The sequence below is a fragment of the Dasypus novemcinctus genome, chromosome 12, assembly GCF_030445035.2.
Source record: "Dasypus novemcinctus isolate mDasNov1 chromosome 12, mDasNov1.1.hap2, whole genome shotgun sequence".
Lineage (NCBI taxonomy): Eukaryota > Metazoa > Chordata > Mammalia > Cingulata > Dasypodidae > Dasypus > Dasypus novemcinctus.
This window is the reverse complement of record NC_080684.1, coordinates 25,226,072-25,370,250: the sequence shown is the minus strand read 5'-3', so window position 1 is coordinate 25,370,250 and position 144,179 is coordinate 25,226,072. Positions and strand designations below refer to the sequence as shown.

The 144,179-nt window shown below is 37.1% G+C and overlaps 4 pseudogenes; 1 reads left to right on the top strand and 3 right to left on the bottom strand.

Moving 5' to 3' along the window:
• Positions 1 to 36,117: 36,117 nt before the first annotated feature.
• LOC111766862 (coiled-coil domain-containing protein 91 pseudogene) lies at positions 36,118 to 36,740 on the bottom strand (annotated as a pseudogene).
• Positions 36,741 to 41,773: 5,033 nt separating this feature from the next.
• LOC139440093 (olfactory receptor 6C2-like) lies at positions 41,774 to 46,042 on the bottom strand (annotated as a pseudogene).
• A 10,374-nt stretch (positions 46,043 to 56,416) lies between these two features.
• Positions 56,417 to 99,815, bottom strand: LOC101410674 (olfactory receptor 6C2-like; annotated as a pseudogene).
• A 481-nt stretch (positions 99,816 to 100,296) lies between these two features.
• LOC131280689 (olfactory receptor 6C2-like) lies at positions 100,297 to 113,135 on the top strand (annotated as a pseudogene).
• Positions 113,136 to 144,179: the final 31,044 nt, after the last annotated feature.

Genomic DNA, 144,179 nt, shown 5'->3' with positions numbered 1-144,179 from the left:
GTATAACTCCCTATCAACCATATGTCCCCTGTCAATAATATCGCATACCAGTATTCCTCTGCTTCCATTGTTGAAACACTCTGTGATCCAAAACTTCCTGAAAAGTGAAGCCCAATATAATGCCAGGTTCCGTTAATAGTAAAATGGAATATAGCAATGAGTCCAAAGGTTAGATATAGAATACATATTGATTTGGAAAAATTCTACATCCTATCGTTTTCTTTTCTTTTTTCCTAAGTATTGAGGTTCTCTTCACAAGAACCATAGATCACAGTAATTCATATATACAATGTACAGTACTCCCACACATCCACCATAAAACCTTTTCCCTTACACAGTGATAATCTTTTAACTTATTCATATCATATTTACTGAAACTGATGTACAGATATTGAGACAATAGCTTTCAAACAAGGTAACATTTGTGTTCATATTGTAGTTTATACTTTAGGCTATACAGTTTTCTAAATTTTTAGTTATCTATGTTTTACATTATGGTTTACATTATTAGTCTGTCATCCCTATATGTTTTTGGTGTAATATTACATGTTTTATATCCATCCTTGTGTACTCTTGTGAAACACTTCTATTGCCCTCACAACTATGCTGGCTCCATCCATTCAACATCCACTTCCCCCTCCCCTTGGGGCCTACAGCGACAGTCAATCCTCACCTCCTGAGAAGCCATGTTCAGAGACACTTGCAACAGTGTTGAGGGCTTGACTTGCTCAACTGCCCCAATGCCCTGGGAGCCACCATTTCTCTTGAGAGATACAGTTCCCTCTATTTGATGGCATTAGTCCTCCCCAGGATGTGGGTCTACCTTCAGTCTCATTATATGGTTCTCTACCCAATGGTATAACCCACTCTGGCAAAATGAGCATTCAGATATTCCCTAGGAGTCTGTCCTGCATCAGATTATCCCCTTTTAGTATCTTAAACAGGTAACTTTAATAATTATATTTTGAAAAGGTTTTCTCAGCATTGTACTCTCAACCAACACCTGACAATCTCCTATGTTCATATGTTGCCCCACCCTCCCCCCAATTTCTTGGGCAATATTACACATCCGCCCATCCCTAGCCCCCTTCAAACATGCAAAGCCCCACCCAAAGGTAACCCTATGCCACTATTTTATCCCTTCCTTGTACACATATGTACCTCCAGCTTATCATAGATTTCACCCATGTGGATGTCAGCTTACATCCTTCCTCTACACCCCGATTTCCTGTAAGCCTATCTTCCAGTCTCTAGCTCTCTGAGGCAGCTTGCTTACTTCATATCATTGAGGTCATGTAGTATTTGTCCTTCAATGACTGGGTTGCTTCACTCAACATAAGGTTCTCAAGATTCATCCATGTTATCATGTGTGTTTTTAGTGTATTTATTCTTAAAGCCGAGTAGTATTCCATTGTATGTATATACCACGTTTTATTGATCCACTCATCTGTTGATGGGCATTTGGGTTGATTCCAACTTTTGGCAATAGTGAACAATGCTGCTATGAACATTGGTGTGCATATATCGGTGTGTGTCCTTGTTTTCAGTTCTGCTGGGTATATAATCTGCAGTGGAATTCCTGGGTCATATGGCAAATCTATGGTTAGTGTTTTGAGAAACTGAAAAACTGTCCTCCAGAATGGTTGGATCCTTCTGCATTCTCACCAGCAGTGGATGAGTTTTCCCATTCCTTAACATCCTCTCCAGCATTTGTATTCTTCTGTTTTTTTTCATAGCTGCCAATCTTATGGGAGTAAGATGGTATCTCATTGTAGTTTTTATTTGCATTTCCCTGATAGCTAAAGATTTGGAGCATTTTTTTCATGTGCTTTTAGCCATTTGTATTTCTTCTTTGGAGAAGTGTCTGTTTAAATCTTTTTCCCATTTTTAAAATGGGTTGTTTAGCTTTTTATTTTCAAGACATAGGAGTTCTTTATATATGCAAGTTATAAGTCTCTTATTGGATATATGGTTGCCAAATATTTTCTCCCATTGTGTGGGTTCCCTTTTTACTTTCTTGACAAACTCCTTTGAGGTGCAGAAAGCTTTAATTTTGAGGAAGTCCCATTTATCTATTTGTTCTTTTGCTGCTCGTACTTTTGGTATGACGTTCATGAAGCCATTTCCTATTACAAGGTCTTGTAGATGTTTCCCTGCACTGCTTTCCAAGGTCTTTATGGTCTTGGCTCTTATATTGAGGTCTTTGATCCATCTTGAGTTGGTCTTTGTATAAGGTGTGAGATGGTAATCCTCTTTCATTCTTCTACATATGGATATCCAGTTCTCCAGGCACCATTTGTTGAATAGGCCATTCTCTCCCATTTGAGAGGGTTTGGTGGCTTTATCGAATATTATATGGCTATATATATGAGGTTCTATATCAGAACTTTCAATTCGATTCCATTGGTCTGTGTGTCTCTCCTTATGTCAATACATGCTGTTTTCACTACTGTAGCTTTGTAGTCTGTTTTGAAGTCAGGTAGTGTGATTCCTCCAATTTCGTTTTTATTTTTCAATATGTCTTTGTCTATTCGGGGCCTCTTTCCTTTCCAAATATATTTCATAGTTAGTTTTTCTAGTTCCTTAATGAAAGCTGTATTGATTTTTATTGGGATTGCATTGAATGTTTAGATCAGTTTTGGTAGGATAGACATCTTAATAATATTTAGTCTTCCTATCCATGAACAGGGAATATTCTTCCATTTATTTAGGTCTCCTTTGATTTCCTTGAACAGTCTTGTATAGTTCTCAGTGTATAAGTTTTTTACCTCTTTAGTTAAATTTATTCCTAAGCATTTGATTTTTTTATTTACTATTGACTGGTATTTGTTTCTTGATTTTCTCCTGATCTTGTTCATTATTGGTGTACAGAAATGCTACTGATTTTTGCACATTGATCTTATAACCTGCGACTTTACTAAACTCATTTATGTGTTCTAGAAGCTTTGTTGTAGACCTCTCAGAGTTTTCTATGTATAAGATCATGTCATCAGCAAATAATGAAATTTTGAATTCTTCCTTTCCAACTTGAATGCCTTTTATATCTGATTCTTGTCTCAGTGCTCAAGCAAGTACTTCTAAGTCAATGATAAATAGAAGGGGAGAGAGTGGGCATCCTTGTCTTGTTCCTGACTTTAGAGGGGAGGATTTTATGATTTCTCCATTGTAAATGATGTTGGCTGTGGGTTTTCATATATACTCTTTATCATGTTCAAAAAATTTCCTTGTATTCCAATCTTTTGGAGTGTTTTTATCAAGAAAGGGTGCTGTATTTTGTCAAATGGTTTTTCTGCATCTATAGATATAATCATGTGATTTTTTTTCCTTCAATCTGTTTATATGGTGTATTACATTGATTGATTTTCATATGTTGAACCATCCTTGCATACCTGGAATGAATCCCACTTGATCATGGTGTATAATTCGCTTAATGTGTTGTTGAATAATGATTAGCAAGTATTTTTTTTAAGTGTTTTTGCCTCTAGGTTCATTAGAAAAATTGGTCTGTAATTTTCCTTTCTTGTGGTGTCTTTGTTTGGCTTTGGTACTAGGGTAACGTTGGCATCATAGAATGAGTTAGGCAATGTTCCTTCTGTTTCAAATTTTTGGAAGAATTTCAGCAGGATTGGTGTTAATTCTTTCCAGAATGTTTTGTAGAATTCACCTGTAACACCATCTGGCCCTGGGCTTTCTTAGTTGGAGGTTTTTAATGACTGATTCTATCTCTTCTCTTGTGATTGGTTTGTTGAGATCTTCATTTTTTTCTTTCATCAATATAGGCTGCTTTTGTGTTTCTAGGAATTTGTCCATTTCCTCTGAATTGTCATTTTTCTTGGAATATAGTTTTTCAAAGTATCCTCTTATGATAGTCTTTATTTCTGTGGGGTCAGTAGTGATATCTCCTTTCTCATTTCTTATTTTGTGTATTTGCAACTTCTCTCTTTTTTTCTTAGTTAGTCTCATTAAAGTTTTGTCAATTTTATTGATCTTCTCAAAAAAACCAGCTCTTGGAATTGTTTATCTTTTCAAGTGCTTCCTTATATTCTGTTTCATTTAGTTCTGCTCTTATCTTTGTTATTTCTTTCTTTCTTCTTCCTGTGGGATTACTTTTTTTTTTTTTTACTAATTCCTCCAAATGTGCAGTTAGTTCTTCAATTTTTGCTATTTCTTCTTTTTGATGTATGAATTTATGGCTATAAATATCCCTCTCAGTACTGCTTTTACTGCATCCCATAAATTTTGGTATGTTGTATCATCATTATTATTTGTTTCAAGGTAGTTATTGATTTCTTTTGAGATTTCCTCTTTGACCCACTGTTTTTCTAAGAGTGTGCTGTTTAATTTCCATATGTTAGTGTGAGTTCTGGGTCTCTGTCCCTTGCAGATTTCCAGCATCACTCCACTGTTGTCAGAGATATTATTTTGTATGATTTTGATCTTTCTGAATTCATTAAACCTTTCTTTCTGGCCTAGCATATGGTCTATCTTTGAGAATGATCCATGTGCACTTGAGAAAAATGTATATACTGCTGTGTTTGGGTGTAATGATCTATAAATGTCTATTAGATCCAGCTCCTCTAATATACTGTTCAAATATTTGGTTTCTTTAGTGATTCTTTTTGAGATGTTCTGTCCAGAGTTGATAGTGGTGTATTAAATCCCCCACTGTAATTGTAGATGCATCTATTCTTTCATGTAGTTTTTCCATCATTTGCCTCATATTTAGAGGCACCCTTGTTAGGATCATAAATATTTATGATTGTTCATTCTTCTTGAGGGAGTGTCCCTTTCACTAATATGCAGTATCCTTACTTCTTTGTTTCTCACAATTGTTTGACATTTAAAGTCAATCTTGTCTGGTATTAATGAACTACTCCTGTCTTTTTTTTGGTTATTGTTTGCTTGTAAGATTGTTTTCCAATCATTCACTTTCAGCCTCTATGAATCTCTGGGTCTAAGATGTGTCTCTTGTAGACAGCATATAGATGGATCACATTTTCTCATCCAATGTCCCAGTCTGAATATTTTGATAGGTGAATTTAATCTGTTAACATTCAGTGTTATTACTTTCAAGGAATTATTTATGTTAGCCATATTTTGATTAGACTTGTGTTTGTCATATTTTGTTTGTTTTTTTTTCTTCTCTTTTTGTCTTTTTGTTGCTCTTACACTCTCCTCCAATTCTGCCTGTTCTGTTTTTTCCTTTCTTCCTGCAGAACTCCCTTTAGAATTTCTTGAAGGGGAGGTTTCTTGTTGGCATACTCTTTCAATTTCTGTTTATCTGTGAATATTTTGAACTCTCCATCATTTTTGAATGCTAGTTTAGCTGGATAGAGTATTCTTGGTTGGAAATTTTTTTCTTGGCTATATCATACTACTGCCTTCTTGCCTCCATGGTTTCAGATGTGAAATTAGCACTTAATCTTATGGAGCTTCCCTTGTATATGATGGTTTCCTTTCTCTTGCTGCTTTCAGTGTTTTCTCTTTGTCTTGAGCATTGGATAATTTGACAAGTATATGTCTTGGGGTGGGCCTGTTGAGGTTATGATGTTTGGGATGTGCTGTGCTTCCTGGATATGTACATCTGTCTCTTTCAGTAGATTTGGGAAGTTTTCAGCCATTACTTCTTGCAACACTCCTTCTGACCCCTTTCCCTTCTCTTCTCCTTCTGGGATGCCTGTAATATGTATGTTTGTGCATTTTGCATTGTTATTCAGGTCCCTAAGTCCTAGCTGGATTTTTTCTATCTTTTTATTGATCAATTCTACTATCTGTTTGATTTCCAATGTACTGTCTTCCACATCACTAATTCTCTCCTCTGCCTCTTCTAATCTGCTGCTATTTGCTGTGAGTGTATTTTTGATTTCTTGAACTGTGGTGTTCATTCCCATCATATCTATTATCTTTTTGTGTATGTCTGCGATTTCCCTTCCAAGTGTTGTCTTCATGCTGTTAACCTCTTCCTTTACTTCATTAAATTTGTAGATGATAAATGTTCTGAGATCTTTAATTACTTGTGCAAAGTTCTTCTCCCCTTCCTGGATTTTAGTTTATTCATTGGATTCAGCCATGTTTTCCTGATTACTGGTTTGGTTTGTAGATTTTTGTTGCTGTCTGGTCATCATTTTATCTTGATGGGTTTAATCAGTTCCTTAGTTTCTGTGTCTAGTCTTGGGGATTAATCAGCTATTGTTTTTGCATAAGTGTTATATCTTCTTTTTGTCACTTTGTTCTTCTTATTCTAATTTCTTATTGCTGGCTGAGTTCACTTGGAAGGAAAGTATTAGGGCCAGGGAAAGGCAATTGTGTAAGAAAGGAAAATGTGTAAATTATTGTTGGTAGTAAATGTTAACAGAGCAACAATCTGAGATCTGGGAGGATGGATATTAGATTCATGTAAGTTGTGTAGAGTTATAGCAGTGGGTAGAGTACCTATAATGAGGTAGTTGACTGAATATGGGAGAAATATTGTATGAATTAAAAAGCTAGTGTTTTCATGAGAGAGGGAAAAAGAAAAGAAAGACAATAGTTTCAAGAGTGGATAAAAGACAGAAAACAAAACAAAGGTATTAGAAATTAAGAGTTAGACAATTTTGGGATCAAAGAGAGGGAGGTGGAATAGAGGAGAGACAGTAGATGATGGAGGATATCAAGATGTGGGGGAAAGGGGATAGTGTAGGTAGCCAAAATCAATTCACACAGAAATGAGGCAATGGAGGATGAGGAAACCCAGCAAATGTGAGGTGTTCCCTTCAGCACCTATTGTAAAATTAAGATAAAATAAAATAAGAAGAAAATGAGGGACAAGAGAAAATAAAAAAGAGAAGGAAGAAAGAAAGAAAAAGGGGGGGTGGGTGAAGAAAAGGGAGGGTAACAAGTAAGGAAAAGAAAAGAAGATATAGACCAACAACAGCAACAACACAAAAACCCTAAATAAATGGGGAAAAAAAAAAAACGACCTTGGGGGATACAATGGGAGAAAAGACTAGGAGATAATGCAGTATTAGCAACCAGGATAATAAAAAAAAATGCAAATGTTGAGGGGGTAGGACAATCAAGGACCTCAAATGGACCTCAGGGCATGGTGGATTCAGGGATGGAAAGTCTGTGATATTGCAGACTCAAGAGTTGTGAGTCTCTGGGTTGTGGGCCACCAGGGTTTAGGGGACACAGACCTGACAACCTCAAATCCAGTTATCAGGGAGCCTGGGAGCACCGCAGTGCAACACAGCCTTCAGGGATCCCTACAGCTGGGTGCCAGCCCTATGGGGGAGGTCACATCCGCAAACTCTAACCTATGTGTCAGAAATCTGCAATTCCCCCTCTCACTAGGGTCTCTTCTGTGGCTGTATTGCCAATTCAACTTCAGAACACCTCCCACCCTGCAAGTCCCTGAAACAACCAGCTGGGGGCGCCTCTTCACTGCAGCCAATTTGTAGGGTGGCACCGTGTGGGAGCATGGTGACAGCAAGGGTCGGCTCATCCTTTGTGACCTGCAAGATGAAAACTGCCACCCAGGAATCTTATATCCAGCAAGACCATCTTTCAGAAATGAGGGAAAATGTGACTTGGCAATGCCATTATTAGGCATATACCCAAAATAACTAAGAGCAGAGACACAAACAGACATCTGCACATCACCAGCATTATTCACAATTGCCAAAAGTTGGAAATGACCCATGTCTCCATCAACTGATGAATGGATAAACAAATTGTGGTTTATACACATGATGGAATATTATGAAGTGCTAGGAAGAAATGAAGTTATGAAGCATATGGCAACATGAATGAACCTGGAGTATGTTGGATGAAGCAAGTCAGACACAAAAGGACAAATACTGTATGATTGTGCTATTATAAACTAAATATATTGTGTCAAATCTTGGAGTTAATAATTAGAACGTAGGTTACCAGAAAATAGAAGGAGGGTAGAGAATGGAAAGCTTAGGCTTAATCTGGGCAGAATTGGTTAAAAGGGTTTTTTTTTTGTAAATTTCCAGAAATGAATAGAAATGGTTAAAGCATATTGCGGTATGTGTCACTAGCAGTATTATTGTATGGGTATGACAGTGGTTGAAAGGGAAAGTCTAAGATCATGTATACTACTATAAAGAAGGCTCAAAACTGTAACAGGTGATTGTATAAGATGGTAAAACCTCATGTAAAACAGAAATATGGGTGATATGCTTATAAAAGACTATTTTTTGCAAAATATAAATACATATATACTAGAAAGAAGGATAAAGAATAGCAGCTAAGTATGCCAGGGAAGCATAGAGAGACTGACAGTTGCTGAGTTTAGGTTTCTTGTTAGTATTTGTTTATTTTTATTATTGGAATAATGAAATTGCTCTAAGAATGTTGTGATGAATGTACAAATATGTGATTCTATTGAAAACTATTGATTATGCAATTTGGAATGATTTATGCTTTTTAAAAATGTATCAATAAAATTGATTTGTTAAGAAAAAAATGAGGGCAAGTTTGAAATATTCACAGATAAACAGAAACTGAGAGAATTTTTAACTAAGAGACTGGCTTTGTAGGAAATAGCAAAGGAAATGCTACACCTGAAAAGAAGAGACAGGAGAGAGACAGTTGGAAGGGAGTTTAGAAATGAAGATTATATAGTAAAAGTATCTAAAGCTGTAAAAAAAAGTGATGAAAAAATATGACAGATAAAACTCAAATGTCAAAATGTGTGAAATAAGAACTGCCTTTACAGTAATAACATTGAATGTTAATGACTTAAGCTCCCAATCAAAAGACACCAACTGACAGAATGGATAAGAAGATATGAGCCATTTACATACTGTCTACAAGAAACTCACCTTAGACTTAAGGAAACCAATGCTATGAAAGTGAAAGGCTGGTAAAAGATATTCCATGCATGCAGTGACCAAAAAACAAACAAACAAAAGCTGGAGTAGCTATACTTTTATCAGACAAAATAGACTTTTAAAGGAAAATTATTATTAGAGACAAGGGAGGGCATTGTACATTAATAAAAGGGGAAATAAACCAGGAAGAAATAGCCATCATAAGTTTATATGCACATAACAAGAATGCCCCAAGATACATGAGGTACACATGTTCAAAACTGAATGAAGAAATAGATATCTACACAATAATAGTTGGAGACTTCAATACATGACTCTCAGCAATGGATAGAATATCTAGGCAGAGGATCAGTAAAGAAACAGCTTGAATAATATGATAAATGGACTAAACCTAATAGACATATGTAGAGTACGTCACCCCACATAAGCAGGATATACATTCTTCTCAGGTGCTCATGGATCTTTCTCCAGGATATACCATATCTTGGGTCACAAAGCTTATCTCAACAAATTCAACAAGATTGAAATTAAATAAATCAATTTCTCTGATCATGGTACAAAGCTGATCTCAATAAATTCAACAAGATCAAAATTATACAAAGCACTTTCTCTGATCATAATGGAATTAAGTTGAAAATCACCAAGAGGTGGAAAAGGGAAATTTCACAAACCTATGGAGATCAAACAACACATTCTTAAATAATCACTGGATCAAAAATGAAATTGTGAGAGAAATTAATAAATATCTCAAGAAGAATGAAAATGAGAACACAACATAGAAACTATGGGATGCAGCAAATGTAGTGTTAAGAGGGACTTAATTAAAAAAGAAGAGTAAACTAAAATCAATGACCTAACTACACAACTAGATGAACTAGAAAAGGGAGAACAAATTAGTCTCAACACAACACAACAAATGAGGCATGAAATAACAAAGATCCCAGCAGAAATAAATGAAATTGAGAACAACAACATGAAAGAATTAATGAAACCAAAACTGGTTCTTCGAGAAGATAACAAAATTGACAACCCTTAGCTAGCCTGACAAACAAAAAGAGAGAGAAGATGCAAATAAGTGAAATAAAAAATGAAAAAAGGGCTTTAATACTGACCTCACAGAAATAAAAAAGATCATAAAAAGATACCACGAACAACTTTATGCCAAAAATTAGACAATGTGGATGAAATGGAAAAACTCCTAGGAACAGAATAACAACCTCTACTGACCCTAGAAGAAATAGAGGACCTCAACAAACTAACCACAAGTAAAGAAATTGAAACAATTATCAGACAATTCCCCAAAATGAACAGCTCAAGACCAAATGTTTTCACAGGTGAGTTCTACGAGGCATATGAAGAAAAGGTAATACCAACCACTCTAGCATTTCCAAAAAATTGAACAAGAAGGAACGCTACCAAACTCATCTATGAAGCCAATATCACACTAATATTAAAGCCAGGCAAAGATTTTACAAAAAAGAAAAGAAAAGTGCAGACTCATTTCCCTAATGAATATGGATGCAAAAATCCTCAACAAAATACTTACTAATCAACTCCAACAGCACATTAAAAGAATTATTCATCTTAATCAAGTGGGTTTTACACCAGGTATGCAAGGATAGTTTAACACAAGAAAATCAATCAATGTAATACACCACATTAATAAATCAAAGAAGAAAAAGCACATGATTCTATCAATTGATACAGAAAAGGCATTTGACAAAATACAGCATCCTTTCTTGAAGAAAAAACTGCAAAATATAGGAATTGAAGGAAATTGTCTTGACATGTTAAAGGCTATACATGAAAAACCCACAGCTGATATTGTACTCAACAGTGAAAAACTGAAAGCTTTACCATTGAGATCAGGAAAAAGAAAAGAATGCCCACTGTCACCACTGTTGTTTGATGCAGCACTAGAGGTTACAGCTAGAGCAATCAAGCAGGCAAAAGAATGAAAGGCATCCAAATAGGAAAGGAAGAAGTAAAACTTTCACTATTCACAGATGATATGACCCTATACATAGAAAGTCCTGGAAAATCTACAATGAAGCTACTAGAGCTAATAATCCATTTCATTGCGTATAAAGATGCAAGATCAATAAGCAAAAATCAGTGATGTTTCTATACACTAGTAATGTTCACTTTGAGGAGGAAGATAGGAAAAAAATTCCATTTACAATAGCAACTAAAAGAATCAAATCTTTTGGAGTAAACTTAAACAAGGATGTAAAGTAATTGTATTCAGAAATCTGCAATGCATTGCTAAAAGAAACTTTTAAAAAACCTAAATAATTGGAAGAACATTCCATGCTCATGGATTGGAAGACTAAATATCATTAAGATGTCAATTCTACCCAAACTGATATGCAGATTCAATGCAATCCAGAAAAAAATTCAACCAGCATTTTTTAAACAATGGAAAACACAATTATCAAATTTATTTGAAAGGGCAAGGGACCCCAAATAGCTAGAAACATCTTAAAAAGTTGGAGGACTCTTACTTCTGGACTTTAAATCATGTTAGCAAGCAACAACCATAAAAATAGCATGTTACTGGCATGAAGATTGACACATAGACCAATGAAGCCAAACTGATGGTTTAGAAACAGACCCTCACACCTATGGTCAAGCGATTTTTTCTTTTAAAGATTTATTTATTTTTATCCATCCTCCAGAAATCGAGAAATGACTCCCATCCAGAAATAATTCCCTCATCTGTCAGCTCATTGTCTGCTCACTGTGTTGCTCACTATGTCTACTCATCTTCTCTAGAGGCACCAGGAATCAAACCCAAGACCTCCCACATGAGAGGAGAGTGATAAACTGACTGAGCCAAATCTGCTTCCTGCTGACTGAGCCTTCTGCTGGCTGTGGCAACTACTGGCTGTGGCATCTACTGGCTGTGGCATTTGCAGGCTGCAGTGGTTGTGGCATCTGCCCACTGTGGTATCTGCTCACTGTAGCTCATGTCAGCATCTGCTTATTGCAGTAGTTGTGGTGTTTGCTGGTTGCAGCATCTTCTGGTTAAGGCGTCTGTTCTTTGCAGCTAGTTGTGACATTTGTTAGTTGACGCATCTCCTCATTTTTTTAAGAGGCACTGGAAAATGGAGCCAGGACCTTCCACGTGGGAGGCAGTCATCCAACTACTTGAGCAACATCCACTCCCCCTGGTCAAGTGATTTTTGACAAGCCTGTCAAACCCACCCAGATGGGGCAGAACAGTCTATTCAACATATGGTGCTGGATGAACTGTATATCCATAGCCAAAAGAAAGAAAAAGGACCACTGTCTCATATCTTATACAAAAATCAACACAAAATGGACCAAGGACCTAAAGACAAAAACTAAAACCATAAAAATCCTGGGAGAAAATGTAGGAAAACACCTTCATTGCCTGGTGGTAGGTCATGCATTCTTAAGCCTTACTCCAAAAGCATGAGCAATGAGAAAACATGGATAAATGGGACCTCCTCAGACTTAAGCATTATTTTAAAAATAGAAAACAATAACTGCTTAAGAGGATTTGGAGAAATAGCAACACTCCTTCACTGTTGGTGGGATTGTAAAATGGTACAGACTTTGTGGAAGAGAGTTTGACTGTTCCTCAGGAAGTTAAATATAGAACTGCCATATGATCCAGCAATTCCACTATGAGGAGTATATCCAGAACTGAAAACTCTGACACAGGTAGAACTCTACACACCAATGTTTATAGCAGTGTTATTCACAATTGTCTAAAAAATGGGAACATCCCAAGTGTCCAGCAACAAATGAATGGATAAACAAAATATGGTATATACATATGATGGAACACAATGCTGCAGTAAGAAGAAATGAAATTGGGACACACATAATAACATGATGAATCTTGAAGATATTATGCTAAGTGAAATAAGCCAGACACAAAAGGACAGATATTACATGTTCTCACAAGTATGAACAAAATACACAGAATAAATACATGTAGTTAAAACCTATAATATAAATTATTAGCAGAGGGAGAGCTGTGAAGGAAGACTGAGGCATGTAACACTTTACACTAAGTAGTAGCTGGTTTATAAGTGGGATTGAGGCTGAAAAGGGTAGTCTAGGGAAATAAATGTCAATGGGAAAAAGTCAGCGTAATCTACAGATTGAATAAGGAGTAATCCCGGAGGTGGATGAGAATTGTGGTTACTAGTACAAATGCAAGAATGTCCTTCTGTGCACTAGAACAAATGTATATCACAGTTGCAGGGTGGTGGGAGTATAGAAAAGCATGGGAAAAATACAATTAATGTAACCTATGGATACAGTTAACAACAATTCTGTAATATTCTTGTACCAATGCCAACAATGCACTGTATCATAATAGAGGGGGAAGGGAAAATTTGCTAAATGTACATTATAGAACATAGTTAGTGGTAATGGTCTGATGATATTATCTTGTAATCTGTAGCAAATGTTCCACAGGTTGGTGTGGTATGTTGATGAAGGGTTGTTGTATAGGAATTCTACATATGTGCATGTTTGTGTGGTAAGTTCATAATCTCTTTAATAAAAAATATTAAAAAAAATAAACTGATGAAAAGGAATTCATCAAAATTGAGAATATCTTTCTGTTATAAGGACAGTATTTATAGAATAAGAAAACACTCCACAAAAAGGGAAAATATTTGTGAATCACATGCCTGACAAAAGATTTGTATCAAGACTCATTAATAAGGTAAATCAAAACTGAATCATAAAATAGGCAATAACTTAAACAGGCACTTCACCAAGGAGGATGCATGACAAAGCACACCAAAAGGTCTTCAACTACATTCGCTGGCAAGTATATGCAAAGTAAAATCACAAGGTATACCACTACATACCTACTAAGACCCTAGAGACTTTGGCATGAATATTCAAAGCATCTTTATTTATAACTACCTGCGAAATTAAAATGACAAAATACCAATTGGTAATAAATAATGTTATAAACAAGCTTTGGAATTTATCTCAGTAATAAAAGGAATGAACATAAATGCAGGGAAAAACATGAATAAATCTCAAAAGCGTATGCTAAGTGAAACAAGCCAGATGAAAATAAGTACATTTACATAAAAATTCAGATAAAGCAAACTAAACTATAGTGACAGAAAAGAGATCCCTGCTTAACTGAATGACAAAATTTGAGATGGGCAGAAAGGAGAGATCAAAAACAGCACAAGCAAATTCTTGTGGATCATTGATATGTACTTTGTCCTGATAGGTGTGATATCTCTATTTTATACACATATGTCAAAATTAATCAAAATGTGGGATTTACATATGTGCAGTTAACTGTATATACCAATAAAACTTCAAAATATAAAAACAAAAAGTCAAAAAATTTTATAAATCTGAATGCATAAAACCATCAACCATGTGCAAATAAAACCAGGCACAGATATTTTTAAGGACTATAATCTTAAAACACATATCAAGTACAATTTTAAGAAAAGTATGAATAGAATTAAAAGTAAAAATAATGTACTCTAATGACAATTACAGTGGCAATTTTTAAAAAATAAGTAACCTTATGGCTGTTTTATAACAAAGCATAATATTTCTAAAATTAAGTTAACATTTTAATCTATAAATTGCACTTTAAAAATTATTCTCCCACATATGGAAAACATTACTATGACGATTCTTTTTTTTTTCAATATATTTTTTTTATTTTTGTCTTTATTTTTTTAATGTTACATTCAAAAAATATGAGGTCCTCACATACCCCTCAATCCCTCACCCCACTCCTCCCATAACAACAACCTCCTCCATCATCATGGGACATTCATTGCACTTGGTGAATACATCTTTGAGCACTGCTGCACCACATGGTCAATGGTCCATATTATAGTTTACACTCTCCCCCAGTCCACCCAGTGGGCCATGGGAGGACATACAATGTCCAGTAATTGTCCCTGCAGTACCACCCAAGACAACTCCAAGTCCTGATAATGTTCCCACATCATATCTCTTCTTCCCACTGCCTACCCTCGGCAGCTGCCATAGCCACTTTCTCCACATCACTGCTACATTTACTTCCATTACTATAATAGTTCATGAATAGAATATCAGTAAGTCCACTCTAATCCATACTCTATTCCTCCATTCTGTGGACCCTGGATTGGTTATGTCCTTTCCACCTCTATATCTAGAGGGTGCTTAGTTTCCACTTGGATGATGGATGCAATTTTCCTGCTCACAGTTGTAGGCACTCTTGACTCCCTGGTGTGGTGGTTGACCTTCATCTCCCTGTTAGCTGAGTGGGGTAAGTCCAATAAACCAGAGGGTAGGAGTTGCAAGTCTGTTGAGGCTCAGGGCCTGGCTGTCACATGGACAGTCCAGAGATTAAGGTCCCCTGGGTATACACTAAACCCCAGCACCAACCACAGGTCTGGTAAAAGTAACAGGAGAGGCTTGTGAACAAAGATCACATCTGAGTCCAACTCCATCACACTCAGGAACACAAACTCCAAAGTAGGGCCAACTGACATGACACTGAACTCCATCTGCCATGACCATAGAACCTGTGGGTCTCTGTAGTCCTCAGAAGAACCAATACCTGGGATTGTATCTACTTTTACTGTCTCTTGGACTCTGCTGAGGTGTGCATAAGGGCGACCCCTCTGATGACCTCCCGGTTCTTTTTTGGAGACTCAGCCATATAAACTCATTTGTCCTTTCCATTTCCCCTTTTTATTCAAGGTCAAAAAAGCATTTTTAAGTCCTGGTACTATATGTAGACTGAGATATTCTGCTGGTCTGAGTTGACCCTTTTATTCAAGGTCATTTTCTAGTTACATCATCAGCTGGTACTTGGTAGTAATCCCTCCGCACCAGGGAGGCTCATGCCTGGGAGTATGATGATTCTTATGATAGAATGAAAACTGTGCAAACTGGAAGACTATTGTAAATTGAATTTAAACATTGGTAAAATAAATACAAACAACTTCATACAATCAACTTAATACTCTTAAAAAGAAAAGATTAGAAATTTATGTGATAAATTAAGATGTGTTTAAAGATATAAAAGCATGTTTTCCCCCATCCTATTATAGCATATGGTTGCAAATTTTTATTCAAATTATAATGGGTATATTTAGAGAAGGAAAATCTAGAAGGATAAGGTCTTCAATGTAAGCAGTAGCCTCATATAATTATATAAACTTTCTCTGCTTATCTGAGTAAAAATGCCCAATGATAGTAAAAGATTCATAAAGCAAACTAAAGGATTATATTTATAAAATAAAGGATTTGATCTCACAAATGCCTTGCTAGAAAGTTTTAAAAATAAGAATGATGTTACTAAGTAATAGAGTTGCCCTACTAACTTGTGTCTGATACTGAGGCATCATCACCTGTCTCCAGGGACACAGTCCCTACTGAAGCATGTGTTCTTTGTGGGTTTTGTGGTGGGTTTTTTTGCCAAATTTCATTATTCAAAAAATTCGTTAATGACTCTTGAATATATGTCACCAAGGAAGGTTATATTTACTCAGTGGCATATTCATCATATTTAAAAATTCATACTCCAAATGGTAAAACACTTCACTCTGTCCTTGACCTTTAGAATATCATCTCTTCCACCTGTGAAGAATTCTTTACATTCCAGGCTTTAGAGTGATTTATTTTCCTTTCAATGATGGAGAGAGTAAGAAAATATTGGGGGCTTATAATTGCATTAAGCCTATTATCAGGTAGTCAGTCAGATTTATTGAAGATCGTATTCTCAGGAAGTTGTATGCATTTCCACACATGCCAGCAATGGTGAAGATATAAATGTACTTATCAAAATGTCACTTCAACATTATGTTCTTAATATTGCAATGTTTAAACAACTAACAGAAGCTCTGAGTTACTAACAGAAGAGTAAATATGAAGAAAATTCTCTTGGATTGTAGTTCCCTTTACCAGATTTGGTCATTATTTGCTCCTGAGGAAAAATGGATTTCAGCAATAATTTTTGTGTCTTGTAATGTAACCAACTTATATTTATTTATGACATCATTTTTTAGAATTTCTCTAATAGATAAATGTCAGTGTTTGGGAGGTTTTTATTCATGAGACAATATATATACGACTACTTAATACAAGAAATATCTATGGCAACTTAGGCCATACACTCAAGCTCAAATTAGAATTAATGAAGTATTTTTGTAAGTGTAGAAATCAATATCCTCACCTTTATCTTCACCCTCCAAAGTGGATAATATACTGAATGAAGTGACTGCAGTTTATTCATCTACTGCTGTTCATCAGATCATTTGAGTGCAAGTGAGTATACACAGATCTGAAATTACAAATTACAGTTTTCTTAAATTTTATTGTATAATAAGTTATAATATCTTGGGGAAAATATGTGTTTTGAGGACTGAATTATGTTCCAACTTTGAAGTCTAAGTAAGGTTTCACTGAGCTATTAGGAGAAAGATGGAAAGGGGGTAGGTGGGCTTCTAACTAAAAGCTCTTCTTCATCTTGATATAAACAGTTGGTAGGTATTGAAAGAAAGATCCAATTCCCTAGAAGAGTTCTAACTTGCAGGAAAACTATAGCCTCATTCAGTGCTTCTTCCCTATTTAATAACTCAGTGAAATATACAAATACTCACAGCCAAGTCAGTCCATACTCAATAATAAGATAATATAGGACATTAAACAATAAAGTGAAATTGTTCATGAAGTCAGAAAACCCCAAATCTTGTGATATGATTGCATATTGGAAATATTTGAATCCCTTCTGGTACAATTAGTGGCTTACCTGAGAAATAGCTGTAGGGCAACATAAACAGAAAATCAAAAGATTTTCATCTTATGCATTAAATCTATTATTATGAAGCAAAAAATGGTACCATGAAGAAAAAGTGATTTCTTTTAGTGGAAAATCAAAGGAAAAAGAAGACAGTCATCTCTTTCTTCAGAAGGAAAGTTTACACACATATTTTAAAAAGATATACATATTCAGAAAAAAACATGGATTATGCAAGGTGGAGCAGAAGGGTTTAGGGTGATTAAGGGGAATTAACAATATATCTAAAAATCAATGAAGAAACAAAAATATTGTTTTCAATCAGAGACTTCAAGTTCTACTTGAAGTTTGTATAATGAGCCCAGGCTATCATATATGAACATAATTTTTAATAGTAGAAAGTGTCAAGAAAAGACATGATATCAATGGTGAAATTTCATATTTAATTTCTGAATAGGGAATAGTTATTGAGAGCCAAGGGGCATTGATGCTACTCATAAAATTACACCTAACCTGTGGCGTATTGCAGTCACAAGTTAAAAACGTAACAGATTGGAAGTTAAACAAATTTTTAAAGTGGAATGGTGAATGAAATACTAAATGTGTTCAATTTTAGAAAAGTTAGAGTAATGAATAAGAAAATGTCTCTGAATATCACATGCAGCTTGAACAGAAGCCAGCAGTTTGTGATGAGTAACAGTACAATAACCACATTCATTCTGCTGGGACTGACGGATGACCCTCAGCTACAGGTTCTACTTCTTATATTTCTACTTTTGACCTATGTGCTGAGTGTAACTGGGAACCTGACAATCATCACACTCACCTTTGTGGATTCCCATCTTAAAACACCCATGTACTTTTTCTTAAAAAATTTTTCCTTCTTGGAGGTCTCCTTCACATCTGCTTGTATTCCTAGATTTTTATATAACATAGTTACAGGGGACAAGGTCATTACCTATAATTGTTGTGTCATCCAAGTATTTCTTACTGACCTCTTTGCAGTGTCAGAATTTTTTCTCTTTGCTGCCATGTCCTATGACCGCTATGTGGCCATCTGCAAACCCCTCCACTATGTGACCATCATGAGCAAAAGTGTCTGCAATTTTCTCATCATCTGCTGTTGGACAGCTGGTTTGTGTGTAATAATTCCACCACTTAATCTGTTTTTAAAACTGGAATTTTGTGACTCTAACATCATTGACCATTTTGTCTGTGATGCATTTCCCCTAGTGAAAATCGCATGCTCAGACACCTGGCTCCTGGAAGAGACAGTGACAATCTGTGCTGTGCTGACCCTGATTATGACTCTGACTTGTGTAGTTCTGTCATATGCTTACATCATCAGGACAATTTTTAGATTCCCCTCCGTCCAGCAAAGGAAGAAGGCCTTTTCGACCTGTTCTTCCCACATGATTGTTGTTTCCATCACCTATGGCACGTGCATTTCCATCTATATGAATCCTGCAGCAAAGGATGAAGTGACCACTAATAAAGTGGCTTCACTGCTCATTTCTTCTGTTTCACCTATGTTGAACCCCTTTATTTATACCCTAAGGAACAACCAAGTTAAGAAAGCCTTCAAGGACTCAATGAAAAGAATAGAAATGCTCTCTACTAAGTAATGAAAATGATATACAAAGGAACATTTCAAAAGAGAATATTTATTTTTATCATTTATGGTGCTGGGCATTTTTACTCATTGCTTATAAATTTGTTTCTTGCTTCGTATCAATACTACTGTTCCATTACTTTTCTCAACATTTCTTTAAAATAGTTACTGTTGAACACTCCTCAAAGCAATCCTGCATTTTCACTTTCCATACAAATTGATGATAGTGTTTTATATCTCATTGAGAAAATGTTTAATTCTTAAAAAACTAACTTTTGGAATAAATTAACTTCAAAATATTATATTTTATGTTATAATAAAAGCCATTATTTGATCAAATATAGGTAACATCCCTCGAAACATTACTCATATATGCATCACAATGATGCATATATATAAAAACTCCATAAAGGATGAATTAAATAAAAACACAAGCATAAATTTAGAAAGTAAATAATAGCACTTACAATACTGAGAAAATGAAAGATTAAGGTAACCTCGAAATTCTACTAGTAAAACACATAGAATGCTGGATAAATTTTAATTAAGATTCTCTTGAATCTATAGCTGAAACCATTGCAGTTATTAATAAGTATTCTTAAAGATGCAACCTAAGTAGAGCAATGAACTATAAAATATCTTGTGGGTGCTCAAGAGAGCTTCTGCTGGAGGATGGGAGCTAGAGGTTGCGTTATGGATCCCAGGGTCTTAGGTACAAAGTCTCAGAATCTATATGGTACAGCCCTTGGTATGACACAAAAGAATAAAGTCAGAACAAGCAAATCATTGCACACTCAATGAGGGTTTGAATTAGAAAATATGCACATTTCCATAGAGTACATGTTTTGGAAAACATTGAATGATATATATTAGGTATATTTGATATCCTATTTCTACATTTAATACAAATTACACCTGTACAGTCCCTGTGCTCTCATAATAATCTAATTAGTTGTGTATACAGTGCTTAGAATCCCACACCAATATAATTCCTTGGAAAAGAAGTTACTCCCATTTAATTAACTAATTACTGGCCTGAGAGCAATGAAACGCAGCCACTTCATTTAAAATTATTTGAAGAACTGAAAAACTGTTTTCAAAAAGAATTCTGGGGAAGCAGGTGTAGTTCAGTAGTTAAATGCCTACTTCACAAGTAGAAGGTCCTGGGTTCAATCTCCAATATGTCCTGAAAAAAAAATAAGGAATTCTGTTATCTAAATTTAATCATTGTTTCCCAAATTGGCAACTATACCAATAAATTATCTTTATAAGTGTGAAAAATTAAAAATTAATAACAATAAATTGAAAAGTAACTTGCTAAAGGTAGAAAATAAAATCAATTATATAAGTTAAAGAAATCAAAAGACACGTTTCTGAAAAGTTAAATAGAATTTAATAATTGTAGGGTGGCATCGTGTGGGAGCGCGGCGACAGCAAGGGTTGGCTCGTCTCCAGGTGCCGGTGCGAGTCGGACCCGGGTGGCGGGAATGGGCATTAAGGCCCTCTGCTTGGGGTTCGGGCGTACTGCCCGCCCCTCTGCCCAGATGCACCCGCTTCCCCCTCGGTGGCCTAACCCCGCCTCTCCCCCGAGGGCCATCGCCGCCATGACAGCCCTGCCTCGCTGCCGCCGAGAACCCTGGCTACCCCGTCTTCTGCCCTCAACCAGTGATGCACCCCTGCACGAACCTATCAGCCATCTGCCGCCCCCCGGCCATGCCCCCTGCCCCACCCCCGTCTTCGCCCTATATTAACTGCTGTACTTCCTGAATAAATCAGACTTGCGCACAGATCCTGGTCTCCTCGGTAGTCTTCTTCCTACTGCGCATCCTCCGCACCTTGTCGGCCCCGGAGCGCCTTCTCGGAAGGCCCCTCTGTGTGTTGCAGCCCTCCACCCGAGCCCACACTGCCCCTGCAGTGGCCCTCCAGGTGAGCCCACACTGCGACATTTTGGCGTCCAACGTGGAGGCAACAACTTCCCAGCCAGACCCCCACCCGCCTCGCCCGCAAGGTAAGGACCCCCGTCTTCGCTAGGCCCCGCCGTCGGCGCCATGGGCGGCCGTCTTTCCTCCCACCAGGCGCCTCAGGTTAGGGCCCTTGCCGGCCTTTTAGACACCAATCATATGAATGTCTCAGTAAAGCAGCTCCAAACGTACTGGGACCTTTTGCTGCCTTTCAACCCCTGGCTCTCCTCTTGCCAGCTGTGGGACCCGGACACGTACACTAACCTCATTGACCGCGTCACGGCGGCTATGGAGTATGAGAACAAGCATTTCCCCCCCAGCCTTCTCCCCATGCTCATCGCCATTCGCTCATGCCTCCAGGGCACCCCCGTCAATCGGGACGCTTTCCACTGCACCTGCGTAAGAGCAAGGGAGAGGGGTCTCAGTCAGACAGTGATTCCGACACCGAGTCCTTGTCCAGCCACCTCAACAATGCCCTGGACTCTTGCCCGCCCAAACCAGATGCTCCTACCTCACCCCAAGATGGCGAACTTCTGCCTTCTTCTTGGGAGGATAAAGGGAAGTCCCTCCCCCTATACCCGCCCCCTCCGGCCACGGCGCCATCTTGGCCCCCACCGGAAGAGCAGCGACCGCCATCTTACAAGCCACCTACCCCCTGGGGCAGTCCGCCATCTTGTGAGGCGCCACCATCTTGGGATGAGCCACGTTCTCGCCCCACCCCCTGGGCACCCCCCGCCGCAGATACCTCATCCGCCAGAGGGCCCATGGGTACTTGGCCCCCGTGGGCAGAGGCCCCCGTGCATCAGACGCCGCTCTTATACCCGCTGAATGCCGCCCCCTCGCTGCATCGTCCACAGGATTGGTACCCCTTTACAGCCGACGAAATTAAAAACCTCCGCAAGGCTGTTAAAGAGGACGGCCTCGGTAGCCCATACGCCCAACATTTGCTTGAGGAGCTTAGCACTCAGCTCGCGGTTCCATATGACTGGGTTTCCCTCGCTCGGGCCATTCTAACCCCCGGCCAATTCATCGACTGGCATGCTCACTTTACATCAGAGGCAGAAAAGCAAGTGGCACACAACGCCCGTGTCGGGGCTCGCCATCCCCCGGACGCTTACACAGGCACGGGCCAATTCGCCAATCCGGCCCAATATCACAATGCCCCCCCCGAGTTCTGGCTCCAACTTCGCGAGCTGGCTTTCCGTGCTTTCCGCAGCTGCTCCACCACCAGACCTGAGCCACTTGCCAAGCTAGTCCAACGAAAAGACGAAGACTTCGCCGACTTCATATCCTGGGTTCAGGAGGCCTGCAAGCGCAAGGTCCCTGGCGAGCGTGCACAATAAGCCCTCGCCCGGGAACTCATTCTGGAAGGGGCCACCAATGCCTGCCGACAAGCCATCCTACCAATGAAGGAAAGGGGAGTACACGACTGGATCCTGGCCTGCTCCCACATAGACCCTCAGGCCACCGTGCTGGCTCAGGCCATAGCCACGGCCATGTCCTTCTCCTCCGACTGCTTCAAATGCGGAGAAACCGGACATTTTGCCCGTGAATGCCCTCATGCTGCCCGACCATGACCATCTACGAACACGCCTCGAGACACCGGAGGAGCCAGACCACGCGCGCCTCCCACCCCATGTCCCCGCTGTGGCAAAGGATACCATTGGGCCCATGACTGCCGCACCGCCAACAGCCAACGGCAGCCTTTAAACACGAGAGGGGGCAGGCCTCAGCCCCGCCAGCAAGAGGCCGCTCACCCATGCCACCACCCTGTGCCGTAATGTGGACCGTTCCACTGGGACGCAAGAAACCAATAATGGAGTTAGAGGTTGAAGGCCAATGGTTCGAGGGAATCCTTGACACCGGGGCAGAAATATCCTGCTTCCCAGAAACAGCCGCACACAACTGGGGTGTGCTCCCCTGCCCCCACATCATTGGAGCCACCGGAACAGCTCCCTCATTCCAAACCAGCCGAGATCTTATTTGGAAGGACAAGGAAGGCCGCCAAGGCAGCTTCCGCCCCCTTGTCCTGCCCAGCATCGACAATATCCTCTGGGGCCGGGATGTCCTCTCGAACTGCGGAGCCATTCTATCCACGGCTCCCCCCCAATGATATATGCCACTGCTCGCATTACACCTCCAGCACCCACTCCTCTTGAATGGGATACCAAGGAGCCCATTTGGGTGGAGCAGTGGCCCATCTCATCCCAGAAACTGTTAGTTCTCCGAGCTCTTGTCTATGACCAGCTCGACGCAGGGCACATTGAGCCATCCACCAGTCCGTACAACTCACCCGTCTTCGTCATTCAGAAGAAGTCAGGCAAGTACCGGCTCCTCTACGACCTGCGTGAGATCAACAAGCACATCTGCCCAATGGGCTCCCCCCAAACGGGGTGCCCCCACCCCCACAGCTATACCTAGACACTGGTGCGCTGCCACCATCGACATCAAGGACTGTTTCTTCTCCATTCCACTGCACCCAAAAGACCATCCAAAATTCGCCTTCACGCTCCCGTGCACCAATCACCAAGAAGTAGCTGAGCATTACCAATGGCGAGTCCTCCAGCAAGGGATGCGAAACAGCCCGGCCATCTGCCAGCTTTATGTCAATAAGGCAATTCAGGCATTAAAGAACATTGCATACATTGTTCATTACATGGACGACCTTCTCGTGGCGCATGAAACCCCCAGAGGCCTCCAAGCCATCGTCATGGCATTACTGCGCCATCTCAACGACCTTGGCCTACAAGTCCAACAAGATAAGGTACGCATGGAGCTCCCCTTCACCTTTCTAGGCTTCAACATCCACAACACCATCACGCCTGCGCCCCCCAACTGGCCATTCCACAGAAGCTATCTCTGACAGAGCTACAGCAAATCCGTGGGCACATCAATTGGCTCCGTTCGGCTCTCCCGATCACCACCGCTCAACTACAACCCCTCTTCGCCCTCCTGCAAACCAACCAAGACCCTCCGCAGGCCATAACAAAGAAAATCGCTATTACCTCGGCTGCTCAGGAGGCCATCCGAGCTGTCAATGATGCCCTGCGAGAATGCCAACTGCAGCGTCACGACCCCAACCGAGCCATCTTGGCGCTGATCCTGCCTACCACGGGTACGCCTACCTGGCTCCTCTGGCAGAAGGGGCCCCTTCTCTGGCTCCATACCGCCAAAAGCAAGCTCAGAAAAATCGGCCCGCAAGTCACCCTCTGGATCTCCTTGGCCATTGACCTCATCCAGCAATGCACCCACACATATGGTACTCCCCCTGACACCATTGTGTGGCCGCTTGATGCCAAGCAAACCACTGCGCTGCTTCTGTCCAGTCCAGACATGCAAGTCCTTGTGGAAATCTTCCATGGCGAATTTGACAACCACTACCCCAGCCATCGGCTGCTTCAGGACATCTCCCAGTTATCCTTCATCCCTCTGCCGCACCACTCCTTCCCGTCTCGCCGCCCCTACCCACATGCCACCACCGCCTTCACTGACGCCTCCAAACACAAGTTCGCAGCTGTCATCTACTCACCTGGTACGTCAGAGCCTCAAATACTCATCCACATCAATGTGAACTCTGTCCAGGTAGGAGAGCTCCAAGCCGTCATCCTAGCTCTCCGCGCCTGTCCCGACAGACCCCTCAACATCTTCACCGACAGCCTGTACACCTTGCAAGTCTGCCAAGTCTTGGCTTTTGCCACATTTTTTCCCATCAAAAGGCCTACCGACCAAGCACTCCTAACTCTCCAGAGTCTCTTGGAAGACCGCATGGCGCCCTGGTACATCGCCCATGTGAGGAGCCATTCTGGCCTTCCTGGACCTATCGCCGCCAGCAATAACCTCGCTGATCAAGCCGTCCAAGCCCTCCCAGCCTCAGTAGAGCACTCGGGAGGCTGACCGCCTGCCCCTCCACCTGGTGACCTCCTCAACCAAGCCAAGCTACTCCACTCTCGATTTCACTTCTCTGCCAGGAGCCTTCACAAGTTGTTCCCGGAACTTTCCATCCAGGCCTGCAAGCACATGGTCAGATGCTGCCGAACCTGTGCACCCCTTCTGCCCCTTGGGCCGCTACAGCCGCAAGGAGTTAATCCGTGTGGGCTACGCCCCAATGCCCGATGGCAAATGGATGTCACCCACGTGTCCCAGTTCGGCAGGCTCAAATATCTCCATGTGGCCACTGACACCTTCTCCCACCTGTGCTATGACATTCCCCTCCCAGGAGAAACAGCCAAGCACTGCATTCAGGCCCTCAGACAAGCCATCCTCTTCATGGGAGTACCATGGGACCTGAAAACCGACAATGGACCAGCATATCACAGCGCTTCCTTCGCCGCGTTCCTGAGGCTATACAACATCACTCATCACTTTGGAATTCCGTTCAACCCCCAAGGTCAAGGCATGGTTGAACACACTCATCTCTTCCTCAAGCATCTTATTCAAAAGGAAAGGAGCAACCATCCCCGCCACACACCTGGAGAAATTGTCACCTCTGCCTTAATCCACCACAACCTCCTCTGCTTTGATGAGGATGGCCTTTCCCCAGTACATGCTCATTGGGGCCCATCCTACCGGCCCACACAGGCCCCCCTTGTTCAGTGGAAAGACCCCAAGACTAACATCTGGTCAGGGCCTGCCCCCCTCCTTGCCCAGGGAAGGGGTTTTGCTTGTGTCTTTCCAGATGACGCCGCCCAGCCCATCTGGATCCCAGGACGCCTCATCCGGCCTGCCACCGCTGAACCGCCTGACCCAGAGAGAGAAATGTCGCCAGTGACACCTCACCCCTTGGATGGCCATGATGACCCTGAATGCCGAACCCGAGCCTCTCCGCCAACAAGTTCTGCAGCTACTCCACCTAGCCCAAGCTGAAAGGGCCCGGCGGCCGCCACCACCCACCTTCACTCCCCCCAAGACAGGCTTCTTGAATGCGCTGCCTGGCGAGGACCCCCCCAACAAAATGAGCGCTGGCCCTTCCTCTTCCACCTTCTTCAGCGCTTAATAAAAGAAAAGGGGGAAATGTAGCGTGGCACCGTGTGGGAGCGCGGCGACAGCAAGGGTCAGCTCGTCTCCAGGCGCCGGTGCGAGTCGGACCCGGGTGGCGGGAACGGGCATTAAGTTCCTCCGCTTGGGGTTTGGGCGTACTGCCCGCCCCTCTGCCCAGCTGCACCCACTTCCCCCTCGGTGGCCTAACCCCACCTCTCCCCTGAGGGCCACCACCGCGCCATGACAGCCCCGCCTCGCTGCCGCTGAGAACCCTGGCTACCCCGTCTTCTGCCCGCAACCAGTGATGCACCCCTGCACGAACCTATCAGCCGTCTGCCGCCCCCCGGCCATGCCCCCTGCCCCTCCCCCATCTTCGCCCTATATTAACCGCTGTACTTCCTGAATAAATCAGACTTGCGCACAGATCCTGGTCTCCTTGGTAGTCTTCTTCCTACCACGCGTCCTTCGCACCTTGCCGGCCCCGGAGCACCTTCTCAGAAGGCCCCTCCATGTGTTGCAGCCCTCCGCCTGAGCCCACACCGCCCCTGCAGTGGCCCTCCAGGCGAGCCCACACTGCGACACAATTTATAGACGCTGGCTATCAGCAGCCAGGCCCAGGGGGTGGGGCTCCAGCCGGAAGTGCCAATATCAATGTCAGAAACCAAAATCCCATGCCTCACAAAAGATTCCCCTAATTGGCTTCCAGAAGCCTCCCACCCTGCAAGCCCCTGAAACAGCCTCCTGGTGACATCTCTTCACTGCGAGCAATCCAAGGCCGCTGCAGATTGGCAACCAGGCCCAGGGGGTGGGGCTCCAGCCAGAAGTGCTATTATTCGTGTCAGAAATAAAAAATTCCCTTCCTCGCAAAATTCTACGTCTGACTCACCAAATTGGTTTCCCAAGGCCTCCTGCCCTGTAAGCCCCTGAATAGCCCGCTCATTGCTCATGAATTCCCCAGCACTGCAGAGCCTCCAGGAATCGCTGCCGTGGTGCCAGTGCCATGGTGCCCCAGGGGAGAGCGTCCTGCACGCAGCCCCTCACTCCATGTAAGAGAGCCTCAATATTATCTTTTACACAAATCTTCTCTGTTACCTTCCCACCAAATTGATGTCCAGACACGTCCTACCCTGCAAAATCCTGAAACAGCCTGGTCCTGAAGAATTTCTAACACTGCCCAACCACTTCTTTGCAGGAGAGACTATAAGGTGCACTCACTCAGCCACTATCTTGCCCCACCTGTGATGAACCTGTCTTTATGAAGCACCAGGCTGTTTTTACCACTGTAGGTAAATAATGTGCTTAAAGCCAGGAAATGGGAGTCCTTTAACTTTGGTCATCTTTTTAAAGAAATTTTTGACTATTCAGGGCCTTTTACCATTCCAAAGAAATTTGATCATTGGCTTTTGATTACTGCCAAAGCGGCTGTTGGGATTTTTATTGGGATTGCATGAATCTTTAGATAAGTTTGGGTAGAATTGACATATTAATGATATTTAGCCTTCCAATCCATGAACATGGACTGTCCTGCCATTTTATTTAAGCCTTCATCAGATTCTTTTAGTAATGTTTGTAGTTTTCTAAATACAGTTCCTTTATGTTCTTGCTTAAATTTATCCCTATTTATTTTAGTCACTGTTATAAATGGAATTTTTTTCTAATGTCCTCCTCAGATTACTCATCAGTTGTGTATAGAAATGCTATTGATATTTGCATATTAATTTTTACTTTGCTGAACTCAGCTTTTAATTCCAGTACCTTTGTTTTGGAATTTTTGGTATATTCTGGATATAGGATCATATCATCAGTGGATAGTGAAACTTTTAATTCTTTCTTTCCTATTTGGGTGCCTTTTACTTATTATTTAGCTAATTATTTTAGCTAGAACTGCTAGCACAGTATTGATAAACAGTGGTGACAGTGGGCATCCTTGTCTTTGTTCCTTATCTTAGCAGGAAGCTTTCAACATTACATCATTGTGTACAATACTAGCTGTAGGTTTTTCATATATGCACTTTAACGTATTGAGAAAGCTTCCTTCCATTCTTATCTTTTGGTAAGTTCTTAACAAAAATTAGTGCTGTATTTTATCCAATGACTTTTCTGCATCAGACAAAATAATCATGTTACTTTTCTTCTTCAATTTATCAATGTGGCTTATTGCATTAATTGATTTTCTTGTGTTGAGCCATGCATGCTTAACTATGATAAAACTCACTTGATTATGGTTTATCATTCTCTTAATATGCTTTGGAATCAGTTTTCAATATTTTGTTGAGGATTTTTGCATCTATATTCTTTAGTGATATTGGTCTGTAATTTTATGTTTTCATAGTATATTTACCTGGTTTTGATATTAGGGTGATGTTGGCTTTGTAGAATTAATTTGGTAGCATTGTTTCCTGTTCAAATTTGGTATTAGATCATCTTTGAATGATTGTTAGACTTCACCTTTAAAGGCTTTTGGTACTGGGCTTTTCATCTTTGGGAGGTTTTTGATGACTGTTTCAATCTCTTCACTTGTGATTGGGTTATTGAGGTCTTCTATTTCTTCTATGGTCAGTGTAGGTGGTTCAAGTGTTTCTGGGAATTTGTCCACCTTGTCTACATTGTCTAGTTTTTTGGCATACAGTTATTCACAGTATCCTCTTATAATCTCTCATAATCTGCAGGGCCAGTTGTAATGTCCAGAGTCTCATTTCTGACTTTATTTATTTCAATCTTCTCTTTTATTAGTCTAGCTAAGGGTTTGTCAATTTTGTTGATCTTCTCAAAAATTAACTTGTTTTGTTGGCTTTCTCTATTGTTTTCTGTTCTTAATTTCATTTATTTCTACTCTGATCTTTACTGTTTCTTTCCTTTGGCTTGGTATGAGATTACATTCCTGTTTATTCACTAGTATCTCCAGGTGTATAGTTAGACTTCAACTTTAGTTCTTTCTTCCTTTTTAAAAGTTAGCATTGAGGGCCAAAATTTTCTTTCTCAGCACTGTATTTGTGTTGTGCCAAACATTTTATATATTGTGTTCTCATTTGCAGTCATCCCAAGATAATTGGTTAATTCTCTTACAATTTCTTCTTTGGTGCACTTATTTAAGAGTGTGTTGTTTAATTTCCATATATTTATGAATTTACCTTTTTTTCTGCTCATTATTGATTTTCAGCTTCAGTCCCTCATTTTCATAGAAAGTGTTTTGTATAATTTCAATCATTTAGTTTATTGAAACTACTCTGGTCATCCCACATATGGTCTATCTTGGAGAGGCATCCATGAGCACTTGAAAATAATGTATACCTGTTGTTTTGAGGGACAGTGACTTTCGATGTCTGTTAGGTCTAGCTCATTTATCATATAATTCAAGGTCTCTGTTTCTTTATTTATCCTCCATTCAGATATTCTATCCAATATTGATAATGGTTTATTGAAGTTTCCAACTATTATTGTAGATACATCCATTTCTCCCTTAGCTCTGTCAGTGTGTGCCTCATGTATCTTTAGGCACTCAGGTTAATGAATAAGTCTTTAGCTATTTCTTCTTGGTGAATTGTCCCTTTTATTAACATATAATGCCTTCTTCATCCCTTATTTGCACTTAAAATCTCTTTTGTCCAATATTAGTACCACTGCTCCTTCTCTTTTTTCATTACTATTTGCATGGAATATCTTTTTTCAGTCTTTCACTTTTAACTTGGTTGTGTCCTTACATGTATCTCTTGTTGATAACATATAGAAGGCTCATAGATTTTAATCCATTATCTCAGTTGATGTCTTTTGATTAGTGAGTTCAACCAATTACCATTCAATGTTATTACTGTTAAGGCATTACCAAGAAATATAGTTCCAAAACTTACATTTAGGTCATTGATCCATTTTGAGTTACTTTCTATATATGATGTGTGGTAAAAGTCAGACTTCATTATTTTGCATTTGAATCTCCAATTTCCCCAGTCTTCTGTTGATGAGAATAATCTTTCCTCATTGAGAGCTCTTGGAATCTTTATGAAATCAATTAACCATACATGAATGAGCTTATTTCCAAACTCTCAATTCAAATACTTTAGTTTATATGCATATGTTTATTCCAGTACCATACAGTGTTGGGGTAACATGTTATGAATTTGGGATGTGTGAATCCTTTAAATTTGCTTTCCTTTTTCATTATTGCTTGGCAATACACGACCCCAATTCCATGTGAATTTTAGGATCATCTGTTCCATTTCTTCAAAATAGGCCATTGGGAGTTTGATAGGCAATGTATGAAATCTATAGATCATTTTACTTAGAATTGACTTCTTAACAATATTAAGTCTTCCAGTTCAGGAACATGCAAAGTCTTTTCATTTATTTAGATCTTATTTAATTTCTTTCAGCAAACAGTACAAAATTTGGTTATATTTATTTCTTAGTATTTAATTATTTAAATGCTATTATAAATGGAATTATTTTCTTAATTTCCACTTGGGATTATTCAATGCCAGTGTTTAAGAACTACAGCTGCTTTTTGTCTGTTGATTTTGTATCCTGCAACTTTTGAATTCCTTAATTAGTTATTATAGGTTTCGATGGATCTTCAAGTATTTTCTAAATATAAGATAGTGACATCTCCTAATATAGATAGTTTTCCTACTCTCTTTATGGCTTGTGTGCCTTATATTTATTTCTCTTGCCTAATTACTCTGGTTGGAACTTCTGGTACTTTGTTGAATAGAAGTGGTAACAGGAGGCATTCTTGTATTGTTCCTGATCTTAGGGATAACACTTTTAATCTTTGGCCATTATGTACAAAGTTTTCTGTAATGTTTCTCTAAATGCTGTAAATATAGTTGATGAAATTACCTTCTTTCCCCAGTTTGTTGAGTGTTTTTATCATGAAAGTGTATGATTTACAATGTTGTTCAAGTCCTCTATTTTCCTATTGACAATTTTCTTGATTGTTCTATCCATTTTTAAAGTAGATATTTAAATTATCAACTATTTCTATTTGCCTCTTCAATTCTGTCAATTTTTGCTGAATACGTTTTGAGGCTCTATGTGTCTATGTTTATCATTTTTATATCTTCTTTATGAATCAACCCTTTTCACAATTTATAATGTCCTTCTCTGTCTCCTGAAACAATTTTCAGTTACAGTCTATTTTGTTAGATATTAGTGTAACTATCCCTGCTCTTTTTTGCATTGTTTGCATGGAATATCTTTTTCCATCCTTCCCCTTGAAGTTCATTTGTGCCTTTGCATCTAAGGTGTGTCTCTTTTAGGCAGCATATAGTTATATGATATATTTTTATACCTATCTCCAATCTCTGCCCTTTTGGGAGAGAATTTACTCCATTTACTTTTAAGTCATTATTGATTTGGAGGGACTTACATTGCAGGCAATTTTACCATTTGTTTTCTATATATCTTATGAACTTACATTCTCATTTTCTCCATAACTGTATTTTTATATGTTTTTATATAGTGTATTATTTTTGTTTCCTTATCATTCCCTTTCAGGTACATTTTTAGTTTATTTTCTTTATTATTAACTTAGGGTTTACTAATAACATCTTAAAATTATAACCACCTTCAATAGAATACAAAATCTCTCATCCTCTATAGCTCCCTCCTTTTCCCTTTAGGCTGTTATCAAAATTTATGTCTTTATATATTGTATGCCTATTGACATATTTATAATTATTGTTTTATGTATTTGTCTTTGAAATCAGGTAGGAAAAAAAGAGGAGTTATGAACAGAAAACACTACAACATTGCTTTTTTATATTTATATATTTAGTTTCTTGTTTGATAGGTTTTTTTTTAAGCTGGATACATATCTTTTTTTTTTTTTTAATTCCTGCAATATGTTACACAATATGTTTGGTTCACAGTAATGCAATCATACAGTATTTGTCCATTTGTATGAGGCTTGTTTCACTCAACATAATATCTTCCAGGTTCATCCAAGTTGTCATATGCTTTACAACCTCATTTCTTTTTACAGCTGCATAATATTTCATCTTGTGAATACACCACAGTGTATTTACCCATCTTCTGTTAATGGGCACCTGGGCTGTTTTCAGCTTTTGGCGGTAGTGAATAATGCCACTTTGAACATTGTTGCACAGATGTCTGTTTGTGTCACTGCTCTCAATTCTTCTAGATATATACCCATTAGTGGTATTGCAAGGTCATGTGGCAAGTCTATATTCAGCTTCTTTAGGAATTGCCAAAAAATCCTCCACTGTGGCTGTACCATTCTGCCTTCCTACCAACAGTGACTATGTGTTAATATCTCATATTCTCTCCAACATTTATAGTTCTCTGTCTTTTTAAATACTGGTCATTCTGATAGGTAGGAAATGATACCTCATTGTAGTTTTGCATTTCAAAAATCATTAGTGGTATTGAGCATTTTTTTTCATATGTTTCCTTGTCATTTGTATTTCTTCTTTGGACAAATATCTATTCAGGTATTTTGCCCATTTTTAATTCATACATCTTTTTATTGTTGAGTTGTAGTACCTCTTTGTATAGCATCGATATTAAATCCTTATATGACATGTGATTCCCAAGTATTTTCTCCCATTGAGGTAGCTGTCTTCTCACCCTTTTGACATAGTCCTCGGAGGTGCAAAAGTATTGAATTTTGAGAAGTTCCCATTTATCTGTTTTTTTTCTTTTGTTGCACATGCTTTGGGTGTAAGGCCCAAGAAACCACCACCTATCACAAGGTCTTTAAGATGTTTTCTTACATTCTAGTAGTTTTATGGCCCTGCTTTACATTTAGGTCATTGATTCATTTTGAGTTGATTCTTATATAGGAAGTGAGATAGGGGTCCTCTTTCATTCTTTTAGTTATAGATATCCAGTTCTCCCAGCACCATTTGTTGAAGAGACTATTTTGTCCTGTTAACATGGACTTGGTAGATTTGTCAAAAATCTGATGGTTTTTTTTAAACATTATATGTGCCATCCCACTGCTTCTGATAATAATTTCTGATGATAAATCAGTTGCTTATCTTGTTGAGTATTATTTGTATATGATGATTTGCTTTTCTCTTGATATTTTCAAAACTTTCTATCTTTGGCATTCAACAATTTGAATATAATATATCTCTATGTGGATCTCTTTGTGTTTGTCCCACTTGGAGTTCGCTGATTATTCTGGATGTGTAGGTTCATGTCTTTTATCAAGTTTGAAAAAAATTTCAGCTACTATTTCTTTAAATATTCTTTCTGCCCCTTTTTCTCTTTCCCTTTTTGGACTTCCATTGTGTATATTTTGATATGCTAGATGGTGTCCATTGACCTCACAAACTTAATTCATTTTTCTTGGTTCCTTGTTTCTTCTGTTCCTCAAAAACTGTACAATTTGAATGGATGCACCTTCAAGTTCACTGATTCTTTTTCTGCCTGCTCAAATCTGTTGTTGAAATCCTCTAGTGAATTTTGTATTTCAGTTATTGTACATTTTTGGACCAAAATCTCTCTTTGGTTTCTTTTCAAAATTTCTGTTTCTGTTGATATTCCCTTTTTTTCACATATAGTCCTCTTGGTTTCCTTCAATTTGTTGTTCATTGTTTCCTTTAGCTCTTTGAGCATATTTAAAACAATTGTTTAAATATCTTTATTTTGTAAGTTCAAAGTCTGGGCTTTCTCAGTGTCATTTTCTATATAATTTCTTTTTATTGTCTGAAAACTGGACGTTTTGAATATTGTTAATTTGGTAATTCCGGAAGTCATATTGATCCTCCTTCTCAGAATTTTCTGCTATTGTTTGCTTTGGGTTGTTAGTTGCTTGTTTATGTAATAACTTTCTTAGTATATTTTGAAAAGACAACTTTTTGTCAAGTGTGGTCTTTGAAATCTCTGTTTCTTTAGCTTGTTTTCATCTTTTGGGTTGACAAGAAATTTCCTGAAATACCTGAATACATCCACAATAAAAAAGTAAAGGAAAAAAATGCCCAGGTGGTCTCTGTGGATTGGCTCTATGTTGAGGCAGTCATTCAACTCTTAGCCAGTCTGATCACAATTCTGTATTAGTTTACTTCTGCTTGCACCGAGAATAAAGAACAACCAGAGGAGAAAGCATAGGCCATGTTCATGGTGTTTTATGGTGTTTTATGCTCCCCATTATATATAGGAGCTTTTGAAGCTGTTATTTCCCATAGTAACTCTCTCTCCTACTTTCCCCCCAGACTTTATGCATATATACTGTTTGACCCAACAGTAACTTCTTTTGCCACTAGCAGTAGCAGTTTGTATATTTGCCTTTCAATGTTGTCAAAGAATGGTCTCCCCCTCCCCCAATTAATCACTTTTAGAACCTCACCGATTTTCAAGTTATGTGAATCTGCTTTCTCTTGAATCAGGCACCCACACTGACAATGCAGGCTCCCTTCTTCAAGACAGCCATCCCACAGGAAGGTGAGTTGGGCAAGGCTAAGTTAAATTTCACAAAATTCTCACACCATACTTTGGTCATATTTTTCTTGACTCAGTGTTCTCTTGGTTGCTGCAAACTTTTATTACGTTCCAATGTTTGCTTTATTTTCTTCAGTGTAGGGTCCTTGAATCACCATATTCTACCTTTTTTTTTACCTGAATCACTTTTGCCTCTATTTTCTATTGTATTTCATGGTCCTTCTTGAAGAGGATATAGCCTGCCTTTCAATTGATGGGTCTACAAACTCGGAACTAGTTCAAGTCTCTAATCTGGATAAAAGATTATGATTTTCCATTGGAATGGTGAGTCTTCTGCCTGAACTTTTTTTTTATTTCATAGATGAACAAATACCCTATTTCCTTGCCTATCTATTGCACAAAACTCAATTAGATGTTGCCACAGAACTCTTTTTGTCAGGGTATTAGTCAGCCAAAGAGATGGTGATACAAAGTACCAGAACTCTGTTGGCTTTTTATAAAGGGTATTTATTTGGAGTAAAAGCTTACAGTCATAAGGCCCTAAAGAGTCCAAGTGAAGGTACCATAAGAAGTATTTTCTCAATCAAAGTCATTGGCCATGTGTTGGAGCAAGATGGCAGGCAATGACTGCAAGAGTCCAGCCTTTCTTCTTCCTCTTAACTCCAGTCTTAACTTAAGTCTCAGCTTCTTCCAATCTCAGCCATAGCCTGGTATAAGTCTTGTCTCTTTTCCCAGGACTCATTTCTTTCTGGCCTCAGCTGCTCAGGTCCTTCACAAGGTCAGCTGTAGACTACCAGGCTCAGCTCTCTTCCCAGGTCCTCTGCTGTTTCTAATGAGCTGTCTCTCTTCCTCTGTGCTTTTCTTCTCTGTGTATTTACTTTTGTGTCAGTGTCTGCAAACCAAGGGGGTGGGGGTTCAATGTCCTACTAATGTGGCTGAATCAAAACCCCAATCTTAATTTAATCAAGTAAAAGTGAAATATTTGAATCTAATACAAGCTAATATGTCCAGAGGAACAGATGAAGTAAAAACATCCAAAATCTATTTTTGGAATTCATAAATAATATTAAACTGCCACAGTAATGAACCCTGGGCTACCACTAATGTCTTGCTGCACATTAGGAAAATGATACCCATCTTGCCCTTGACAGTTAAATATTGCTTTTCATTTTTTTCCTATTCTGGGATCTTGTCACTGACATATCAGATGCTCTAACAAAATTGTTGGTCTACAAAGAAGAGCCACTATTAAGCTCCCAATAATGCTGGTGCAGCCTGAAATAACACCAGAGTCTATAAAGTTTAGTTAATTAACTTTTGATAATGTGGCAATGTTCAGTGACTTTGGGTCTTACTGTAATTTGTGCTGCTATTACTACTAAAATAATACACTAGTAAAGGAGAAAACCAAAGAAGATAAATTAGATCACTTGATAGTTTTAAATATTGACTTGGTCTATCCTTGAACTGGAAATCAATTCTCCAAGTTTTGTAAAGAAAACAAAAGCATCTTTATAATTCACAGCATGTATATTCAAGGTCTAATGGCTTATCTACTGCCATTGTGGGTTAGTTTGTCATTCTCTCTTTATTCAGTATTGACTGGCCCAGAGCTATTAAACCACTTAGATGTCTCTGAGCATAGGAAAGGAACAGTTTTAAACTGGAAAGGCTTCTCTGGGGGATGACTTGGTCAAGCCTTTTCTGTTCTTTTACATAGTATATCAATTCTTCTCTTGTTCTTTTCACTGCCTCTTCCACAGCTTTTTGAATTGTCTGGGATAATTTTTCTTGATCTTTTGCATGTTCAGTCTTTCATAATTTTCTTTTATCAGCATAAGTTTTTTTCTTTCTTAATCTATGGCTTTTATCACTGCATCCTTCATTGCTTCTTTCTCAAGTTTGCAGCAGATAATAATGTCTTTTTATTTCTTTGTCTTTCTTCCTCCAGACACTTTTCCCAATATTTCCCTCTGTTTTTGAGATTGACTCAAACCTTCCTTTATTTTTTCATATAGCAGTTCCTTCTCTGTATCTAGTATTTCAAGGAACCTCTGGTGCTAAGAATTTAGCAAGCCTTCACACTTGTGTGCTTATTTCTCATTTGCAGAAATGTGCTGTTTTTCAGTAGCTTCTTGATTGCTGAACCTGTGCCTTAGGAACATTCTGATTGATAATGCTATTGTTTCCATGCCCGTCTTCTGGTGATGAATGAAGGGATCAGAAGATAGGCAGGCAACAGAAGGTAAAGAGTGGTCATAATCCAGTACTATATCAGGAGAAATTGGCAAGAGATGGACTCCAGATACTTTAGGAAAGGAAGACCAAGGAATAGCAGAAGATGTTGTTTGGGTTTCACCATTTCTACCGTCAAAGTTTTATGCAGCTCAAAACCACCAAAATCATCATCAGCCATTCTTCAAGTGGATCCAGCTCTGTGGGCATAGTGACCTGGTTCCACACGTGCACAACTAGGGCATGATGCCAGCCCCAGCCTTACACCTTTCCCCAGTTTCTTCTTAATATCCTTTATCGCCTCCTTCACTTCATCATGTTGTTTCAAGAAACTTGTTTCAATATCCTTGTTGGTTGTTCTATGTTCTGTCTTTTCCTGATTTTAGTTTGTTCAGTAGTATAGGCTATGGCTTCCTGTTTCTTAGTATGGCTTGTAATTTTTTGTTGGTGTCTAGGCATCTATTTATCTTGATATGCTTATTCAGTTGGTTAGCTTCTCTTTCTAGTCTAGGGTTTTATTTTGCTTTCTTTTATATTTTCTTATAGTAGTCCATGTTACCCCCTTCACCCAATATTAAGACCATAGAAAAGGAATGAAAGAAGAAAAATAATATTAATAAAAAAATACAATAGAAACCAAAAAAGAACAAGGAAAAAAATAAGAGTGAAAACCATAAAAAAAAGAAAAATAATAACAAAGGTGGAATGTAAAATTAAACAGAAAAAAAATAGAATAAAATGAAAGACCAGAAGATGACAAGAAATAAAATGAATACCACAGAAGAGAAGGTGAAGTGGAAGAAAAATAATGGACGAGGGAAAAGAGAAAGAAAGAAAATAAATTAAAAAATAAGGAGAAAAAAGGGGAAAAAAAACAAAGAAAAAAGGGAAAAAATGTAAGGAGAGGGAAAAAAATCAAAACAGGAATAACAGGCTTCCCTTTTAGTTTGCTAGCAACTGTCTCAACAGTCAGTACTCACCTATCAATCACCCTGCATCCCGCCCTCCACAGGTAAGTTACCTAGTTTTAGAGAATAAAATAAAGAATTTAAAATAAAAATAAATTAAAAATAAAAAGTAAAATGTAACAGTTCAAAAAACCTCTGAAAAGATCTTAGTCTGTAAGTTCCTATTATGAGGTCCCAGATGGGTTCCTGATAACCTGCTGGATCCCTCCCTGATCCTTCTTTTCAGGGCTGCTTGGTCATCTTACAAAGCCTTGGCTGCCTCTCCCTGCTCCCTATTCCTCAGACCAATTAGATTTTTTTTTTTTTTTGGAAGGTACTGGGGATTGAGCCAGGTACCTCATGTCATATCTGAGAGGCAGACTTTCAACCACTGAGCTCTACCTGCTCCACCAGTTAGGTAGGCTTCTGATGGCTTTGTCTGTCTGTCCCCATCCCTGGCCTCAGGCCAGTTGGGCTTCTGACAGTTTGCTGGCTGTCTCTTTCAGGCTCCTCCTCTCCAGGGCTGTTAAGTGCCTGTCTGCCCACTCCCTCACTACCTCAGTTTGTCTTTCTCCCAGGGTGGATAGATGTGACTGCCTGTCTGATCAGCTACCCCCTCCCCTTTCCCTGGAGCTGCTTCAGTGCTGGCTGGCATGTTATTTTTTTCCTCAGTTACCCCCATCCTATCTTCTCTTCATCCTACACCTCACTTCCTCTAAGTTGACTAGGTGCTGGTCCCACCCCTGTTTGCTGTGCAGCACCCCAACAGAGGTATCTCTTACAATCTCCACTTGCAGGGCTGACTAGGCAAGATTCAAAGCAGGCTCAGCCGGCCAAACTCGCTGAAAAGAAAATACACTCTGCCTTCTGCCAAACCCTTATTTCTCCCAGGGAAGAGAATCCCCTCTCCCCTCTCAGTAGGCAATAGTGAGCCAGGGATTTTACCAAGGCCATTTGCCTTGAGGGAGGGGAATGTGTACCATTCACAGTCGCAAGGGTGAGTAACCCATGGTTTTCATTTTGGCCTCTTGGTCTCTCTGTCCCTCTACCTCCTGGATGATGCAGGACACTCTCCTGGTGTGCAGATCCAAAAAGCAGCTCCCTTGGACCGCTTTTTGCCCTTCCATTGTTGTGTTTACAAGACAATTGAGCCCTGCCTAGTTAATGACATTAATCTCTACTAATGTCATTTTCCCATGTCATTTTTGAAATCACTGAATAATAGTGCATTTTATGGATGAAGCACAGTTTATTCATTCACCTATTGGTCGACATTGTAGTTGCTTCCAATTTTTGACAATAGTGACTGAAGCTGCTGTAAATATTTTTGTGTAGGTTTTTTTGTAGGTATATGTTCTCCATTCACGTAGGCAAAGACCAAGAAGAACAATTGTTAGAGCATATGGTAAGCCTATGTTTAGTTTTGCAAAAACCTGTCAAAATCTATTGGAAAGTGTCTGCACCTTTTGCATTCACACCTGAAATTAATGAGAATTCTTGTTACTGCACATCCACTCAAATTATTGGTGCTGTCAGTGTTTCGGAATTCTCCGTTCTGCTAGATGTGTCCTGGTATCTCATTTTAAATTACATTGTTAATAACATACAATGTTGTTTATCTTTTAATATGCTATTTTCCATCCATACATCTTCTTTGGTGAGCTGTCTGTTCAGACATTTTGCCCATTTTTAAATTGGTTTGCTTATTTTCTCATTGTTGACCTTTAATGTTCTTTATAAATATATTTTGGAAATAATTCCTTTATTAGATTCTCATTTTGCAAATATTTTTCTCAGTATGTGTCTTTCACTTTCATTCTCTTAATGGTATCTTTCCCAGAACAGAAATTTTTAATTTTAATGAGGCCCACTTATCAATTTATTCTGTCATACATTGTGCTTTTTGTGCCGTATCTAGAAAGTTATAGCAAACAAGGGTCATTTAGAATTTCTCATATATCATTCATTAGAGCTTTTATATGTTTGCATTTTATATTTCTGTATTTGGTCCATTTTGAGTTAATTTTGGTGAATGGTATGAGGTCTGTGTCTAAATTCATTGTTTCAGATATGAATGTCCAGTTGTTCCAACATCTTTGTTAAAAAGATTTTACTTTCTCCATTGAATTGCCTTTTATCTTTTTTCAAAGATCAGCTGACTATGTATGTGCAGGACAATTTCTTGATCCTCTATTCTTCTGCATTGATCTACTTGCCTATATTTTCACCAACAATATTCTGTGTTGCTCACTGAAGCTTTATATTAAGACGTGAAGTTGAGTAGAGTCCTTTCTCTGACTTTTTTCTTCTACTTCAGCATAATGCAAGCTATTCTGCATCTTTTGCTTTGCCAGATAGACTTTAGAATCAATTTGCCAAAATCCACAAAATAACTTACTGTGTTAATGGGGATTGCATTAAATTTACAGACCAAGTTTTTAACAATTGACGTCTTAATAATATTGACACTTTCTCTCAACATTGAATATTTCTCCATCTTTTTAGGCCTTGAATTTAATTCATTAGACTTTTATAATTTTCATTATATAAATACTGTACTTTTTAAAGATTTATACCTAAGCATTTCCTATTTTGGAGCTAATTTTAAATGTGTTTTCAATTAAGATTCCAGTTCATTGCTGATTTATATAGGAAAATAATTGACCTGCATATTAACCTTACTATAAGTCCTTATTAGTTCTAGGAGTATATTTTGGTTATTTGAGATATTTTCAATGGTAATCATCTGCAAATAAAGACAATTAATTTCTTCTTCCCAATTGTTGTACCATTTATTTGCTCTCCTTATCTTATTTTTCTAGCTAAGACTTCCTATATGAAGTTGAACATGTGTTAAGAGGAAACATATTATTTATCTTGTTCCTGATGTTAAAGGAAAAGCAAGTAGTTCTCACCATTAAATGAGATTGACTGTAGGGTTTTTGTAGATGTTCTTTTTCAATTTGAGAAAATTAATCTCTAATCCTATATTGCTGAGTTTTTTGTAAAATCAGAATCAGTATTGCATTTTGTCAAATTCTAATTTCTGCATCTATTGATATGATGTTTCTTTTTCACTACGTTGATGTGATGTATTACATTAATTGATTTTCAAATGTTTAATCAGTTTTGCATATCTGATATAAATCCCACTTGGTTTTAGTTTATTTTTATGAGGATGAAAGAATAGAGAAAAGATACAGGAAATTGGAACACTGTTTAAAATACATATAAAGAAGAACTTTGCTTGTTATTCATCTATCTGGCAAGACTTCTAGATGTCCCAAAATGTCTCTTCTCCCTTTACCTCTCATAAACCTAGAGCCTTTACTTTTTAACTTGGAATATATAGGTATCTGTTAAATAATACTTTTTTTAAGTGCAAAAAATATAATTTTTTCTCTTATGGTATGATTTGGAGATAAACAATTGTTTCATTTTAGTTTTTATTATTCCTAATTTGGAGGTAAAGTCAGGAAATGTTAATATAACTATTATGGTTGGATGTATTTTAAAAAGAGTTTTGTGAGAGAACAATCAGACTAGTAGAAGCTGAAGTATTTTGTTTTTGTTTTTTTGGGTTTTATCACTCACCGCCCCCGCCCCCCCCCCCCCCCCCCGCCCTTGTAGCTTTTTGTGTGTGCTGTCTGCTCTCTGTGTCCATTTGCTGGGTGTTCTTCTGTGTCTGTATTTATTTTTATTTATTTCTCCTACCCCTTGAGACTTGATTTTGCTGTCTGCTCTCTGTGCCCATTTACTGCATGCTCTTCAGCATTGTTGCTTGTTTCCCCTTTTTTTGTTCTGTCACCTTGCTGAGTCAGTTCTCCGTGGCACTTGTGGGCCAGGTGGCACCTGGGCCGGCAGCTCTCTATGGCATGTGGGTGAGCCTGCCTTCACAAGGAGGCCCCAGGATGCAAACCCAGGGCTTCCCAGTTGGTAGACGGGAGCCCAACTGATTGAGCCACAGTCATTTCCCTGAAGTGTTTTTAAAATGTTAACTTATTAGAGAGTTTAGGGAATTTACTGTATATGCTTATTGGGCTTCACAATCCCTGTTTCTTAGAAAATATTGCAATTCTATTGACTGAGTGACTGCAGGCTTCTTTTATCTATTTGTTCCTCAGGGTGTAAATGAAAGAGTTCAGCATAGGAGCAATGAAATTCATGAGCACTGATACCCCCATATTAACTGCCACTGATTATTTTGCTGAAGGATTGATATAGAAGAAAATGCAGCTGCCATAGGTTATAGAAGCCACAATCATGTGGGAAGAACATGTGCGAAAGACATTTTTCTTTTGCTGGGTGGAGGAAAATCTTAACATTGTCTTGATGATATAAATGTAGGCAAAACTATACTTATCAGTGTTACAACAAGGGTCAACACAGCACAGATTTTAATATTCCATGAACCAAGTGTTTGAACAAGTGTTTGAACAAGCAAGTGTTTGAACAAGCAATCTTCAAGAGTGGAAATGAATTACAGATAAAATGATCAATGACATTAGAATCACAAAAATCCATATTTAAGCCCAGGCTAAGTGGGGGTATTATAACCAACAGGCCAGCCAACCAACAGCAAAAGACAGTTTTTCTGCAGATGGTGCTGCTCATGATAGTCATATAATGCAGAGGTTTGCAAATTTCAACGTAGCGGTCATAGGACATGACGGCCAGAAGGAAAAATTCAGTTGTGAGAAGAAGTAAATAAACAATACTTGGCTGGCACAAGCATTGTCCCTGTTGTTATGTTATTCAAGTATCTGGGAATATATGCAGAGGTGAACGAGATCTCTAAGAAGGAGAAATTTTGTAGAAAATAGTATATGGCTGTTTTTAGGTTATAATCTAATATAATAAGGGAGATGATTGTCAGGTTTCCTGTTATGCTCAACATATAGGTGAGAAAGAAAAAGAAATATCAGAATCTGCAATTGTGGGTGGTTTGTGACACCCAGTGGAATGAATCTTGTTGCTGTACCATTTTTTATTGTTGACTCCTAACTTCTGTCCACTTTGTATGTAATATTCAGAGACAGTTTATTAAACTGTGTTTTACTGGTACTTAATGTAAATATTCAGGTTTTTTAAATGAAAAATCTTATAACTTAAAAAAATACTCTTTAATTCTGTAGTCTGGAAAGGATTGATTTTGGTTGCTATTGGTTTATAAATTCATAGGGAGTAAAGATGTCAATTGACTCTCAAGAATTCTCCTTTTGTTTTATTTACTTGACACTTTATTCCTTCTTAAAATGCTATTACATGCCAAATAACTTGGGTTTACCATGCACACTTTGTAGTCATATGAAATTTCTCTTCTAGCTGTATGAATAAAGATTTCTTTTTCTGCTTTTGTTTATATCAGGTGTGTTTTTTCCCATGAACAGCTCTAAAGTCTACACATGCCTATACAAACACACATATAACTTGCCCAGCTCCACTCCTGCTAAAACTGACTCCTCTCATTTCTCCATCCCTAAGTCACCACATATACTCCACAGGGGTGCACATTATAGAGTATTTTATGCCATATTATACTTACAGTTATTCTTTCATGGTAGTCTTCTGAAAACTAGTTTCAAAAACACAACATATGGGGGGAAGCTGCTGTGGCTCAATAAATTGGGCTCCTCTCTACCATTCGGGATGCCCTGGGTTCCTGAAGGCAAGCTGGCTGGTGGGCCACAGAGAGCTAATGGTACGGTGTGCCGCAGAGAGATGATGCAGCAAGATGATGCAACAAAGAGAGACAAGCCGACACAGAAAAATGCTCAGCAAATGGACACAAAGAACAGAGAACAAAACAAGCTGCAATGGGGAGGAATGAATGAATGAATGAATAAATAAATAAATAAATAAATAACACAGCAGAAGATACTTTTTCTTTGACCCATTTCTCTATTATTTTTAGTATTTTCTTTATCCCTTTTTACTTCTAACCATTCTGAATTTGGCTATGTATTTTCATCAATTCCTATGTTTCAAAATGTTGTCTTTCAATTATGATTACTAAATTTGCATCTTTATTTTTAATGATGTTATTTGATTCTCAGATACATGTATTCAATCTGATATATCTACTGGAACATATTACATGGGCTTCAATCTCACCATATCCCAAATAAAACTCATAGTTTTCTACATCTCATTCTCTTTCTCTTGATATGTTCTTTTAAATAGAGCTAACAGGCTGCATTTATTGAACACATTCCATGTGCCAGCTATTTTAGTAGACACTGATAGAAATACCTTTTCCCTGTCCTTAACTCACCAGGGTAACCTCCATTCATCCATTGGTTTATCATCTTCTACTTCAAGCCTCCTGTAAAGTATCCTATTAAATCTTTTGGTTTCAACTTCAATCCCCATCAGTGAATTCCCACAAAAATCAAAACTTGCTACTACAAGAGCACTTACTAAAGACTACAAATTTATGAAGGTCTTGAAATGTGTGTGTGTGTTTATTCACTACAATATTTAGCAATATTAATATGATCCCAGATATATAGCCTATTCCAGGAAATATTTCTAAAGGAACATATGTATCACATGTGCACCTATAAAACTATTTGCCTTTTAGCTTGAACTTCGAATTTTTATTATGTTGGTATCTACTTTGTCTACTTAAGTTTCTCTGGATATTTGAATGCTGTTGAATTTCTTTTTTCTTTAAAAGAGAATCAATGTTTCTGCTTTTATTTACTTTCTCAGCTGCTTCACTGCTAATGAAAGTTAAATTGCCTTCTCGTTGCTTGATCTAGTAAAATAAAACCTTGTATTTTTGTAGATGGTACTTTACCTCACAGTTCATCTATCTGTGAGATACTAAACCCAGAAGGCATGGATTCTGTGATTCTGTGTTTGTGTTAATAGCTCTTTCAGAGATTGTTAAGAGGCACTGACAAATAATTACATAGCTAGGTATTCAAATATTTTCATTTTAAAATTAATGTTTTTGGTCTGGAAATTTTGAAACGTTTCCATGGAAACCCCAGTTTATTTGCACATAGCCTCATTTAACTGAGTAAAATGAGGCATTCTTTTACTGATGTGGGGATAGAGTCAGTTCTTATTTGAGTTCCACTACAGTTTAGGCCTTCTCAGGGTTATAGTATAAACCCTATGGAAGACCTACATTTTGCCTGACAGAATTAGTACTCTCAGGAAATGTGGAACAAATTCAATAAGTACATTAGATCAAACTGAGATTTAATAAAATATTTTAGCTGCTCACCTGCCTTCCTCCACACTTCCTTCTAATCCCTCAGGCCACATGTGTATCCATCCCTGAGTAAACTTACTCATCCCTACCAATTTTGGACTTTATTCAATGCTCTAAAAACATTCGTCTTTTTGTTTCCAAAGATATCACAAAGTAAAATGCAACAAGATTTAAAGAATGACTGACAGGAAATATTACTAATTGGTTTCTGTCTATTCTACTTTCCAAATATATGTTTGAAATAAGGACAAGATCTTTAATCGGGCTCTGATCTTCAGTGTCACTGCTTTGGGAGATGTAGAGGTATGCTCATTTAATTATATGCATATATAGATATTTTTTAATGTGAGGTTGCTAATGCAGATAAATAATTCTGTATATCAAACCACATTTTAAGTCACTTTAATGCTAATTATTCTTGTGCATAAAAATTTCCCAGAGAGTGACATTCATATGTCCAAAAAACTATATTCTAATAAATTAAATAAACAGTGCTTTAACAAATATAGAAATTATCACTCACATTTTGAATTTTGTTAGAGCCATATAAAATTTTGTTTCCTTTCCCTGATTTCCAAAACTTATGACTAAATTCTCAAGCAAGTTGATATAACCAAATGAAAAATATTAGATCACACATTTTACTGCCAATCATATTTTCTGTTGAAACACATCAAATCCTGCAGCTTTTAAATTGAAAATTATAGTTGGGATGTAGATTTTCATATGAATATCTGGTCATTTGTGCTTATCAATCCAATTACAATTCTGGAATTCATAGAGCTCTCAGAAATAGTCATCTTCAATCAATTATGCAGATTGGCTTGTTGTAACTAGTAAAGCTCTGTTAAAAATAAGAAAGAAAATGTGTATATTTACCCTCTAAAACTATTGAAAATTATTTACATGTAGTTATATATCATCACTTATGGCAATTAATTCATTTCCTCATTAATGTTCTCTCAGATTTTAATTAATTTACTATTGTTATAAATCCCTGCTTTTATTTCCACTAGTATTAAAGTTGCTCTTCAGTATATCCTCATTGTTTAACCAAAGCCTAAATCATATTCGATTTTACCTTCATTTTTCACACTCAAAAAAATATTCTGAGAGGCATTCTGATTCATACTCAATGGAATATTTTCCAGAATATATTTTCTGGGTCAACATAATAAAGTTATATAAATAGTTGTTTAGAAGTTTTGAATAGTATTGATTGAAGCATCCCTGGTTACTATATTGTTATTGAATAGGTACTGTTTTCAGTTTTTTGTTTTACATTTACATTTTTTCCAGTGGGTACATAGCACAAGGCATGTGTATGCCTCTTCTGTCCCTTTTATTACACGTACACTTGGCGCTGGAGTTTATAGGTGTATGTTGAAAAGACTTGAATCTCTGTGCTGTCCAGGTGTCAGCTGGACCCTGAGCCTCAGTGGAGTTGCAAAACCTACTCTCCAGTTCATTGGGCTCACCCAGGACAATTAACAAGGAAGTTAGGAATGACAATCACCACACCACGGAACTGAGAGAGTCTACAACAGCAAGCAACATTCCCATCCATCAGCCATATGTGATCGAAGCCCCCTCTCAATTTGAGGTAGAGTGGGCATCACCATCCCAGAATCCTCAGGACTGGAGAATAAAATATGGACTAGTATGGACTTACTGGTATTCTAATATAGACTTATTATTATTCTATCAATGGCAGAAATTATATCATTGATGTGGGAACAGTGGCCATAGATTTGCTGAAGGCAGGGAGAGGGAAAAAGAGATGTAATATGGGGATACTTTCAGGAGTTGGAATTGTTCTGAATGACACTGCAAAGACATCGTAATGTCCTATGACATTACATAACCTGCCATAACCTACAGAATGGAGTGGGAGAGAGTATAAACTACAATGTAAATTAAAATCCATGCTGTGTGCCAATGCTCCAAAATGTGTTCATCAATTGTAACGAATATGCCACACTAATGAAATTAGTTGTTAATGTGAAAAAAATGGGAGATATGGAGAGTGAAGCACATGGGAATCCGCAATATTTTTTACATAACATTTTATGTAATCTATGTTTATTTTTAAAATAAATAAAAAATATATTAAATAAAAAAAAATAACACAAGTATAAATCTCAGTGAATTTTATGTGTGCATATGCTGGCATAACATTGAGTATCCAAATCAAGCTATAAAAGACTTTCATCACTTCAAAAGTTTTCCCTGTTCCTTTTTCATATGTACCTCTATACACAGAAATAACCACTATTTTTACTTCAATCGCCAGTTGTTATTTTTACCTTAACTTTCAATTCATATAAGTGGTGTCCCACAATAGACACTCATTTCTTCTGGATTCTTTGATTCAACATAATGTCTTTAAGATTCATCCATGTTTTTTTTAATTCATAAATAGGATAAACTTTTAAATTGATACTTGGCTTTCAATTTCATGAACATATATTTTTATTTATTTTAACCTTGCTGATTTTTGTTGTTTCTAATCTTTAGTGTGACTAATTAGAATAATTCTGTTAAGAGCATTCCAAAATGTGATATTTTGTAAATATATATACAATTTTTTTTTTTTGTCTTGGAATTAACCTAGGAATGAAACACTTGGGTCATGTGATAAGCATATATTTAATTTTCTTAAATACAGAGGCCCCCTCCATAAATGAAACAATCTAACCAATCGAACCAATTTACATTTCTATCAGCAGGTAATCAGACATGAAGTTTCTTCATCTCCTCAGCAATATTGGGATTATTCTTAAAAAAAATATTGCCATCCTTTTGTGTGTGTAGTTGTTCTCCATCCCCAAAGCTTTAATTCATTTCCATTGATGAATAATGATGTTATGAAACTTTTTTTAAGTGCTTGTTCAAAGAAAAGAGTTATTGTTCAAGTGTTTTGTTTCTTTTCAATTGATTTTCTTTCTTTTCATTATTTAATTTGTATTGAATTCTTGAAGTTCTATCTTCTGGATAGGAAATTAACTTTGTATAGCTATGTGGTTTAATGTTATATTAAATAAGATTTTAATTTTACTAAAATAAAATGTCAATTATTTCTTTTGTAGTTAGTGCATTTTTGTACTAAGAAATCCTTTTTTAACCACAAGTTCATTCTATATATATTCTTCTGGAAAATTTGTTAATTTAGTTTTCACATCTAGATTTGTTAGTCATTATGAATTATTTTTTGCTTTATGTAAACTTCTATGATCCTTTATACAAAAATAAGGAGCATACTGTCATTCCAACATCAATAGGATTTAGTTATTATCCACAGAGGAATGGGAATTAACTCTAAAAGAAATGCTAATTATGACCATTTCCCTTTGTGTTATTTTTTTATCCTCTCCCCTTGTGGCTTTTTACATGCTGTCTGCTCTGTGTCCATTCGCTATATGGTCCTCTGTGCTGTATTTATTTATTTTATTTCCCCTACCCCTTGTGGCTTCCTTGATGTCTGCTCTGTGTCCATTCACAGTGCACTCTTCTGTGTTCTCACTTGTCTCCCTTCTTTTTGTTGTGTCAGCTTGCTGAGTCAGCTCTCTGTGGCACCTGTGGGCCCAGCAGCACTCCGCAGTGTGCTGTTTCAGCCTGCCTTCACAAGGAGGCACCAGAACACGAATCGAGGACTTCCCATATGGTAGACAGGAACTCATCTGATGAGCCACAGCCGCTTCCCCTTTGTGTTATTTTTATATTCCCGTAGCAGCTCAATTTCCTCCTTCATTCATATTTTTATAGGCATTTGAGTGAATTTCTTCTCTATCTACAGTAGAATTGATTTTTATTCTTGAAAACCAGATTGTATAGTTAGTACATCAATTAGAATATTCAAATTAACCTCACAAAGTATTTTCTGGTCCTGACTATTGTTGTCTGAATAAATGGTTTTCATTTTAATTCTACCAATAAACTTACAAATGTGTTTGTTGTAACACATGGTTATGAAATAGTAGCATAGAATATGTCACTTAAAGTTATGGTATAATTCACCACTCTACTTATTCCGCAAACAAAATAAGAACAAGGCCTAGAGCAGCACTGTGCCTGGGAATTTCCTCCTGACAGCCTTTATGTTACTCAAATGTGGCCAGTCTCGAAGCCAAACTCAGCATGTAAATGCAATGCCTTCCCCCCAGCATGGGACATGACACCCGGGGATGAGCCTCCCTGGCACCGAGGGATCACTACCAAGTACCAATTGATGATGCAACTGGAAAATGACCTTGAATTGAAGGTTCAATGCAGATCAGCAGAATATCCCTGTCTACATATAATAACATGACTTTAAAATGCTGTTTGACCTAATGTAAGGGGGAAATGGAAAGGAGAAATGAGTTTATATGGCTATGAGTCTCTAAAAAAGAGTCTGGAGGCTGTCAGAAGGATTGCCCTTATGCACAACTGAGCAGAGTCTAAGAGACAGATAAAGTAGATACAACCCCAGGTATTCGTTCCTTTGAGGGCTAAAGAGACCCACGGGTTCTATGGTCATGGCAGATGGGGTTCACTGCCATGTCAGATGTTCCTTCTTTGGAGCTGGTGTTTCTGTGTAATGAAATCAGACTCAGATGGGATCTCTTTTCACAAGACTTTCATGCTACTTTACTGGAATTGTAGTTGGTGTTGGGGTTTAAGACATATTTAGGGGATTGAATCTATGGACTGACAATATGATAGCCAGGCCCTGAGCCTCAACAGACTTCAACTCCTACACTCTGATTTATTGGACTCACCTCACTCAGCTAAGATGGAGTTGAAGAAGGACAACCACCACACCATGGAGCCTAGAGTGCCTACAACTGAAAGCAGGAGGATTACATCCAGTATCCATGTGGAATCTGAGCATCCTTTTGACATAGAGGTGCAACGGACACAACACTCCAAGGTCCACAGAGAAAAGGTGGCATCGGAGTGGGAAAAGTGGACATGGTGGCTGATGGGTATGGGGAATGGCAGGAAGAGATGAGATGTGGAGGTGCCTTTGGGACTTAGAGTTGCCCTGAATTGTGCTTCAGGGGCAAAAACCGGACATTGTAAATCCTCCCAGGGCCCACTGGATGGAATGTGGGAGAGTATGGACCATGATGTGGACCATTGACCATGAGGTGCAGAGATGCCCAGAGATGTACTTACCAAATGCAATGGATGTGTCATGATGATGGGAGTGAGTGTTGCTGGGGGGGGAGTGGTGGGGTGGGGGTGCTGGGTTTGAATGGGACCTCATATTTTTTTTAATGTAATATTTTTACAAAATCAATTTAAAAAAATGACATTTTCCTACTTACCTCTCAAACTTAGTGACTGGGATCATGGCTAGACACCAAAGTACAGTAACTTAGGAGGCCATTTGGTTTGTGGAATAACCATTTTCTTGATATCATTGTACAGTGTTCACTGACATTGGCCTCTAGAGGTCTGTGTAGCACCTTCACCAGGCCCCCAAAGAAATGAAATGCATTGTCTCTACCTTCCCAATCCCAACCAGCCTATCCATGTGTATTATCCATAGATGATATATTAGTTTCTCAGGGCTTATAAAAAATTACTATAAACTTGATGGTTTAAAACAACAGAAATTTATTCTCTTACAGTACAGAAAGGTGAAATCGAAGTGTCACTAGAGTTGGTTCCTTTGGCAATTCTGAGGATGAATCCTTTCCATGCCTCTCTGCCACTGAATGCAAAAGAAAAGGAGAGCTCTATTGATCTATTTTTGAAGTGCATTGATCATTTTTCTGCTATCCTAAATTTTCTTTAAATTGTTTATTTTAGTTATTCCATATTTTTGAGGTAGAAATTACATTTGGTTAATTTTTATGGATGGTTTCCACTTTTTTTTTTGCTATTTCTGAAGTTCACATTTTATGACATTATAATGTATGTTTTTAAATGTACTTGTTATATCTCTATAGGGTATTTGTCCTTAGATTCTAAATCTGTGTTATGTCAGGATTGTTTACTATTGACTGTATTCCACAGACTAAAGGTCACATTATATTGCATCCTTGCATATCAAGAAGTTCTTTGATGTGCTGACAGTACTGGATGCATATTTTCTTTAAAGATTGTTTTTCTTTTTCAGGAAGCCAGATCATTTATTTCTGTATTGACTTGAAATTTCAGAGACTTGTGTGAAGATTTTATAGATGGGTTTCAAATATTTATTATATTCTAGAGCTATTGCTCCTCTCTAATTCTTTAAAGAATTTCTCAGGTATCTAATCAGCCACTTGATAATCATGTGGAAGATAGTGAGATGGGATTCACTCGTGGGTTAGTACATTAGTGTACCCATATTCACAAATATAGCTTCACTTAATCTGGATGTATTTGCACATCTATTTTGGAAGAAATGCTTCTTTCTCCAGGTGTCTTAATTTTCAATTACTTAAGCAAAAATTGACCACAAACCTAGTTACTAGACACGGAGCAAATTTATTCTCTTAAGTACTGGAAATCAAAAGTCTGAAATCAAGAGGTCGGCAGAGCTGCATTCCTTCTGGAATCTTAAAGAAATAATCTGTAGCATTGCCTTTTATAGTTTCTAGAGACCGCCTACATTCCTTGTCTCATGATCCCTTCCTTGCATCGCTTCAACCTCTTGCTCCATTATCATATTTCTACTGGTGATTTGATTCTCCTGCCTCCTCCTTTAAGAATCTTTTTTAAATTATATTGTGCCCACCTGGGTAATTCAGATTAATCTCTTAATTTTAAGATCCATAACTTCATCATAGCTGCCAAGTCCATTTTAAATTCACAGGAATTATGTTCAAGGTATTAGGGGCCATTAAAAAGCCCATTACAGATGATTAGGATTGTCCAGAGAGACTAAATATATGGAAATAGATTGTGCTATAGGTACTAATGGGTACAGTTTATTCTAACACAGGTAATAGTTGAGCAGGTCTGAACAACTTACAAAGTCTGGAACAGTTATTGCTCTATCTCCAGTAATTGTTTGATGACTTTAAATTTTTCATGAGTGACACAATGTTACTTCTTCATTTTCTCCCAGATTTCTTAGAATTATGAAAAATTAGCATGTATATTCAACGTAATGATATACATATTATGGTGGTGATTTAAAAGGACATGATTTTTAGAACTCTAGACAGGATTTTATTAGTGTCTCCAGAGTAAGATTTAATGGGGTGCCATTGGTAGGGACAGGGATTGGATATATCAGAGGCATCACACCAAGATTCTCCTTGGAAAGAGGCCCTTAGTATTTTCTTGTTAGTGGGGGATGAATTTCCCTTGTTCATAGTGTGTTAAATAGTTTGGCCTCTTTTTTTGTCAGCATTTGTTCAGGAGGTTTTCAGTTAGATCAGGGTCCACCTCAAGTCATTACAAATACCAACTAAGTGTTTTTGTCAGTCTGGGAATTTGGGCAAGGATGGTGTTAATAAATAATATGAGACAAATAGGAAAAAATCATTAAAATAAAACCCTCAGTATATGAATGTGAAAAGCTAGGATAAACCAGTGATCTTAGAACATAGATCATACAGATGAAAGGAACCTGTTTCAAAATATCAACCTTGAGGATCCAATAGGGCAGAGCAAATACATAAGACCTGATTGAAGAAACCTCAGTGGGTAAATAAAGCCCTATTTTTTTCTATGAATCCTTGCTCCTGTTGAAATTAATTGATCACGGAGTGGCTTTTTAAATCCTTTTTCCTTGCTTTTTGGGTCTTCATTGGAAAAATGTATAATTGCAATTAGTATTCATTTCTTCCATTTTGTATACCAATTCACAGATATATGCAGCTACCCTCTCAGGAGTGGTATTTATCCTTTTTTTAATAATAAAAAAGAAAGAAAATAGATACCTAACGTATTTTAAATTATATAATTTAGTTATTTATTCTTAAAGAAATTTTATATTACATAAATGTTGCATAAAAATATAAGGTATTCCCATATGCCCACTCCCTCCCCTGCCCCACTTTCCCACATTAACAAAATCATTCATTCGTATGGTTACCATTGAAGAACAGATATTGAAGCATTGACCTCAGCTGTGGATTGTAGTTTACATTATCATTTACATTCTGTCCCATGCAATTTTGTAAGTTATAACAACCTATATAAGGCCTTTATTCATCATTGCAACATCATGCAGGTCAATTTCAAAGTAACAAAAATGCCCTCATATTACAACTATTTTTCTATCTCGAACCCCTCAGAACCTCTAGTGGTCACGGCCTCCACATTCATGATAAAAGTTCCTCCATTGCTAAAGTAACAAAACATCTAGAGTATAAAAATAGCAAGTTTACTTTAGTCCATTATTCATTCCCCAATCTTGGAGATTTGAGGATGATGATGCCCACTTTGACTGTTTCAGAGGGTGATTAGATACCATGGGGCAGATGGATAGAACTATCTTGCTTTGTGTTGCAGACTCTCTGTTCCTTGGAATGGATGTTGTCCATCATCATCTCCTTATTAGTTTCCTGGGGGAGTCTAAGGAACTGGAGATCAGGTTTTGGAACTCTGCTGAGATTCAGTGCCAAACTGGCATGTGGATGGACCAAAAACTTAAGTCTCTTGGACATGTACCTATCAAGTTCAGTACTAACTCAAATACAAGGTAGAAAAGCCATGTTTAGGGTAACCACAAATGAGTCCCACTCTATCATACTGTGGAGCATAAATTCCAAGGTCAGGCCCACTGGCAGGGTGCCAAACTCTTGAGCTGTCTGCCTTGACTCTAGTGTCTAGAGGTCTCTAGAGACCTCAGTAACACAACGTTTGAGGCAATATTTATTATGGAAGTCAGTGAGATCCTGCTGAGACTTGCATAAGTGTAACCTCTGGAATGAACTCCTGACTCTGAAATCTCAGCCATAGAAGCTCATTTGTGTTTACCATTTGCCCCTTATGGTAAAGATCTTTTTCCAGGTGTATTGCTAATTGGTGCTTGGTAAAAATCACTCAGTACCAGGGAGACTCATTACAGGGAGTCATGTCCCACACTGGTGGGGTGTGTGGGGAAGGTGGTGCATTTATATGCTCTGTTTGGCTTAGAGAGAGGGTCATATTTGAGCCACAAGGAGGCTCTCAGGAGGCAACTCTTAGGAAATATACAATACTAGGCTAAGTTTCTATTTCAAAAGTAAAGGTTCATAAGTACAATCGTCAATATCAAGGGCCTGGAAAAATAGTCCATTCTCCTTCACTAGGCAGTGTCCCGATACTGAGCAGATTCTTACTGTCCTATTAGAGAATGTAGCAGAGATCCCCAGGATGGGAATTCAATATTATTTCAGTTATTGCATGGATCTCCATCCACCATGACAATGTTCCATGAACAGATGAACACATTCATATGCCTTAAAGGTATGCCCCAGGGAATCCCCTCCCATGAATTCCCAATCACTGATACTCCACACCAGTGATCCTCCCCTGCAACAGTTGTATCCTTCTGTGACCCAAAACACCTCCAAAGATGAAGCCAAGAAAATAACCAAATAAAAATAATAAGGAAATGAAATAATGATAGTTTTAAAAATAAATAAAATACAATTTTTTAAAACTTAAAATAAGAAAAATATTTTGTAGACATTATAACTTTCATCACTGTAAGATCTATTGTCTTGGATGTACAGTGATGTTTTCTTCCACATATTTCCCCAGTGTCTTTTTTTTTTTTCATTTTATCTTCAAAGAGGCTTTAGGTTACAGAAAAGTCATATAGAGAACATGGGGATTCCCATATATGCAATGACCTCCCTCTTCTCCCCTCTTCCCTATTAATAACATTTTATAAACAGATGGTACACTTGTTTTGATTGATGTACAAATATTGAAGCATTTTTACTAACCATGGTAAATTTTTAAAATTTTGATTTACATTTTGGATAATACACTTTTATTAGTTTTGACAAAATTTAAAATGTCCTATCTCCATTATTGCAAGATATTGCAGAACAATTCCAGTCCCTTAAAAATTGCCTATGTTCCAGCTATTCTTTTCTCCCCGACCCAATCCTTCGGAACCTATGGTAATAACCAAGTTTCATTTTTTGAAGAATAAGATTCATAGTTGCAATAATACTGAGGACTTGACTTATTGGGTTGTTTTCTTTCATTAGGCACTGCCTATGTTCTCAAGGGATTTTTGCCCCTCTATTTGAGAACACAACAGGATGCCCCTGGATGGAAGTTTGATATTTTATTGTTTATTTTGTGGGTCTCCATCCACTGATTTAACACACATTGACAAGATGAACACTTACATATTCCATAGAAGCTTGCCCCAGGTGCAACCTGTCCTGTATGCCCTCCCCCCCATACAATACACTACATCAGTAATTCTCCCCTGTCGTATTTGCCAAAAGAACATTTCAACATTGTAGTTTTAATCTCTAGAGTTCATCTGTTCTTTTTCCTGACCCTGCCCGCAGTTCCATGGATAGTCAACGCAAACTCTCCATCCTACCCCAATCACAGACCAGCATTATCAAAGCCAGTAGCATGGCTGATACACAGGTTTTTGACCTCACTTTTTGAACAAACCTTTTTGCACCTCATTTCTCTCTGTTAAAGTACAAGTTTTCCTTTTTTAAATGTAGTATTAAATACAAAGTGTATTCTAGAAAAATAAATATCTTTCCATTCTCTGTACAAATGAAGGCTTTACATTAAAATTTTATACTATATTTTTGGTACTTTTTGTCTCTTAGAAATCACATAAATTTTCAATATAATTAATTAAACTATAACTATATTCAGTATATGTAGTCTATCCATATATGTCCCAGGAGCACATCTTAATGCTAAATATATGTAGCTGGAGTGTTACAGGCTGTAAAATCCCAGGACATGGAATCTGTTAAAAATGAAATTGCTTCCTGACTTTACCTCCTACTAGCATTATTTAACTGCTCTGAAATTCAATTTAACTCTTTCTAAAGATTAAATTAATACTTTTTATAAATTAAGAGATAGGAGAAATTATAGGTCTCTAGTGATTTCCTAACGGTGACTGCTTTAATCACTGTCATTGCAATGCCAACAGGAACACTGTTGATATTATTGCTTCATGATAAAGAGCTCATCTTGAGTATGAAGAACACTGTCCCAAGAAGGTTTTTCTTCCTTGGTTTTTTGCTAAAGTGAAAAATAAACAACATGAAAAAGTGCCAGGATCCAAATGGTTCTCAAAACCTGTAACTGGACTGGGCAATTTGCATATTTGATCAATTCAGAAATTTTATTAAGATGAATTCATTAACTTTGTTTTGTTTTATTAATAGATATGAAGTCATTTTTGTTCCCTGACAATGTCTTATATTCTCTTACTGAGAAATGTAATCATGATAAGGCTTCTGTCCACGAAAAGAAAGGAAATTAAAGAAAAGGATAGATCTTAAGGAATAATGATTATCATGGAAATTTGATTCCTCTTTATTAGTAAATCTCATTGTTTCTTTGAAGACAATACAATTTTCTTGATTGAGTCATTTAAAACTTGTTTTACTTGCTTGTTCCTTAGGGTGTAAATGAAGGGGTTCAGCACGGGAGCAATGGAAGTAGCTAACACTGAAGCGTACTTTTTAACAGCCACTGAAACCTTTGATGAAGGTTTGAAATAGATAAAGATACAGCTGCATAGGTGATAGAGACCCCAATCATGTGGGAGGAACAGGTAGAAAATACCTTTTTCCTTTGTTGGGCAGAAGGGAATTATAAATGATTTTGACGATGTATATGTAGGATAGAAGTACATATACGAGAGTCATGATATAGGTCAGCACAGCACAGATTACGACCATCTGCTCTATGAGCCATGTAGCTGAGCATGAAATCTTTAGGAGGGCATATACATCACAGGCAAAATGGTCAATGACATTAGTGTCACAGAATTCCAGATTTAGGCCCATGCAGAGTGGTGGGAGTAGAATCAACAATCCAGGTGTCCAGCAACAATGGGCCAGTTTTTGACAGACTTTTTTGTTCATGATGGTCACATAATATAGTGGTTTGCAGATGGCTACATAGTGGTCATAGAACATGGTGGCCAGGAAAAAAATTTCTGTAACAGTAAAAAGGTATGTAAAAAATTTGTGTATGACATAATTATCATATGTGATAATTGTGAACATGTTAATACATACACAAGTATCTGGGTATACAAGCAGATGTAAATGAGATTTCTAAGAAGGAGAAATTTTGAAGGAAAAAGTACATGGCAGTTTTAAAGTTGGAATTCAAGAAGATGAGGGAGATGATTGTCAGATTACCAGTTAAACTCAATATGTAGGTGAGAAATAGAAAGATGAGTAGGAGAACCTTCAGTTGTGGGTTATCATTCAGTCCCAGCAGGATAAATGTTGTTATTGTTTGGTTTCTCTTCACTGAATCCTGAATTCTATTCAATCTTCCTTTATAATTCAGAAAGAGAAGAGAGGTGTTAAACATCACTTTTCAACAATTAATGGCTCAATAATTCAGCCAACCATCCATATTCATGCAAGTTTTATATTTGGTTATAAGCAACTAAAAAGCATAGTTTCCACAGGTGTGTGCTTTGGAAATATCATAGTATATTTTATAACAAATCTGATTATTTGCCCATGTCACACTCCAGTATTTTAGGAATTCTTCCTTTACACCACTTTTTATTCCCAATTGATATTTTATTTTTCTGTACTTTATATGGGAATTATTTATCTTGGACTGCTAACTGCAATTGAAGCCAAATCTTAGTCTTCTTCAAAATTTTTATGGCTTTCATTGTACTTTGTTTAGTAATGAATTGCAAATATATGACAAATAATTTAGTCATCACTGTACAGGTTTTTCATATCCATTGCTTTTGATTATGGTTTTAGCATTATTACAATTTTAAAAATTGGTGTTTTATTCTTTAACAACTTTCTATTCACTTTTTCCTCTCTCTCTCCTCATGTAATTCTGTCTAAAGTTATGTTATTGCCAATGTTGTGGTGAACTCAGTGTTAGTTTTAATGAGAAATTTATTTGATAAAATGGTTAACATATGTTGAATGTGATATGCACCGGTTGTATGATATAATCACAATTGCTTTTATGTTTTCCATCTGTTAAATAACATTGAAACATGTTCCAACATTCCAGTATCAATGTCACTAAATGCAAAATAGAACAGATTTACAGTACTAATTAAATTACCCAAACTCTGCTTGTTCTCACTGTGTTCCTTATACAATTGCTAGTATAGAAATAATAATAAATATCCTTCATATACTATTGTTAAAAGATTAAGCTTGTTAATATACATAGAACCTAGAAAATTTTATCCTTGGTATGACTCATAGTTATAAGTTAGTGCTGTCATTAACTTGAATACATAATGATTTCACTTTTTATGCTTGTCCATTACAATGCCATGTATATTTGCCAAAGTTCATCAATTTTTAACTCAACATATTAAAAACATGTATGGAAGGTGTACTTTTCATCTCACACTGTGTCACAAAACTAATCTTAAGACCATACCCATTTTTCCTCACACTTTTTTATTTCTAATTACTGAGTGCTTATTTTATTTCTGGTCTCTATTACGTTCACTCTTTATTCTTTTTTAGTAAACATTTTTAACTCAATAAATACAGTCATAAATATTTTCTTGGCTCCCTAACTTCTCAATCTCCAAATATTGTTGCTTTTCAAAATTTCAGGAACATAGTCAATATACCTCAAACTAAAAATTTTCATACCTGAATCCTTTTCCTCTCAATGATTTTATAAAATAATCTAACTAATAAGTTTCTCTCATCATTGAACTAATGACTTTCAACAGATTTTCTATCTAAAATAATCTTTCCTCTGCCACACTTTCTTTTATTACTAATCTATGTTCCTGAAACCCTAGTTTTACTTGGGATGCAAATACTTGCTCACTGCTTTTTACAATTTGAGCCTCTGATATATGGGGTGAAAGAATTTCATAGGAAGCAATTCTTACTCCTCTCTTAGGGCAAAAGGAATAACATCCATCACTTATAGTTTCAGACATGTATATGATACCTAAGAAATACTTCCTGGCAAAAATTAAATAAAATTTCAACATAGAGCTGTATTATATGTTATTTAGGATGTATCTAAATGCTGATGGAATGGAGAATTTATTCAATTCGTTGTGTGCATTCTCTAATATTGTGACAACTTTTATTTTTGAAGAAAAATTTAAAGTGAAGTAAGATTTAATACAAAGAAGCCCAGTTCTGATTGTATCCACTACCTCCAATCCTGCCAAAAGCGATATTTGTCTTCTCCTCTTTGCTCGTTTGCCAAGAACAGTTTTATTTTAATTATTGCTGCTTTTACCTCCCCTCTGCATCCCTGAGTAGAAATTCAAATCAGAATTCAGGGACTATGAAATTCTAAATTTGTGTCAATGTCTTCTTGATAGATTTTTTTTCCTCAGTGAGCACAAACTAAATACTACACCAGCTATTCAAATAGTTAATAAATTGAATTACTCTTTCCCAAAAAGGAATTTTTCTTGGAATCTCCAATTACTTTATTTTGTGATATGTTTTACTATTGTCCTATTCTGCCAAGGCTGCTGTGGTAAATATCACATATGATTTGGATTACCAATAGAAATTTATTGCCTCATGGTTTTGGGTTCTAGTTTCTGAAATCAAGTTTAAACAGGCCTCGATATGTCCGGGAGTCTGCAGCATTCAGATGCTGCTTTGCTGAAATCTTTGGGGTTCCTTGGCTGCCTTTAAATGAGCTCCTACTTATTTTTTTTTAAAGATTTATTTATTTATTTCTCTCCCCTCCCCATCCCCACCCCAGTTGTCTGTGGCACCGGGAATCTGTGTTTCTTTTTCTGTTGTGTCATCTTGTTGTATCAGCTCTCCCTGTGGGTGGCGCCATTCCTGGGCAGGCTGCACTTTCTTTTGCACTGGGTGGCTCTCCTTATGGGGCACACTCCTTGCGTGTGGGGCTGCCCTACACCGGGGACTCTCCTGCGTGGCAGGGCACTCCTTGTGCACACCAGCACTGTGCTTGGGTCAGCTCCACACAGGTCAAGGAGGTCCAGGGTTTGAACCGTGGACCTCCCATGTGGTAGACAGACGCCCTAACCACTGGGCAAGTCCACTTGCCGAGCTCCTACTTATTGCATACAATTATATCAATGAATATAGAGTATTTTAGAGTAATGCACAATGAAAACTGGCATTTCCTTTCTAGCCATAATAACACTCACATCTCAGTTTTATACAGTCAGGAACAGTCCATTTACCAGGTGCAAATATCACTTATTCTTTCAAAGGAGAATATAATCCAAACACTGGAATCACTCTTACTTACACTCTGTCAGTTAATCATAGCTTCTTCTATAAGTTATTTAACTAGACCAGTCCTGACATTTATAAATTTGAAAATGAATGTCATGCTGAAAGCCTGCATGAAAACTTCTGGTCCTCCTGTTTGAATCCATGTGAATAGTTGCAGCATCCTTGGGTGAGTTGTATTTTCTATCTTCCAATTACATCAAGTGATTTAAAAGGAACTCCTAGGTTTGAAAGACTTGGATTTCTGAACTCTCTTTGCTCAAAGAGAGGGTTTTACAGTTTGAAGTGCGGTATCTCTTTTATTAGTCAAATCTGTAACCAAGTTAATAAACAACAGGATCCTTGGTGACCCAGTTTCAAAAATTACTGGAGGATCATTTGTGTAATGAACTTTGGGAATAAAAAAAATCAAACCTAATCCTCTAACAGTAGGGACATGGTCTATAGAGGTGGGCAATAGAAACAAAAACATTTAATAGAGACAGATTGGAAAACAATAAGAATTTAATTTTAAAAATCCAAGACCACTTACTTGTATAATTTCTAACATGTAATGTAATTAAAGGTCACATTTGGAGAAGATACAGCTCACTCAGATGAGTGCCTGCATCCCATACATTTGGTTTGGCGTTCAGTTCCCAGTGCTTCCTAAAAAAAAAAAAACAAACAAACAACAAGAAAAACAAAGGAAAATGAACAAAGTGAAGCCGATGAGCATTGGCTTTCCATATATGAGGTCCTGCATTCAATCCTTGGGCCCAACACCTAAAAAAAAAAAAAAAAAAAAAAAAAAAAGAGATCATACTTCTTCTCTGTTCTCTCCTTTATTAATTTTTGATAGAATGAATAAATCATATGTTGATAGGAGAATTGATCAAATGAACAAATGCAAAAGTACTCATGGCCAAACAATAACGAAAATAATTTTTATAAGTTGCAATATATGCCACTATTTCATATGCACTAGCATATGCTTCCATACTTTCTCCTTGCAAATATACCTTATATGTAACATGTAATATAAATGCATGAATGTTAAACTAAAAAAAATGTTGTATATTGAGAGATATAGATTATTAGATATTATTTCAGTCTTAGATATGTGTGAATCTATTTTTTTCTCAATAACTATTTATATAGCTTATTTGAATTCCATTTGAGCTCAGTCTACTGTATTAAAGTAACATCAGCACTTAAACCTAAGTTTATTATAAATTTATGCTCGTTCCAATGTGTTACCATTTTAAAATATAATTCTATGGTTATCAAACAATTTTTTATTTCCAACAAATCTTTTTAGTTCCTTTTTCATTTTTCATAATTATAAAACAATTCAAGAATAACCATTGTACAAACTTTTTTTTTCATATTGTCAGACTAATTGCTCAGCAGATATGCTGTTTGGAGAATTTGCAGACCCCCTTAAGTGAATCCCAGTTCAGATGTTAGGATCTTTGGAGCAAAGCCCTGAATCCTCTGAAGATATCTACTCTCCTTTTGAGAAATAGATTTGGCTTGCTACTGGTATTAGTATACAGGGACTGAACACTTAAGAGCCACTAATATCCTTAGAACTGAGCTTGCCATCATGAACACTGCAATGTCTAACTTGACACATCGTAATGTTGAGCGTAAATGGCACACCTCCATTATCAAATGGAAGTGACATATAACAGAAAGGGTTTAAGCAGCTGAAGTCACAAGTATGTTACATGAAGAACTGTCCCAAATGCCAATGACCCCGACTCCTGCCACATTATCTTCTCTCATCCAGCTCATAGAAATAGCCTCCTGCATAGTTCTCTATGATCAGCTGACTGAGGAAGAGAAAATTGGGCATGATTTACAGGCTGTTTTGCACAGTTTGCAGGCACAACTTGAAATCTCTACAGTCCTTTCTTGCATGTCCCTGAAGGACAGCTGTGAAAAAGCATCCTGCCAGGTGGCAGAACTTCAAGGAGAGACCCTGGTTATTCATTTTGTTTTGAAGGAGAAATGACCAGACATGTGACTGAATGTAATACATGGGTTGTAGCCAACTGTTTTGCAGGATGGTCAGGGAGGTGGAAGGAACATGATTTGAAAGTTGTTGACAAGGAGGTCTGGGAGAGATGTATGTGGATAGACCTGACCTTGCTTAATGGGAAAAAAAGAAAAGATATTTGTGTTCCATGTGAATGGTCACCAGAGAGTGACCTCAGCAGGTGAGGATTTTTATTATCAAGTGAATAGGATGTCCCATTCTGTGGAGATCAGTGAGATTCTTTTTACAGCGCACCTGCCATTGTCCAAAGAGCTCATGGAAAAAGTATTTGAGGTGGCAAGAATGGAGGTTATGCATGGGTTCAGCAACTTGTTCATTTACCCACCAAGGCAGACCTAACTGGAACCATTATTGCACTGCTCTACAGTGTGTTGTGGGAATACAGGCTTAGGCACAATAGAAACTTTCAGAAAATGACTTTTTTTTTTTTAACTTACATAACAGAATATGTTCAAAAGAGCACGTGAAGAGATCATATTTTCTTTGGTCACCTGGGGAGACCAACTGCTTGGGTCAGGTCAGTGTATGGCAAGCAAAGATGCTCTACTGTTTGAGTTTTGATTATTTATATACCCCAGTGGAGAGGACCTTGCCACTGAGAGTTCTCTCCCTGATAAGTATCTGGAGCTAGTTGTTCCCAGGACCCTTTCAAAGAATGGTCAGTCCTTTTCATTAGACCTAAAATCCCAAAGACTGAAATGGAACAGATGGAAATATCTGTATGCAATAGAAAAGGAAGCAGGTGCTAGGATAGGCCAGGAAATGACCACTGACCATGTATCTGTGATTTTCCCAGAAGGGAGAATCTGTTTCCCTGCCTTTTAAATGTTCTTAAAGTCTGCCAGCATTCCTTAGCTTGTGGCTGCTTTACCCTGATCTTGGCTTATAGCATAACATCTGCTTCTCTTACTCTCCTACTCCATCTATTCCTTATAAGAACCTTTCTGATATCCTTGGCCTAAGATTCTTGACTTGAGTACATTTGTAAAGTTCCTTTGGCACTTTAAGATTGCATTTCACAAATTATGAAGATTAGGACTTAGGCATCTTTGTGTTGGCTTTAGCCTGCCTAACATAGTCATGCATAAGGAGCCCAGAGTATTTTGACACACTAAATTGTCATTAAGACAAAAAAAAATTTTAATTAAAAAGTTATGGAGATATGAAAGACTTCTAACTTTCTGTCAATAGGACTTTAAAAGTCTCACTGTTCAAGTAAGACAATTGGATAACCAATAAGGTATCCAATAAATGCTTGGTTGAAATATGTCAAATATGTGTGTAGTATGCATGAATTTATAAAGTTAATTTTGGAAGCACTGTTAACTATTGGACTGATTTAGAGAACTGACATATGTTGATTTTTATTGTACTTTTATTTCAAACATTAGAATTTCATTCTTTTATGGTTTTACATATTTTAGCACGAGTTAAGTGGAATAATTGATAAGGGACATAATCTTGCAAAATTTGCAAATAACAATGAGTTTTTGAACAATGAAATTCTTGTTTATTCTTTTAAATGCAAGGAAGTATTTCATAAGATAAATATATGATGTGTTTATTTTCCTATTGATTAGTGTTTTAACGTAATGTCTTTGTTTGGGTATTACAACAATTCCTAAAATAAGCTCTTCATGCTTTTGAAAAACATACATGTTTGAAAAGTGTTATTAACAGAGGAACGTGGAAAAGGGGCAGGATGTTAGGCATATGGGAATTACCTATATTTTCTATGTGACTTTTCTGTAACCTAAAGCTTCTTTGAAGATAAAATGAAAAAAATAAGACACTGAAGGAATATATGGAAGAATATATCACTGTACATACAAGAAAACAGATTTTAAAATTATGAAAGACACAATACCTAAAAAGTTTTGATATTATTAAAATTTTAATTTTTTTCTGTTTTATTTATTTTTATGACTACTATTATTATATCATTTTCCTGTTAATTTTATTTGGTTATTTGTCGGCTTCATTTTCAGAGAAATTTTAGATCACAGAAGGGTCACAACTGTGACAGGGGAGGATAACTGGTTGGGATGACAGTGATGGGTGTTGGTATGAGGAGGATACACCTGGGCATTCCTCTAAGAGATATGAATATGTTCAAGTGTTCATGGGGCATAGTCTTGGTGCACGGAGACTCACCATAACCGAAATAATTTTGAATTCCCACCTTTTGGAGTTCTGCTACATTCTCTAAGATAATGGCAAGAATTCCCCAAGTACAAGGACAGTTCCTAGTGAAGGAAGCCAGACCATTATGCCAGGGCCTTGACATTGATGAATGTACTTATGGACCTTTTCTTGTGAAATTTAAACTTAGGCTAGTATTATATATTGACTAAGGGTTACCTCCTGAAAGCTTCCTTGTTGCTCAAATGCGACCTATCTCTCAGCCAAATTCAGCAAATAAGCTCAATACCTTACCCCTGATGTGGGACATGATTCCTGGGTATAAGCATCTTTGGCATCAAGGGATTATTACCAAGTACAATCTAGGAATGCATCAGAAAAAAAGATCTTGACCAGAAAGGGGAAATGGTAAATACAAATAAATTTTTATGGCCAAGAGTTTTCCAAGTGATTCAGGAGATCTTTCCAGAGATTACATTTATGCATGTTTCAGCTGGATATCATTGACTGCCACAGTAAACACTGCTTCAAGCAAGAGTGCTCCTGAGATCTCCAGCAACACCTGGTCAGTATAAGCAGGGCAGACAAGCTCAGCAATTTGATATACCATCAGTAGGCCTTCCTTTGCAATTTATGTCCCCCAGTGTAACATATTTAGACTCATTTATAGTTTCCCTGCACATGGCTCTTCTTCCTCTTTGTTTTGAAGCTATAATTAGCACTATACTTGTAAATATATGTAATAAAGATGTGTCCTTTTCATGTGCCTCTTGAACTCTGAATCTCAGCAGAATTGCAACACCTACTCTCCAGTTCTGTGGACTCACCCAGAACAAGTAACCTGGAGATGATGAAGGACAATACCCATCCCAAGGAATAGAGAGTGTGTACAACTTCAAGCAAGACAGTTCCATCCATCTGCCCCAGTGGGCCTAAGCCCCCTCTCAATGAGAAACAGAGTGAGCAACATCATCCCCAAATCTGCAAGACTGGGGAATGAACAATGAACTAAAACAGACTTGCTATTATTCTATTATAGAGTTATTATTCTAGTAATAGAAGAACTCACATAATTTATATAATGGCAGTGACTACTAAAGGTTCTGAGGGGAGAGAGAGGAAAGTAATACGGGGGAATTTTCAGGACATTGGAATCATCTTGCATGACATTGCAATGATGGATACAGGTCACTATATATTTTGTCAAAACCTACAAAATTGTGCAGGACAGAGTGCAAACTGTGATGTAAACTATGTCCACGGGTAGACGCAATGCTTCAATATGTGTTCATCAATTGTAACAAATGTACCACTCTAATGAAACATGTTAATGGGAATGTGTGGAAATTCCCTATATTTTTATATTAAATTTATGTAATCTAAAGCTTCTTTAAAAATTAAAAAAAGTAATACTGTTTGCAATATGTGAAACCAATATAAGGCTATCTTCTTTCTTCAAATATTCTTTCAGAATATTTGGTATAATTGACATTAATGGCTTGGTGTGTATGTTAGCATCAGCGCCCCTGCCAATAAAAATGTTTGTACTTCATCGTGGTTTCCCTTTTAGCAGTTTTTGTTTATTTTTACTGAGATAGTGTCATTAGTAATGATATATCCTTAAGTCAAGTATTCTCTTCACCTGGTAATAGATACCTGATGGTTCTCTCATATAGTAAAATGAAATGTGGGGACCCAGACTCCCCCTAAATCCTCAGCACACAGCTGCCTTCATGACCTAGACATAAGTTAAAGGTTAGCAGTCCTCCCCAGAGGGGAGAGAATATATAGATGGTATCATAAATTATAGGCTTCCCTAAGCAGTAAATGTCCTTGGTAAACGTCCTTCCTATGAGCACACCCCATGTGTTTGTTTCATATGGCCCTAGAAGAAACTGTTCTCGTACACTATGGAATATACTCATTCCAAAATCCCTTATATATCACCCCTCATTTTCTCATCTCTTTGCAGAGTGTTATCTTCATTTTCTAAACCACTGCCTTCAGGGATTCTCACCTGTCCATAAATATTGGTAAAGTTGAAAATTTGGCAAAAAATGATTACATTAGAGTTACGGAATTCCCTTTCTTTAGGAAGTACTGGATAGCAAACTCAGGACCACTTACATGTGAAACAGGAGCTCAACAATTAAGCTACACCTGCTCCCCCAGAATTCCATTTATTAATACCATTTTTTCAGTTCTAAACTCTTTAGATAAAACTATTTAGATTATTATGAGGGAATTGGGTTTGTACAGGCTTAATTTATGTTAAATGTATACACAGGATATCAAAAAAATCTAAAACATGGAAGACAATATTTTTCAGAAAAATGAAGACTGCTGTTCAATCTCCATATGATATTTGGAGACATTTTTATATTCTTTATTCTAACTGTTCTAAAATTCAGCATATTCAGGATTTTATTTGCCATTGTATTTAAAACTTTTATTTTACTTCAATTCTCTTCTTATGATTTTAACTTGTGACTAACATATGTCACTGGTTATGTGTAATTTTAAGAGTAGCAACAATGTCCATTGACTCTCAAGTATTATTCCCTAGTCACAAATTACATTTCAAAATTTCACCACTAATTTCATGTCTTTACTACCATTTTTCATTATTAAAAATAATGCTAATAAATAACAGATAGCATTTTTAAACATATCACTTTTGTTAATACATACTAATAAAGCATAAATCCATCCAAAGCATACAATCAATGGTATTCTGTGTAATGACCATGTGCACTCAAGAAAAGTGTATGTCCTGCTATATTTGAGTGTAATGTTCTGTATATGTCTATTAGGTTCAGATCCTCTAATGTATTCAGTGTCTTTCTTTCTTTATTGATACTCTTTTGAGATGCTCTGTCTTATGGTGATAATGGTTTATTAAAGTCCCCCAGTATAATTGTGGAGCTTTCTATTTCTCCAATTAGTTTTCTCCATGTTTGCCTCATGTATTTTGAGACACACTTGGTAGGTGCATAAATATTTATGATTGTTCTTTTTTCTTGATATATTACCCTCTTTTATTATTATATAATAGTCTTCTTTGTCTCTTACAACATTTTTGCATTTAAAGTCTATTTTGTCTGATATTAATATAGTTATCCCCATCCTTTTTTGTTTATTATTTGCTTTTAAATTTATTTTCCAACCATTCATTATCAGCCTCCTTGCATCCCCGGGACTAAGGTGGATTTCTTGTAGGCAGCATGTAAATGGGTCATATTACCTTATCTATTCTGCCAGTCTGCATCTGTTGACTGTTGAGTTTAATCCATTAACATTCAATATTATTATTGTCAAGGAATTACTTACACTAGCCGTATTTTCTTTTGGTTTATGTATGCCATACATTGTTTTTATTTCTCTTTTCATATTTTTATTTGTTCTTGCACTCTCCTCCAACTTTCTCTTTCCTTTTTTTTTTCCTTTTGACTTGCAGAACTCTCTTTAGTATTTCTTGAAGAGAAGGTTTCTTACTGACATACAACTTTAATTTCTGTTTATCTGTGAATATTTTGAACTCCCCCTAATTTTTGAATGTCAGCTTTGCTGGATAGAGAATACTTGGTTGGAAGATTTCTTTTTTTGCTTTTAGCATCTTAACTATGTCATACCACTGCCTTATTGCCTCCATGGCTTCAGTTGAGAAATCGGCATTTAATCTTATTGAACATTCTTGTACATGATGGTTTTAGTTTCTTTTGCTGCTTTCAGCATTTTCTTTTTGTCTTGAGCATTGGATAATTTTACCAGTATATGTCTTAGACTATGCCTATTAGGATTTATTATGTTTGGGGTGTGTTCTGGACATGTATGTCCACGTACTTCACTAGGGTTTGGGAGTTTTCAGGCATTATTTCCTCCAACATACCTTCAGTCCTCTTTTCCTTCTCTTCTCTCTCTGGGATGTGTATAATGCATATGATGTTTGTCCATTTCATGTTGTCCTTCTAGTAAGGCCTGTGCATGTATTCAAACTTATATAATTCTGTGTCCAAGTTTGCTTAGTTTCTGGAAAGTCAAATAAGTGTTATAAACTCTATAGGCTTTGTATATTCAGGAAGGATGTAGACTGAATGTGTATTTGAGCTTACATCTTGATGGAATGTGGGTGGTCTGTTAATTCAAGCTTACCTGGCATCCAAACAACCTCCTACACCCTAAGAAAAAAAAAAAGTTCTGAGAGGGCGGGGCAAGATGGTGGCTGAGTGAGTGTACCTTATAGTCTCTCCTACAAAGAAGCGGCTGGGCAGCATTAGAAATTCTTCAGGACCAGGCTGTTTCGGGATTTTGCAGGGCAGGAGGTGTCTGGACATCAATTTGGTGGGAAGGTAACAGAGAAGATTTGTGTAAAAGATAAAATTGAAGCTCTCTTACACCGAGGTAGGGGCCGCACGCAGGACGCTCCCCCCTGGGTCGGGCGGCACTGCGGCACCAGCACCGGGTCGGCGATTCCTGGAGGCTCTGCGGTGCTGGGGAATTCATAAGCCCTGAGCGGGCTCTTCAGGGGCTGGCAGGGCAGGAGGCCTTGGGAAACAGATTTGGGGAGACAGACGGAGTATTTTGCGAGACAGGGAATTTTTGATTTCTGACAGGAAAAATAGTGCTTCCGGCTGGAGCCCCGCCCCCTGGGCGCAGCTGCCAATCTGCAACGGCCTTGGATCACTTGCAGTGAAGAGACATCACCAGGAGGCTTTTTGGGGGCTTGCAGGGTGGGATTCGTCTGGAAGCTGATTAAGGGAATCTTTTGCAAGGTGTGGGATTTTTGGTTTCTGACACTGATATCAGTGCTTACAGCTGGAGCCCCGCCCCCTGGGCCTGGCTGCTGATCTGCAGCGTCCTTAAATTGGCTGCAGTGTAGAAGAGCCCCCAGCTGGCTGTTTCAGGGGCTTGCAGGGCAGGAGGTGTCCTGAAGTCGAATTGGTGATACACCCACAGAAGAGACCCTAGTGAGAGGGGGAATTGCGGATTTCTGACACATAGCTCAGAGTTTGCAGATGTGACCTCCCCCATAGGGCTGGCACCCAGCTGTGGAGATCCCTGAAGGCTGTGTTGCACTGTGGTGCTCCCAGGCTTCCTGTTAACCAGATTTGAGGTTGCCAGGTCTGTGTCCCCTAAACACTGGTGGCCCACACCCAAGAGACACACACCTCTTCAGTCTGCAATATCACAGACTTTCCATCCCTGAATCGACAATGCTGTGAGGTCCATCTGAGGTCCTTGATTGTCCTAGCCCTCAACGTTTGCATTTTTTCTTTTTTGTTTTTTTGTTTTGTTTTCTTTATTTTTTATTTTTTATTTATTTATTTGTCTTGGTTGCTAATATTGCAGTATCTCCTAGTCTTTTCTCCCATTGTATCTGCCAAGGTCTTTTTTTTCATTTATTTAGGTTTTTTTTTTTTGTTGCCGTTGTTGTTGTTCTACATCTTCTTTACCTTTCCTTACTTGTTCCCCTCCCTTTACCCACCCCTCTTTTTCTTTCTTTATTTCTTCTCTTTTTTTTCCTCTTGTCTCTCATTTTTTTCTTATTTTATTTTATCGTAATTATACAATAGGTGCTGCAGGGAACACCTCACATTTACTGGGTTTCCTCATCCTCCATTGCCTCATTTCTGTGTGAATTGATTTTGGCTACCTACACTATCCCCTTTTCCCCACATCTCGATATCCTCCATCATCTACTGTCTCTCCTATATTCCACCTCCCTTTCTTTGATCCCCAAATTGTCTAACTTTTAATTTCTAATACCTTTGTTTTGTTTTCTGTCTTTTATCCACTCTTGAAATTATTGTCTTTCTTTTCTCTTTCCCACTCTCATAAAAACACTAACTTTTTAATTCATACCATATTCCCCCCATATTCAGTCGACTACCTCATTATAGGTACTCTAATAAATGCTATAACTCTACACAACTTACATGAATCTAATATCCATCCTCCCAATCTCAGATTGTTGCTCTGTTAACATTTATTACCAATACTACTTTACACATTTTCCTTTCTTATACAATTGCTTTCCCTGGTCCTAATATTTTCCTTTAAATGGAACTAAACCAGCAATAAGAAATTAGAATAAGAAGAACAAAGTGACAAAGAGAAGATATAACACTTAAGCAAAAACAACAGCTGATTAATCCCCAAGACTAGATAAAGAAGCTAAGGAACTGATTAAACCCATCAAGATAAAATGATGACCAGCCAGCAACAAAAAACTACAAACCAAACCAGTAATCAGGAAAACATGGCTGAATCCAATGAACAAACTAAAAACCAGGGTGGGGAGCAGAACTTCGCACAAGTACTTAAAGATCTCAGAACATATATCAGAGACAAATTTAATGAAGTAAAGGAAGAAGTTAACAATATGAAAACAACACTGGGAGGGGAAATTTCAGACAAACGCAAAAAGATAACAGATATGATGGGAATGAACACCACAGTTCAAGAAATCAAAAATACACTCGCAGCAAATAGCAGCAGTTTAGAAGAGGCAGAGGAGAGAATTAGCGATGTGGAAGACAATACATCGGAAATAAAACAGATAGTAGAATGGATCTATAAAAAGATAGAAAAAACCCAGCTAGGACTTAGGGACCCAAATGACAATACAAAGCACACAAACATAGGTATTATAGGCATCCCAGAAGGAGAAGAGAAGGGAAAGGGGTCAGAAGGAGTGTTGCAGGAAATAATGGCTGAAAACTTCCCAAATCTACTGAAAGAGACAGATGTACATATCCAAGAATCACAATGCACCCCAAACATCATAAACTCCAACAGGCCCACCCCAAAACATATACTTGTCAAATTATCCAATGCTCAAGACAAAGAGAAAATCCTAAAAGCAGCAAGAGAAAAGAAAACCATTACATATAAGGGAAGCTCCACAAGATTAAGTGATGATTTCTCATCTGAAACCATGGAGGCAAGAAGGCAGCGGTATGATATAGTCAAGGAAATAAAGGAAAAAAATTTCTAACCAAGAATACTCTATCCAGCTAAACTAGCATTCAAAAATGATGGAGAGTTAAAAATATTCACAGATAAACAGAAACTGAAAGAGTATGCCAACAAGAAACCTCCCCTTCAAGAAATTCCAAAGGGAGATCTGCAGGAAGAAAGGAAAAAACAGGACAGGCAGAGTGGGAGGAAAGTGTAAGAGCAACAAAAAAGACAAAAAGAGAAGAAAAAAAACAAAAAAACCAAATATGACAAACACAGGTCCAAACAAAATATGGCTAACATAAATAATTCCTTGAAAGTAATAACCCTGAATGTCAAAGGATTAAACTCACCTATCAAAAGATTCAGACTGGGACATTGGATGAGGAAATGTGACCCATCTATATGCTGTCTACAAAAGACACATCTTAGACCCAGAGATTCACGGAGGCTGAAAGTGAATGGTTGGAAAAACAACCTTACAAGCAAACAATAACCAAAAAAAGGCAGGAGTAGCTATATTAATATCAGAAAAGATAGACTTTAGATGCAAGACATTTGTGAGAGACAAAGAAGGATACTACATATTAGTGAAAGGGACCATCTCTCAAGAAGAACAAACAATCATAAATATTTATGCTCTGAAAAATGGCGCCTCTAAATACATGAGGCAAATGCTGGAAAAACTAAGTGAAAGAATAGATGCATCTACAATTATAGTGGGGAATTTTAATACACCACTATCAACTCTGGACAGAACATCTCAAAAGAGAATCACTAAAGAAACAAAATATTTGAACAGTATATTAGAAGAGCTGGATCTAATAGACATATACAGATCATTACACCCAAACACAGCAGGATATACATTTTTCTCAAGTGCACATGGATCATTCTCCAAGATAGACCATATGCTAGGCCACAAAGAAAGGCTAAATGAATTCAGAAAGATCGAAATCTTACAAAATAATATCTCTGATCACAGTGCAGTGAAGCTGGAAATCTGCAAGGGCACGAGGCCCAGATCTCACACCAAGATATGGAAATTAATCAGCACTCTCTTAGAAAAACAGTGGGTCAAAGAGGAAATCTCAAAAGAAAACAATAACTACCTTGAAACAACTGATAATGATAACACAACATACCAAAGTTTATGGGATGAGGCAGTAGCAGTACCAAGAGGGAAATTTATAGCCATAAATTCATATATCAAAGAAGAAGAAAGAGCAAAAATTGAAGAACCAAATGCACATTTGGAGGAATTACTGAAAAAACAACAAAGTAATCACAGGAAGAAGAAAGAAAGAAATAACAAAGATAAGAGCAGAACTAAATGAAATAGAAAATAAGAAAGCACTTGAAAAGATAAACAAGACCAAGAGCTGGTTTTTTGAGAAGATCAATAAAATTGATAAACCTTTAGTGAGACTAACAAAGAAAAAAAGAGAGAAGATGCAAATACACAAAATAAGAAATGAGAAAGGAGATATCACTACTGACACCACAGAAATAAAGACTATCATAAGAGGATAATTTGGAAAACTATATTCCAACAAAAATGACAATTCAGAGGAAATGGACAAATTCCTAGAAACACATAAGCAGCTTATATTGACGAAAGAAGAAATTGAAGATGCCAACAAACCAATCACAAGTGAAGAGATAGAATCAGTCATTAAAAACCTCCCAACTAAGAAGAGCCCAGGGCCAGATGGCTTCACAGGTGAATTCTACAAAACATTCCATAAAGAACTAACACCAATCCTGCTGAAACTCTTCCAAAAAATCGAAACAGAAGGAACATTGCCTAACTCAATCTATAATGCCAACATTACCCTAGTACCAAAGCAAAACAAAGACACCACAAGAAAGGAAAACTACAGACCAATTTCTCTAATGAACCTAGATGTAAAAATACTTAACAAAATACTTGCTAATCATATTTAACAACACATTAAATGAATTATACAACACGACCAAGTGGGATTCATTCCAGGTATGCAAGGATGGTTCAACATAAGAAAATCAATCAATGTAATACACCTTATAAACAGGTTGAAGGGAAAAAAATCACATGATTATGTCTATAGATGCAGAAAAAACATTTGACAAAATATAGCACACTTTCTTGATAAAAACACTCCAAAGATCTGAATACAAGGAAATTTTTTGAACATGATAAAGAGTATATATGAAAACCCACAGCCAACATCGTTTACAATGGAGAAATCCTAAAATCCTTCCCTCTAAAGTCAGGAACAGGACAAGCATGCCTACTCTCTCCCCTTCTGTTTAATATTGTCTTAGAAGTACTTGCTCGAGCACTGAGGCAAGAACCAGATATAAAAGGCATTCAAATTGGAAAGGAAGAAGTCAAAATTTCATTATTTGCAGATGACATGATCTTATACATAGAAAACTCTGAGAGGTATACAACAAAGCTTCTAGAACTCATAAATGAGTTTAGTAAAGTCGCAGGTTATAAGATCAATGCGCAAAAATCAGTAGCATTTCTGTACACCAATAATGAACAAGATCAGGAGGAAATCAAGAAACAAATACCATTCACAATAGTAAAAAAAAAAAATCATATACCTAGGAATAAATTTAACTAAAGTTGTAAAAAACGTATACACCGAGAACTATGCAAGATTGTTCAAGAAAATCAAAGAAGACCTAAATAAATGGAAAAATATTACCTGTTCATGGATAGGAAGACTATTATTATGACGTCTATCCTACCAAAGCTGATCTTCACAGTCAATGCAATCCAATAAATATCAACACAACCTTCTTTACGGAACTAGAAAAACTATGAAATTTATTTGGATAGAGGCCCCAAATAGCCAAAGACATATTGAAAAATAAAAATGAAACTGGAGGAATCACACTTCCTGACTTCAAAACATACTACAAAGCTACAGTAGTGTAACAGCATGGTATTGGCATAAGGAGAGACACACAGACCAATGGAATCAAATTGAAAGCTCTGATATAGAACCTCACATATACAGCCACATAATATTCGATAAAGCCACCAAACCCTCTCAACTGGGAGAGAGTGGCCTATTCAACAAATGGTGCCTGGAGAACTGAAAATCCACATGTAGAAGAATGAAAGAGGATTACCATCTCACACCTTATACAAAGATCAACTCAAGATGGATCAAAGACCTCAATATAAAAGCCAAGACCATAAAGAGCTTGGAAAGCAGTGTAGGGAAACATCTATAAGACCTTGTAATAGGAAATGCCTTCATGAACATCACACCTAAAGCACAAGCAAAACAAAAGAACAAATAGATAAATGGGGCTTCCTCAAAATTAAAGACTTCTGCACCTCAAAGGAGTTTGTCAAGAAAGTAAAAAGGGAGCCTACACAATGGGAGAAAATATTTGGCAACCATATATCCGATAAGAGACTTATAACTTGCATATATAAAGAACTCCTATATCTTGAAAATAAAAAGATAAACAACCCATTTAAAAAATGGGAAAAAGATTTAAACAGACACTTCTCCAAAGAGGGAATACAAAATGGCTAAAAAGCACAAGAAAAAATGCTCCAAATCTTTAGCTATCAGGGAAATGCAAATCAAAACTACAATGAGATACCATCTTACTCTCATAAGATTGGCAGCTATGAAAAAAACAGAAAAATACAAATCCTGGAGAGGATGTGAAGAAATGGGAACACTCTTCCACTGCTGGTGGGAATGCAGATGGGTCTAACCATTCTGGAGGACAGTTTGGTGGTTTCTCAAAAAACTAACCATAGATTTGCGATATGACCCATCAATTCCATTGCTGGGTATATACACAGCAGAACAAAAACAAGGACACAAAACGATATATGCACACCAATGTTCATAGCAGCATTGTTCACTATTGCCAAAAGTTGGAATCAACCCAAATGCCCATCAACAGATGAGTGGATCAATAAAATGTGGTATATACATACAATGGAATACTACTCGGCTTTAAGAACAAATACACTAAAACCACATAGGATAACATGGATGAATCTTGAGAACCTTATGTTGAGTGAAGCAACCCAGGCATTGAAGGACAAATACTACATGACCTCAATGATATGAAATAAGCAAGCTGTCTCAGAGAGCTAGAGACTGGAAGATAGGCTTAAAGGAAATCCGGGGGTAGAGGAAGGATGTAAGCTGATATCCACATGGGTGAAATCTATGATAAGCTGGAGGTAAGTATGTGTACAAGGAAAGGGTAAAATGGGGGCATAGGGTTACCTTTGGGTGGGGCTTTGCGTGTTTGAAGGGGGTTAGGGATGGGTGGATGTGTAATATTGCCCAAGAAATTGGGGGGAGGGTGGGGCAACATATGAACATAGGAGATTGTCAGGTGTTGGTTGAGAGTATAATGCTGAGAAAACCTTTTCAAAATATAATTAGGAAAGTTACCCATTTAAGATACTCAAAGGGGATAATCTGACGCAGGACAGACTCCTAGGGAATATCTGAATGCTCGTTTTGCTAGAGTGGGTTATACCATTGGGTAGAGACCCATATAATGAAAGTGAAGGTAGGCCCACATCCTAGGGAAGACTAATGCCATCAAATAGAGGGAACTGTATCGCTCAAGAGAAATGGTGGCTCCCAGGTCATTAGGGCAGTTGAGCAAGTCAAGCCCTCAACACTGTTGCAAGTATCTCTGAACATGGCTCCTCAAGAAATGAAGATTGACTGTCATGTGGGCCCTAAGGGGAGGGAGAAGTGGATGTTGAATGGATGGAACCAATGTAAATGTGAGGACAATAGAAGTGTTTCACAAGAGTACACAAGGATGGATATATATAAAACGTGTAATATTATACCAAAACATATAGGGGATGACAGACTAATAATGTAAATCATAATGTAAAACATAGGATGACTAAAAATTTAGAAAACTGTCTTTCCTAAAGTATAAACCACAATGTAAACACTAATGTTACCTTGTTTGAAAGCTATTGTCTCAATATCTGTACATCAGTTTCAGTAAATATGATATGAATAAGTTAAAAGATTATCACTGTGGAAGGGAAAAGGTTTTATATTGGATACGTGGGAGTACTGTATATTATATATATGAATTACTGTGATCTATGGCTCTTGTGAAGAGAAGCTCAATAATTAGGAAAAAAGAAAAGAAAAAGATAGGATGTAGAATTTTTCCAAATCAATATGTATTCTATATCTAACTTTAAATTCATTGCTATATTCCATTTTACTATTAAGGGGACCTGGCATCATATTGAGCTTCACTTTTCAGGAAGTTTTGGATCACAGAGTGGTTCAAAAATGGCAGCGGAGGAATACAGGTATGGGAGGTTATTGACAGGGGATATATGGTTGACAGGGAGTTATACAGGGCATGTGTCCAGAGTGCATGGAAATGTTTGGATATACTCATAGTGGAAACAATTTAAAACAACAGCTGGGGGGTACTGGGTTCTTGGCCGGGGGGGGGGGGGGTGCTCTGCCATGGTCCGTAGGGGAGCAGTGGCAGTCCCCAGGTGCAATGGCAAGGACCAGGAAGTAATGAGTGTCCAACAGTGAGCCCCTGATATGACTATGCTTGTGAGCCTATACACCTGAAATAAAAACAAGGCCTAGAGCAGCACTGTGTCTAGGAGTTCCCTCCTGACTGCCTCCATGTTACTCAAATGTGGCCAGTCTCGAAGCCAAACTCAGCATGTAGATGCACTGCCTTCCCCCCAGTGTGGGACATGACTCCCGGGGATGGGCCTCCCTGGCACCGAGGGATCACTACCAAGTGCTGGCTGGTGATGTAACTAGAAAATGACCTTGAATTAAATGTTCAACATGGACCAGCAGAATATCCCTGTCTACATATTATAACAGGAGTTAAAAATGCTCTTTGACCTAAATTAAGTGGGAAATGGAAAGGACAAATGAGTTTATATGGCTATGAGTCTCTAAAAAAGAGTCTGGAGGTTGTCAGAAGGATTGCCCTTATGCACACCTGAGCAGAGTCTCAGGGACAGATAAAGTAGATACAACCCCAGGTACTGTTTCTTTTGAGGGCTAAAGAGACCCACAGGTTTTATGGTCATGGCAGATGGAGTTCACTGCCATGTCATTTGGCCTTTCTTTGGAGTTGGTGTTTCTGTGTGATAGAGCTGGACTCAGATGTGATCTCTTTTCACAAGCTTTTCATGCTACCTTACTGGAATTGTAGTTAGTTCTGGGGTTTAAGATATATCTAGTGGATTTGAATCTCTGGACTGACAATATGATGGCTACGCCCTGAGCCTCAACAGACTTCAGCTCCTACACTCTGATTTATTGGACTTACCCCACTCAGCTAGCATGGAGTTGAAGAAGGTCAACCACCACACCATGGAGCCTAGAGTGCCTACAACTGAAAGCTGGAGGATTGCATCCAGTATCCATTTGGAATCTAAGCCCCCTCTTGACATAGATGTTGAATGGACACAACCAAGCCAAGGTCCACAGGAAGGAGGGATACAGTATGGATTAGAGTGGACTTAATGATATTCTATTTTTTAACTATTTTGGTTAATAATCAAGAAAATGTGGCACTGGTGTGGAAAAAGTGGCCATGGTGGCTGCTGGGTGTGGGGAATGGGAGGAAGAGATGAGATGTGGAGGCATTTTCGGGACTTGGAGTTGTCCTGGCTGGTGCTGCAGGGACAATTGCCAGACATTGTAGATCCTCCCATGGTCCACTGGATGGAACGTGGGAGAGTGTGGGCTATGGTGTGGACCATTGGCCATGGGGTGCAGCAATGCCCAGAGAAGTACTCACCAAATGCAATGGATGTGTCATTATGATGGGGGAGAGTGTTGCTGTGGGGGGAGTGGTGGGGTGGGGGCGGTGGGGATGAATGAGGACCTCACAATTTTTAATGTAATATTTTTTAAAAAAATGAATAAATAAAAATTATTTTAGAAAATATAAAGAAAGTCCTTTTTACACCAAATGTGCCACTTGACTCCCTCTCCTAAATCCTCTGTGTAAAAGGACCTGGAAATCTTGCTCAACTCTTGTTTTTTGGACAGAAGTCCACCAGGCCTGGTGGGTCATAATAAATCTTCTTTCTCAGAGAATTCTCATGTCCTGGCCTTCAATATTATGACCACCAGACCTTCTCTTTGCTGTCACAGCATTTCTAGGGGCTCATCCAGGATTACTGCAAAGTTCAGAGTTGGTAACAGTAGGTTGCCCCTCTTGGACAACTCTGAGAATGCCAGTAGGGCCCAGGTGAACCCCAGCCCTGGGCACACCTGGACTCTTTTAGTTCAGAAAGTGGCTGTGGTCTCCACTGGAGCCCTCCCAAAGGAAACCAGAGGCACTGGAGGGTTTGAGGGAAACCCTGAGAATGAAGAAAAGGAGGTCCATATGCCAGATGAGTAAGACCTCAGGGGACATAGTGCAGGAATATCCTAACCCTTAAAAGTTAGGAGGGGAGCCTGATTAGCTCCCAAGAAGACCCTAGTACTCCCAAGGCAAAGGGAGGAAGCCATCTTCTCTAGTTCTGAGAAAGGAAAGGAAAGTAGGTGACTGTGTGCATGTGGCTGTGGAGACTGAATGGGATGCAGAGACATACTTCTGCATGGTGAGAGCAGGGTCTTGATGTGCAGTTCTGTGGTGACCCCATCTGGTCAAGGGCAACAAGGGACCTCTGGGGCTCTTCATCCAAGTTGGGGGTTTATGGCAACCTGCTAAAGCTAAGAGACACCATAAGTCCCCATGAGAGGCAGCTGGAGATGGATGAAGTGAAAAGCTGAGTGAGTTTTGTGCAGTGCTGATGCAGGATGGAAACATGGGGAATACACAAAGTAGGACCCTGATAAGTTGTATGCTGAAAAACTTTTCTGTCGTGTTCCATGGAGATGCATACACCATAAAGTTTTAGCCAGGGAAGCTTAAAATACTTTGTGAATTAGAATGGCCAACTTTCAGCATGGGCTGGCCCCAGGAGGGCACCTTTGATCCCTGGATCATCCATAAAGTCCATGATGTGGTAACCAGAAAACCAGGACACCCTGTCCAGTTCCCATACATTGACACCTAGCAGGACACTGTGAGTCAAAGTTCACTAGGTTGAGGAAATGTGTAACTAAAGTAGCCAGGATTGCCTGATAAAAAAGCCCAGAGGTGTTTACCAGGGAACCAGGCTAAACAAGCACCTTGCAAAGGGTCCAGAGAAAGTGAGCTGGAAATCTAGTTCTGACCCCCCCCCCCCCAACTAGAAGAGCCAGATGAAAATGACCTCCTGCTGCCTTATGCAGTTGCTCCTACTTCACCAGTGCCAAGGAGAGGGGATAAGCCACCTTTCCCAAGCAGTGCAGCCTCACCATTCTCACAGCCATTTTCCCCAAGCAATACAGCCTCTTAAACCCAGCAGTCACTGTCTCCACCAATCTCAGCCTCCAGCAACATAGTGTCAACTATGTCCCCAGCAGAAGTGTCAACCATCAGTAAGGAAGGAGTCCATGAAAGATGACAACTCAGACCACAGGGAGCCCCAGGGACAGGTGGAACAGAGAGAAGGGCTGCCCTACATCTACCTCTCTGTGAAGCCTGAACTCTAATTTTATTATGATGCCAATGGCCATGTCCAAGGAGGAAACCAAATGTTCGTGTATCACCACCAAATCTTCACTACCACTGACCTCCTTAACTGGAAAAGTAACTCCCCACCATATTCAGAGAAGCCTCAGGCCATGACAGATTTCTTCCAGTCCATAATACAAACCTACAAACCCATGTGGGCTGACTGCAAACTATTCATGACCTTACTCAAATTCAAGGAGAAAACATGAGTCACACAAGATGCTCTAACCTGGATCAAATAACACCCACCTGAGGAAACCCTGGACAGTGACCAATATGCACACACACAATTCCCAGACAAGGATCCCCAATGGGATCCCAATGACATGACTGGGCTAAACCAACTAGAATCTTTCCACAAGGCATTAGTTGAAGGGTTCAGAGCTGGGAGCCAAAAGGCAGTAAACATGGTGAAGACCATCCAAGTCTTACACACTCTCACTCTCTCAATGAAAGTCCTGCTCAACTCTATGAGTGACTGTGTGAGGCATTTTGTGTATACACACCCTTTAACTTGGGTGCTCCCAAAAGTCAAACAATTGTTAATGCAACATTTGTTGCCCAATCACAGGCTGACATCTGAAGAAAACTACAGAAGTTAGACTGGTTCACTGGTGTGAAGATTTCCCAGCTCATGGAAAATGTAACCGCCAAGGGTTACATCAACTATGATGTAAAAACCAGGAGAGAGGAAAACTGGAAAAGGAAAAAGAAAGCAGACCCTCTCACAGCAGCAATTGTCAAAAGAAGCAACTCTATGTCAAGAAAAGTAAATTGAGATGCCCCTGCCCTAATGGCATAATAAATCTTCCTTCTCAGAGAATTCTCATTTCCTGGCCTTCAGAACTGTGACCACCAGACCTTCCCTCTGCAGCCAAAACAAGTCTCATCCCTAAGTCCCTAGTGGATTTTTTCTATCTTTTTTTTATATGTTCTACTATCTATTTGATTTCAGGTATACTCTCTTCCATATCATTGATTTTTGCTCTGCTTGTTCCAATCCACTGTTATGTGTTTCCAGTGTATTTTAAATTTCTTGCATTGTGTGATTCATCACCTTCATATCCATTATATTTTTAGGTATGTTTACAATTTCTTCAGTATGGTCTCCCAGTGTTTTCTTCATATCCTTAATCTCTTCCTTCACTTCATTAAGTTGATTCATCATATTTTTTTTTAGATATCTCTGATTAGGTGTTCTATGTTCTGTATTTTCTCCTGGCTTTTAGTTCATTCACTGAACTGGGCCATGTCTTCCTGTTTCCTACCATGGCTTGTAATGGTGTCTAGGCATCTGTTTATCTTGATGGGTTTATTCAGCTGATAATTTTCACTCTCTCCTCCAAGGTTTTATTTTGCTGTTGTTTTTGTGTGTGGTAAGGTTTCTCTTTGATACTTTACTCCTTTAATTCTATTTCCCTGCTGTTGTCTATGTTCCCTTGGGGGAAAAAAATAGGAACAGAGAAAAGGAAAGAGATAGGAAGAGAAAAAAATTAGTAATAATAGTAAAAGGTTGGAGAGGAACTGTAAAAGATCTAGGAAAATGAATAATTAATGCAAGTATAAAATACAAAGGAATAAGATTTGAAAAGTGTAATAGAATCAATGCAATGAGACACGGAATAGAGAAAAAATCTATAGCATGACTTAAAATGCTGGAGTGATGAGAAGAGAGGTAAAGAAAAAGGTAAAGAGAGGAAGAATAAAAGTAGAAAAGAAAGAAAAGAGAGAAAAGCAGAGACAGAAAAATTGAAGACTAAACAAAATGAAGTGGGATGAAAGAACCACAACAGAAAACAGAAGAAAGGATGGTGAAAGATTGAAAAGAAATAGCATAGGTAGTGAAAATTGGAAAGCAAAGAAAAACAAAACAAAAACAGGGAAAGAAAGGAAGGAGAAACACAACTGACAAGAAACAAGGCAGCAGTAATTCAATCATAAAAATGAAAAATAGAAAAAAAATACAAAAATAAATTCAGCTATACAGCCTTCTCTCTTAGACACCTAATAATATTCTCAGGCTGCTGGTGCTCATCAATCAACAAAACTGCTTTCTGTACACTACAGGTTTTGAACTGGGTTTTACTGAGTAAAATAGGGAAAATACAAAAAAGAACCTTTAAAAAAGAGAGAGAGAGAGATCCAAGAACAACTAATATGAAATGAATGTCTATATGTACCTTGTCTTAAAGTTTCAGCTGGATGCTAGATAATCCTTCAAATTACTCCTCTAAGAAGAGCTGTGAACTGAACTAGGGATCTTGTATATGCTAGGCAGGAATACTTCCACTGAGTTAATATGTCTCCTTAGGTTACGTAGACATTCAGAAGGCTACACGCCCCTTTTCCCTCAGACAGGTCAAATTCCTTGCAGTTTTGCTAGAGTTCTATTGATTAGATGCCTGTCTATTCCTGCCTCCTCTCTGATCTACTTCCTCTCTTTACCTGGGTGGCCTGGCATGACATCCTGCCTGAAGACCTCACCATCCCCACTCCATGTTGTGTCAGGGTCCCTTCTGATATGGAAGAAGGGCTCAGGTGGCCAAATTAGTACAAGAAACCACTCTCTACACTCCCAAACTCCTCTTCCTCCCAAGGAATCTGCCTTCACATTCCATTCAGAGCTATTTGCCCTGAGGGTGGGGTATATGTGACTCTTGCAGCCATAGGGGCTAGCAACTCACAATTTTCCTTTGGCTTCTTTACCTCTCCAGTACCATCCTAGATAACACAAAACAACATCCCATTCTGTAAATATCCAAAGCAGCTTGCAAGGAGGAAGTTATCTGCTCTCCTGTCAGTTAGATGTAATTCACCAGTTTTACCCATTGCTTAACATCTTGGGGTTGTGGGAGGGAAGATCTTTCTTTTAGCTGAGAGGTTCAGTAACTCATGATTAGTTGTTTTGGTTTGTTAATTTTCTCTTGATTTTTTTTTTTTTTTGCTTATCAATTTCATTTATCTCTGTCAGATTTTTGTTATTTCATTTATTCAACTTGCTTTGGTAATAATTTGCTCTTTTTCTTTTCTAGGTCCTCCATCTGTATAGTTAGGCCATTGATTTTAGATCTTCTTTTTTAATGTAAGCATTAAATATAAGCATTTCCCTATTAGCACTGCCTTCATTCTATCTCATAGATTCTTTATGTTGTGTTCTCATTTGCATTCATATCAAGATATTTATTGCTTTCTCTCACAATTTCTTCTTTGACCCATTAATCATTTAATATTGTGTTGTTTAATCTTCATATATTTGAGAAATTTCCCTTTTTCTTCCTCTTGTTTATTTCCAATTTTATTCCATTAAGATCAGGTGCTTTGTGTCATTTCAATCTTGTTGAATTTATTGAGATCTACTTTGTGCCCCAATATATGGTGTATCCTGGAGAAAGATCCATGAGCATTTGAAAAGAATATATATCCTGCTGATATGGGGTGCAATGCTCTGTATATGTTTAAGTTCAGTTCATTTATCATATTATTCAACTCACTGTTTCTTTATTGGTCCTATGCTCATATGCTCTGTCTATTGCTGGGAGTGGGGTATTAAAGTCTCCAACTGTTATTGCATTCATATCTATTTCTCCAATCAGTTTTGAAAATTTTTACTTCATGTAGCATGGGAAATACTTGTTAGATGTGCGTGTGTGTGTATTTATATATATATATAATTATTTCGTCCAGGTAAATTGCCCCTTTTATTAATATATAAGGTCCTTCCTTTTATATCTCTAAAAACAAATTTGCTTTTAATATATATTTCATCTGACATAATTATAGTGTTGTAGAAGTCAAAAGAGGTTCAATTATTTGCAAATAGAAAGGCCAGGACTCAGGAATAATTTTGGGAAGGAAAAAGATTTATTTACAGCTGGCCAGACTCAGGGGGCTTCTGTTCAAAACTCAAAACCCAAATAGAATTTTGGGTTCCCTTTTATAAAGAAAAGATATAAGGGTGGGGAGTTAAATGGTGTTTTTATAAAAGAAAATGACTTTCTTTGTTAGTTAAGTATTTATCTGAGCACCAGATAGGTTTTAAATTAACATATCACCCATATTCCATCAAAATGCAACCTTGAATACACATCCTTTCTAAGCATTCAAAGCCTAAAAGGCCTATATTACTTAATTGGATTTCTAGGCATACTTGGATATAGAATTAGATAATTTTGAATTCATGCACAGGCTATATTTCCCCTTCAAGGCCAGGCTTAAGTTTATTTAAGCTTCAGTATCACTATTATCAGAGTCTCTCTGGATTGACCGGTATGTATATAGAGTTTGCATTACTAAATTGTTTTCTGAAGACTAGAGTTATTATCATGGTTACCAAGGGTGGGGCTACAGCTTTTCACTGTTCCACAGGCACATCTCAGGACACATACAGCTCAGGTTATCTATGAAGAGATGAACAGCCTCCCAGCCATAGCCCACATCAACAGCTACTCCAGCATTTTGTTGTTATTGCTGCATACATGGAATACCTTTTTCCGGTCTTTGATTTTCTCTTTTTTTTCTATACTGATTTATTTTTTCCAACAATGTAGTCTATCTCATGTTCAGTTCATGGCACTTTTTTGTTCTGTGATTTTGAGAGAGAAGAGCTGTGAAGGGATGCTTCCTTCCATGAAGGGAGGCAAGTAATTTATTGTGGAATGACATACAGCAATTATTAACTTTTTATTTTTAAAGAAGCTTTAGATGATATAAATGTTACATAAAAAATATAAGGGATTCTCGTATGCCTCACTGCCTCTCCTTCACACTTTCCCACATTAACTGCATCCTTCATTAGTATAGTACATTTGTTACAATTGAGGAACACATTTTGAAACACTGCTCCTAAACATGAGTAGAATTTACATTACAGTTTACTCCGCACCACACATTTTTTTAAGTTATGACAAAATATACAATGACTTGTACCTGTCACTGCAATGTCATACTGGACAAATACAATGTCCTGAAAATGCCCCCATATTACACCTTTCTTGCCTCTCCCATCCTTTAGAACCTATGGTGGTCACTAACTCTTTAACAATGCTGAGTTCTTCCATTACTAGAATAAAAATATATCTATAGTAGAAAAAAATAAGTTTACTTAAGTCTACTTTTCATTCCCCATTATTGAGGATTTGGTGATGGTGAAGCCCACACTACTTCTAACTGAGTGGGAGCTTAGAACCCATTGGGCAGATGGATAGAACTATCTTGCTTGCAGTTGCACATACTCTGTTCTTTGGAATGGGTGTAGTCTATCATCATCTCCTTGTTTGTTGTCCTGGGTGAGTCCAATCAAGTAAAGAGTTGTTGAGCCATCTCTCCTGAAATTCAGGATGCAACTGCAAATGGATAAACTAAAGATTTAAGTCTGTGACATACATTTATCAACATAGTGCTAATTATAGATTCACATGAAAGGCACAGAATAGCCATGTGTAGAGAAGCTATAAATAAGCCTAACTCTGTTACACTGAGAAGCATAAATTCCAAAGTAAGGCCCACTGACAAGGTATTGAATTTCTGAGCTGTCCAATTGTCTGTACTTTCTGGATGTCTCTAGAGACCTCAGGAACCCCACTATTTAAGGTGCTGTTTACTGTGGCAGCCAATGAGATACTGCTGAGACTTGCATAAGCAGAACCTCTGGAGTGATTTCCCAGCTCACTTTGAAATCACTTAGCCTAAAAACACATTTGTATTCACTATTTCCCCCTTTTGCCCATAATCTTCTTCCACATGCATTGCTAGTTGGTTCTTGAAAATAATCTCTTGGTACCAGGGAGACTCATCTCTGGGAATCATGTCCCATGCTGAGGTAAAGGTAGTTTGTTTATGTGCTGATTTTGGCTTAGAGAAAGATCACATTTAAGCAGCAAGAAGGCTTTCTTGAGATAAGTGTTGGGTAGTATATAATACTAGGCTAAATACCTATTGCACAAGAAAAAGTTCATAAGTACAGTCATCAGTATCAAGGGTCAGGCATAATGGTCTGTCTCCCTTCAGTTAGGCACTGCCCTTTTACTTAGATGATTCTTGTTGCCCTGTTAGAGAATGTAGCTGAACTCCCCATGATGGGAACTCAGTAAGTATTCTTTTGGTCATTATGTGGCTTTCCACCCGCCAAAGCAATGTTCAATGAACACTTGAACGTATTTATGTGCCTTAGAGACATATGTCAAGTAAACCATTCCCATGTAACCCCCCATCACTGACACTGTACACCAATGATGCTCCTCTACCACTGTTGTGACCCTTCTGTGATCCAAACTTCTTCAAAAATGGAGTCAACAAAATAATTAAGAAAATGAAATAAAATAAAAAATCACCAATAAAATAACAAAAATTAAAAAAATAAAAATTATTTTAAAAATTTAGACTTTGTGTCTTTCATCACTGTAATTTCTGTTGTCTTGTATGTACAGTGACGTTCACTTCCATATATTCCCTGGTCTTTTTTTTTTTTCCAAAGATGCCGTTGGGTACAGAAAAGTCAAACAGAGTATATAGGTGATTCATATATTCTCAATGCCCTCCCATTTTCTCCTTTCACTTATTAATAACATTTAACAACTTGGCACACCAGTCTGTTTTCTTTTATCATGTTTGAAAGGGATTTTTGTCCCTCTAATTGAGCATATAGCAGGACTCACATAATGAAAGCAAGCTTTATATTTTCTTGTTTATTACTGATATGATACACTATGACAAAATGACATATTTCAGAGGAGCCAGTTTCAGGCACACCCTGTCTCATGTACCCACATACATCAAACACTCTACACCAGTAACCATCCATTTTTGCCAAAAGAAGATTACCAATATTGTAACATTAACCAAACACTTGCAAATCCCCAGAGTTCCTTTCCCATTCCCTCAACCCTCTATCCAGGACCATCTATAGTCCAACCCAAAACTCCAAAACTACTCCCCATCACAGACCAGCCTGGTTGAACCCAAGCACATTGATACACCACTGTCATACTCATCCACTGGACAACTACACCCTTCCACCTTATCATGGGTTTTGCCCATATGGGCATTGACTCACCACCTTCTACTCCTTTTCTGTCTCTTGAAAACCTATCTTCCACACTCTGGTTCTATGAGTTTGCTCAATTTGCTTAATTCATATCAGTGAGATCATGTACTATTTGTCTTTCAGTTTCTGGCTTACTTCCTTCAACATAAGGTCTTCAGGATTCATCTATGATATCCAGTACATTAATACTACATTCCTACTTACAGCTAAGTAATATTCCATTGTATGTATATATGACAGTTTGCTTACCCATTCTTCATTTGATGGACACTTGGATTGCTTCCAACTTTTGGCACTAGTGAATACTGCTGCTATGAATATTGGTGTGCATATATCTGTTCTTGTCCCAGCTTTCAATACTTCAGGGTATGTGCACAGCAGTGGAATTCCTGGACCATATTGCAGTTCTATAGTTAGCTTCCTGAGTAACTGCCAAACTGTCCCCCACAATGGCTGCATTATTCTACATTCCCGCCAAGAAGCAATAAGTGTTCCTTTTCTTCCACAACCTTTCCAACACTTGTAGGCTTCTGTGTTTGTTTTTTAAGAGCCACCAGTCTAATGGGTGTAAGATGATATCTCATTGTAGTTTTGAATTTCATTTGCCTAATAGCTAGTGATGTTGAACATATTTTCATGTACTTCTTAGCCTTTTGTGTTTTCTTTGGAGAAGTGTCTATTCAAATCACTTGTCCATTTCTTAAATGGGTTGTTTTTTTAATTTTAAGATGTAGGATTTCTTTACATATGCTGGATGGTAAATCCCTATGAGATTTTTCCATTGAGTAGGTTGCCTTTTCACTTTCTTGACAAACTCTTTTGAAGCATTTTTAAAATATTTTGTTTTAATTTTGAAGATGTCTCATTTATCTATTTTTTTCTTTCATTGCTCATGCTATGGGTGTAATGTTTATGAAACCCTTTCCTACTACAAATCTTGAAGATGCTTTCCTACATTATCTTCTCAGAGCTTTATAGTCTTGACTCTTATATTTAAATCTTTGATCCATCTTGAGTTAATTTCTGTACATGGCATTAGATGGTGATCCTTTCTAATTCTTTTGGATTTGGATATCTGGTTCGTCAAGCACCATTTGTTGAAGAGTCCATTCTTTCCCCATTGAATGGGTTTGGTGGCCTTGTCAAATATCAGTTGATTGTATATGTGAAAATCTGTATCAGAACTCTCAGTTCAGTTCCTTTGGTCAATAGGTCAATTCTTTTGCCATTACCATGCCGTTTTTACCACTGTAACTTTTTAGTATGTTTTAAAGTTAGGTAGTGTGATTTGTCCAATTTCATTTTTCTTTTTCAAAACGTTTTGCCTATTCAGGGGCCCTTGTCCCTCCAAATATATTTCATTGTTAACCTTCCCAATTCAGTTAAAATGCTGTTGTCATTTTTATTGGGGTTTCATTAAATCTGCAAATCAGTTTGGATAGGACAAAGATCTTTATGACATTTAGTCTTCCTGTCCATGAACAGGAAATATACCTCAACGTATTTAGGTCTTTGATTTCCTTTAACAATGTTGAGTAGCTTTCTGTGTACAAGTACTTTACATCTTTAATTAAGTTTATTCCTAAGTAATTCATTGTTTTAATTGCTATTGTAAATGGAATTATTTTCTTAAATTTGTCCTCAGATTGCTCATTATTGGTGTACAGGAGTGCTACATATTTTTGTGTGTTTATCTTATATCTTAAAACTTTTGGGAACTCCTTTATCAGATCTAAAAATTTTCCTGTAGATTTCCCAGGGTTTTCTTTGTATAGGGTCATATCATCTACAAATAGTTAATTTTTTACCTAATCCTTTCCAATTTGGATGACTGTTATGTCTTTCTCTTGCCTAAGGGCTTGAGCAAGTACTTACTTATTGACTGTATGTAAAATTGTTTTCCAACCTTTCACTTGCAACATATTTGCATCCCTGGTTCTAAGGTGAGCTTCTTATAGGTATCAAATAGATGGATCACAATACCTTTTCCATTCTGCCAATCTTTGTCTCTTCATTAGAGGATTTAATCCATTAGCTTTCAATGTTATTACTGCCAAGGTGTTACTTACATTATCCAGAGGTTTATATATGTCATGTGTGGTTTATATTCCTTTTTGTATCTTTTTAGTTATTTTTACCAATAATTGTTATTTCTACAGTCTCTTCCAACCTGCTCTCTCCTGTGTTTTTCCTTTCAACCTGCAGAACTCCCTTTAGTATTTCTTGAAGGGCAATTTTATTGTTAAGAAATCCTCTTAATTTCTGTTTATCTGTGGCTATTTTGAACTATCTCTCATTTTTGAATGCCAGTACTGCAAGAATTATTGACTGGAAGTTCTTTTCATTTAGCACCTTAGCTATGTCATACAATTGTCTTCTCTCCTCCTTGGTTTCAAGTGAGAAATCAGAACAATCTTATTGAGCATCCATTGTATGAGATGGATGTCTTTTCTCTTGCTGCACTCAGTATTCTTTCTTTTTTGAGCACTGGACAATTTGACAAATATATGTCTTGGGGTATGCATCTTAAGATTTATACTTTCCATGGTGTGCTTCACTTCCTGGACATGGACATCCATGTCCGTCAAAAGACTTGGGATATTTTCAGTCATTATATCCTCCAATACTTCTTATGCCCCATTTCCCTTCTATTCTACCTCTGGAATGCTTATAATGCATATCTTTGTGCATTTCATGTTGTCATTCAAATCCTTAAGTCAATGCTGGATTTTTTTCTATCTTTGTATCTATCTGTTTTATTGTCTGATTTCAGATGTACTGTCTTCAGCACAACTGATTCTTTCTTCTGCCTGTTCAAATCTGCTGTTATGTGATTCCAATATATTTTTTTATTTTTTACATTGTGCCATTCATCACCATCATATCTGTTTTTTTTTTTGTATGTTTACTATTTCTTCATATGTTCCCCCAGTGTTTTCTCAATATTCTTTTATTTCTTTCTTCACTTCATTAAGTTTGGACATCCCTGACTATTTGTCCCTCAATCTCCAACTCCTCTTGTTTTTGTGTTTGTTTGTTTTCATTAGGCTGGGCCATGTTTCCTGTTTCTTATTATGGCTTTTCATTTTTTGTTGTTGCCCAGGCATCTGTTAATTTTGATGGACCCATTAGGTTGGTTAAATTTTTCTCTCTACTCTAGGTTTTAGTTGTAGGTTTTTGTGTGTTTCAGGTTAGGCTCCTTTCAAACACTGGGCTCCTTTTATTCTATCCCTGCAGTTAACTGTGTTGATTTGAAAAATAATACTAGGATCAGAGAAAAGGAAAAAGAGAAAAAGAGAAAAAGGAAAATAGTAATAATAATTTAAAAAGTAAAAGAGCAAACATACAAGAGCTAGGAAAATAAATAATATGAATAAATAATTGCAAAAAATACAAAGAAATAATAAAAAATTTGGAATAAAAAAGAAATAAGAAACAAAATGAAAGAAAATATAATAAATTTAACAGGTGGAAAGATGATGAGAGAAAAAAAGAGAGAGATAATGAGGGAGAGATAAATAAATTAAAAAACGAAGTCCAAACAATAAAAGGTGGAATGAAAGAAAAGGAACAGAAGAGTGAAGATAGATAAACAAAGGAAAGGGAAGAAATAAAGTGGTTGAAAAAATAAGTAAAAGAGAAAAAGGCAACAAATGGAAAAGACAACAAACAAGAAACAAAACAACAACCAACACACATACAAGAAGTGCCCCAGGAAAAACAGCCTCTGATTTTAGGTGCTAAGGAACATTTAAGGCTGCCAGTAGTTATCAATCAATTACCCTGCAGCCTGACTACCACAGGTGATGTATCAAGTTTTCACAAATAAAGTAGAGAAAAAAAGGGAACTTAGAGAAAATAACAGATCCAAGTAAATTTAAAACAAGAAAGCAAAAACAAAAATAAAAGCTGTCTATATGTTCCCTGTCATAACATACCAGCTGAGGGCCTGATAATATGAAAGCCCCGGGGCCGCCTCAGTGTTGGTTGTGTATTTGTTAAGATCCAAAGGTGGCTCAACTGGCCAAACACACACACACAAAATACTCTCTATCCTCTGCCAGACCCCTCTTCCTCCCACTCAGTTGGCCACAGTGAGCCAGGAGCTTTACCAGGGCTTTGTGCCTTGAAGTTGCTTCATATATGCCATTTCCACTCACAGAGGTGAGTAACTCAAAGTTTTACTTTGGATTCATCATCTATCTCACTTTTTCTTGGATGATGCATAGAATGCTCCTGTTCTATAGATCCTCCAAGCAGATCCTATGGGTAGGTATTTGCCCTTTCTCCACTGTCCTGCCTATCTACCTCAATGTCATCTTTCTGGAAGTCCATAAAGCCCCTTTCACTTTCAATCTGTTGGTTTCCTTGGGTCTAAGGTGAATATCTTGTAGACAAATATAGATGGCTCATATTTTCTTATACATTCTGCCAGTCTGTGTCTTTTGAATGTGGAATTTAATCCTTAATATTTTTATTCAAAAGACAATTCTTATTTCACACATTTTGACATTTGGTTTTATCTTTTACATTTTTTTCATCACTCCTTTTACAATTTCAGTTACTTTTACTGAGATAACCTTCATTTCTAGACTTTCTTGCAAGCATTTCTCTCATGCCCTTTCTTTTCAGACTGTAGCACTTTCTTTGGTATTTCCTGGAAAGTCAGTCTCCTGATTACCAACTCTCTCAGTTTCTGTTCATCTGTGAATATTCTAAACTCACCCTCAGTTTTGAAAGAGGACAGAAATGATATAAGAAAAACTTAAACCTACCTGGATATAAGATTCTTGGCTGCCAGTTTTTCTCTTGCAGTGCCTAAAATATATCTTACCACTACCTCTCTGCTTCCATGGATTTTGATGAGAAATTGGCACCTAATCTTATTGGCTATCCCCTGTAAGTTATGACTGATTTTTTCTTACAGCTCTCAAAATTTTCTTTGTGTCTTGCATTTGTCCTTCTTAGTGGTATGTATCTCAGTGTTGGTGTATTCAGTTTTATTTGGATGGGAGTACATTGTGCTTTTTGGACATGGGTATCTATGTACTCCATTAGAGTTGGGAAATTTTCTACTATTATTTCTTCAAATATTCCTTCTGTACCTTTCCCTGCTCTTCTGATTCTATGACACCCATGTCATATATGCTTGCATGTCTCTTGTCATAGTTATTTCCCTGAAACACCATCCAATTTTTTTCTTTCTTTTCTTCCTTTGTTCTTTTTTATGTTCACTTTCCTAGGCCATTTCTTCAAGCTCATTGATTTTTTTCATCTGCCTTTTAAAATCTGTCCATTGTATTTTCAATTTCATTCATTACAACTTCATTCCCAGAAGATTTTCTGGTTTTCTATGTATGCTGTCAAGTTCTTCCTTGAGCTCACCCAGGGTCTTCTTAATATCCTTAAGCTCTATCCATCTCATTTAATTTATTAAAGAGGTTTGTTTGAACATTTATGATTAGTTGTCTCAACTCCTTTATGTCATTTAGAGGCTAATCTTTTTCTTTTGCCTGTGCCATATCTTCTTGTTTCTTGGTATGGACTGTAATTTTCTTGTTGGTGTTTTGGCATCTGAATTACTAAATGTATATATTCTGAATAGTTTTTCCCTTTAGTTTAGGGCTTTCTTGCCTTTCCTCCCTTGCTGGTTGTATTGTAGGAGCCAAGTATATAGTTCATACTGTAAGCTGAGGAAGCTGCAGCTGCCCTTATTGTCCCAAGAATCATTGAAGTTTCTCCAACATTTCTCCTCTGCCAGGGGTAGGGACAGAGCCACTGCCATGTGTAAAAATGCACGTCATACAAGCAAGACCATACATAATTTCCCAGAGAAACTGATGAAGCTTCATCTCCCTTTTTGCCTTGCCTGAGGAAGAGATGAAGCAGAAATTTTGGGCAACAATATAAGCCGTGCATGTCAAAAATAGACTGGCAAAGCACTAGCATCCATCTTCTACAGACAGGGGAGAGGACGGATACTCCAGAGTGCCCAGACATATTCTGTATGGGTTAAATTTGCCTTCAGTTTTCCTGAGAGGCACCACCCGCTCTTGTACTATCATGTCTGGGGGTGGAGTCATAAGCACCCAAAAGTTCATAATCTTCAGGCTATATGTAACCAGAATTGCCCTGAGAGGCTGAGGAAACATCAGAACTGTACTATCCTAAGGGGGGAGGTCAGGGATGGATATGGAATGGAAGGTGCTCAATAAACCAGCTCATGCATGCCATGCACACCTCCAGGTGCCCAGAAAGGATGAGAAAGTAGAGCTCTCCCTGTACCCCACTAGGGGCAGGGATGGAGTTACAGGTGGCTTACTATCCAGTTTGTGCTGGCTGGAAGTGTCTGCAGTTGCCCAGAGAGATTGAAGAAAGAGGAACCCCTCCTCTCCTATGGGGCTGGAGTGGTGGAGATGGAATTGAAGGCACTCAACAAACCAGTTTTTGAGGACCAAAAGCACCTGCAGCTGCCCAGTAAGGCCAAGGAAACACAACTCCTCTTCTATCCTGTTGGTTGACTGGGATGGAGGCCCAGGTTTCCTTCTGTGCAGTCTGTGCCAGCTGAAATTGCCTGGTGCAGTTTCCACCAGCTTCCTCCCTGCTGAGGGTGGGGCTGGAACTTAGACTAGGACTGATGTGGGTGGAAAGAAGCTGGTCCCCAGAACCACTGAGATTTTCAATCAGCCCTGCTTCCCCTTATGCCAGGGCTAGTTAAGTTGGCAGCTGCCCACCTCTCTCCCCCCAGACAGTTTCAAACTTTACCTGCTCTTAGAATTATACTTTAATCACCTGAATTTACTAAATGGTAGCTGAAGTTGGTTCCTCCCCCATTTGGGGTAAAGAAGCTTCCAATACCAGCCACTGAACAGCTGCTGAGAAAGATGGGCCACCAGTGGAAGATAGAATGGGCCTCCATGTTGTGGAGTGCTCTGTTCAAGCAACTTCATTGCAGATGGGCAAACTTCTCCTTCTATTCTTTCAAGGATGTTGCATGATGATCTTCTGGTCTGCTGGGCCCCTGAAACAGGTGCTTTATATAACTCAGGGTGTTTGCTAACTACCATGTAAGAAGAGATGACTTTTGGAAATCCTTACTCAGCCAACATCTTACCCTTACCCTCATCAGATTTTTTAATATGTCATACGTTTTTGCCTAACCAGGCATCAATAAAAATTTTGTGTTAATATTGGTAAATAGTGCATGGGAGGGATAGAAGGTCATTTTTTATTATGTAAATTAAATTATTTTGTACCATTATTACAACCTCTTAATGACTGTAGTTCTATACTACATGTTAAATCAGATAGTATAGATCTTACAACTTTGTTCTTCTTCAGAGTTGCTATGGCTATTCCAGGTCTATTTGCATTTCTGTTTACGTTATAATCAACTCTTGACTTTTTACATAAATTGTGCTTGGCTTTTGATCATGTTTGCACTAAATCTAGAGAATGAGTTGCACAGAATTAAACTCAACAACATTTAATCCTTGAGTCCACGAAAGTGGAATATGCTTTCATTTTAATGTCTCTTTTTTCAATTTCTCTCAGAAAAATTGAGTTTTCAGTGCATAGGTCTTTCACTTATTTTGTCAGATCTAGGTGCATATATTTCCTATTTTAGGTGCAGTTTGAAGTTTCAACTAATGTTGGTTTTCTGTTGATATACTAATATCTTTCAATTTTGCATGTGGATCATTTTCCTGAAATACTTAAGAACTCTTTTTTTAATTCTGACTTTTTAAAAATAAGATATCTATTTTTAATAAAGATGCTCTTGTTGAGGCAAATAAAGACAACTATTTTCATCTATCTAAAAGATCTTAGCTTTTATTCTAATTTTGGCCTCACAGCTTGACCATGACTATGAGTAGAATGTTTGAGCAGAAGTGCCATGTGCTGACGTCCTTGCCTTATTCCTGATCTTATGGATAAAACAGTATTTTACATTACATGCGGTGATAGTTGTAGGTTTTTGTAGATATGTGTCTTAGTTTCTTAGGGCTTCTCTGGGTAGCTTGAAATAATGGAAATTTATAGTCTCATATTTCTGGAATCTAGTAATCTGAAATATATTTGTAGATAATTCCTGGCTTCTTGTAAAGCTTGTAGGTTTCTGATAGTGACTCGCTGACAATTCGTGACATTTTCTGTCTCTGCCTCATGTCTATCTTCTCCCTATCTCTCTGCTCTGTCCAATTTTCTATTAAGGATGGAAATCATTTGTTTAGGGCTCACCCTTGTTTAGTTTGGCCTCATCTTAACTAACATTATCTTCAATGATCAATTTCTAAATAGGGCTAGAATATAGTATGGATCTAGGACATTAACATGTATATATTTGGGGGAAACAAATTATAACTGTGCTTTTTATCAGAATGAGAAAACATACTTTTTTTTTCCTTGCATGCTGAGAATTTTACTTGCATTTGCTGTTTAGTTTTTCAAGTGCATAATTTGACATAACTTTTCTAATGCATATTTTTCATTTTTAGTTTCAAAATATGATGAAAAACATTATTTTTCAAATAATTATTCATGCCACCTGCTAATAATCATTATTTTAATTATTACTTAGCAATGCTACACATTTAATTTATTTTTCCTGACTTTTTGCACTGGCATGGACATTCATCTTTTTTAAAACTGAAGGTCTACATTCACTTTTTTTTATCATAAGTCGTTTTGATTATAAAGCTATACAGAAATCCTTTTCCAAATTAAAAAAAATTCTTTATATTCTTTGTCTGCTAAGAGATTTGCCATCAAGACTTTTAAAAATTTCAGAGGCATTTTCTATGTTTTTTAAAATCATAAAATACTATTTCCTCTTTGTTAATACATGAGTTTGAAATGAAGTAATGAAATGTCAATGATATAAATCAGAAATGGCTTGCCATTTCAAAGTATACTAATAATTTTAATAATTCAAATATGTGAAGAATGTCAGTAACAGAATGAGTACTGGAACCTAAAGCACAGCTCCTCAAACTCTTTATACCTCAGAACAACCACTGTGCAAAGAAAATGTGTGGGGCCAGAATTACTGTCTGGGATTTGTGTCATTTATATTTACAGAGTGTTTAGGCCACAGTTCCATAGGTAGTTTCCATTATTTGTCTTTCATCATCAACTACTACTATACCTAATAAGATTCTGACATTGCCATAATTGAATAATCAAAGAGGATAGGAATTCCCTCCATAAGTCATGTTAATCATGAAATTTTCCTCTGTGTCATTTTTCATATTCCTTTTAAGTTAAATTATTCTCCTTCCTCCTTCAACCTTTTTTTGTAGTTATTTAATCAAGTTTCTACACTTTTTTTAAGTTTGAATATATTTCCTTTTCTGGAAAATTGGTTTTCATAGTGAATATACACTTGTAGATTTCAAATTAAACTTCATAAAATATTTTCTGATCCAGGGCACTATTGTCTGAAAAAGAGGTTTATATTTAATTCTATCAATGTATTTACAAACTATATTTACAGTGTATTTTACAAACTTTCTATGGCACAGAGGTCAAAGTAATGTTTGGCACACCATAAATCAATGAAAATTACGGTATTATTCTCCAGTCTTTCTCCCCAACAGAATGATTTCTTCCTATATACATAGATACTCACTGACTCAGATCATGATTACAGATGATTTTTCAGTAATGTAGGAGTCCATCTGATTTGTGGACATAACTATATCCTGGATATGATAGTCACTGGCTTTTGGAAATATTATATAACCCTGCTCATCCAATTCCATGGAATTGACATGATTTTGTTACTTTTCATTATCAAATCCAACAAGTTAACCTAAGGGAAGAAATTTCAGCATTTTTATCTGTGCCTGGCATATTACTGTCCTAGTAATGTCATAACAAATTACTGCAATTGGTGCTTAAACAATAGAAATCTCACAGTTTGCAGGCCAGAATGTGGAATCAAGTTGTTTGCAGGGCTGCTTCATTTCAGAGGCTCTGAGTGAGATTCTGTTCCATATGTAAGAATGCAATTGCTGTGTCAAAGGGTAAATCAATTTTAATTTTAAGAGGAACTGCTAATCAACTTCCTAGGGTGGCTGTAATATTTTCCATCACTAGCAGAAGGATATGAATGATACTTTCTCTGCATCCTCACCAGTTTTTTTGTGTTTTCACTTTATTTTACCCATCCAAATAGAAGTGTAGTGAAGGTATTATGGTGGAAATTTGTATTTCTCTGATAACTAAGGAGGTTGATCCTTTCATTGGCTTAGTTGCTATCTGCTTATCCTTTTTTGTGAAATATCTACTCATGTTTTTAGTCCATTTTCTGTTGGGATTGCTTTTTTGTTATTTTAATGATGAGGTTTGAGAAGTCTATATATATATTTCAGATTCAAATATTTTGTTCACCCTGTGATTTGCAATATTTCCTCCATTCTTTAAATTGTCTTTTCATCCTGTTACAATCTTGCTTTCTGTAACTACATAATAAGCTGTAAAATAGAGAAGAGTGATCCTTCTCTCTTTATGCTTTCTTTCCAAACATATTGTGGCTGTTCTAATACCTTTCCTTCACCATCTAAATTTTAGAATAAGCTTGTTTATGAATTACAAAATACTTATTGAGCTTTTAAATTGAAATTACCTGGAAACTATAGACACATTTAGGAAGAATTTATATTATTATTATTATGCCATCTTCTAATCTTGAACTCAAGATGTATACTTCTCAAATTATGCAATGCTTAAGACAAAAAGGAAATACTGAAGGCAGCAAGAGAAAAGAGAACCATCATATACAAGGGAAGTTCAATAAGATTAAATGCTGATTTCTCATTTGAAACCATGTAGGCAAGAAGGCAGTGGTATGACAGTCAAGATACTAAAAGAAAAAATAAAATTCCACCCAAGTATACTCTATACAGCAAAGCTGGCATTCAAAAACAATGGAGAGTTTGAAATATTCACGGATAAACAGAAACTAAGACAGTATGCCAAGAAGAAACCTGCCCTTCAAGAAATACTAAAAGGAGTTCTGTAGGAGGAAAGAAAAAAACATACGCAAATTTAAAGAAAATATGGCTAATGTAATATTAGCCATGGCTAATTACTTGAGAGTAATAACACTGAATGTCAATGGATTAAACTCACCTATCAAGAGACACAGATTGGAAGAATGGCTAAAGAAATATGATCCATCTATATGCTGTCTACAACAAACCTAACTTAGACCCAGGGTCTCAAGGAGGTTGAAAGTGAATGGCTGGAAAAAAATCTTAGGCAAACTATAACCAAAAAAAGGGCAGGACTAGCTATGTTAATACCAGATGAAATAGACTTTAAATGCAAAACTATTATGAGAGAAAAAGATGGACAGTACATATTAGTAAAAGGGGTAATCTTTCAAGAAGAAAGAACAATCATAAACATTTATGCTCCTAAGGAGCGCCTCAAAATATGTGAGGCAAACACTGGAAAAACTAAGTGAAGGAATAGATGTCTCCACAATTAGAGTGGGGGATTTTAATACAGCATTATTATCAATGGGAAAAATATATCAACAGAGAATCAACAAAGAAACAAAGGCTTTGAAAAATGTATTAGAGGAGCTGGACCTAATAGACATATACAGAACATTACACCAAAATACAACAGGATATACATTTTTCTCAAGTGTACATGGATGATTCTCCAAGTTAGACTACATGCTAGGCCACAGAGAAAGTCTCAATGAATTCAGAAAGATTGAAATTGTACAAAATAATTTCTCTGAAAATAGTGGAAGGAAGCTAGAAATCTGCAAGAGCCAGAGACCTAAATTAGGAACCAAGATATGAAAGTTAAGCAACACACTCTTAGAAAAACAATGGGTCAAGGAGGAAATCTCAAAAGAAATCAGTAACTACCTTGAAACTAATGAAAATGACAATACAACATATCAAAACTTATGGGATGCAGCAAAAGCTGTGCTGAAGTGGAAATTCATAGTCAAAAAAAGAAGAATGAGCTAAAATTAAAGACCTCACTGCACACTTTGGGAAATTAGTAAAAAAACAACCTACTAACCCCAAAGGGAGAAGAAAGAAATAAGAAAGATCAGAACAGTACTAAATGAAATAGAAAATAAGAAAAACCTAGAAAAAATAAACAAAACAAAGAGTTGGTTCTTTGAGAAGATCAATGAAATTGACAAAACCTTAACTATACTAACTAAGACAAAAACAAGATGCAAGTACACAAAATGGGAAATGAGAAAGGGGATATCACCACTGACCCACAGAAATAAAGACTCTCATGAGAGGATACTTTGAAAAGCTATATGCCAATAAGATGGACAGTTTAGAGGAAATGGACAAATTTGTAGAAAAACATAAGCAGCCTAAAATGATGAAAGAAGAAATTGATGATCTCAACAACCAATCATAAGTAAAGAGGTAGAGTCAGCCATTTAAAACATCCCAACTACGAAGAGTCCTGGTCCAGATGGATTCACAGGTGAATTCTACCAAACATTCCATAAAGAATTAACACCAGTCTTGCTTAAACTCTTTCAAAAAATTGAAATAGAAGGAACATTGTCTAACTCATTCTATGATGCCACCATTACCCTAATACCAAACCCAAACAAAGACACCACAAGAAAGGAAAATTGCAGACCAACCTCACTTGCGGGCAGCGGCGGACCTCCGGGAGGGTCGGCGGTTGGCCAGGCGGGCTCTCGGGACAGGGGCTGCCTCATGGTCGAAGGAGAGGAGGGGGGTCGGCACGAAGCCGTTGGGCCCTCGCTCTCTCCGCTCAGGCACGGGGGATGCGCGCTGCAAGCAAGAACACCACGGAGACAAGGTCTGGGCACAAGTCTGCTTTATTGTTGAAGGGGACATGGTTTTATAGGGTCTAGGTTTAAAGGGACTTGATTGGTGCCGGCGGGTGCTGTTGCTTGCGTAGACGGTTACTGGACAGTAGGCGGTTACTGGACAGTAGGCGGTTACTGGACAGTAAGCTGGCTAAGGGGTTAGGAGCAAGGGAGGGGAAGGGGAAAGTGTGGGCTGTCTAGATAACGGCTAGGCGGAAGACGGAGAAGGGGAGAAGGAGGGGCAGCGCCGGCTGCCAATACTGGGTGGGAAGGAGACAGGGACACTCACTAATGAACCTAGATGCTAAAATCCTCAACAAAATACTTGCTAACCGTATTCAATGATATATCCAATGAGATATACACCATGACCAAGTGGGTTTCATCCCTGGTATGTAAGGATGGTTCAACCTAAAATCAATCGATATAATACATCATATAAACAGATCAAAGGGAAAAAAATCACATGATCATATATATAGATGCAGAAAAAGCATTTGACAAAATGCAGCCCCCTTTCCTGATTAAAAAACACTGCAAAAGATAGGAATAGAAGGAAACTCTCTGAACATGATAAAGGGTATATATGAAAAACACACAGCTAACATCATTTACAATGGTGAAATCCTAAAATCTTTCCTTCTAAGATCATGAACATGACAAGGATGCCCACTACCTCCTCTCCTATTTAACATTGTGTTAGAAGTACTTGCTCAAGCACTGACATAAGAACCAGATATAAAAAGCATTCAAATTAGAAAAGAAGAAATAAAAATTTCACTAATGCAAATGACATGAACTTATACATAGAAAGCCTTGAGAAATCTACAACAAAACATCTAGAACTTATGAGTTCAGTAAAGTCACAGGTTATAAGATCAATGTGCAAAAATCAGTAACATTTCTGTACACCCATAATGAGTAATCTGAGGAGGATATCAAGGAAAAAATACCAATTACAATAGTAAATAAAAAAATACCTATGAATAAGTTTAACTAAAGGTGTAAGAGACTTATACATAGAAAACTACACAACTTGTTAAAGGAAATGAAACTTGTTAAAGGAAATGAAAGAAGACTTAAATAAATGGAAGAATATTTCCTGTAGAAAGAGTAAATATCATTAAGATGCCTATCCTACACAAACAAAACTACAAATTTAATGCAATCCCAGTAAAAATCAACACAGCATTTTTAATGAACTAGAAAAACTAACTATGAAATTTATTTGGAAAGGAAAGAGGTCCTGAATAGCCAAAGACATGTTGAGAAAGAAAAATGAAATTGGAGGAATCACACTACCTGATTTTAAAACATATTACAAAGCTACAGTGATCAAAAAGGCTCTATATGAGCAATTTAATGTAGCCAATTTATCTTCATAGAATGCTTTTGCTGTTTTCTTCCAAACTCTTGTGTCAATAGCCAAACCAGGGTTGGGGTTGATGAATGAGTGCATTTCTGACTTGAATGTTATGTGGTATTTTCATTTACATGAATGACAAGAAAGAAGAAAGTAAAACAATAAAGATGTATGTGGGAATCTCAAAAAAATGAAAGGCATGGTATTGCCACAAGAATACATCTACTGAACAATGAAACCAAACTGAGAGTTTTGATATACATCCTCATATATACAGTCATCTCATATTTGACAAGGCCACCAAGCCCACTGAACTGGGAGAGAATGGTCTCTTCAAAAAATGGTGTTTGGAGAACTAGGTATCCATATGAAAAGAATGAAAGAAGATTTTCATCTCACACCTTGTACAAAAGTCAACTCGAGATGGATCAAGGACCTAAATATAAAAGCCAAGACCATAAAGACCTTGGAAAACAATGTAGGGAAGCATCTACAGGATCGTGTGATAGGCAATGACTTCATGAACTTAACACCCAAAGCACAAGAGCAAAACAAATAGATAAATGGGCTCTCTTCAAACTTAAGGCCTTTTCACCTCAAGAAATTTTGTCAAGAAAGTACAAAGACAGCCTACCCAATGGGAGAAAATATATGGTAACCATATATCTAATAGGAGTCTAATATCCTGCATATATAAACATTCCTGTATCTCAAAAATAAAAAGCCAAACAATCCATTTTTAAAAAATGTTCAAGAGATTTGAACAGATGATTCTCCAAAGAAGAAATGCAAATGGCTGAAAAGCACATCAAAAGATTTTCAACATCATGAGCTATTAGGGAAATGCAAACCAAAACTACAATGAGATACCATTTTACTCCCATTGACAGGCAGCTATTAAAGAATCAGAAGACTACAAGTGTTGGAGAGGATATGGAGGAATGGGAATGCTTATCCACTGCTTTTGGGAATGCAGAAGGATCCAGCCATTCTGGAGTACAATTTGGCAGTTCCTCAAAAATCTAGCTATTCCCAGCAATTCCACTGCTGGATATATACACAGAATAACTGATAATAGGACACAAACTAATATATGCACACCAATGATCATAGCAGCATTATTCCCTATTGTCAAAAGTTGAAACCAACCCAAATGCCCATCAACAGATGAATGGATAAACAAAATGTGGTGTATACATACAATAGAATACCACTCATTTTGTAAGAAGGAATACAGTACTAACACATGGGATAACATGGATGAATCTTGAGGACCTTATGTTGCATGAAGCAAGCCAGGCATTGAAGGACAAATACTACAAGACCTCTCTGGTAGGAATTAAGCAAATCAAATTGTCTCAGAAAGCTAGAGACTGAGACTAGATATTAGGCTTACAGGAAATTAGGGGGGAGTGGAAGATTGAAGCCTAATGGGAGAAATCTGTGATAAAGTGGAGATAAATAGTTGTGCAGGGAAGTGATAAGTTGGGGACATCGAGATATTACTGGGTGGGGCTTTTCAGGCTTGAGGGGGGTTATGGTTGGGAGGATGGATCAGATGGACCATGGAACTGGGAGCAATGTTGGGGGAGCAAGTGAACATGGGAGATTGTTAAGTATGTGGTTGAAACTATAATGTTGAGAAACTCTTTAGAAAATATAGTTAAGAAGGTTTATTGTTAAAAGTGCTTAATGGGGAGGTCATCTGGCACAAGGGCAGACTTCTAGAGAATATGTGAGAGTTCCTTGTCATAGTATGATATAACATTGGATAGAGACCCATACAATGAACGGGAAAGGTGTACCCCCATTCTGGGGAGGCCTGATGTTCTCAAAGAGAGGGAAGGGTGTCTCTCAAGATCATTGGTGGCTTCCAATGGGGGAGGATGGTCTAGTGTGTCAAGCCCTCAGCATTGTTGCAAGTATCTATGAATCAGATCCTTCAAGCAGTGAAGATTGGTTGTGGCTGTGGGCCATGAGGGGAGGGCTAGTGAGGAATAGAATAGATGCAAATAAGGTAACTGGGGGCCAATGGAAGTGTTCCACAAGATCATGAAACAATGGATATAGGACATGTTAAATTTCACAAAAAATTATGAAAGTGTATGGTCTAAAATGTAAACCATAATGTAACTAAAAATTTAGAAAAGTGTGCAATCTAAAATATAAATCATAATGTAAAACAAAATGGAACTATGGTTAATTGCTATGTTCCAATATCTGTACATTAGCTGTAGCAAATATAACATGAACATGTAAAAAGATCATTGCTGAGAAACCAGCAAGATGATGGCAGACCAAGGAGCTCCTAGAGTCAGCTACTGGTACAGGGCAGTTAGCAAACACCCAGAGCTCTCTGGCAGTAGCTGAAGCAACTGTTTGGGGGTTCCAGGAGGCCAGAAGAACATCCTGCAACATCCTTGGGGGAGTGGAAGGAGGAGACTGCCCATCTGCAGAGAAGACTTGTAAGTAGAGTGCTCCACATCCCGGAGGCCAGTGCCCATCCTCCACTTGAGGCACAAGCAGCCTTGGTAGCTATCCCATGGCTGGAATTGAAAGCTCAACTTCCCCAAAATGGGGGAGGAAGAGGTGGTTGGGCACCAATTTCAGCTATGATGAGGAAATTCAGTGGGCTACAGTATGATCCTGAGAACAGCCAAAGTTTGAGACTGTCCAGGTCAGAAAGAGGCCAGAGGCCACCATCTTAATTCTGCACCTAGCACGAGGGGAAGAGGGATGGACTGAAAATCCCAGTGCTGGTGGGGACCAGCTTCTTCCCATCCAGATGATATTGCAGGTCTAGTCTAGGCACCAGTGCCACCTCCAGCAGGGAGGAAGCTGTGGGGACCTGCACCAGTCTTTCCAGGAAATTACAGGCCAAGCCCAGGAGCCCGGTGATTATCCTACTCTGGTGGCACAAGCCGCCCCAGGAGCTGCTCTGTGATGGGAATTGGAAGCTCCATTTCCAAAAAACAGAGAAGGAGGAGAGAGTTGGCTGCCAATTTTAGCTACTGATTGGGAGACTCGGCTGGCTAAGAGATAACCCTGGGAACAGCTGGGGTAAGAATCAGCCCAAGTCAGAAAGAGGTCAGTAGCTGCCATTCTGACTCTGCAGCCAGCCTGAGGAGAAGCCAGGCTGAAAGTTTCTTTCATTCAGATCTGCCTGCAGCCTGCCTAGGCTTCAGCCCCACCTCTGGCAGGGAAGAGGATGAGAAGTTCTGAACCAGCCTATACAGGTAACTAGAGGAAACTTTGACTGGCATACACTGAAAATCAGAAGTCTACCAGGGTAACTGTGGTCATCTTAGAACCCACACTGCATAGATTGATGCCCACACCTGCAGCTCCATCCCTGCCCCAGATGGGGGAGAAAGGGATGTGAAACTCCATCAGTCTTTCTCAGTAACAACAGTCTAGGCCTTTACATGGATTTTTCCACACAGCTGTGACTCTGTCCCTATCCCTGGCAAAGGAGAAAGTTGGAAGAAGCTTCCTTGGAACCTGGTGCAATCAGGGCAGCTTGAGCCTCCACAGCTTACAGCACCCACTACATGCTTGACTCCTACTGTATAACCAGCAAGGGAGAAATGATAGGGAACCCTAAACTGGAGAGAAAATCTGCACCCAGAAAAAATACTCTAGTAAGCCAGATGCAAAGACACCAACCAAAAATTACAGTCCATATCAAAAAAAAAACAGGAAGCTATGGCCCTGTTAAAGGAACAAGATAAGCCTCTGATGACATAAAGGAGTTGAGACAACTAATTATAGATGTTCAAACACATCTCCTTAATAAATTCAATGAGATGGCTAAAGAGATTAAAGTTATTAAGAAGATATTGGATGAGCACTAACAAGAATTTGAAAGCATAAATAGAAAAAAAGCAGATCTTATGGGAATGAAAGATGCAATCAATGAAATTTTTAAAAAAGCATTGGAATCATATAATAGCAGATTTGAGGAGGCAGAAGACAGGATTGGTGAACTTGAAGAAATGGCCTCTGAAAGTGAACACACGAAAGAGGAAATCCAGAAAAGAATGGAAAAAATCAAACAAGGTCTCAAGGAACTAAATGATAGCAAAAGGCATACAAACATACAAGTTATTGGCATCCCAGAAGGAGAAGAGAAGGGAAAAGGGACAGAAGGAATATTTAAAGAAATAATGGTAGGAAATTTCCCAACCCTATTGAAGGACATACAGATCCCTATCCAAGAAGCACAATGTACTCCCATCCGAAAAAATCCAAATAGACCAACTCCAAGACACATACACATCAGAATGTCAAAGGCCAAAGACAAAGAGAGAATTCTGAGAGCAGCGAGAGAAAATCAGTGCATAACATATAAGGGATATCCAATAAGATTAAGTGCTGATTTCTCACCAGAAACCATGGAGGCAAGAAGACAGTGGTCTGATATATTTAAGATACTAAAAGAGAAAAGATTCTAGCCAAGGATCTTATATTCAGCAAGACAGGCTTTGAAATGGAAATTTAGCCTAATATTATAGTATGCCTAAGAGTTGCCTCATGGGAGCCTACTTACTGCTCAACTGTGGCCTCTCTCTAAGCTGAACACAGCATTTAAATACATTACATTTCTCCCAGTGTGGGCCAGGAAGTCCAGGGAGAGCCTTTCTGGCACTGAGGGATTACTACCAGCAACTACTAGCAATGCAACTGGAAAAGACCTTAATGAAAAGGGAGAAAAGATAAAGTCACATAAGTTTATTTGGCTAAGAGACATCAAAGTGAATCATGAGGCCATTCCAGAAGTTATGCTTATGCACATCTCAGCAGGCTCTCATAGACTGCCAACGTAGATACTACCCCAAATAGCAGGGCTCCTGAGGGTCTGGAGATATCCACACACTATAGTAAGGTCAGATAGCACAGGAGTTTGGTGCCTTGTCAATGAGACCTACCTTGGAATTTATTCTCCCAAGGGTGACAGAGTTGGACTCAGTTGTGGCTTCCCTACACAGGGCTCTTCTGTTCTATTTGAACCTACAGTTAGTTTTAGGGTTGGTAGTTGTCCATCCAAGACACTTATATATTTGGGTGTTCATGTGCCAACTGGGCCCAAATCTCAAAGGAGTTGCAACACCTACTTTACTGTTCTTTGGTCTCACCCAGGACAACTAACAAAGAGGTGATGATGGACAACTACCATACCAAGGAACCAAGAGGGTCTACAACTGCAAGAAAGAGAGTCCCATCCATTGGCTCTAAAGGATCACAGCTCCCTCTCAATTAAAGGTGGAGTGAACATCACCATCCCAGAATCCTCAGGATTGGAGAATGAACTATGGACTAAAGTAGACTTACTGGTATTCTACTATAGACTTATTGTGATTCTACCACTGGAAGAAATTTTATCATTGATGTGGAAGCAGAGGCCACTGGAGGTTCTCATGACAGGAAGAGGGAAAAAAACAGGTGTCATACAGGGGTATTTTTGGAACTTGGGAATTGTCCTGAATGGCATTGCAATGATAGATACAGGTCATTATAAATCTTGCAATAACCTACAGAATTGGGTGGCAGAAAATATAAACTACAATGTAAACTTTAATCCATGCTTGGTGGAAATGTTACAAAAAGTGTTCATCAATTGCAATAAATGTACTGGACTAATGAAGGATGTTGTTAATGTGGGAAAATGTGGGAAGTGTGGGAATCGGGGTGTATGGGAATCCCCTATATATATATTTTTATTTTGTTGTTGTTCTCTATTTTTTTTAATGCTACATTAAAAAAATATAAGAGGTCTTCATATACCATCCACCCCCTCACCCCACTCCTCCCACAACAACAACTTTCATCATCGTGGCACATTCATTGCTTTTGGTGAATACACTTTGGAGCTCTACTGAACCACATAGATAATGGTTTACATTGTAGTTTACACTCTCTCTCAGTCCACAGAGTGGGCCATGGCAGAACATACAATGTCCAGCATCTGTCCCTGCAGTACTACCCAGGACATCTCCAAGTCCTGAAAATGCCCCCACATCATATATCTTCTTCCCTCTCTCTACCCTCAGCAGCTACTGTGGCCACTTTCTCCATATCAATGCTACAATTTCTTCCATTACTAATCACAGTAGTTCCATAGTAGAATATCAGTAAGTCCACTCTAATCCATACTCTATTCCTCCATTCTGTGTGCCCCAGGATGGTTATGTCCACTCCACCTCTGTATTGAGAGGGGGCTTAGATTCCACATGGATGATGGATGCAATTCTCCTGCTTGCAGTTGTAGGCACTCTTGACTCCCTGGTGTGGTGGTTGAACTTTTTCACCTCCCTGTTAGCTAGCTGGGATAAGTCTAATAATCCAAGGGTAGGATTTGCAAGTCTGCTGAGGCTCAGGGCCTGGCTGTCACATGGACTGTCAAGAGATTTGGGTCTCCTGAGTACACACCAACCCCAGCACCAACCACAGATCCAGTAAAAGAAGAGGCATGTGTAGAAAGGTCACATCTGAGTCCAACTCCATCACACTGAGGAACACAAACTCCAAAGTAGGGCCCCCTGACATGGCATTGAGCTCCAAAGCCATCTAAGTATCTTTAAAAAAAAATAGGTGTAATACTATGGCATTTTCAGCACATTGCATTTGTCCTGAATGATGTTGCAGTGATGGGTAGAGGCCATTATATATCTTGTCATAAGTTATAAAAATGTGTGGGAGAGAGTTTAAATTATAATGTAAATTATAATCCATACTTAGTGGCAATGCTCCATTATGTGGACATCAATTGTAATGAATATATCACACTAATGAAGGTTTTTGTTAATGTGGGAAAGGGTGACAAAGAGTGGTACATATGGGAATCCCCTACATTTTTTAATTTAACATTTATGTAATCTAAGTATCTTCAAAAATAAAAAAAGTATATCCTTTTTATAAATAAATTGACATGAATATATCTTAAAGACATTGTGTTAGGTCAAAGAATCCAGAAACATATGAGTACATACTGGGAGAAACCATATACATGAAGTGAAATAAAAGGTAAAAATAATGACTCTGATGGGAATAAAAATAGTGATTATTTCTGTGGATAGAAGCACATATGAAAGAGGAAGATGGAAACCTTTTGAAGTGATGAAAATGTTTTATATCTTGATTTGGATAGTCAATATTACGCCAGCATAAACATACATAAAATTTGTTGAGAGTTACACTTGTGTTCTGTAACTTTAGCGAACATTGTAATGTAAAACAAAAAAGTGAAAAAAAATTCCCATTCAATACCAATATAGTAACCAGGGATGCTTTAATCAATAATATTCAAAACTGCTAAACAAATATTTATATAAACTTTATTATGTTTTCATAAAAAATATGTATCATATCATTTTGACCCAGAAAATACATTCTGAAAATTATTCCAATGAGTGAATCAGACTGCATTTCATAGAATAGTTTTTGGGTTGTGAAAAATACAGGTGAAACTGAAAATGTTTTAGGCATCAGTTAATAAATGAAGATACATCAAAGAGCAATTTTTAATACTAGTGGTAAATAAAAGCAGGGATTTACACCAACAGTAAATTAATTAAACTGTGATAAAACATTAATGATGAAATGAATTAATTACCATAAATGATGTTATATAACTACATGTATAGTAATTTGCAATAGTTTTAGAGGCTTAAGAACATTTAACAAGTTATTTATCCATTTATACAAATTATATTGTTAATGTTCAAAGTTCTGCCTCCAAGGACGTTGTCTCCAAATAATCTTTGTTAGCATGATACTTTTTTCCCCAAATTTCTTTACACAGAAGATTCATTAGGGACTTTGTTGTTCAGACATTGGTTACCAAGACTCTTTTTTACATAATCAGACTTTTATCATATCAAGCAAATGTTGTGCTAGATATTGTCAAAAACTTTCCTGCCCTGAAATGTCAGAAGAGCAATGCTCATAAAACTGGAGAAGAATCTTAGCATTCTATCACCTTCATATATATATACATATATATATATACATATTTTTCTTATTTTTAACAGAGCTTCATTAGTTACAACATAAAGTCTGCATAACTGGTTGAAGATGGATATTTCTGAGAGCTGTATTCATTCCAGAGTTGTTGTGAATGTGGTTTTAGATTCACAAGCAATAGTGACCAGATATTCATATGAAAATCTTCATCCCAACTATAATTTTCAATTTAGAAGTCACAAGATGTGATGTTTCAGCGTAATATGATTGACAGTCATAATTGTAAGTGATATAATATTTGTCTTTTTAAATACATCAGTGTGCCTTTTATTATAGTCACAAACTTTGAAAATTTTAAGAAACTCCAAAAAATTCAAAACGTGAGTTATGATTTCTATATTTGGTAAAGCATCCATTTATATCACTTATTAAAATGTAGTTTCTTTGGACATATAAATGTCATTCTCTGGGAAATTTTTATGCACAAGAATCAATTAGCATTTAAATGAATTTAAATGTGTTACATATACAGAATTATATAATCTATATAGCAACCTCTCATTTAAAAAGATCTATACATGCACATAGTTAAAAAAGCATACTTATCCATCTCCCAAAACAATTACACTGAAGATATAACCCTATTAAAGATTGTTGTCCTAAATTTGAACATATATTTTGAAAGTAGAGTAAGCAGAAACCAATTAGTCACATTTCGCCATGAGACATCCTTCAAATCTTGTTATGTTATACCTTGTGATATGTTGGAAAGAAAAAAATTGTTTTTAGAGCACTGAATAAAGTCCAAAGTTGGTAAGGATGAGTAAATTAACTCAGCGATGTATATGTCACATAAAGATTAGAAGGCAATATGGAAGAAGGTAGGTAAGCAGCTAAAATATATTTCTACATCTCAATTTGATCTAATGTATTAATTGAATTTGTCGCTGTTTCCTGAGAGTACTATTTGTGTCAGGCCAACCATGTGTGTAGGTCATTTCTTCCTTATATTAGGCTAAAGCCCTGAGAAGGCCTTATATGTACTCAAACTCAGATAATAAGAACTGACTCTATCCCCACATCATTTTACACAGTTAAATGGATTGTGAAAAATACACGTAAAGTCTAATAAGCATTTAACATCAGTTAATCAGGATATATCAATATGCAATTTTTAATACTAGAGGAAGATGAATACAGGGATATATAACAATTGTAAATTAATTAAAATCTGATAGAACATTAATGATGAAATAAATTAATTGCAGTAAATGATGATATATAAATACATGTAAAGTAATTTGCAATTCGAGTACCTAGTTTTGTAACTAACTCTCAATCTGTGGAAGAGCTATTAACACAAACATAGAATCACATAATCCAAGACTTCTGGTTTAATATCTCACAGATAGATGCTCTGTGGAATAAACTATGATCGACAAAGCTAAAAGATTTTATTTTACTCGAAGATCAGGCAAAGAGAAGGCAGTTTAATCATCATTAGCCGTGAAGCAGCTAAAAAAGTAAATAAAAGCAGAAACATTGAATCTCTTTTAAAGAAAAATCAAAAGAAAATACAACAACAGATTCAAAGATATAAAGAAGATTAAGTAGACAAATTAGATATCAACACAATATAAATTTGAAGTCTAAATAGAAAGGCAAGTAGTTTTATAGATGCACATGTGATACATATATTCATTTAGAAACATTTCCTGGACATTGGCTATGTATCTGGGATTGCATTAACTCTTGCAGGTAATTAAGGGAAATACATATATATACACACACACACACATTTACTTTTCCAGACCTTCAAAGATTTGTGGTCTTCTGTAAGTGCTCATGTAGTAGCAAGTTTCGATCTTTGTGGGAATTCATTGATGGGGGTTGAAGATAAAACCAACAGACTTTTAGTAGGAAACTTTCCAGGAGGCTTGAAGTGAAAGTTGAAAAATCAATGGATGAATAGAGGTTACCCTGGTGAGTTAAGAACAGGGAAAAGATATATTCTGAGCAGTGTTTACTAAAATAGCTGGCACATGGGACATGTTCAATAAATGTAGCCTATTAGCTCTATTTAAAAGAACTTATAGAGAGAAAGAGAGTAAGAGATGGATAAGGCTGAGTTTTATTTCAGACATGGTGAGTTTGAAGCCCATGTGGTATGATCCAGTAGATATATCAGATTGAATACATGTATCTGAGAATCAAATAGCATCATTCAAAATACAGATGCAAATTTAATAAACGTCCACTGGAAGACAATATTTTGAACCATAGAAATTGATGAATATACATAGCTAATGTCAGAATGTTTAGGAGTAAAAATGAATGAAGAAAATACTAGCAAATAACAAGAAATGGGTCAAAGAAAAAATATCATTTGTTGTGTTTTTGAAATTAGTTTTCAGAAGACCTTCACAAAAGAATAACTAAGTACAGTATGATGTAATATTCTGCATACCACTATGGAATATATGTGATGTCTCGGAACAGATGATTCTAAGGAGTCAGTTTTAGCAAGAAGAGAGCCAGGTAAGTTGTACATGTATATGTGTGTGAGTGTATGCAGGAATATGTAGAACTTGAGTTGTTCATGGGAGAAAACACACATGAACAGAAGCAGAAAAAAATCTTTAATCTTAGAGCTAGAATAGAAACGTCATATGATTACAGATGTACATGGTAAACCCAAGTTAGTTGAAATATAATAGCACTTTAAGAAGGAATAAAGTGTCAAGTAAATATAACAAAAAGAGAATTCTTGAGAGTCAAAAGACATCTTTACTCCCCAAGAATTTGTAAACCTATAGCAACGAAAAGATATCCTTTTCAGAGTCAGAATTAAAGCATAATTTTTTTAAATTGTAAGATTTTTAATTAAAAATTAATATTAAGATTAAGTATGAGTAATACCAAATTTAATAAAATGTCTCTGAATATTATATGTAGACTGGACAGAAGTTAGGAGTCAAAAATGAGAAATGGTACAAAACAAGTTTCATTCTTCTGGGCCTGGCAAACCATCCACAACTGCAGATTCTGATATTCCTCTTACTCTTTCTCACCTATATGTTGAGTATAACTGGGAACTTGGTTACCATCTCCCTTATCCTATGGTATTATCACCTTAAAATAGCCATGTATTTCCTACAAAATTTCCCCTTCTGAGAAATCTAATTCATCTCTGCATGCATTCCCAGATACTTGCATAAAATAGCAACAGGTGACAAGGTCATAACATATAATGCTTGTGCCAGTCAAATATTTTTTATCGACCTCTTTTCAATAACAGAATTTTTCCTCCCAGCCTCAATGTCTTATGACTGCTATGTGACATTCTGCAAACCACTGCATTATGCGACTATCATGAATATCACAGTCTGCAGAAGAAATGTCCTTTGCTATTGGATGGCTTGCCTGTGATTGTAATCCCTCCACATAGCCTGGGCCTAAATTAGGATTTTTGTGAATCTAATATCAATCATTTTATCTGTGATGCTTTTCTCCTCCTGAAGATTGCTTGTTCAAACACTTGTTTCATGGAACAGACTACTATAATCTGTGCTGTGTTGACCCTTATTATAGCACTCATGTGTAGTTTTATTCTACATTTGTACAATCAAGACAATATTAGGACTTCCCTCTGCCCATAAAAGGAAAAAAATTTTTCCAGCTGTTCTTCCCACATTATTGTGGCTTCTATCACCTACGGCAGCTGCATTTTCATCTATATCAATCCTTCAGCCAAAGATGCATTGGCGATTAATAAGGGTGTATCAGTGCTCAGGACTTCCATTGCTCTTTTGCTGAACCTCTTCATTTGCACCATGAGGAACAAACAGGTAAAACAAGCCTTCAGAGACTCAAATCAATAGAACTGCAATGTTTTCTAAGAAATAGGGACTCTGAAGTCCAATAAGTATATCCGGTAAACTCCCTAAACTCTCTAGTCAAGTTAACATTTTAACTCCACAAAACTCTTTTTCAAATATATCCAACGATAATAGTTATACTAACATATCATGTCTTTACTTCCAAATTAGGAATAAATAAAACTAAAATAAAACAAACATATATCTCCAAATCATAGCACAAGTGAAAAAATTATATCTTAATTTTCCTCCATTTCAAATCTTTCAAATAATTTATTCATTGAACACTCAAAAAACATTGAGTAATTTCTTTAGGCAAGAATTGTTTCAGGCACAAGAAATAGAGGTGAGAATGAAATCAGCAGAGATATTTTCCATTGTATACTAAAAAATTAATAAGCTTATGCAAAAAGTCAAAAAATTCAACTTGTACTCAGATGCATGTTTTTGTCATGGAAGCTTTCTTTTCCATAGAATTCTCGAAAAACATAAATACTAAAACTGTAAAATTATGGATTTTGCAAAGTATGTTGATTTAATAATCACCACAATTTAAAATTTTATTAGCTTTAAAAAAATAAAGTAACATAGTGAAAATGCATAATGAGTATTTTAAGGAACTTAAGTATTTTGGTATAGTCAAACACCTCACAAATGTAAGTATATGATTTTAAATACCAACACAGTGTGTTGCTTAAATAGCAAACAAATGCTTAGAAATAAGGTGGAAAACATCAAGGAAATAAAAGTAGCTTGGTATATGGGGTATTGGACACTTAGGGAAAAAAGGAATATGAAAATCTATGTATAAATATTTAATGCATGTTTTATCAAAATAGTTAAATATTGGAAGAGCACGAACTGTTTATCAGAGAAATTTTCCCAAAACAGTAGCTCATAAAACTCACCTAAGACACCTCCCCATCCTACTTCACTCCATGCATTTGTCTCTTTTAATGTCTCATCTTTCCATTGGTTGTTTCAATACCAAAAAACTTTTTTTTCATTCTTTGGTTTTGTCATTCAATTTTTATCCTTCATTTCTCAGTATAAAAGTCACTCCTACTGGCAATTCTAGCCTTACCATCCCATTTGCCCCCCAAAACATGAAACTTTCATCATGTAGTAATAGCCTATGTTTTCTCTTTATTATAAGTCCATATGCTTTATTGATGATCAATTTTGAAAGCATGGACTTTGCCAACATTGTTCTCTTGAATATGCATAGTGCTTGCCCTTTCCAGTATGTTTAAAAAATGCTTTTGTCAAGTACAAATCTACATCAAGTATAGTGGAATATTTTTTTATAAAATTTAAATGGCTTTTGACCTCAAAAAGAGAATTAAATGTGTCAAATAATTGAAATCAATGATTAGTTTTTGTTATAAACTTAATGCCTTTCTTCCATTTAACTCTATGTGGTGGGCAGAATGAAATTTATTAATTGATTCCTACGCATCTGTCACTTTACATGTCTTTGAAAATCATGCAAACATCACTGAAAAGATGGTTTTTCCTTATCTTCATTTCATAAATGAAAATTGTAACTATATTATATGTAGGATTTATTATCACCTAGTATAATAGACTCTTATATTAATAATACTTTAAAATAATCAGCTCTTTGTCTCTTAAAAGTCTTAATGGTTACGGTGATTCTTCTGTTTGAAAATTCAATGGCTTGCAGCTCCTTTTATCGTCTTAATGTTTCCTAACTTGTTGTTGCTGTCTTTCACATGGACCAAGATACTTCAGCACTATGAGCATATTCCAATCAGAAAGAAGCAGGAAAACAAAATATGTGTATACCTCTTCTTGTAGCTTCTGTTATAGATTTGCAGATCCTTTCCCCTCCCATTGTATTGACCAGAATATAGTCAGTTGTTTTACTTCAAGAGAATTTTTAAAGTGTCTTATTTAACAGACACCTATATATTCCAATTAAAAATTAAAGTCTCTGGGTTTATGAGAGATAAAGGGAAAATACATTTTGGGACAGATAGAAGTCCTGCCAAAATGTCAATTATTTTTCTATATATCAAAATCTACATTGTAGTCTTTTATGATTGTTAACTGTTAGACCATTCATGAGTAGGATAAATCTCCATCAGGCTAGACAGAAACTAACCAATAAACTTTAAACAAACAAAAAAATTTCCAAAGATCAAACAGGGTTGCAAGATATTTTATTTTAAGCCAATTATATTGGAACATTCTCCATAACACCTCAGGTCATTTACCAGTCTCCAGAAGGATCATGATGTAGTAGTTGGGCTTAACTATTCATAAAATATATGTTATTCTAGATTCTCACTAAAAAATCCTAATAATAGAAGGCTTAAAGTGGATCAAGCAAGTTAGTGTACCATTTGTAAGAAGAAAATGTGGCACCCTTTTAAAAACAACAACAACAAAATACAGACAAAAATATAATATCCGTGGGTAACAAAACTCAATGGGAAAAAAAGTTTCAACATGCCAACTAGCATGAAAATATCTCATAATAAGTAACAAATTCATTGATTTAGGACATATTTGGAAATGACAACAAAAACAAAAACTTTAAAACAATAGTTACAAATGGCCTTGATATAATCAAGTATTTAAAAGGAAAAAAAAAGACAAAATAAGGAAAGAAATGGAAGATTTAAAAAGAACCAAATTGTGCTTTTAGAAATGAAACAAAGGATTTTAATTGAGTAGTTTACTGGATAGGACTAACAGCAAATTGGTCACTTCAGAATGAAAGAATAGTGAAGCTGAAAATGGCAATGCAAATTACCTACCTCAAAACATAGTGAGTAAAAACAAGTTAATGAACAGTATATGTAACATGTATGAAAAAAGCAGGAAATAAAAGATATGTGTACATGGAGGTCTAGGGTGAAAGAATGGTTGGGAGAAGACAAAATTTAAGAACAAAAGTATTTCTAAATTTAAAGAAAACTTAAATCACACCAATCTAAAAATCCCAAGATACTCGAAGCAAAATAAAGACTTAACCTGAGTAAAACACATCAAAATAAAATGACTGAAAAAACTGAAAAACAAAAAGAATTTCAAAAGCAGATATGAAGGGAAAAATTAGCACATCAAGGAAAGAGGCACAAAAATAAGAATGTCATTAGACCTGTGAAACTGAAACCTAGCCCACTAACATATATTGACAAAGAGCCTCCTCCATGCTCAAATATGGCATCTCTCTAAGCCAAATGCAGCATATAAACTCATTACCTTCCCTGAGCCCCACTGTGGGCAATCACTCCCTGGATGGAACTACCTGGTAGTGAGTGAATATTACCAAACTCCAACCAGCAATTCGTTTGGAATAGACATAGACCAACAGGAAGAAATATTAAATATAAATTAGTTTTTATGGCAAAGAGATTTCAAAGTGAGTCAGGAGGTTATTCCAGAGGTTATGCTTATACAGGTCACTGATTGCCACAGTAAACAGTGCCTCAATCAGGGCTCTAGAAGCAGCTAGACAATATAGGTAGAGCAGATAACCCCTGGAAAATGGAATCCTGTAGGTTGGTGTAAACTTGGAATATATGATAACCTATCTCTATAATATATCAGAGCTAGACTCATTTATAATTTTCAGACATGTTTATTCTGCCCCTTTTATTTCAACCTATAATTGGCACTATACCTTTTAAATATATATTCCAGAGACTTAAATTTTCCAGCTGTTCATGTGCCACTTGAGCCCTGAATCTGAGCATAGTTGCAACCAACACCTACACTCCAGTATTTTAGACTCACCCAGGACAACCAGCAAAAGGGTGAAGATGGACAAAAAGCACCAGAAAAAAGAGAGCATTCACAAATGCAAGCAAGACTGTTCCATATGTCTGCTCCATGGGATCTAAGTCCCCTTTTAATCAGAAACAGGGTGGGCATGACTATCCCAAAATCCTCGTGTCTGAGGAATGAACAAACATAAGGGGAGAATGCAACTACAGATTAACATAGATTTATTTTTATTCTGGTAATGGAGGGACTTGTAGCATTGATATGAAAAAGTGGTCATCATAAGTTCTGAGGAGAGGGAGAGGTAGAATATGTATAAGATGGGGCATTTTGGGGACTTTGGAACTGATCTGCACGATATTGAAATGGCAGGTGCAGGTCAGTATACGTTTTGTCAAAAGCGGTAACGTTGTGAAGTGCAAAGTGTAAACTGTAAGGTAAACTATAGACCACTTTTAGTAGTAAATGCTTCAATATGTGTTCATGAATTGTAATAAATGGACACACTAATGAAAGATGTTAGCGTGGGAAACTGTGGGAAGGAGAAGTGTGACATATGGGAATCCCACTATAATTTCTTTTATTTAGTATTTTTTTGAAGAAGCTTTAGAATACATAAATGTTACATCAAAAATATAGGGGACAACCATGGGAGGCATTTGTGGCTCAACCACTTGGGTACCTGCCTATCAAGGGAGGTCCTAGGTTCTGGACCTGTTGTCTCCTAAAAGAAGCCGAGCAAATGTCACCTTTCACCCACAAGGAGCTAGATACCACTTCCCACTGCAACAAACGAATGCCACAAACTAGCAGATGCCACAGCCTTGTGGGGGGGGCAGATGTGACTCAGGCTGTTGGGCACTGCCCTCTTGTATGGGATGTCCAGGTTGAGTTACTGGTGCCTCCTGGAGCAGGTGAGCAAATAATGAGCAGACAGATGAGTGAACCATTTGGGAAAAAGGGGGCATAAATAAAGAAAAATGAAGTAAATTTTAAAAATCTTACATCTGTATGAGTATATATATATATATATATATATATATATATATATACACACACACACACACACACATATACATGTAGGGGATTCCCAAATACCCCATTAATAATAGTTCCTTATTCCACATAGCTTTCCTCTTGCCCCATTCCTTTTGTATTATGTCAAATGTATTATATTTCTATATATGTTATAGGACCAGCAATAGAATTATACATATTGTGTTAGGCCTTGTTCTATTATTGAAAGTAGGGTGGTGAAGTCAGCAACTACTATTTTTTAAAATATATTTTTATTTATTTTTAAAAGATACATAGATCACGCAAAATGTTACATTAAAAATATATAGGAGGTTTCCATATACCCAAGTCCATACACCCCCTTCCCCTTTTCCCACATCAACAACTCTTTCTTTAGTATGGTGCATTCACTGAATTTAATGAATACATTTTGGAGCACTGCTACACAGCATGGATTATAGTTTACATTGTAGTTTACATTCCCTCCCAGTCCATTCAGTGGGTTATGGCAGGATATATAATGTCCTGCATCTGTCCCTGAAATATCATTCAGGACAACATCAAGTCCATATCATGATATGCCCCCACATCGCCCCTCTTTTTCCCTCTCCTTGCTTTCAGCAACTCCCATGGCCACTGTCTCCATATCAATGATATAATTTCTTCCATTGCTATAGTCACAATAATTCTATGGTAGAATATCTGTAATTCTACTCTAATTCATATTTTATTCCTCCATCCTGAGGATCCTGGGATGGCAATGTCCACTCCAACTCTCAAATGAGAGGTGATTTTGATCCCACATGGCTGGTGAATGGGATTCTCATGCCCACAGCTGTTGACTGTCTTGGTTCCCTGATGTGGTGGTTTAACATCATCAACTCCCTGTCAACAGATCTGGGTAAGTCCAACAAACTGGAGAATAGGTGCTGCAACACCACTGAGGCTCAGGGCCCAGCTAGCACATTGAAAGCCCAGAGATTCAAGTCTCCTGGGCATACATCAGCCCCAGCATCAACTACAGGCTCAAGAAAAGGGACAGAAGAGGCATGTGTCAAAAAGTCACATCTGAGTCCAACTCCATCACACTCAGGAGGACAAATTCCAAAGTATGGTCCACAGGCAAGGAAACAAACTCTGGAGCCATCTGCTTTGACCATAGGACCCGGGTGTCTCTGTAACCCTCAGAAGCACTAGGGGAAGCCCTGGGGTTGTGTCTAGTTTGGCTGTCTCTGAGATCCTGCTGAGACGTGTATAAGCGTGATCTCTGATGACCTCCCAACTCATTTGGAAGTCTCTTAGCCATATTTACTCATTTATCATAATCATTTCCACCTTTTATTCAAGGTTTTTTTTTCAGTTGCTTCGCCTGCCAGTGCTTTGCAGCAGGCCCTCTATGCCAGGGAGACTCATCCCAGGAGTCATGACCCATACTAGGGGGAAGTTAATGTATTTATATGCTGAGTTTGGCTTAGAGTGGCCACATCTGAGCAACATGGAGGCTCTCAGGACATAAATCTTAGGCACCCTGCAACACTAGGCCAAGTTGAAAGTTCAAGCGCAACAGGCTCATAATCATAGTCATCAGTATCAAGGGCCCATCATTGGACCATCCTTCTTCACTGATCATTACTCTTGCGCTTGGGGAATTGTTGCTCTTTCATTAGGGAATGTGACAGAGCCCCCCAGAATGGGAACCCAGCACTCCCTCAGTTATTGTATGAATCCCTACCCAGTGTGTCAATACCCAGTGAACATCCAAACATAGCTATATACCCTATATGCACACCCAAGTGAACTCCCTCCCATGCATCACCCATCAATGACACTCCACACCACTGCTCCTCTCCTGCCATAGTGGAAACCCTCTGTGATCCAAAACTTCTTTAAAAATGAAGCCTAATATATTGACAAACTCAATAAGAAAATGAAATAGTAATCATAGGTTTAAACATTAGAAATAACATATGTAATATTTTAAAAATCTAAAATAAAGTAAAATTTGGGATATTAAAAAAATGAAAAATGTTATAAAAATTTTTTGGTGTTTTGCCTTTCATCACAGTAAGAGATGTTGTCCTTTATGTACAGTGGCAAGGTAATCTCTTCCATTTCTCCCTCAGTGTCTTACCTCTTTTCTTAAATCATGTCTTCAAAGTTTTAATCACAGTAAAGCCACACATACAGAATATAGGGGACTTCCATATACCCAACATCTTCCCCTTTTCCCCCTTTCACCAAGAATGATCTTTTACATGGGGATGTTATATTTGCTACAACTGATGTACAAATATTGAAACATAGCTACTAACCATGGTCAGTAGTTTACATTATGGTTTATATTTTAGACCACACACTTTTATAAATTTTTTGGTGAAATTTAACATGGCCTGTATCCATCATTGCATGATCATGTGAAACATTCCTATTGCCTCCCAAATACCCCTCTTCCATTTATTCCTCTCCTCCTCCCCTCAGGGCCCACATAGGCAACCAAGCTTCACTGCTTGAAGGACAAGATTCATAAATACTTGAAACAATGCTGAGAGTTAGACACACTAGTCTGTCCTTCCTCATTTGGAGTCTCAAGAGACACCCTCCCCTCTGTTTGAGAACATCCTGGGGACGCCTATCCTGAGGCCTCCCCAGGATAGGCGTCCAAGCCTTCCTGCTCATTGTTTGGGTCTCCACCAACTGTTATAACACACTATTACAAGATGAGCACTCACACACTCCCCAAAAGACTGTCCCAGGTGCACCCTATCGCAAATGAACCCCATCCAACCCCCTAAACCAGTAATCCTTATTATATTGTCTAAATAGTTTTCTCAACATTATAGCATCAACCATGTACCTCCCAATCTCCTGGTTCACCTTCTCCCCACCAATCTTCCCCCCCAATTCCACAGATCATCTGTCCCATCCTCCCAACCCTTGTCTCTGCCAAGCCTATACAGTGCAACTCAATAGTACCCCTATACGCCCATCACATCCCTTTACTGCACAACTATTTATCTCTACAATATCAAAGATTTCACTTGTGTGGGCATTGGCTCACAATCTTCCTCTCCCTACCATATTTTCTGTAAGCCTATCTTCCAAACTCAAGCTCTCTGAGATCCCCCAATTTGCTTATTAGCAACTACTATGTTTGAATTGTCTCTTTAAATCCAGAATTTCAATTACTCTCTTCAGTTTTCTCAGTTTCTTTGGCACATTTTCAGTAACAATTGACTGTATATGTACATGTCCATTTCTGGTCTCTATACTTCCTTTTATTGTTCTAGATATCTATTCTTTGGCCCAAACCAGAGTGTCTTGATTGCTGAAGATTTATAGTAAATTTTGAAAGCAGGTAATGTAAGACCTCAAAATTTGTTTTTCTGATTTGGAGGTCATGAGGATTTATCATTTTATTTTTTTAAATGAGGCATGGCAGTTTTTTTTGGGGGGTTTCTGTTATGGGGGAAAAAAAGTAGTGCTACAATGATATATTCTATTTAAAAACATTTTTGACAAAAAAAAACAGTTTCTCAAAAGAATAAGTAAAATGTAATGCAAAAAGAAAAGTCACTTGAAGCTTGTCTATTTTGGGGGAAGAATTAGGTACTTTAAAATATCTTCTTTTGTTCATTAAACATTTTTAATAGGATAAATAAATCAAGAAGTGAAAGGGAATGGGAAAGGAAGCAATAATTGGATCTTGTTAAAGAAAAGAAAGTTGACTAATGACATAATTTAAAGACTATTAATAAAGGATCAAGAAGGGCTTAGAAAATTAAAATGGCAAGTAAGTTCTGAAGTTAAACTAAAAAAGCAAAATGTGGCAAATCCCTGCATTTTGTTAATGTTACTGTAAGAGGCTCTGTATTTGTCAGCCAAAGGACTGCTGATGAAAAATACCAGAAATTGGTTTGTTTTTATAAAGGGTATTTATTTGGGGTAGGAGTTACAGATACCAGGATACAAAGCATAAGTTAATTCCCTCATCAAAGTCTGTTTGGAACAAGATGGCTGCCAACATCTGCAACAGTTCAGTCTTCCTGGAATTGCTTTTCTCTGGGTTCAAGGTTCCTTTCTTCCTGGGGCTGGCTTCTCTTTCCTCTGTGAGCTTACTTCCCAGGGCTCCAGCTTAAGTCTTCAGATTCAAACTCCAACATCAAAACTCCAACATCAGAAACCCCCAGCACTATTCTTTGCCATGCCTTTTATCTGTGAATCCCTACCCCTTGATGGGGTGGGGGACTCAATGCCCTAATCACAGCTCAATCATGCCAGGCAGAGATCAGATTACAAACATAATCCAATAGCTATTTTTGGAATTCATAATAAAATCAAACTGCTACAGGTTCCATCATAAAACTGAACTGTAAAATTAAAGTATTATATATAACACAAAATTAATTTTAAGAAACTTAAATAAATTCTATTGATATGAATTACACAAATTTTATAAGCAAATCCCCCTTAACTTGTATTTTGTTTAAAGTAATAATTTCATAACATACAAATAAATTTCAAGTATGGAAAGTGCATCGTTGGAGTAAGTCCACTTTGCATTCCAAAATTATCAGTTTAAAATAAAACTGTACAGTGAAATAAGGACTAAAACCATCAGTGCCATCTATTGCAGAAGTCCAACATCTTAAAATATTGCCAAACAAATTGCAAAGAAATATGTCTGAAAGCAACATATAATTGAAGCTACTTATATTTTCACCACTAATTATCAAATGACTCAGTAAAAGTGATCAATAAGGCTTGAAGTGAGTCATGAACCAACTGAAAGCTTCAGAATGGTGTGTGTGTGTATGTGGAGAAGCATCACTATTTAACACAACATGAACAAAGGAGAAACAACAGCATGGAATAAAAAACTCAGTCACCCTGAGGAGGAAAATTAGCACAGAGCTCTTATTAGGGTTACTTTTACTGCCAGACATCTTAATTATTCTGTGCCTGTCCTTGCCATAGGGAGCCATCAAATGTACCTATAAGACCCTGAAGAAATACTGACTAAATTTCTCAAAATTCATGATTGTTTAAACAACTGCAATATGTTTAGCAAAATAAAACCATTAATTTTTTTTTCCTTTGGTAACTCTAAGAAATATCTGGGGCAATTGTGATTCATAAGTCTCTCATTGATAAACAAAATGTCCACCCAACAAAATATTCAGAGATAGACAATAAGTTTTTTTCCAAACTCTGTAAGTTCTTCTCACAGAGAAGAATTACATCTTACTGAGACAAACCTACTGAGGAGAAAGAAGCATTCCAGTCAATCAGATATGCGAACAGATTGAATTCATTTGTATCTCCTGACATGGCTACCTAACATGACTAACTCTTGTGTGTATTCCTCCCCTTCACCTTCCACACAATCACCAAGTGACATTTTAGAGCTCATTCAAATAGGGAGAACTGAGATCCATCATATTCATGACAAAAAACTTTATTGAATTGGAGAGAGGAACATTCGATAGTGCATAAAAATGCCATTATACTAATAGTGTGTAATGATTACATACACAAGAGAATCTAACTAAGCAAAAGAGCTATTCATACTGAAAGAGTATTCCCAGAAGAACCACTGATACCATATTTCATGGGAAATGTTTGAACTCCATGATACTCATGGTATATAATTCACAGTAGGCTCTAGAATACCAGGTAATTTTGAAGTAACTTTTTAACTATTTAAGTTTGATCCCTGGGAAAAATCCTTTAAAAAAATAGTTAACCATTGTATTATGGCTCACTAGGGAAAAAGAACTGACAAGAGATATCAATAAATAGTATCAAACAACTGAACCATTTGCTGGCTGAGTTAACACATTAGCTTAAGCATCACAACTCTTTTATTTACAGATACCATTGACAGCCACTGCAAGCCTTTAACTTAGTTGTTCAAGAAATCATATATATGATGTTGACTGAGTCACATAAGAGTACTCTTTCTTTTATAATTATATACTTTATCAACCATAAATTCCTGGGAGTTTATCGTTGCTCTCTGGCAAAAATCTATTGAAAATCCTAAAAATTTTCATTATATTCTCTGGTCTAAAGCTACAGAATATGGTAAGCAAAACAAATAAACAAACAAAAGAAACATTTCAGAATGTTAATGGTAATACTGAATCTCCCTCAAAGGTTGCACATTTCAAAATATATTTAATACCCCTAATGTATGACTCAAACACTACTGACATTACTGTATCATTATCTTGACACCAAACACTGATTTTTATAGATTACTTGTACATCTTATCTGTGTCAACTTACTGAGAAATCTGTGATGTTTTAATTATTATTTCATCTCCAATTTAGAAATGTCCTTGTTAATAATAAAGAAAAATATATTAAAAAAATAGTTTCCTTAGGCCCTTCATTGTCCATGTCTAGTATGTGAAATAGAATTATCTTATTTAGCAATCTTTAATAATCACCTTTTACACCAATATTGACAACTTTTCAGGTCATGACTTGTTTAAAATGGAAAATAAAAATATTTAATTTTCTTAAGCTATTACTCATTAAGCATCACTAAATGATAGTTTCAAAAGTTAGTGAAAGAAATATACCATCATTATTAGTAGAATTTCACATAGAAATGAGTATGGTGGATTGAGTTATATATCCCAGAATAAAAAAGATTTTTAAACTTATTCTTATTTTTGTGCATATGAATTTATTATTAATAGAACATTTTAAATATAAATATGTGTGGCCAATTAACTCAAAATGGGTCTTAAGCCTATTATTGGAGTCCTTATAGAAAATGCTAAGTGATGAATCAAGTAGGAAGAGCAAGAAGCTAGAAATCAACAGAGTCAGGAAGAGAAATGAATGTGATAGCAAAGCCAAGGAAACCAACTGTTGACCACCCAGAAAACTACTGACAGCAGGAGGAAGCAAGCCTTCTAACCTCTGTAACCATGAACCAATAAATTCCTGTTATTAAGCCAATGCATTGTGCAGTATTTGTCATAGCAACTGGGAAATGACTTCAGGAATGTAATTAGGTTACAGCAGTTAAAAGGAAGTCATGAAAAAGGAAAATTAAATTTATAAAATGAAAATTTTTCAAACTACAATTTCTGAAATGAAAAAATTGCAAAAGACTGGAGATTAGAAAGAAAGTTTCATTGTACTTGAAAATATGTCAATAGCAATTAATAGAAGAACAGATAAAAAATACAGAAAAATATGGACAGATCCCATGATCTAGTGGATGATATCAAGGAGATAATACTGTGTAATTAGAATCTCAACAGAAGAAAAGAAAGAGAAAGATGTGGAAGAAAAACTGCTTTAAGGATTAGTGGCCAAAAATATCCCACATTGTACATGGTTGTATACGATGTATGTGAGCATATGTATGTTTGTATGAGTGGATATATAAATGCATAAATACATATGTAGTTACTTATTTTAAAATACAAGCATTACAAATAGAGAGAAATGCACATATAGGCTCACCATAAACTGATATGAAACAAAGATGAAGAGAAAATCTTGAAAACAAAGTAAAATAAGACATTACATGCAGAAAAATAACCATACAAATGACAGCCCTTTATTCTTTGGAAGCCATGGAGATTAAACAATAATGAAATGATATTTTTAACATACCATAATAAAAATACCAATAATGCATAATTCAGTATGCTATAAAAACCTTTTAAAAATAAAAATGAAAGAATGACAACTTAATGTTCATAAAAGAGTTCTTCTCCCAAAGATCTACTCTACAATATTTACTAAAAAAATTTTTCCATTTGCAGAGAATTAGTAACAGAGGGAAAAGAAGATCTAAAATAAGAAATGCACAATACTGGAAACAACAAATATATAAGTTACCTGTTTCTTTTCATAATAACTTTAACAGACAAATGTCTATTTAATGAAAAATATAAAATACATGAAATTTAATTGGAGACTTTACAATATATTGAGATGAACAAAATGACTTTTACAAGGCGCATATATTTCATCTGCAATGGTAAAATTTAAACTCAGTAAACGATGATAATTTGAGTATCTATATTCTATTATCTGTAGTAAAGATTGATGAAACAATGAAAAGGTTATGTAAAAAGTCAATCAAGAAATAGTAGATTGTGGAAGAAGGCAGAGTAGGAAGCCTCATGGTTCAGTCCTTCCCACAAAACAACTATTGAACAGGCAGGGACGGTCCGAAACAACTATTTTGAAACTCCATAGGTCAGGAGAAGAGCTGGAGGAAGAACCTAATAAATTTTGGTAAGGGATGGTAAATAGCTACTTCTGCACAGCAGTTACCAGAGGCCACGCTACATTCTGACAACAGACCATGGGGTCCAGACTTTGTTTAGTTCATTGGTGATAGGAAGAGCCATAAAAATCCTACTCCCTACCACCAGAGTGCCAGAAAGATTGGCGTTCACAGCCGGTCACTGATCACAGATTTGGTTAATGAATTCAGATTACTGGGAAAATGTTCTGAGGGCAGTCATTGTTTCAAACCAACCAGACAAAGGCAGCAGGAGCCATTGTTTCAAATCACCACGGACAAGGGCTGGAGTAGTAGAGATTTTAAGATGCTGCACTTTCCCAAAATTGTTGGGAAAATATAGTTGAACACCTACATTATTTGGGCAGGCCAGGAAAGCTCAGTTTTGGGAAGCAATCAGAGTACCTCATGGAGCCTTTCCTGATCCCCTCCCCAAGGCACTTTGGAGGTGGTCTGCACCCCCATCATGTGACTATGGCCCTCTTTCAGTTGGAAAAGACTGTCTTGGAAAATCCTTTCCAGTATGCCCTCCTTTCAGAAATTCTTCTCCAGGCAAAAGCAGCTTAAGACAATGAAAGACGTGTAAGAAACAATGAAAGGAAACAGACTGGAGCAATGGCCTGCTGGCTTCAGACGGGTAGTAGAATGTCTTTCTTCTGGGAAACAGAGGGGATAAGCAATCCCCTATAAACGGGATTTTCAAACCAACTAATAAGCTAATGTCCAGACAGAGGCCCAGAAAAACAGGAAAAACCCTGCATACTACACTTGTCTTGGGCAGACCTTCCTGATAGGAGGTCCAAAGCTCAAGAAAATCTCTGTCTTATCACTACGGGTGACAAAATGAGGAAACAGACACCCCAGGGAATAAATGCCAGAGTTAAAATTGTAAAATATTAAAGCCTACAGTGTGCAACAATGAGTACTAGAAAAAGAAACAGGAAACCATGGCCCATCTAAAGGAAAAGGATAAATGTCCAGAAAACACCAAAGAAGAAGACCAAAATATGGATATATACTTTTTAAAAAGCTTTAAAAAAGTCTTAAATGTGTTTAAGGAGATGAAATGAAATGCAGAGAAATAACTAAAGATTATTGAAACAAATGAGAAATTTGTGAGTCTTAGTAAAGACATATAAATTTAAAAAGAATCCAAAAGAATTACTAGAGTTGAAGACCACAATAACTGAAGTGAAAAACACACAGGATGTTTTCAAGATCATAAATGAGTTGGCAGAAGAACCAGTGAACTTGAAGACAAAACACTTGAAATTAGGCAGGCTGAAAAGTAGAAAGAAAAAAAAAAATATTATCAAATGTGAAAACAGCCTAAGACAACCCTGGAACACTGTAAAACATACCAATATATGCATTATTGGAGTTCCAGAAGGAGAAGGAGAGAAAGATGCTTAAAGAATACTCAAAGAAATGACAGAGTACTTCCCAAACTTGGCAAAAGGCAAGTATATGCACGCCAAGAATCTCAAAGAACACCAAAAGGGGTAAACGTGAAGAAAAACATACCCCATCTTATATGGATCACACTATTGAATGCAAAGACAAGGAGAGATTTCTGAAAGCTGCAGGAGAAATGAAATTTTTTAGGTACAAGGAAGTCCCAATTAACTTCAGTTCTTCATTCTCATCAGCCCATGGAGGCATAGACACTAGCTGGAATTGTTAAAGTTCTGGAAAAAATGAAAACCAAGATTTGTATATTAGATGAGACTTTCCTTCAAAACTAGGGATAGATTAAGAATTTCTCAGATAAACAAAAGCTGAAGGAGTTCATCACCACTAACCCTGCCTTAGAAGCAATATTAATGTTGATTTTTCAGACTGAAATGATACAACATTAGTTAATGGTTCAAAAGGACATAAAGATAAGAAGATCTCTGGTAACAGCAACCATATGGATAGCTATATGTGCCATTATTATTGTGTTGTATCATTTTGGTATAAAACTCTACTTACTTCCTACAAGTTCTAAAATGAAAATGTTTAAAAGGAATTGTAGTATTTGTGGCTTTGAATATGCAACATGCAAAGATGTAGGTGGTAAAAAGTACAAAAAATGGTAAACAAACAGAGGATATAGGAAAAGTATATGTGCATGTGATTGAAGTTAAGTTGGTATCAAGCAAATATAATTGTTATATATTTAAGATGATAAGTTTTATCCTTATGGTAATGAAAAAGAATATAGATGAGAAATTTATCCAGATAGAAATGAGAAAACATTCAATTTGGTAAAACACACACAAAAATCAAATAAATATGAAAGCAGGCATTATCAGCAGAATTGAGGGACCAGACTTACAAAGACTAAAGAGCAAAATGAAAGAAGAAGTTCCCATATTATCAGTAGTGACTTTAAATATAAATGGAATAAACTCTAGTCAAAAGGTAGAGATAGGCAGAATGGATAATAAGGCAAGACCCAATGATATGATGTCTACAAAACACATTAAAATCAAAGATAAAAGTAGGCTGAAAGTGAAAAGATAGGAAAAATATATATATATACACCATGCAAACAGTAATCAAAAAGAGCTGATAGAGCAATATTAATATCAGATAAAAAAAAAACTAAGTCAAAAACAGTTACAACAGGCAAAGACAGTCATTACATATTGATAAAGGGGGCAATTAAAACAGAAGTAAAACAATTATTAATATATATGTACCTGACAAGAAAACCCAAACATATTTAAATAAAATACTGACAAATTTGATGTGAGAAATTGACAGTTCTACATTATCAGTAGAAGAGTTTAGTACACCTCTTTCAATACTTCGTTGAACATGCAGTCAGAAAATCGATAAGGAAATAAAAGATTTGAGCAATACCCTAAATCAAATAGAACCTGAAGACATATATAAAAAACAGCACACACAAAAGCAAAGTACATATATTTCTCAAGAGAACATGGTTCATCCTACAGGACAGACCTTATGACAGATCATAAAACAAATCTCAATAAATTAAAAAACATTGAAATCATAGCTTGCATATCATCTGACAACAACAGAATGAAACTAGAAATCTACAAAAGAGAAAACTATAATTCAAAATTATGTGGAATTAAGTAACCTACTCTTAAACAACCAATGGCTTAAAGAGGAAATCAGAGCTGAAATTAAGTAATATTTTGATGTGAATGATAATAAAAATACAGCTTACCAAAACTCGCATGATGCATTTTAGGCAGTACTGAGAGGGAAATTTATAGCTGTAAATGCTTACGCTAAAAATAAAAGACACTTCAGAAGCAGATTTGGCTCAACTGATAGAGAATCTGCCTACCACATAGGAGGTCTAGGGTTCAAACCCTGGGCCTCCTGACCCGTGTGGTGAGTTGTCCCACACAATGCTGATTTGCACAAGGAGTGACGTGCCACTCAAGGGTGTCCCCCGTGTAGGGGAGCCCCACACACAAGTTCCCCCCTAAAGGAGAGCTACCCCATGCAAAAAAAGTGCAGCTTGCCCAGGAGTGGCACTGCACACATAGAGAACTGATGCAGCAAGATGATACAACAAAAAGAGACAACAGATTCCCAGTGCTGCTGACAAGAATGCAAGCACACAGCAAACGGACACAGAGAGTAGACAAGGTGTGGGGCGGGGGGGGGGGGGGGGGGGTGGGGAGGGAGGAGAAATTAATAAAAATAAATATTTTTTAAAAAGAATTAAAAATAAATAAATAAATAAATAAATAAGGAGACTTTCAATCTGTGACCCAACCTCAGAAGTGGAAGAACTAGAAGAGGAAACTAAGCCCAAGGGCAGCAGATGAAAGGAAACAACAAAGAATATAGCGGAAAGATTTCCTATTCCATAACAGGAAATTTTAAAAAAGAGAGAGAACCAAAAAAAACAAAAAGTGGTTCTCAGTAAAGCTCATTAAAATTGATAAGCCTTTAGCTAGGGGCAAAAAAAAAAAAAAAAAAAAAAAGGAGAAAGAATACAAATAATAAAATTCAGAAAAGAAGAAGGGATGAAATGTCTGACTTCAATGAAATTAAAAGGACTATTGGAGAAAAGTATGAGCAATTGTAGGTAAATAAGTCAGATCAGTTAATGAAATGTACAAAATCTTAGAAACACACAAACTATCTACATTGACTCAAGAGAAAAGAGAAGATCTCAACACATGCATCACTAGTAAAGAGATTGAATCTGTAATCAAATCTGCCCCCAAAAGAAATATCTCTAAACCAAGTAGAACTTTACAGAATTCTTCTACCTGTTATCCCATGAAGTCTTAACGTCTGTTCTGCTCAAACTCTTCCAAAAAAATTGAAGAGGAAGATAATACTCTCTAACTCATTCTATGAGGCTGTCACCTTCAATCCAAACCATATAAAGATAGTACAAGAAAAGAAAAAACATACCAAAACATCTTATGAATATAGAGGTAAAAATCATCAACAGAATGGCTGGCAAATGAAATCCAACAACACACTGAAGAAATACACCATGATCAAATGAGATGTATACCTGGCATGCAAAGTTGTTACAGCATAAGAAAATTAAATAATTTAATACACCACATTAGTAGAATGAAGTATAAAAACCATAGGATCAACTCAACTGATGTAGAAAAGACTTTTGAGAAAATACTTCATCCTTTCTTGATAAAAAGCAATTAAAACACTAGGGATAGAAGAAAACTTCCTTAACATAATAAAGGACATATATGAAAAGACCAGTTTGCATCCTACTTAATGTTGAATGATGGAAAGCTTTACTTCAAAGGTCAGGAACAAGACAAGGCAGTTCACTGTCACCAAAGTAGGAAAGAAAAAGAATAAAGGTTATCTAAATTTGAAAGCAAGAAGTAGAACTTTCCCTATTTGCACATATTATATTATATACATATGCAAACCCTGAAAAATTCACCATAAAGTTCTTAGACAAAATAAATTACATTATCAAAGTGGAATGGTACAAATGAACACCATAAATCAGTAATGTTTTTAGACATAACCAAAGGACAATTGGAAAAGAAATCCAGAAGAAAAATTCCCTTATTTAAAGCAACTAAAAGAATCAAATATCTAGGAATAAATCTAAACAAGGCCGTAAAGCACTGGCACCTCAGAAAACTACATAACATTTCTAAAAGAAATCAAAGATGACCAAAATTAATGGAAAGCATCCTGCATACATTGACTGGAAGACTAAGCATCATTAAAATGTCAATATTTCCCAAAGCAATTAGTAGATTCAATGCAATCCCAACCAAAATTCTATCATTCTTTCAGTATTTTATATCAGGAAATGGTGCTGTATTTTCTCAAATGTTTTTTTCTGCATCTGTAGAGATGATCATATGAATTGTTTCTTTCGATCTGTTTATGTTGTGTATTACATTGATTCACTTTCATATATTGAAACACCCCTGCACCCCTGGGGATAAAACCCACTTGATCATGGTGCATAATTCATTTGATATGTTTCTGAGTATGATTAGGAAGTATTTGGTTGAGGGTTTTACTATGTAGTTTCAAGAGAGATTGGTATGTAATTTTCCTTGTAGTGTCTTTGTTTGGCGTTGGTATTAGAGTGATGTTGGCATCATAGAATGAGTTCGACAATGTTCTCTCCATTTCTATTTTTTGGAAATGTTTAAGCAGGATTGGTGTTAGTTCTTTAGGGAAAGTTTAATAGAATTCACCTGGGAAGCCATCTGGTCCTTTGTCTTCTCTGGTGAGAGTTTTTTGATGACTAATCCTATCTCGTTACTTGTGATTCACCTGTTGGGTTCATCAATTTCTTCTTTCATCAGTGTAGGTTACTCTTGTGTTTCTAGGAATTTATCCATTTCCTCTAAAGTACCCATCTGGTTGACATTAAATTTTTAAAGGATCCTCTTATGATACTCTTCATTTCTGTGGGGTCAGTGGTGATAGCCTTTCCTTGTTTCATATTTTACATATTTGCTTTTTCTCACTTTTTTCTTTATTAGTATAGTTAAGGATTTTTCAAGTTTATTAATTTTTCTAGTGCTTTCTTATTTTCAATTTCATTTACCTCTGGTCTAATCTTTGATATTTCCTTCTTTCTACTTGTTTTTGGGTTATTTTGCTGTCTTTTTCTAATTCCTCCAGGTGTGCAGTTGCATCTTTGATTTTAGCTCTTTCTTATTTTTTTAATATAGGTATTTATGGCTATGAATTTCCATCTAAGCAGAACTTTTGCAAAATCCCAAGGTTTTGATACATTGTGTTGTCATTTTCATTCATTTCAAGGCAGTTATTGCTTTCTTTTGTCTCCTTGACCCACTATTTGTCTAAGAGTATGTTGTTTAACTTCTGTTATCTTTCTGTCAGTTCTACTTTTCTGCCCCTAACTGGTTTCTAGCTTCATTCCATTGTGGTCAGAGAAATTACTTTGTATAGTTTCAATATTTCTGAATTCATTGAGAATTGTTCTGAAGCCTAGTATGTGGTCTATCATGGAGAATGATCCATGTGCACCCAAAAAGAATGTATATACCAATATACTTGGGTGTAATGTTCTCCATATATGTACTAGGCCCAGATCTTCTATTTTATTATTTAAGGTCTTTGTTTCTATATTGATTCTCTGTCAAGATGTTCTGTTTAATGGTGATAAAGTTGTATTAAAGTACCCCATTATAATTGTAGAGGCATCTATTCCTCCACTTAGTTTTTCTTGTTCGGCCTTCTTGATAGATTATCACTTTTTAAAATACATAGTATACTTCTTTGTCTCTTATATTAGTTTTGCATTTAAAGTCTATTACGTCTGATATTAGTATAGCTACTCCCACCCTTTTTTGGTTATTGTTTTTATATAAAATTGTTTTCCAACCACTCACTTTCAGCTTCCTTGTGTCACTGGGTCTTAGGTGGGTTTCTTGTAGACAGCATATAGATGGGTCACATTTTCTTATGTACTCTGACAACATGTCTCTTAGCTAGAGGTTTATTCAAACTTCAATGTTATTACTGCCAAGAATTAACTACATTACACATATTTTCTTTAGGTTTATATATGCCATAAATTGTTTTTATTTCTCTTTTTATTTTTTAGTGTTCTTATACTCTCCTTCAACTCTCTCTCTTTGTTTTGTTTTGTTTTTTTCCTTTCAACCTGCAGAACTACCTTTAATATTTCTTGAAGGGCAGCTTTCTTATTAACATATTCTCTTAATTTCTCTTTATCTGTGAATATTTTGAAATCCCTTTCATTTTTAAATGCCTGCTTTGCTGGATAGGTAATTCTTGGCTGGAATTTTTTGTCTGTTAGCACCTTAACTATATCATACCACTGCCTTCTTGCCTCCATGTTTTCAGATGAGAAATCAGAACTTAATCTTATCAGGCTTCCCTTGTATGTGTGGATCTCTCTTTTCTCTTGGTACTTTCAGCATTTCCTCTTTGTTTTGAGCATTGGACTGTTTAACAAGTATATGTATTGGAGTAGGCCTGTTAGGATTTATATTGTATGGGGTGTGCTAGGCTTCCTGGACATATACATCCATGTCCCTCAATAGGTTTAGGAAATTTTCAGCCATTATTTCCTCCTACACATCTTCTCACCTCTTTCCCTTCTCTTCTCCTACAGGATGCCTATAATGTGTATGTTTGTGCACTTCGTGTTGTCATTCAAATCCTTAATTCCCTGATGAACTTTTTCTAACTTTTTCTCTATCTGGTCTATCTGATTTCTGCTGTACTGTCTTCTAAATCACGGATTCTTTCCTACGCCTCTTCAAATATGCTGTTATGTGCTTCCAATGCATTTTGATTTCTTGCTTTGTGCCAGTAATCAACATAATATACATTATCTTTTTATGTATGTTTACAATTTCTTCAGTATGTTCTCCCAGTGTCTTTTTAATATCCTTAATATCTTCCTTTACTTCATTATGTTGATTCATGATATTTGTTTGGACATCTCTAATTAGTTGTTCCATGTTCTGTATCTCCTCCTGTTTTTTAGTTTGTTCATTGGACTGGGACATATTTTCCTGTTTTTTAGTATGACTTGCAATTTTTGTTTGTGTCTAGGCATTTGTTTATCTAAATGGGTTTATTCAGTTGATTAGCTCCTCTTTTTATTCTAGGGTTTTATTTTGTTGTTTGTGTGTGTGTGTGTGGTAAGGTTTCACTTTGACATTTCAAAGCTTTTATTCTATTTCCTAGCTGTTGTATATGTTCCCTTGAAAAAAAAATTAGGACCAGAAGAAACAAAAGAAATAAGAAGATAAAAAGAATCATACTACTAATAACAGTGAAAGGTAGAAGAGGTACCATACAAGTCATAGGAAAATTAATAATAAACATGAGTATGAATAATATTAAGAGTAATAGTAATAGTAATCAGAAGAAGAGGAAGAAGGTTTAAAAAGTGGAATAGAAACAATGAAATGATAAACAGAATAGACAAAAATATATAAAATGAATTAAAAGACTGGAAGAATGAGAAGAGAAGAAAAGAAAAGAGAAAAATAAAAAGGTAAAAAAGAAAGAAAACCAAGAAAAAAGGGGAGAGAGAAATAAAAAAAGAAAAACTGAAGACCAACCAAAAAGAGGTTCAATGAAAAAAACAACAGAAAATAGAAAAATGAAGGAATGAAAGGAAAGAGCATGGTTAGAAAAACCATTAAAAGAAAAAAGGGGAAAAAAGAAAGGGATAAACAAGAAACAAGAAACAAGACAGCAGCAACTAATTTAAAAAAGAAGAAAGAAAGAAAATAAACAGAATAAAAAACTATGAAAAACAAGGAAAGCAGCCTTCCTTCTTAGGCCCCTAAGGTGCTTCTCAGGCTGCCATCGTTCACCAATCACCATGCAGTCTGCCCCACCCACCCCACCCCCCCAGTTTGGAACCAGGTTTTAGCTAGTAAAATAAGGAAAATATTTTAAAATGAGCCTTTAAAAATAAATAAGATATCCAAGAAAAGCTTATACAAAAAGAATGTCTATATTTTCCCTTTTATAAAGTGTCAGCTGGATGTCTAATAATCTGATGGATCATAACTCTAAGAAGAGCCAGGAATCAAATGAGGGACCTTGGATATGCAAGGTAGAAATTCCTCCACTAAGCTAAACTGTGTACTTAGGTTAGTTAGCCTTTCAGAAAGTTACCTACCCCCTTTTCTTGGGTAGGTTAGATTCCTACCAGTTTTCCAGAGTCCTGCTAATTAAGCACCCACCTGTCCCATCAAATCTCTAATCTAATTCTTCTCTTTACCTTGGCAACAGGGCATAAAGCCTGCCTGAGAAGATCCCCCCTTCCCTCTCCCCAATGGGTTGGGTCCCTTCCAAGATTAAAAGGGTAGCTCAGCTGGCCCACTCACTGCAAAAAAACCTCACTCCACCCTCCCAGGTCCCTATTCTTACCAGGAGTGTCCCCTCACACTTCCTTTGGAGCAGTGAGATAGCAACTCCACCTAGGCTATTTGCCCTGTGGGGGGAGCAGCTCTCAGTTTTCCTTTAGATTCTTTATCTTTCTGGTTCCCTACTAGATCACTCATAGCCATCTTCCTGTTCTCTATATATCTAAAGCAGTTCCTTCAGATAGATCTCTGCCCCTTTCCACTACTTTGCTGTGAGAGGTCAGACTCTGCCTATCCACTTTGGCACCATTTTCCTGGCCTCTGCCTACCCACCTTGGTGACATTTTTCAGAGCCCTCAGGAGTCCCATTATTTACTGTGGAAATATTTACTGTGGCAGTCAATGAGATCCTGCTGAAATGTGCATAAATGTAACCTCTGGAATGACCACCTAACTCACTTTGAAGTCTCTTGGCATAATATATTCATTTATCTTTACCCTTTACTCCTTTTCGGTCAAGGTCTTTTTCTAGTTGCATTGCTAGTTGGTGCTAGGTAGTAATTCCTCAGTGCCAGGGAGGCTTATTCCTGGAAGTCATCTCCCACACCAGGGGGACAGTAATGCATTTATATCCTGATTGTAGTTAAGAGAGAGGCCACATTTGAGCAACATGGAGGCTTCAATAGGTAACTCTTAGGCAATCTATAATACTACACTAAGTTTCAATTTCAAAAGAAAAGGTTCATAAGTACAGTTATTAATATCAAGGACCCATAACTGTCCCTCCTCATTTATTAGTCACTGCCCCTGTACTCGAGAATGTGGTCAAACTCCCCAAGATGGGAGTTGGATATTCTTTCAGTTATTCTATGGATCTCCACCCACCATGACAATGTCCATGAACACTTGAAATCTTTTATATGCTTTATAGGTATGCTTCAGGTGAACATTCTCCCATGCATCCCTGATCATTGATACCACACAACAGTGATCTTCCCTTGGCACAGTTATAACCCTTCCAAAACTTCTTCAAAAGTGATGCCAATAAAATAAATGAATAAATTAATTAAAAAATGAAGCAATGACTGTTTTAAAAAAGATAAAATGCAAAAAATTAAAAAGAATTTGAAATGATAAAAAATAAAAAGCAAAACTCTAAAAAAATTTTGGCATTATGTCTTTTATCACTATAAGATCTATTGTCTTGTATGAACAGTGACACATTCTTCCATTTATTCCACATGTCTTCTTTTATTAAATTTTATCTTCAAAGAAATTTTAGATTACAGAAAAGTCATGGACAGAACATAGGGCATTCCCATATACCCTTGTCCCCTTACCACTATTAATAACATTTCATATGTGGGTGGTACTTTTGTTACAGTTGACATAAAAATATTGAAGCATTTCTACTAAACATGGTCAGTGAATTACACTACAGTTTACATTTTGGACTGTAGAATTTTATAAATTTTGACAAAATTTAACAAGTCCTCTGTATTACTCATTCAAAGGGGTGCTGATGCAAAATACCAAAAATCTGTTGGCTTTAAAAAAGGATATTTATTTGGGGTAGAATCTTACAATTACCAGGCCATAAAGCGTAAGTTATGTCCCTCATCAAAGACTGTTGTCATGTTTTGGAGCAAGATGACTGCCAATGTCTACAATGGTTCAGGCTTCTTGCGTTCCTCTCTTCCCAAGTCTTGTTTCTCTCTAGCTTCAGCTGCTCTGCTTTCTCCACAAGGCCAGCTTTAGACTATCAGGCACTTGGTTCAACTCTTTTCTTGAGGCCTGTTCCTCTAATGAAGTGTTCTCTCCTTACCCACATATCTGCTTCTCTGTGTGTTTACTTTGCAGGCTCCAGGATCAAAACACACAACTCTGTTCTCTGCCATACCTTTTTCTCTGTGAGTCCCTACCCATCATGGGGGTGGGGATGTAATGTCCTAGTGATGTGGCCCAATCAAAGGCTTAATCATTATCTAATTGAGTAAAAGGGAAACATTTGAATCCAATATAATCTAATATGACCAGTGGGGCAGACTAGTTTACAAAACCTAATCCAATATCTATTTTTGGAATTCATAATCAATATCAAACTTCCACAGCCTCTAGCCATCATTGAACAATCATGTAGAACAATTCCAATCTCCAAAAATTCCCCATGTACCATCTATTCTATTCCTTCCTACCCCTCCCCTCAGGATCCATGAAAACCACCAAACTTCACTCATGAAGAACAAGATTCATAGTTACTTGCAACAACATTGAGGGTTTAACATACTGGTCTGTAATCCCCTATTAGGCACTCCCTATGTTCCCAAGAGTCTCCCACCCCTCTATGTAAGAACACAGCAGGACTCCCCAGAATGAGAGTCCAAAACACTCACTTCATTGTCGGATCTCCACTCACTGATACAATGTACTAAGATAGGGTGGAAACTCACATAATCCCTGGAATCCAGATGCAGCCTGTCCCACAGGCCCTCACCCAACACCCTATACCAGTAACCCTCCCCTGCTGTATTTGCCAAAAAAACACATTCCCAGTATTGTAGTTTCAACCACATACACACAAACCCCCAGAGTTCAGAGTTTATCTTCTCCATCCCCTGTTCCTCCCCCAGGTCCATGGATAGTACAAGTCCCACCCTATCCCCCTCACAGGTCAGCACCACCCAACCCATCACTGCACCACTGTCATGCCCACATACTCCACAACTACTCCTTCCCACTTATTATAGATTTTGCCCATATGGGCTTTGGTTCATAGCTCTACTAACTTTCTGTCTCCTGTTAAACTATTTTCCAGATTCTAGCTCCATGAGTCTGCTCAATTTGTTTACTTTATATCAGTGTGGTTATGTGATATTTGTCATTCAGTGCCTTGCTTGCTTCACTCAGCATAAAGCCTTCAAGGTTCATCCATGTTATCCCATGTGTTAAGACTGCATTCCTTCTTACAGTTGAGTAATATTCCATTGTATGTATATACCACAATTTGTTTATCCATTTATCTGTTGAGGGACATCCGGGTTGTTTCCAGCTTTGGGCAATACTGAATAATGCTGCTATGAACTTTGCTGTGCATATGTCTGTTCATGTCCCTATTTTCAAATCTTCTGTTTATATACCGAGTAGTGGGATTACTGGATCATAAGGCAGTTCTATACTTAGCTTCCTGAGGAACCACCAGACTATCCTCCACTTACGTTTGTACCATTTTGCATTCCCAACACCAGTGGATAAGTGTTCCTATTCCTCCACATCCTCTTCAACACTTGTAGTCCTCTTTTTGTTCAATAGCCACCAGCCTAATGTGTGAAAATTTGTGTAAGATGGTATCTTATTGTAGTTGATTTGTTTTACCCTAATAGCTAGTGATGTTGAACATCATTTTAAGTGCTTTTTAGCAATTTGAATTTCTTCTTTGGAGATGTGTCTATTCAAAGTTATTGTCCGTTTTTTAAAATGTGATGATTGTCTTTTAATTTCAAACTGTAAGTTATTTATATATGCTGAATATTAGGTCTTTATAAGATATATGGTTATGAAATATTTTCTCCCATTGAGTAGGCTGCCTATTCACTTTCTTGGCAAATCCCTTTCATGTGAAAAGTTTCTAATTTTGAGGTTGTCCCATTTATCTTTTTTCTTTTATTGCTCAAGCTTTGTGTGTAAAGTTCATGAAACCATTTCCTTATACAGGATCTTGTAGATGCTTTCCTATATTATCTTCCAAGATCTTTATGGTCTCGGCTCTTATATTTAGATTTTTGAACATCTTGAATTAATTTTTGTATAAGGTGTGAGATCATGTTCCACTCTCAATCTTTTGAATATGGATATTCAGTTCTCAAGCACCATTGGTTGGAGGCCATTCTCTCCCAATTGAGCGGGCTTGGTGGTCTTGTCAAATATCAGTTGACTGTATATGTGAGGGCCTACATCAGCACTCTCAGTTCAGTTCCATTGGTCAATATGTCTATCCTTGTGCCAGTTACATGCACCTTTGACCACTGTAGATATGAGTTCTGTTTGGGTATTTTTTACCTTAACAATATTAACTCTTCCTACTCATGAACATGGGATGTCTTGCCATTTATTTAGGTCTTCTTTAATTTCATCCATGAGTGTTTTTTAATTTGTGGAGTATAATTCCTTCATTTCCTCAGTTAAATTTATGCATAACTATTTTATTCTTGTGGATGCTATTGTGAATGGACTTTTAAAAAAAATATATCCATTTCAGATGTTCTTTACTGGTGCATAGAAACACAATTCAACTACAAAATATAATACATCATTTCATTATAAGATTTATAATGTATAAAATAAATTGATTATTGGATAAAACTGAAAGTACTATAGAATGAAAATACAAATGTTATCAATATTAGCACAATTTAATTTTCCTTTTTAAAAAAACCTGAACTTTTAATTACATAAAAACTAATGAAGGGATTGTGGGAAGATGCCTTTGAACTAACAGGCAGAGCTCAATTCTCTCACAATAACACAGAGAAAGAGTGAAATCTGTCCAAGGGATCTGCTTTTGGTGTCAGCAGACAAGCACAATATTATACAGCTCCCAGACAGGTGAGGAACAGAGAGAAGAAGCTGAAACAACAAACATGAGTTACCAAACACCCACAGTGGCCAAGAAGGTTCTCCCCCCTCCCACCCCCAAGATATAAGCTGGGGTAAAACCCCTGGCTCACTGCAGCTGACTGAGAAGGGAACAGACATCTTCTTCCCTGTCAGTTGTTTCAAGGGAAAAGGGAAAGGGAGTAGCAGGACTTTTCTTCAGTGAACTTGGCTATGAGAGCCTGCTTTAAATCTCTGATTTGGAGATTCAACACAGTCAACACAGGAACAAAGCAAAACCCAGAAGCAGCTCAGTGGAAAGGTGCATTGACTAGTACCATTGACTGGCCAGTCTGAAAATTGCATGAACAAGAACTGTTCTCAGTTGCTTCTATGTCCTTAACCCTGGAGTAAAGTCTGCAACCCATTAGTGACTCCCTGGTGCAATTTTGATAACTTAAGTCTGGAAATTTTAGAATAACCGAAATGAAATATCAAAGAACAGTAGGAAGAAGAAATGAATAATAGACAAAAGAGAGAAATTGGCAAAAAGAGTAAATTCATCAATTCAGCTTCTTAGCGAGCAGCAAAAAAAATTCAAGCCATTTAGGAAACAGGAAGAGATGGCCCAGCCAAAGGAACTAACCAAATATCCTAAAGAGATACAGGATTTAAGACAATTAATTGGTGATAATCACATAACTCTCCTAAATCACTTCAAAAAATTTAAAGGAAATATACTTAAAGAAATAAATGATATTAAGAAAGCATTGGGTGAGCATAAAGAACAAATTGAAAGCCTACAAAGAAAATCAACAGGTCTCAGGGGAATGAATGATAGGTGAGGTTAAAAATACATTAAAGGCATAAAAGAGGAGATTTGAATTGCATGGAGACAGAATTACTGATTTTGAAGACAGAACAAATGAAGTGGAACAAAACAGGAGAAGAGAATGGTAAAAATGGAACAGAGACTCAGGGAATTGATTGTCAATGCAAAATGCGCATACATTCATGTTATTAGAGTCACAGAAGGAGAAAAGAATAAAAGGGGAAGAAAGGATATTTGCAAAAATAATGACCAAAAAGTTCCCAACCCAAATGAAGGACATAAATATCAGTATACAAGAAAGACAATGTACCCCAACAGAATAAATCCATATAGACGTACCCTAGGACAACTACTTTTCAGAATGATACATATCAGAGAAAATGAGAGGCTTCTGAAAGCACCAAGAGAAAAGCAAAACTTAACATATCAGAAAATTTCTATGATTAAGTCTTAACCTCTCATCCAAATCATGGACATAAGAAGAAAGTGGTATTATGTAATTAAGGTACCAAAAGAGAAAAACTGCCAGCCATGTAATCTGTATCTGACGAAACTGTCCTTCAAAAATGAGGGTGAGTTCAAAGGCTTCAAAGATAAACAAAAATTGAGAGAAAAATTAACCAAAAGACCAGAATTACAAGAGATACTAAAGGGAGTGTTGCACATTGAAAGGGAAAAAAAAAAAGGGTGAGAGACTTAGAGAAGTGTTTGGAGATGAAGATTATTAGGGAAGGTAAACTAAAGGGTAAGAAGAAAGACAATAGAAAGATATGAAAACAAAGAGTTGAAGAACAAAATGGATGAAGTAAGTAATACCTTTACAATGGTAACATTGAATGTTAATTGATTGGACTCCCAAATCAAAAGACATAGACTGATAGAATGGATTTTAAAAAATGAGCCATCTACACGTTGTCTAAAAGATACCCAACTCAGATGTAGGGACACAATCAGGTTAAAATAGAAAGTTTGGGAACAGGTATTCCATGCAAATAGTAATGAAAAAAGAGCTGGAATAGCAATACTAATGTATTAGTCAATCGAAGGGTTGCTGACGCAATGTACCAGAAATCTGTTGACTTTTATAAAGGGCATTTATTTGGGACAGAAATTTACAGTTACAAGTCCCTAAAAGGCCCAACTCAAGGTACTATAATAGGAACTTTCTCACCCAAAATCTGTTGACACATTTGGTGCGAATTAGCAGATGATGTCTATGAGGCTTCAGCCTTCCTCTTCCCTCTTAAGACTCTGTGGGTCCCAGTTTCTTCCTATCTCAGCTGTAAATTGGCTTAGGCTCATCTCTCTCCCTGGGACTCATTTCTTTCCAGCCTTAGCTACTCTGTTCTCTTCACAAGGTCACCTGAGTAATATCAGGCTCTTCTCGCTTCCTGGGTCCTCTGACCTGTCTAATGAACTGACTCTCTTCCTCTGTGTTCTTCTTCTCTCATGGTCTACTTTCATGTGAGAGTCAATTTTATCAGCCCATCAAAGGGTCTGGGACTCAATGCTGAGTCACACTCTAATGACAGTTGAATCAAGCCCTAATCTTAATATAAATTATTTAGACATCTCAGCTGAATCTAATATAGTGAAAGGTTTATCATGCCCAGGGGAATAGACGCATTTACAAACATAATTCCTCCTTTAGGAATTCATAAATAATTTCAAACTGTCATACTCTACCCTCTGAATTCCAAAAAGACATTAAAATACTCAAAAACATTAAATCCTATCAGTTAGCATTGCTAAGTACAAAATCATATCACAATCAGTTAAAAGAAATACAGTTTTTGGTGGGGCAAAGTCCTGTCTGGCTGTAGACCTCTGAAACTTACAAAACATTTTATCTGCTTCCAATATACAAAGAGACAGACAAAAGCTAAACATTTGTAATACCATAAGGAGAATTTGGGAGGAAACTTGAGGCACAGGTACCCTATAGTTCCATAAACCTGCATGGCATATTTCATTAGTCTTTAAAGTCTGAGATTCTCAGGATGATGGTTTCTTCTTCCTGGGCCCTCAAGGATACCCACCCTGCCCACAAGTGTGACCAATGGCCATTTTCTTGGTTCTACCCTCATCTTGCATCTGAGCAACAACGGAGCTCCAGACCTCACCCTCGAAGGATGTTGTGGTAATGGCCACACTTTACCCAAATCTTTGGAGGAAGAGTCTCAGCCTCCTTAGCACAGTGAAGGGTAGGCAACATTATCACCAATCTTTGGCCTACAAGTCCAACCCTCTCAGATCAATGAGTTGATGACCTGGCATCCCCAAATCTATGGGGAGCAAGCCAACCCCTCTCAGACCGATGGGGCTGGCTGCTATTAAAAAGTTGGAAAACTTTAAGTGGAGGAGAGGATGTGGAGAGATAGGAACATTTATTCACTGTTGGTGTGTATGGTACTGCCACTGTAGAATACTGTCTGTCTGGCAGTTCCTAAGGAAGTTGAATATAGACTTGTCATATGACCCAGTAATACCATTACTAGATATATACCCAGAAGAACTTAGTGGAGAGACACAAAGAAACATCTGCACACCTATGTTCACAGTGCCATTATTCAAGATTGCCAAAAGTTGGAACAACCCAGGTGTCCATCAATTGATGGATCAATAACAAATTGAGGTGTATATACATGATGGAATATTATGCAGCAGTAAGAAGAAATGAAGTCATGAAGCATATAACAACATGGATGAACATGGAGAACATTATGTTGTGTGAAGCAATCAAGACACAAAAGGGAAAATATTGTACAGTTGCACTATTCTGAACTAAATATATTGTGCAAAATCATGCAGTTAATAATTAGACTATAGGTTACCAGAAAATAGAAGGAAGGTAGAGAATGAAAAGCTGAGTGTTAATCTGTGCAGAATTGGCTAAAAAGTTGTTTGTAAATCTTTGGAAATGAATAGAAATTATTAAAGCATATCATGGTGCTTGTAACTATCACTGTTATTATATGGGTATGACAGTGGTTGATAGGAAAAGTTTAAAGTCATGTATATTACTAGAAGGAAAGCTAAAAACTGTAACATGGGCCTGTATAAAATAGTGAAACTTCATGCAAAGCATAAATATGGATGATATTGTATTTATAAGACTGTTTCTATAAAATGTAAATACAAATATACTAGAGAGAAGGAAACAGAATTGCAGCTATGTAGGGCACTGGAAGAATAGAGAGACTGAGAGGAGAGGAATTTTGTTTGTTTATTTTTGGTTTATTATTATTATTGGAAAAATG